The sequence below is a fragment of the Corvus kubaryi genome, unplaced genomic scaffold, assembly GCF_017639235.1.
Source record: "Corvus kubaryi isolate FWS band 111438036 unplaced genomic scaffold, C.kubaryi_AGA036_p1.0 37385, whole genome shotgun sequence".
NCBI classification, from domain to species: Eukaryota; Metazoa; Chordata; class Aves; order Passeriformes; family Corvidae; genus Corvus; species Corvus kubaryi.
The window spans coordinates 2,274,039-2,418,217 of NW_024581127.1; the positions used below are offsets into that span (position 1 = coordinate 2,274,039).

At 39.5% G+C, this 144,179-nt stretch overlaps 1 protein-coding gene and 1 long non-coding RNA gene across 3 annotated transcripts; one reads left to right on the forward strand and one right to left on the reverse strand.

Moving 5' to 3' along the window:
- Positions 1 to 13,664: 13,664 nt before the first annotated feature.
- CPA6 (carboxypeptidase A6) lies at positions 13,665 to 101,072 on the reverse strand. 2 transcript variants are annotated; one of them, XM_042036418.1, is made up of 11 exons: positions 100,970 to 101,072; positions 62,770 to 62,845; positions 49,964 to 50,088; positions 46,476 to 46,590; positions 45,437 to 45,538; positions 44,504 to 44,608; positions 30,647 to 30,757; positions 30,314 to 30,404; positions 25,565 to 25,767; positions 20,530 to 20,614; positions 13,665 to 13,851 (listed from the first exon to the last, which is right to left on the reverse strand). In XM_042036418.1, the coding sequence occupies exons 1-11, from the start codon at positions 101,053 to 101,055 to the stop codon at positions 13,847 to 13,849; spliced, it is 1,104 nt and encodes a 367-aa protein (XP_041892352.1). In that variant the 5' UTR covers positions 101,056 to 101,072; the 3' UTR covers positions 13,665 to 13,846. The 2 variants fall into 2 exon arrangements, with proteins under 2 accessions (XP_041892352.1, XP_041892351.1); XM_042036417.1 differs by lacking the exon at positions 13,665 to 13,851 and adding an exon at positions 17,493 to 19,211.
- Positions 101,073 to 101,160: 88 nt separating this feature from the next.
- On the forward strand, positions 101,161 to 109,553 carry LOC121668542. Its single transcript, XR_006017438.1, has 2 exons — positions 101,161 to 101,248; positions 108,489 to 109,553. It is a non-coding gene; the product is annotated as an uncharacterized LOC121668542 (long non-coding RNA).
- Positions 109,554 to 144,179: the final 34,626 nt, after the last annotated feature.

Consider the following 144,179-nt stretch of genomic DNA (forward strand, 5'->3'; position numbering starts at 1 on the left):
TAGGTGCAAGTTCAGAAATGCAGATGTCAAAATCACTTTGGTCTTTCAAAGCTGCCTGCTAGTGACCACATGGCAAAATGTAAGAATTTCCGTGGAGTTCTTGCTGGTAGGTTTGCACAAACCATTTGAGTCCAGATTCCCTTGGCCAAGTCAGAGCTTACAAGTGTTATTTAGCAAATGGAGTTTGCTATTGATTTTCACAGTCCATTTAGCAGAAATAGACTTGCGATATGAAGGAAAAGGGTATCTGTACGTAACGAGCACTGAGCACTGCAGTTATCTGTTTTGTTCTTATTAATGTCTATTTTCATGTTCTGTACACAAGATGATTTTACGTGTAAAATTGTGTTTTAGTTGAGCGTATAGAATTGCTGCTGAAGCGTCTGGGGAAAAAGACCTGTCAAAAAGAGACTCAGTTCCATGTCTTTCATTCTTGCTCTAATATGAGTGCTTGTTTTGGTTTGGGTATTTTTTAATGTGGTTTGAATCTTCAAATTCTGTTCTCAGTTTCAAACAACTGCTGCTCTGTTGACTCAATTTGTAGCTTGGCGCAGCTGGTTATCTACATCTACATTCTAGTCACAAGGCAAACACTATCTAAACTCTGCAACAGTGTAGAGCCTGCTTCTGAAGTTGCACAGGGAGATCTTATTGTGAATCACCTGTCCAGTAGGTTAATATTCAGTTTCCTTCCCAGAGCTGAGTCAATAAGGGTGGAAATCACCGTGGAACTATTGTATAAGTATTGGAGAGAAAAAGTCCCATGCCCTCATTTAGGGACAAGATACAAATGGTAATCAGCTTGTGTGCTGGGTCCCAGTGCTTTGAATAAAGTTAGTTGTTATGACAGCTTCATTTACTAGGTGAGCCAGCTATTAAAATAATGTTTGGTCAATCATAAAAAAGTTACAGACTTTGAGGAAGCTTTTTTAGGGAAGATTTTGTTACAGAGACTACAGACCATAAGGAACGTGTTTAACTCTTTCCTGATTACTTTAAAAGGTAGTGGTTTATTTCTAGTGAAAGGAGAATGAGAAAACTCGTAAGAATTAAAAGGTGAAGATTTAGACTATTTGTCTTACATGGATTCCTAACTAGAATCATTTAGGTTGGGAAAGACCTTTAAGGTCATTGAACCTAACTGTAAACACAGCCCTACCAAGTCCACCACTAAACCATGTCCCTAAGTGCCACATCTACATGCCTTACCTTCAGGAATGGTGACTTAACAACTTCCCTGGGCAGCCTATTCCAAAGCTTGACAACCCTTTTGGTGCAGAGATTTCTATTAATATTCACTCTAAACTTCCCTTGGTGCAACTTGAGGCCATTTCCTCTTGTCCTGGGAGAAAAGGCTGACACACACCTGACCACAACCTCCTTTCAGGTCGTTGTAGAGAGTGATAAAGGCCCTGCTGACCCTCCTTTTCTCCAGGCTGAACAATCCCAGTTCTCTCAGCTGCTCCTCATGAGACTGGTGTTCCAGACCCTTCACCAGCTCTCTTGTCTTTCTGTGGCCATGCTCCAGCACCCCAATGCCTCTCTTTAGTGAGGGGCCCAGAACTGAACACAGGACTCAAGGTGCAGCCTCACCAGTGCCAAGAACAGGGGGACAATCACTGCCCTGGTCCTGCTGGTCACACTATTCCTGATACTAATTAGGATGCCATGGGCCTTCTTGGCCACCCAGGCAGATGTTGGCTTGTGTTCAGTTGCTGTCAACCAGCACCCCCAGGTCCTTTTCCAATGCGCATCTTTTCAATCATGCTTCCCCAAACCTGTAGCACTGCATGGGATTGTTGTGACCCAAGGGCAGGACCTGGCAATTGGCCTTGTTGCTTTGTTAAACCTCATACAGTTTGCCTTGGCCTGTCGATTCAGCCTGTCCAGATGCCTCTGCAGAGCCTTCCTGCCCTCTACGAGATCAACACTCCCACCCAACTTGGTGTCGTCTGCAAAGTGACTGAGGGTGCACTCAATCCCCTTGTCCAGATTGTTAATAAAGTTATTAAAAAGGACTGGCCCCAATACAGAGCCCTGAGGAACAGCTTGTGCCATACGACAGCAGTGCCTTGCAAAGAATTCCAAAATGCTTGTTGCATGCAGTAATTATAATTGTTTTGGTTTCAGCATGCAGATCTTTGCTAGTAATTTGTTTTACTAGTAAATGTCTGACCCAAGAACTGTAGTCCTCATAGCTGTAGAGGTCCCTATCTGGTTGTTGGTGAAGTCCTGAAGATGTGGAAAAGGACTGTTAATTGTTTTTTCTTCTTCAACTGCTAAGCCTGCTGGCAACATGATGTATGAAATAACATAGTTCTCCAATCAAACCTGAGAAATGTTTGCTGTCCAGCCTAAAAGAAGCATGTAGTATGTATGCCCTAAAGCACAAAAGCATCACTGCTTTCTTGGAGCCTTAACATTTAAACATAGAGCAACACAAGAGAACAAAGTGTATTTGAGAAACACTGCAAAAATTACTGTCCAGTACATTTTTATTTACCAGTTAATTGGAATAGTCCAAAAGCCATTTGTATTGTTTCATATATTTAAACTGTTTTGAGTGTTAGATATTTGTTTAGTAAAAAACTGTGGAGAACTTTCCACATGAGAGGGAACAATTAGCACCTGCTTCTGCTGGCTTTATGTACCACAATCGTATGTAGTGCTTGTTTGAAAATGCTGATAAGCTAGGACTAGAAAGCTTTGCTTAAAAGTGAGATGAGTAGTAAAAGGGAATAGTAAAAGTGCAGTAGAAAAAGCTGATGATTTTCAGCTGTTCTGCCTCCCAAAGGGAATTCTTTCACCTGTATGAGCTCCCATCCACTTTCTTGTGTTGGTCCAGTTGTGTAACTGTGCCATCAGTTAGTTCATCTGTGGTTCAGCCAAAAATCAGTCTTATAAGAAAGTTAGTTTTCAGTGGGATGAGTGAATTGATCAGACTTGCCTGCATATTCAGTGAATCTTACAAGAAAGGGAGTGGGGAATGTGGGTGATGAGGAGGACTGCTTCTCATGGTGGCAGTGTCTTCTTAAATCATCTTGATGAGCTTTAAAACAGCACAGTGATAGTAACACAGTGATCACTTCAAGCTAGAATAAGACAGAACTACTACTAGAAGATGCAATCCTTCCTGCTTCTACCTATATGTTTCGTATTTCCTTCGTCAGTGTAAGCATTTGCATTAATATGTTGTGAATTTTGTGCTGAATTATATTCAGAATTTAATTAGATTGAAATTAACCTGACAAGAAACTGACTATTTTTAATCCAGATGTATTCCATATCCCAATTCAGCAGGCAGCATCAGAGATGTTTGTGTTAGCTCAGGGTAATGGATAACACAAGAACAGGAACAAGAAAATAGGTAAGAAGAGGTCAGGCTTGCTTTTTTAAAAAACTTCAGCAGTGTTGGTTTATGCCAACTTAAAGTATTGTTTAAGTGACTACTTTTAATGTAAGTTTTCTTGATTATTTCCATGGTGCAAGAGAGCACTCAGCCCTGTGTCTGTATGTAACCCCTTGTATAGGATGGATGGGTCAATAGATAGGACTAGTGTATTCCTGCCACTGCATATGAACCTTTAACCATGGTGGCTCACTTGTCACCTTCTTTAGCTCCAATATAATACTTTGCATCTGTTCCCATCCTGTTTTCATATACCAGATGCAGATAATCAGTGCGTGATGGATCAGAGTCCAGATGGATGTGACAGATGGGAACCTGGAACAGGAGAGAAGCTGTGATTATGTTCTCAACTGCAGGCACCTTGGTGGAGAAGTTTCCAAGATTCTTACGGAATGCATAGGATTTAACAGGTCTTCTGGTGGTGCTTGGTCACATAATATTGAGGTACAAACCAAGCATTGCTCTCTGTCTCTTTATGGACTCAAAGGGCTGCCACCCTTGTAAAAATAGGTGAAGCATAATCCAGAACATTTGGTGTATCCATTATGCAAAGGATCACAGTCTGTCAACCAAACTGCAAGAGGTACACTCAGCACAAATGTGCTTTAATATTTTTAAGAGTTTTTTTGTTGTTTGGGGCTTTTTTTTACATAAATTCTGTAACTGAAGAGGCCAGTTAGTTGAGAGAGTGAGTATTCTAACAGGTTGCAGTATATCCACTGTTGCACTGAATGAGAAAAAAAAGCAAATGTTTGTTAGCAGAGGGAATATGCACCAGTAGGTATGTTTGTTCCAGACATTTGTACAAAAGCGTGTAACACCCTGGAGTGACCAGTAAAGAAGTAAACATCCATCACTGCAAGGAGGCTCTTTCAAGGTGACAAATTCATACCTTAAAGCTAAAAAGTACAGACTTTGAAATACATCAATACATATTGAAATACATTCCTGACACTACAGTTAAGTGAGGAAACATACTCCTAGCAAAGCATGCCATTTGTCTGTGACATGTAGGAAAAATGTCAGAGACCAGTGAAGAAAAAATTCCACCTCTTGTGGTTGATGGAATAAAGTTTTGAATTGTGGCTGAAAACTGTGAGAGGATATCAAAGGCTCCTGGCTGTAGCTTGAATTTATGTGCTGGAAGTTACACCAGTGCATTTGAGGGAATATGATTCCTTTTACTAGTTCTTTTTCTGTGGGAATACATTTTCTTCTAGCCTACCTATAGGAGTTTTCAACTTGTTCTTTCTTCTGCATGTTGCTCCTGCTAACAGATGAATAATTCAGTTCCCAGCTTCCATGGTACCTCAGCGTACTGTTCCCTAATACTCTGCATGAAGAAGGAATATAAGTATCAGTCTTAAAGATAGAAGGAAATGCATTTTCAAAAAATGGTCATACCGGGTTTTTAAAAATGTTTCTTCAGTAGTTTTTCAAACTTAAGGGCCTGATTATGGATGTACCAGACCTAACTGTTGGAAAAGGTAATTTTCTGGAACATTCTGTTGAAGAAGAGAGGGTGTTTTGGGGAACATAGTAATGAGTAGCCCATACTCACCCTGAACCAGGAACCTACTATACACTTACTGTTGTATGTGAGACTATGCAAATACAAAGGTAAATCCAAGCCAGTATTATGACTCCTTCATGATGGCAAATATTTCTGTCTCTAAATGCTAAGAATATAAAGCTCTGGCACTTTCCTGAGAGCCTTTGCACTGTAAAAGAAGGTATTTGGAGAATGTATGGCAAAGCTAGCAATAAGATCCACTGATTTATTGCTTCTCCCAGCCAACTCCAGAAGATAAAATTGCTAAGCAGAACTAAAATTGCAGAGGAGAAACTATTTAAGAGGAGGAAGCCGCAACACGATTGCCCTTTTTCCTGGGAGCTGCTGTCAGTACCATTAGAGATTTCCTGGATTGCTCTGTGGGTGAGCCTGGTTAATTAGTTACCTCCCTAAACACCTGTAATAGGAAGGACTGCTATAGTGTATAGTTTGTCCCATATTCTTAATCTCCAGTGTCAATTCAAAAAATGGGAATAATCTGACAGATGAGAAAGGTAACATTTACTGAAAATTGTAACTGTTCCACCTTTATATCCTGGCTTCAGTCTCCTGCAGGTCTTTGTGACTGATGTGACATGATGAGTGAAATGCATGCTGAGGTTGTCCTACAGATTAGTAATTAAATAGCCTAGATATTGGGTGCATGAAGCATTAGTCTGAACCTAGTTTTTGTATGCTGAATAACTCTTTTCCCCTTGATCTGAGGTGAATTCAGCATAGCACTTTAGAACTTAAGTGCTTTCAAAGGTTTATGCAGATCTCTTTCAATAAGCTGCTAATACCAAAAGAACAGTTAAAAATGAAAATCAGCTGAGAAAAGTTGAATGGATTTCAGCTGGAGAAAAATATCCCTTTAATCTCTGGGCAGGGTAAGTCAAATGAATAACAAGGGTGGTTTCCAAGTGTTCTAATATCCGTGTTGAAACGCTTAGATAGAGAGGTCATAAAAGTCATGTGAATTAAGGTGTGAAACAATGAGACTGAAGCAATAACCACTTTTAAATACCATGAAATGATCTTTGAATCTGCCTGATTGTTTCCTCCAGCAACTGCAGTTGGTCATTTCCTGTCAAAAATGCAATAACTGATGTTTGAGCATATACTTTATATGTGGACTTCATGACATGAATGAAAGATTTTTAATATGAATAACTTGAAAGATAAAATTGAATGGGAGATATGGATACTTTTGCCTAAAAGGAAGACATTAAAGAAGCATTGCAGTGATTCATTCTAATATGCCAGTTAGCTAACTGTTTACTAGATGTGTATTCACTCAAATATTTTTATAAGACATTTTGAAACACCTGCAACGATTTTGATTAGACTTCTGATATGTTTCTAGTTTCAAGTCAAGTGTCACAGCTGATGTGCAATCTGGATCATGAAAAACTGAACTGACTAGTTCACAGCATGTACGATGGATGGTTTATCATGACATGGAAAGCTGCTGCTTGTCTGGGTTTTGATCCAGGCAGACCTGAGTGTTAAGTTTTGATATCTGGAGGTTTGTACTGTATGCTGTTTCTTTGTTTTATAATTTTAAGTCTTCCCATACAGAAGTAGGGACAGTGGCTATTAGAAAATTTTGCTGTGCCACTGGTACTGTTGAAGTTCAATTTATAATTGGCTGTAGCTAAGAAAGTCAAACAAACATTTTTGGGCTGGTACAAATCTCATGTATCATAGTTCATGAGGCATGCAGGAGATAATTCTACAGGGTCCTTGTAATAGATACATAACTATGTAAATCAACACTAACAATAATCTTTATGGCGTTTTATGTATACCTGGATCAAACTTACTTCCTTGGCTAGCTCTGGGACTAGATATATTTTGCAATAAAGGCTTAGCTATGTTTATTTAATAGCAGGTTATAGCAGTGGAAGATGAATTGGTCTACTTGGTCGACATGGGATGGGGGTCATGCCTCTGGATTGCTGCAGGTGTCATCCTTAGAATGCTCACCTGACAAACCACTTCTATTCCTTAGTTTCTTCTTCCTTAACTTTTCCTGGTTTAAACTCTTGTCAGCATATTGCTTCTCCTTTGCTCACCATTCTAGAACAGAAGTAATATATTGTTTTGCACAAGGATATAATAACAAGAATATTAATGTGCACAAATGGCATGAACACAGATCTAAGAAGGATGCAATGTGGTGCAGTTTTTCAAAATGAAGCATGCTGGCAGTGAGCTCTCTCACATGCATGAGGTCAGTACAGGTGTGGATGCTTAGAAACCAGAACATTTAGCACAGGCACAGCAGTATGTGTGGCACCTTCAAGATAGCTTCCTTAATCCTAAGGCCTAATAGTTCATGGAGAAATATGTAAAGAAGGGTACACAATCATGCATCACTTAATAATAGGAATTAGAGGCATTCATGTCACATAATATGAGACCCCATCAGAATTTTCCCTGAGTTTGTGGAGGTTTAAGTTCACATTTTCACTTTCTACTGTAGTGCTGTATCAAAGGAAGAAGATTAAAATGCAAATTGGCTTTAAATTCACAGTGTACTGTATAAGAATGAGGTTGTGTCCTTTGAAATAGGTGTGAGCTCTCTATGGAAGCTGACTGTGCTCTGGTTTAAAAATCCAAGAGATAACAGCAATGTTTTATAGGCAAGCTTTGCATATCGTGCACATTTGGTAAATGTGGTCACTCTGTGAAATATAGTATTAAAACAGTCTGGTGCATTTGCAAACCTAAATTTTATTGCAATAATTGCAAAATCATTAATTAAAAAACAAATCACAGAACACAAAAATCTGTAGTCACCAGTTCTGCACAAAAATTCTGAGGTTGTTTTTACTGCATCATTTACTAGAAAGGATTTATTTCACACATACAATTCTGATAAATGTTGTACCATGAACCTGTGACTGCATTTTATTTTTCTTGCTCATAAAAAACTCAGAGTGAGTTTTCTTTCTAATGAAGGTATTGACTTTTACAAGAAAAAGATTGGTTTTGCAGTGGGAAGCTAAGGAGGTTATAGCTTACTTTGAATATTTGTTTACTAGTCTCCATTACTGATAATTTGCATCAAACATTGAGTTCTTATACATTCTTATAAAAATAACATTTTCACTTTAAACTCAGTAGCTTTTATATATCAGAAGCAAGAAAAAGAGATAATTAACAGAGGAGACTGACTGTTTATAGAGGCATCTACTATGGATTCAGCAGGCAGCTGACAGCCAGGCAGCTGGCTGTCAAATCCACAAGGTCTTAACAACCCTGGAATTTGCTATTTTCAGTGCCAGATTTGGAACTGCCTTATGATAGAATCTGAATACTCTGCATTGCTTGATTATTCATGTACTATGTGTCTTTGGCATTTTCTGTATTCTGTATTGTAGCATTTGTTTAACTTCTAAAAAATCTGTCCAGGGAAAAAAGAAGAATTCACCAAGCAGCTAACTTGTTAGATTAGTGTTAGACAGCTAATTGTTATTTATAGGGGCTCTTACATTTTTGGCTTTCTCTCCAGCAAAATAAAAGGACAAGAAAGGAAATGTAAATGTAGAGTCACAAAAACAGCAGGTGGGATTAAAAGAGACATGGGAGACAGAAAAGGGGAAGCATTCATGGTCCACAGTACCTGAAAGATGCCAGGCTTCACTTGTGGTGGCTTATTAAACTAGGTCTGCTTGAGTTAAAGTTGTGTGACAGAAATACATATAGACAGTTTGCTGATTACGTGGACATTATTTTCTATTAGACAAATATTTATAGCTAAAATAAGTAACATTTATTTTTGAGAATCATAGGCTGGCTCTTACTATGCAAAAAGTCTGACATCTAATGAGTAACTTGCACAGTACCAATGGCACCAAGTCTAAGGTAGATGTGACCTGTCATCCTCTACATCCTTTATTTTTCTCTACCAACTACAGAGGGAACCAAGTCGACTTAGTTTAGATAAATAGCTTTGACACAGAAGTCAGATGAGTTAAATCCCACCTTCAGAGCAGAAAGAACATGAAATTTTTCTCCCAGACAGGTGAAAGTTGAGGCCTGCCACCGCAGAGGATGAATACAGAAAAATGGAAGGTGAATGGCAGCACTGGTAGCACCTCTTTGGTGTTACCAAATTGGTAAGGTTGGTGTTACTCTTAGAGGTAACACCTCTAACACCTCTTTGTTCCTCAGTATCCTGCATCACCGTGGCCCAGCAGGAGGTACAAGGGTGCCTGTTTTTTTTATCCAACACCTAAGAATGGGTGGATTTACTGTGATGTCTCAGAAATCTGAAGTAAAGCTTTTGGCTGTAGGATTATTGCCAGCTTTTGTCAATGTGCTGAAATATACTGACTGGGCTGTTAAAGGTTTGGACCTTTCTCATGGTGATGTATGTAATTTTCAGGGAACACCTAATATGAAGTACAGAGAGAGTCATGATATAAATGTGTGAGCCTTGATATGTAATACTCTTTTGTATAACAAATTTGCAGAGTTTAAAGATTATTTATTTATTGTTCCTTTTAAAGATAGGTGTATACTAGTGTTGGGGTTTTAGGAGCTCTCCTGGTTTTTTTTTTTTTTGGTTAAAGGAATTTTGCCCATACATGTTGCCAGGGGGACAAATGGCCAGGTACTTCAGGAAAACAAAAGAGCTGGCTGCTCTTTTTGTTTCACCTGGGTGGGCGGGCAGTTCAGTCTCCAGCGTTCGGACAGAGAGGGAGTCTGCTTTCTTTGGCTGCTTTTCCTTTCTGCCAGAGAAACCCCGGGATCCCAAGCCCGCCTTCCCTGCCCTGCTGGAGGCCGGGCCATGGCCACCCTGCCCCCGCCGCTGCTTCGAGCCTTCGCTGCGTTGTAGCCCTGCTCGCTCTGCCTGCCCAGACCTCCGCGGGGTTCCCCGTTTGGATACATCTCATCTGCCACCCGGGATTTGTGCTCGTCCCTGCCGTTCCAGCCTGCCGTTCCCGAGAGTCCGGCCGGACACTGGGATCGGCTGCCCAGGGGTTTGTGAAGCCTTTGTCCCATCCCTTCCCGGGATCCCAGGGCACCGGTGCCGCGTGCTCCCCGAGCTCGCTCCGGAGCGCCCCCTGCAGCCGCGGGGGAACCATCGCACCTGCCCTGCTCACCGGGAGCCGCCAGCGCCCCTGCCGGCTGCGAGCGGAACTGCACCCGAGGGGAAAGGGCCCGACAGCCGAGAAGGCTGGCACTGGGTTTGTGATTGTTTGCTGTTACTGCCAGAGTTGTTGTTGTTTGTTTAACTTGTTATACACATATAGATATATAATAGTAAAGAAGGGTTATTCCTATTTCCCACATCTTTGCCTAAAAGCCCCTTGATTTCAAAATTATAATAACTCAGAGGGAAGGGGGGTCGCATCTGCCATTCCAAGGGAGGCTCCTGCCTTCCTTAGCAGACACCTGTCTTTCAAACCAAGACAACTAGGCAAATAGATTGACTCTGGCTGTGTTAAACTAATGGCAAGTAAACTGATACATATCCAATAGTTTTTGCTTTCCTTGCAGCCTTGGCTTCTTTACTCCGGTGAATCTGAGCATGAAGTGTGATTTAAATAGATACACATTGTCAAGATTTAGGGAAGCCTAAGAAAGGCTTCCTTGGAAACACTCCTGTATAAATCTCATGTCCTGGGTTGCAGTGCTGCTTTTTGCTTGGAATTTATTAGGTCTTTAATTTAATACTGTATATTGGTTGTGCTGCAACTTTATCCTATTCAGCTATGGTATCAATCTGTTCTTGAAAAGCTGTGTACTTATGAAAGTGCATTGACATGCAGGAGAATTGAGAAAAATCGTCATTGTGTGGCATTATGGGTGTTTAATAAAAAGTGGCAGAAGAAATGTGCATCTACTATGCAGTGGGATCAATATTTTGATGAATTTTTTGACAAGCGAGGTTTTCTACAGAGGAAGCTGATCTTAACCCTCTTTTAGTTTCCAGTATCTTATAGTAGCTATGTGGTTCTTTCTACACTTGTGCGTGTTCCCTTGTGGAAATACCCCCCGAATATAATGCAGACAACTTCTGTTACTTCTGTATGGAATCCACTGCTCTGCTTCTTCACACAGCAGCTAGCAATCTGGCTTGCCTATGTTGGGCTTTATCCACATGTACAGCTGAAGAGGTAAAGTGCAAACTTTCATGAGGTGGGAAACACTGGTATTGCCAGGTAAGGTAGTAAGCAATATTTGATAGATACCTTTTGCCTCTTTCTAATATCCACGTACACCAAAAATTAATTGTGTCGCAAGGTTGCTGAATATTAATTAACATTGTCCCCATGGGTATACACTGAAGGCAGGTAATTTTTTTTTGGTAAAAGAAGCTTGATTATAGGCTTTTGACACCATCAGATGATCAGAGAAATGTTTATCTTTGTTTTAGTATCCATCTTGTCTTCTCTGCTTGTTACTTTTAGAAGTAATCCCAGCAGTATCTATTTACTTTACTTATTCAGGATGAAGTTATTTTTATACTCCTCACGTAGTGTCATTCAATCTAAAATGATTAGCCTTCGCCTGTTTGCCAAATTTTTTCTAAATTTTGTTCTTCTACCTGTGTCACTGATAGCTGTTCACTCTCCCAGTGTGTCATCTGACCCAGCAGCTCTGGGTTTTTCAAACATCAGCATTATTCAACATTATTTTCTTTCATCTTTCTAATGTATTGTTTGGTGCTTTGGTGTTTTTATTCCTGGTTAAAAATAAAAATGCCTTTTTATACTAGTTACAGTAATCTCTGCTGCTCTTAGGGCATAGTCTTGCTACTTAATTTGGACTTCTCTATTCCGTGTTATAGACTTCTGTCCTTTGCCCTTATTTTTAGTCCTGATACCAAGTGAAAATAGAAAACATACTCCAAATGTCCCACCTTTTCTCTGTGCATTCAGAATTAAGCCATGAAGATGATACATACTGTACTTGGTATGGTTTTGGATAAAAGTTTCCATTAATCATTTGTCTTCTGGGATTATTCTTTTCCCCCATGTACATACAAACTGTTAGTTTTCAACAGAATGGAAATTTCTGAATCCAAAAAGGAATTTTTAAGAAATGAGGTTTTGTGTGACCTTCAACAGACACCTAAAGAGGAGAGAGTTATTCTTGTGCATATTCAGGCTTTAGCACTGTTGGGTTGTTTGTGATTTTCATAAAGGCAAAAGGAAAACAAGACAGTGATTCCATCAACTTCAAACAACACTGTTTCTGATGGGCTGGGTGCCAATGGATCTGCAGCCAGGCACACCAGCAAAGGAGCCCTTCGCTGGTGCTGTGCAGAGGAGTGTGAAATGAATGGGGACCTTCCTTTCTCTGTTAAAACTCTGACACAGACTAATGTTTTTTGGAAAAGTGCAGTCCTGAGAGCTGTGAAAGCATAATGTTCCTACTCTCAGCTCCAGAGGAGAGAGTTGTAGAAGAGCTTCTCAACATTCATTAGTCATTCTGCCTCAAAACTGCTACCTGCAGAATATCCCGGTCTTCAGACATGTTTGCAGCTGAAGGTTGCACTTACTATCTGCAGTGTTGGGAAGTGTGTTTTTGACAGGTAGTGGACTGCATCCACTGGCTTCCTAAACAGCCTTCAGCATGAGAGCAACTTCACATTATTTCTACTTTATCTTCTCAGAAGGGACTTCATTTCTCAGAAAAGAAACCTCATTAAAATAAGTACAAAAACTTCAAAAGAAAATCTTTAACTTGTGTAAGATAAGGGGTTTTTTTTGTCTAAAAGTACTATTTTAAAAATGTATTCCTGCAAATGCTTAATATGGGCTGAAGCAGTTCCAAAACTCCAAACCAACTGGTGGAAGTTGGTATGGGCTTGTAGGCTCTCCAGTGTTCTCCTTAACACTTCAGACATTCCAGGCACAATCTCAGACACCCCTTTGTTCACTCTGGGCAATGATACAGGACTTTCTTCATTATGCACAAGGTAAGAAAGCTTTCTGGGATGCAATCCACATTTGGAGTAGGGGTCATAACACCCTCTCACAGCCTCTGCCCTAATATTCACAATAGGGAAACTCGACCTCTGAGCTCTGTAGGGTGCAGCACACAAAGGGCTTGGCCTGAGAGGGAAGCTCATAGGTGGTGTGTCAACAGTAGTGGCAGGTAACCCACGGAGACACACTGCAGCAGAAGCGAGAACTTCCTGTGTTGCACCAGGGAAATAGTGTCAAAGGGCTTTTAGGGAGCTGGCCGGACGAGCTGAAGTTGTGTGTGCTTCCAGCAGGCAGCGGAGAGATGCTGAACACATGCTGCCTGCCATCAGCAGCCCTGCAGTTGCCAAGAATTGCAGCTACACCATTACATAAACCATTACACAGTACACATTGTGCAGCCAGACAGAGTGTTTGTGTGTGACTGGCTCTGCGTAGGTATGTGGGGAAGTTCACACATGTTAACAGGTTCATGTTTTAAATTTAGTACCAAAAGTTAGGCTCTTTTATAGCCCGAAGTCATCATCAACAGACAGTATTCACTTCTTTTTTGAAATGGAAGGAGAAAAATGGAGGTGCATGCAGCATGATGGAGCAAATCTGTTCTGTTAGAGAAGGCTCAAGTACAGATTCTGTGCTGTCAAGGCCAAAGAGCAGCTCTGGTTCTTCTACAACAGTAGTAGACATTTCAGTATTTTAAACCTTAGAAAACTGGCTGGGTCACAACAAAATAACAATAGATCTGTCCAAACCGTCTCTGTGAATGTGATAATTTATTTCAAACAGCATAAAGCAATTAGTCTGTATAAAGAACTTAAAATAGATGAAGCTACTTTTTTTTTAAGTAGCTATTTCTAGCTCATTAGACACAGAAAAACCCTTTACACTCAGCTTTTTGACTGCACTCCATCAATTCAGCCCAATCAACAGATTTTCTCAATCTAGAAACAAAGCAAAATGAAACAAGGGAAATTAAACAGTGAGTAGATCAGCATCTCTGCTCAGCTTTCAAGGCTGCTATAACTGGTTTTTTTTTCAGTTATGACATGCTGAAAACAATAAACCACCTGAAAACTATGGCTGTGATTTTAACAGCTGCATTATTTTCAAGAAAATTGAAAATCCTGTTTTTAAAATCCAACTTTATCAGACTCTTTTGTGTGTATGCAGTTTCAGGCCTAATTTGATATTCTGCTCAGAAGTGGGAAAAAAGTTTCATTAATTGGTTAATAAAACACACACTCCTCCCAGCATTGATCCATCCTGGTATGCAGAGGAATAGCCTGGCACATCACAGTCAGCAAAGTAGACTAAAACACCTGCTCCCAGTAATACCACAATATTTATTTCAGAAGCTGTTATCCATTCTTTTATATAAAGTATATGCTCCTACGGGCCTGGGGGTAGTTTAAAATATTTCATTGTTATGGTTATTCTGCCACATGTCTTTGTCAAAAAGGCCAAGCAGTGTTAAAGTGGCTGGACTTTCAGAGCAGGCCAGACTGATGGAATAGATTACCCCATGTTTTTAGGGCAATGGATAAATTTTCCTTGTCACAGGCAAAGTATGCTCTCTGCATGGCTGGGGACAGTGGCAGATTTTTTAAATTAACATTTGAATCTATTATTTATGAGTGCATTCCCTGATGTCTGAATCCAAGGGCAAGCCCTGCTGTGCTTGATGTGGTCTCTTACAAGATGGCTTGAAAGGACCTCCACCTTAAAAGTGGAGAGACCTGAGACTTTCTGCTTGACTGCTCCTGCCTGTCAGGCAAGGACAAGCATTCAGTGGCTAAAGATTTCCCAATTCTCAATGCCCTTGCCCCAAACGTCTTTTTCTAAGGAGAACTGTGTGTTAGCTCACTGCTAGTTCCCAAACTTGCAGATGTTAACAGAAGACCTTGTTGTTAGGGCAGGCCCTTTTGACACCAGGAGCAGCCTAAGGCTGTAAATTTCTGACAAGCTGCTCAACTGGCGCATCATGCTTGTGGCAACAGGCGCATTCAGCCAGGAAGAGTGAAAACCTCTCTGCAGTTGTTTCACTTCCCCCAAGATAGACCCATCGACAGCATCAGTACTTCCAGCTTGGTGCTGCTGACAGGGCTGGAAAATCTATCGATGCAGTCACTAAGAAGGCAGCTCTCTCCACACCCAGCTTCCCTCCTACACAATGAAGGAGAAGGGAATTACAGCTGTTTGGACCTCAATTTTTTATGCTAAATAATTATGAGAGTCAGGCAAGCATTAAGCACGTGGCAAATAATCTACCTTTTCTGTGGACAGAATAATTTTAAATTTCCAACAAATTTACAAATTATTTTGTGTTGTGAGCATTTAAAAATGTTTTTTAAGAAGTATACCTAATGCTGCAGGGTTTGCTTTTAAGATGTCTTTCTGTAATTTATTTAAATTTCTGTTCTCTTATTCTGTTTTCTACAGCAGACTGATAGTTGTACCTCTATGCATCTGAGATATTGTTCTGGTGTTTTACCATCACTTAAGAACTGCTTAAAGATTCAAAAACACGAATGCATGTGTGAGACTGAATGTGACTGCTACAAAACAGTGAACTATGGAAATGATAAAGTAATTTTGGACATCCAAAGGAAAGGTTAAAGTGCTAACAAAAGTACTTATTACCCTACCCATGCTACTGAGTATCTTATTCTTTGATTGGTACCATTAAAATGAATGTAAATATAAAAAGTGAAGGGATTGTTTAACAGAAATAAACTGGAACAGTTGAATATTGACTTATTTTTCATAAGAAATACAAAGCTTTCTTCCCAGCCTTAAGAATTAGACACAATCTTGTCCATCAATGGCTATTTTATGCGGTCCTTGAGTAGGCAGCTCAATCTGCACAATGCTGTTTCCTATAGACTGGCTCTGGATATAAATGCATGTTGGCATTCAAGGTCATTTGGACTCTTCCGATTCACATTTCGGAAAAGGTATTGCAGTTCTCAAAAAGGAACTGCAGTTTTCCATAGGCTTTATATATTATGAGCAACCAAATACACTGACCTTTTTGAAGCAACTTCTGGAAAACACACAAGAAGCTTCACCCATCAGCAGTGCTCTTTCTTCAAGGTTTGCAACAAAGCTCAATAGCTTTTTTGATCTCTAAAGGGGATTTTTAAATCAATTTAGGAATGATGATTTAATGTAATTTGTAATACTTGTTTTTTGGAATGGTGACTTGAAGAGGCACGGACCTGTTTCCTTCCTATTAATTAATCTCAGAGGTTTGTTTATAAAAATTAAAAGCTATTAAAAAATAACGGATGTTGTTTTCCAAGTTACAGAAGTGTTTATAATTATTCTATCAATAATCAATGGAAATGTAACTTCTGGATTTCACATAATCACTATATATATGATTTTGACTGCTGGGTTACTAAACAGTGTTTTGCTGTTCATGTACTTTTTATTGTGTTGAATGACAAACTGTACCTATGATCATAAAATAAATTCACTTTTCTCGAAATCAGCTTTCAATCTGTTGTCCTGTAGTCAATAAAAATTGCTGAAAATTACTAAGTAAAGAGAAGTAAGCAATTATAGGGATAAAAAAGAGCTGTTCTTGAGAATAAACATAAGTCACAAAAATGATATGATTTCATATCCAAATAGCTGGTTGCCATTAGTCCTCTCCTTAGGGTAAACTACTCCATTTAGAATCATTCTTCTGCTGAAAAATTATTTTACTAAATTTTAGTTCAGGAAACAGGGCTTGTTCTTTCCCAGCAACTGTGTTTCCACCAGCTTTAATGACCCTGAAACTAGAGGGTTCAGAGACTGTTTACACTTGTATTCAGCTATGGGGCATTATGTTACCCTGCACAGGTCTTCAAAACTCAGCTCAGAGTTCTCAGTTGTGCGTCATACATAGTAATCAAGTGAAGTCCATCCATCAACTAGTGTGTAGCTTTACGCATGGAAAGGGCTTGATATCAAGTACTTTTACTGTCAAAGTTTCTTAGATAAATCTAAGAATACTTGCAGTTTTTCGGTCCAAGAAGGTCAACTAGGTCTACAATGTTAGGTCCTTTTGGTAATTAAAAGAGGACATTTGTTTCTTTCAAGAGTTGAATTACTTGTCATTACCAGTGGAGTTGTAATGGTATGAACATAAAGCTGAAATATTTCATATGATGAACTTTTGGACTGCAAGCAGGAATCAAACCATCACATAAGAATCTGGTTTCTCCTGCTCCATGCTTGTACTGTAGCAATTCAGAGGTGAATTTGCCTCATGCTAATTAGACATCCCTCATTCATCCTCTTTTTCAGTCTCTTACATCCTTATAGTAGTTCAATCTTGTCACCTAAATTCAGAATAACTCATAACAATTGGTGCTAAGCATTTGTACCACTACCAAGGATATTCTTCAGGAATCTGTGCATAGAAAAAGACAGTTATTGCTGTCTTCAAAATATTTAATGGTTATGCTCATAAGCAATTGGAAATTACTATTTTGAGGGCTTCTGTCCCCTAGACTTTTAATAAACCAGAATAGAAACTTACAGTACTCAAACAAGACTGAATTAAACAAGTCTGAACAGGCCTTCAGAAAACTTGTGTAAAATAAACACATTTATTAACAAAATGTTAGACAAATAGAATGCAATTCTGTCATCTTTGCTCACTGATCGCCTTTTGGAGTCCTGAAAACAATGATATTCTTTATTAAATACAGTGCTACCCTTATAAGACTTATAAAGATTGCTTGTTTGCTAAATTCAAGTGCTTATTTAGAGAGGATTTTTTTTTAGTTTTTTTTTAAATTCCCCATCCTTATTGTCAGGAATGTTTTACAGAGAGGTAAAACTGTTACATCCTTGAACTAAAGATTTAACACTGAAGTGAAATATGAAGAATACTTCAAAAGTCTTTGACAATTTTATTAACAAATATGTTTTAGTTAACATGTAGTGGCATAAGATTAAATTCAGAATTTGTAAAGTAAAATATATGCTTCTGCAGATATAATAAGATTTTAAAAATAGTATTTTAAAAGTACGAAAAATCTCTCAACATGTTGGTACCTTCTTTGTGCTTTCATTATTCTTTCAAACAGTGCTTATTCACTTTATTTCAGCTGTAAGGCTTCTACCTTCACCTCTGGCTCACTTAAGAATCTATTAAAAATTTATTAATTCCTTTAAAACATGCATAAAAATACAACTTCCAAGAAGAAGAGCCACATAGCCAAAGAGCTACAGAACTCACTGCAAGAATACTGATAAATAAAACATCAGTTAATTACAGTTTAAGGCTAAATCCTTGGCTGGTGGAAACGGGCAGTCCCTGACTACAGCAGAGCCCAGATGCATCAGTCGACTGCCAGCTTCAAGTTCCAGGTCATGGCAAGTTGCTTTGTCTCTCCATAAAGCAGAGTATTGTCTATCTCAATAGTATTTCATTATAATCCTTACACATCACTAGGAAAGTTACGTTTTCAAAGACAATATGTTGATTTTGAGTCCACTCCAATTATATACATTTGAAAGTAGATTTCTCAGAACAGTTCAAAGAAACCTTGGTTCAAATTATTGCATAATATAAAAAAAAAAATCACAAAAGTGCATATATGTATGTATGTATGTATACACGCAGAAGGAAGCCACACTGCCACTTGCAGTGCAGCCAGCTACCTCTAAAAGGCATTTATTGCAGTAGATACAGGCCTGTGTTGGGTCACAGGGTATATTTACATGAATGTAAACTTTATCCCTTGGTTCGAGAGACCCCACAGGAAGTCTTCATCTTAGGGAAAGGAGTAAGGCCAGGAACTGCCTGGAAGTGGCGCTTTATTTTAGGACCGGCCTCACTGAAGTTGCAGAATTAAAGTTTTATTGCAAAAAGAAGAAACTATTTTGCACCAAACTGGTAACTAAGTTAGTATATCAACTTTATGGACTTTAGAAGAGCAGATATTAAATGATTTTTTTCCATTTTCCACTAAGTAAATTTGGCAGAAACAATACTGTATTTCCCATTAGCTTCTAGAATTCTGAAGTGGCCAAACTTAGAATGGCAACTGAACACGCTGAAAGGCATCAGCACTAGGAGTAAAATGTTCACTTCCAGCTCCTAGAAATCCATTTCAATGACATTTCTTCAGCAAGTGAAGAGTTATATTTTTAACTGCAAGCATGGTCTCTGTGCAGGTTGGTTTGATCAGTGTCTCGGGAAGTAAAAAACCAAAATGGCCAGTGTCACGCAGCTCGAATGCAAATGCGTATGGGATGCCATTTTTGTAGGCCCAGTCCATAGAGCTGCCAGAACTCACATCTGAAACAGGCAATTCAGAGAAAGCATTAAAAAATGTTAAATCCAAGTCATGCTGAAATCACCAGAGGGCTCCTGTGGCATTTTGTCTCTGGGGCTCAGTGAGTATACTTGCAACTCCAGCTGTTGCTTGCCCTGATCCTGAACACCCTTCAGAAATAGTATGAGAACCCAGCACCTGATGAAATGTGCTCAGCACAATATGGATTAGACACTTCAGTTTCATAGGAAAAGATATTGTAATTGTTTTGTGTAAAGCAAAATTTTATTAAAAGAGAATATCTAGAATAAAGCCTCAAATTGTTCTTGTCCCCATGTGAGTGCAGTCTAAAGCTTTCCTTCCACAAAGATCTCCCAGCTGGACTGGAGAACTCTGCATGCTCCTAGGCTTAAATTGGGTTTTTTAGGCAATTCATTTGTGGTGAGAAGGGGGGAAGTTGATAAAGTAATCTACCATCTTCTTTTGAAAGTGATTTTAAAATTCTTTTCATTTGTCTTACTTTCTCACCATTTCCTCACAGCATGAGAGCGTTTGCATAGGTGGTGTCTAATACTAACAAACCTTCCTGAGGAAGTATGCTGCTTATGCTTTCGTTATCTCCATATGTTGATTACCCAAGACACATTTTTTTATACAGATACATCTCTTATGTGGCCTGCTGTAATCTGTGCAATTCTGGCATTAATTCACACTCCTTTTCCTTTGACATAGTGACTGACTGCAGTGTAATGAGCACAAGATGATGACTGTGCTGGGAGATGGAGGCCCAAGATAAGTGGAATTGTAGCTGAAATGCAGCAATGACAGATGAGATGCAGGAAGTTACTAGCAAATAGTCTTTAGCTTTTCACTTTTTCAATGTCTGTTATCATTAGCCACAGCATTCAGGCCTCAAGGTTTCAGTAAAGAAAAAAAAGTGTCTTGTTGAAACCTGTTGAACTTCTTTTTCTCTTACCTGTCTACAGAGAGCTTGCCTGACAAATGCTGTTACAACTTAGTAGTGCATTTGCAGTATCTGATAAAGATATGAGTTTTAAGATCTTAATTTTTCTTTTTAAAGAATCCACAGTTTTATATGGTATGTTATTTGCTGGCTTTTGACTCTCAAATGCATTGCATTTTAATCTCTGTTATTGCATCAGTTAAGTTAATCTTACTGCAATCGACTGAATCAGTTGCAAAACTTTCTTCTGCCTTCCTCACAACCAAAACCAGAACAAAGTTCACTTTAAATAGTGTTTGCATTCTTTGTTATAATAAGGGTATTCTCCTTCTTACTGTAGGAAGGTCAAAGTCACAAACCTGCAGAGGGAAACTTACACAAAGTGCTGGATGCAGGGCCATATCTGTATCTTACACCATAGGCTGACTGAAGAGCATTAACAGCATTATAGGCTGCTGATTCCTGGGGAGGAGAAAAAACCAAATACATAAATTAGACTTTGAATTAAGTACTGTATTGTGATTGGAACCTGAGTCAATGGATCATTGACTTCCAGTGCAATGCTGTGTTGCATGAGTCCATGGCAGCTAAGTTAAAATTATAGTAAAGGATAAATGCATCATTTATTTTTAATAACATCAATTCCCCGAAAAACTTGTTTTGGTGTTTTCATGACATAAAAGAGCTCACTGCACTGTGAACGATCAGACATTAATTATTTGTAATTATAGGCATATATGTCAATTTAGCAACACGACAAATTTAGATGACCATGAGATGAAATCATATCTTCTTTATGCAGTTTAAAAGCCATGCTCACATTTTCTGAGGATGTATTTCCCAGTTCACTAAACCTTGTCCCTGCTGGACTTCTGAAGGAGAAATGATGTCTTGTTGACGCTCACAGTGGTTCAGTGAGCAGAGTGGGAAGAAGGAAGGAGGCAAGTTCCACTCCTGAATCGCTGATCCAGCAGGTAGATATTCACTGCTGGTCCAACTTTATCTGGGGCCTGATGATGTAGTCTTGGAGAGCTCTTTCCACTGTTATGGAAATGTGATTTCAGTGCTGTATGGGGAAAATGAGTGCCTACATTGCAGCAACTTGGGGCTGAAAGGCTGTTTAGGAGGCTCATGGTTCACCCTGTGAAACTGGGTGCAGAAGGCCTGACCCATGGAAATTTCTGAGAGTCACATATGGATAGTGCATCGAAACGCACAGAAAGGATGCACATATTCAAAAGGAAAAGGAATATTATTACCCCAAAGAAAAGTATATTGGCAAATATACAATGAAGGCCAGGAAAACACAGTCATGTCCCTATAGACAACAGGAAATTATTATATTTGGAGCTAGAAACTGCTGGACTTTGAACCACTGGGTAAAGTTGCAATGGTTGTTTTAGTTGTTTTACTTCCTTGAACAGAAGAGCTGTAGGTTTTGGTTTATGCAAGTCTTCATGAACTCAGTCCTTACCTTGTTATTCATCAGGCATTAAATGAATACACTGAGGAAGGATTACCCTATACTTGCCTTTTCATTTAAATGTTTTTCCTAACCTTCCACTTGTTTGCCCTTGTCAGGAGTTGGGATTCTGACTTAGTCCTCAGTCTGACCCATGCAGGCTTTGTCTGTCCAAGTAGAGAAGCCAGAGAAAACTGCTTTAAAATGTCATTCTGGAAACAACTTACCTGCAGGTAGGGCTGTGGAGAGCTTATTTTACACTCCTCTCAGCAAATGAAAGAGCACATTTTTATTCCATTACAAAAATTTGTTAGGCACAACCAGAATTATTGTTTGTTTAGCAGAAGGATGATGGTGCTGGAGACTGACATTTTCAGCTTGGCCTCTTGCCACCTCCATGAGAGAGTGTGTGGAGGCAAGGACCACTGAACCCAGTGTTGCTGGAACTTCTGCTGGTCTGGGATGTAGTTGTCAGTAAGGGGTAACCTCTGACTCACCCTAACACCAAAGATGAGAAGGGCCTGTCCTGTGGGAGAAATGCTGTCACTTGGAACTCTTCCTCCATATGCCTTGACTTCTGAGTTGTGACATGCAAGACCCATGATGGGGTTGGAGTTGTTGGACCCTGTGAGGGTGGTGGGGTGGCAGAGTGATGTCACCGTGGTGGCTGTGGCTGCACAGGGCCCAGGAAGGGGGAACTCCAGCTGCAGCCAGGGGCACTGTCCCAAGTCCAAGACTCTGTTGCTCAACCAAAATTTGCAAGCAGCTGTACTTACCATCCCAGGGTCTTGGTGTGGAACTAGGATGGCCTGACAACAGGCCTGATGCCAAGGGAGCAGGAGACAGGGCTCAGCTGAGGGAGCTCAAAGGGGTGGAGAACAAAGTCCCAATAAATGCACCATGGCAAGGAGAATATAGCCACAAATGAAAAGACTCCCTGTGCATTATGTGAATTATGCACTGTACAGCAATGAGACAACAGAAAATTCTGTTGGAATCTTTTGAAGAAATAGTTTAGCAATGCCCATGTAAAATCAGCACAACAGTAATGGGTTCTGTGCGGAGGAAGCACAGGAGGAGGTCAGACCGGGAGCATCCCAAGTCCATGGCACGTGGGCACGCATCCCTGGGCACTGTGAACTTGAAGTTCTTAGCCTTGAGGAATGCAGCTGACTTCCACTGTTAGAGCCATGTGCCCAAAGAAAGGGACGGTTCTCAACTGTATGATACTGAGCAGGTTGGATCCTGAGTAAATCCAGGCAACCAGTCTTTGAACGCCCTCAAGGAGAAAATGCCACATAAAATTATCAGATTTTTGCAAAGGTGTACACAAACTCAGTCATGCCATGTAAGTTCACTGCAAACACTAAGGCAAACGACAGTACAGGAAGAAAAGGGATGAAAATCAGGTGAAATTTAAAACTCTTGAGATGGATGTATGTTTCTGTTGGTGTTTTTTTCAATCTAAAAGAACACTTTCATTTTAAGCATCTTAAAAGAGCAGATTTCAGGAGAGTGTTAATAAGACAGTTGTGCCTAAATGAGAACAGAATATACACGTTGTGATCAGTACACTGCTCTCCAGTTTAAAGGCAGCTCTGAATAATTGAACGCTGTAATTGAAATGGTAACTGACAGCTTACTAGGATGATCCAACTCAGACAGAAACAGCCTTTCTTCTGCTCAGAATTACTTGTAGCCCACTGTTAGCACCAAAAGCTATTTATCTGCTATGCATGTGGGGTCCTACAGTTTTCCACTGTACACAGCCCATGTAGAGCAACAATGCTTGTTCCATCAGTGTCAGGAAACAGAGATCTATGACCTTCCAGCTAACTGCAATTTCCAAGAGAGCTGGAGAATCTGAAACCTCAGCCTAAGTCACCATTTTAGAAACTTCAAATATTAAAAACTATGCATTTATGAGCCACCAGGTGATGGAGCCTTTGGCTGTAGGCAAGTATTAAAACAGACAAATAAAAAACCAACAAGTATTCCCTTGATTTTCACTATGATCCCTATAATGAGCTTTATAAATAACAGGAAATTACTTCAGTTTCTTATTTCAACCTCCCTCTTCTTTTTGACCGACTGCAATGAAAAGAAGTATGAAGTTCAAATACTGACAAGATATTTAGAATTGGTATTTGGCTTCAATTTATCCATGGATGTTGTTTAAAATAGTGTCTTTTTTTGTTCATTTAGGTCTGTGATCCACCTCCTCTGATGAGAAGCCTGATCCAAGGTCTTTCAAACCTGAGGAACACCTGCTAAACATCAAAAACTGGGATCCTTTGTTCTAAAAGCAATGGATGGAAAGGCAGAGTTACGCCCCATCTCAGAATGGAATTATTCCTTAAGAAGCAAGAACAACGTGTAAAATATACTGGTGTGTGTGAAAACTCTCAGTTAAATCTTCCTTCTCCTTACAATGAATTTCCCATCTATAGCATCTGCTATTGCCTTACATTACTCTGGACATTTTAGTCAGATACCCAATAATCATATACTTGCAGAGAAGTGCTGATTCTTCCTAACACTACATCTTTACCTTCTTTTCTGTTGTCTGTTCTTAAAAATATATGCTCGCACCTGCTGATCCTCAAAGGAATGAGAACCTATGATTTTAAATTCCCAGTCCATGTTTTTTTGCTAACTGAATAGTCATCAATTCGCTTGGGGAACTCCTTTTTCCTTGTCATTCCCCAAAAGAGAGTGAAGGTAGCATAAAAAATTTTTCATAAATTTATTCACAGTCAGTACAGGGCTGGGTGGTCAGTCTCCATAAGTTTCATATTTTAGCTCCTCTGGCTGCTTAGTTAACTTTTAGTTTGCTCTGTTTCACAGGAATGCCATCAGATAGAAGAATGTTTAGTAGGTACTAAAATTAGTTGTCTCAACAGAAATAAACTTACAAAGAGAGTTTAGTTTGCGGAGTGCTGGCTGCGCAGCCTCCTGAGAGAACAGCTGAGTGAAACTTCAGTGAAGCTCCAGGGACTGACAACATAATTTATTCTGCACAGGATAAATCTAAGGTGCAGTTAAGCTCCTTCGGAGAAAACCAGCAAGTTAAAAGTCACTGCAGCTTTCAAGGTCAAAATGGAAGATAAATGGAAAATGTAATTTTACTCAGGACTGAGGGTGAGAGAAAGAGGCTTGCAACTGGTTTGTGCAATGTGGGTCTGAGAGCAGGAGCAAACAGAGAGCAAATCTTAGCCATGTGTCCCTCGGAGAATAAGACATAAGGGGGGGTTTTATCAACAGGGGGCTGGCTAAAACAGACCTCAGACTGCAAGCAAAGGGAATAGCTATGCATTTGGATGAGCATGGAATACATGAAATGTACTCATCTGTGAATCAATAGGCTTACATCAAAAAATGTGTTCTTGTTAATTATTTTTTCTAATATACAGAAGCTCCTGGTTTTTTGTACCTGCTTTTCTGAAAGGGTTAAAAACACTGTGTCTGACCGAATGATACGTAGTGCAATGGAATTTTGGTGAAATCTAAGAGATTTCTTTTTGAATTGATAAACATAATTTCAGTTTTATTTTGTTCATAACATTGAAGATGATCTTCTTTGTGCTCCTAGTGTTTAAGTTCTGAGCATGAAGAGACAGAATTTCAACTAGAAGCCCAAGGACCTAACTATGTAATTCCCATTACAGTTAATTAAATAAAATGATAATAACTATAATTAAAATTTAGGAATTTATCCTATAAAGTAATTTAAAGGGACTGATGGATGAAAGGCACTATACCATTTTAATCAAATTGCCACTGACTCATGGTGTGTGAAGGTTATATAACCAGAAATGTGATTGCAAGTAGATCCAGAATAAATACTGCTCAATATTAAACGTGCAAGTTATTGAAGAAACAAGTCTCCTCTCAAAATGTACCAAAAAATATACAGACAAGCACATTCTCCTAAGTTTTAATGTACTTACCACACAGTTGAAGTTTGGAATGGTTGCATATTTGTAAGAGTAAGGGTACAGCAGCATCTGTGCATATGCATGGAAGGACAAATAGGCTTTTATTTGTTTCCGGTGTTTGCGGAGAAAATGAGCAACAGCCTTTACCTCAGGTTCTGACTCGGGAAAAGGACCACAGTAAGTATCATCACATGGGTGTAACGAAGCTCCTTCATCTAGAGGTTGAAAGAGAAAGTTGGTGTTGAACAATCACAGAGAAGTTCCAAGGGTCAACTTCTGGCTCAACCTTTTTTGGCCCATGTGCAAAAGCATGAAAAGCAATAAACAAATTGCTTTCTTGTGCCTGATGGGAATGAGCCTATGGGACCTCAGTGCAGCAATCTGCTCGCTCATCTAGTAGACACACCAAGCTCCCAGTTTGCCAGCTACACACAGTTCTCCCCAGAGGATACATTCTTTCCAACTGAAAAAGGAGAACCTGACTTCATTGTATTCTCTTCCCTGGCTTTTCGTATCAGTGGCACATTTTATGACAGCATTCCAGTATTAAAACTATTGATGGGTCTCAGTTGGTCTATTTGAAATCAGAGAGCTATACCTCTTTCATGAGTCACTCCCAGGACAAATCTAGCCTTTTAGAGCTTTTAATGTACTATCTACTACAGTGGTGGTTACAATGGCAGGTAGACAACCTCAACAGGGATTATCTTAGAACCATGATAACAACTCCTAACTACTGCCTATTTTCACCCCTGAAAACCTTATGGAAAAAAAAAAGTCACATGGGAAGATTGTTCAGTCAGCTAAAATAGAAAGCACCTCGGTTTGCATAGGGCCTAACTTTCCTTCAAGTTTGGGGCAGGGGTTCAGTTTTGAGGATATCTTTATGTCAATCTGCTCAGGCAGCAGCAAGCTGCTCAAGAGTAGCCTTACTGTAATATCCCATGAGGTACTGAAAGATGAAACTTAGAAAAGGAGATGTGGCAGTGGCTCCTTTATACTTTAGCAATTCTGGATCTAAGCCATCGTCTCATTTACAGCTTAGGGCCTGGGCCTAAAAGAACAATATTTATGCAAATCTACGCTGCTCTTTTATCCACTGTAATTTCAAAATACCACACATTTTACACTGACCTGCAGAATAATAATTGTTTGCAAACTTCCCTGGTGCCATCAGGGACTTAAAACAGCAGTGTTTTATTAGCTTTCCTTTGTATAGTAAGTACTGCCACCTTCAATTAATAAGAAAAGAGCAGTGTGTGAGAAGGCATAATGATATCAACTAAAACAGGGTTATGCAATCATGCGAAAAAAATAAAAAGAAGTGGAAGAATTTCATGCTGCATTTTCATTTGTAAGACGAAAATCGAGGCTACCATTCAATGGCCCATTACAGGTGGGGATTTCTAAAGGTATTAGTGCTTGGATTGCAGTGGATACGGAAGGGTTATATAGAGGGCAGATGGTCTTCTCTGTGCAGAACAGATGGACACCAAGTCATTCAAATCCCAAGAGCACTCTGCCTCGATTTCTTTTCAGATAGTATAGCTAAAGGAGAGCTATTTTACCAAGTCCCCAGAGCCTTTGCTTTTTTTTCTTATAGATACTTCATCTCCTGTAACATTGTTGTATACTGAATCATGGCAATGGATAACACTGTTAATAAACAGTGGATTCCTACAAGCTAATGGTAAAACGGCCCAATGGTAAAATATGACTCAGTTTAGTGACTTCCAGTGAAGGAAAAACCCTGTAAGCTGTCCAGCCTATTATGGTGACTGTTTAACCTATTACAGTGAGTCATGTGCTATCCCAGCTGTAGTTAATGCTTTACCTTAAGTGAAACTGGCTGGTAGTAAAAAGAGGAGGTTTCCATGGTAGCCTTGGATAATGTAAGGATATTCTCAATTTTCGTACTGGAAATTCTTTTAAAGTAACTCAAGAATGAAAAAAGAATTGCTACAGCATGTATCAACTCCTGTGACATTTCTAAGTTACAGGGATGAGAAGCAAATGGAATTGTGTAAAATATTACTGTGCTGCTATATTACTGTACCTAATAGCATACCCGGGGAGGACAAGTATCCTCCAACATCCATCATGAGACCCACTGAACAAAGGAAATGCGTATTGAGAGTGATAAAACCAGCACTTTGATACAGAGGGAGGACTAAGAGTATGAATGAGCTGGAGCATGATATTCAAATTTCCTTGCAGCCACTTCTGCCAGTATGGGATACTGTCCTCAGAGAGCACTGGGGTGCATTGGAAATTGGGATGTACTGGGAATTTTAACTCCCACTGTTGCTCACTTGGGGATTTGGATGCAAGCACTTTATCTAGATTTGCCCTATGACTTTAATTAATTCTAAGTACCTCATTATTTTGCTTTAAAGTTGCTATTATTTGATTATCATTAAACCATCATAGTTATTGCAATATATGTGCATTACAAGGAGCGGTTCTACCCAGAGTTCTTGCTGCCAGTATTCACATGGGTCTGTGTGCAATTTCTGCGCACTGTTTTGAGTACAGGGCACTGCAACATGAAATCTAGCAGTGATATGGCCCTTTGCTTGGTCCCTAGAGAGTCACAAACCTTACATCAAAGTCCTACACTACAAAGGAAGAGGAAAGCAGATGGGATGCTGTGTTATCAGCACTGACTAGCTCACTGCTGATAGCATTTAGTGGCTTTGCTGAGGCTGGAGTCTGCCACAGCACACCTGCATGGAAGCCCCACAGTTAAGTTCAAGCCTGTCTGAAAACTCTAAGTGCAACTGAGCTGAATAAAAAGGTTTTTACAAGCACATGCAGTTTTAAATGTTAAACACACCATGATTACACAAGCCTCAAAGTGTGATATGATCCAGATTCTTCTCTGACTCATCCAGTGTCAGATATTAATAACAATACCAAGTGACTGGTTAGGGTCATCTGAGCACCAGTCAGCCCAGTTGATGAAAGAGCTTTTTATTCTCCATCAAAGCAGACCATCAGACAGACTTTGGGGTCCAATGCAGGAAGCAGAGCATGTGCTTGTTGGGATGACGAGCAGCCTTGAAGGAATTTTTATTTTTTGAACTTGGGGTGGGGACCTGTCTTTCATGTTCAGTGCAGGGGAGAAATGCAACAAGTAGGGGATTACAACATGCAACACATGGGTATTGTTGCAGTTTCACTAAGCCTAGAAAAAATAGTGTTTTGGATGAAAACTAAGCAAGCATTTTTAGGACTGAATAAAAAATGTGCTTTAATACAGTGGCTAGGGAGCAGGAAGAGGGAGGAGGAACCCAAGAAAGATTAATTAGAACTAGAAAGAAAATTCATTGAATATTAATGTTGCACTGATAGGTACCTAAGATATATCTCTCAACACACTGTAAGAGAACTGATCATTCCAGTTATGCCACTGGCTGTCTTCTGAACAGTAAATGGGTGTCCCCACAATATCTGCAGTTGTGGCTTACACACTTAAGTAAAGATGGTAACAGTGATGTAGGACTGGTTTGTCTTTATGTTATTTTTGCATCATAAAATTGCCTTAAAGATTGTGATAGCAGTCCTGTCTTCTTTAACAGAGGGTTTCTCAGCTAACACAGGGTTTCTTTTCTGCTTCTGTCTCAGTCCTCTCCTTATAGTGGGTAGCCTTGAAAACAATTTGAAGCATATTTCACAGGTCCATACTGGACTGAATGTATACATCTGTTCACATTCACTTTTATCCTTAAAATTCTCACAACTCTACTTAAAGAATCCAGCTGTTGCAAGCCAGACTGTACAGTGCTCACTCCTACTACACACAGAGTATTGTGGAAACATCTAGAGTCTTCCAGTGGAAGAGGAATGGGCTGAAGGCAGGGCCCTTGCACTATGCAAACACAATTTCTTGTCTTTAGAAGCTTGTAATATAAGGAAGGTTGACTAATGCTGGATGAGAAAACAGCTGCACAGAGAGCTGAAGGAAGTTTCTTGAGGTGGAAGAGCAGGTCAGCAGGTATATATGGCTGTATTTCAGTGTTCTTACTTTCTTACACCAGAACTTTTAGGGGCTGCTTACCCCTCTGTGAGTTGCACTATTTTTTGGTAAGATTTAATAAATACCATTTGTTCTTTGGTGGACCCATTCCAAATCTTCTGGTTGTTATTTCATTGCTGCTGCTTTCTCTATGCAAAATTGAGTCCAATTTTTATGAAGTACTTACAGAAGTGCTGGGAGTTTAAAATTGTATCTCCATGCATTTAGAAGCACCTTCTTTCTTTATTAAATCACTAATAATAATGGCCTTAAGGACACTGAGGCCAACAAAGTAAGTTTGACATTTACAAAACTAAAATAATTTCAGAGAAATGGCGAATTGAATAAAATTAAGCTTGAAATATTTCCTAGAGCTGCAGTTAGGTAAATCTTGAAAAGTCATGGTTCATTCTTAATGCTATGATTCAAATTATTTATATGATTGCCAAAATACAGAATAGCTGTATGTGTGATTTTTTAAATTTTGCCACATTTGCCATGACAACTTTTTACTTATGAGAAGGTCTGTTTTTCTGAGGTTGGGGACTTTTATTTTTTTAGAAGTTAGTAGGAAGATTTGAGCCTTGGGTTATGGCTTTATGGGAAAAAAATCTTCAATTTTAACTACAGAAAAGAGAACACTTCACAACAGATGTGACCTAACCTACTTGGATAATTACCTCTGTTGGATAATTAAATACAGGGTAGTCTAAACTGGGGGACCAAAGTATCTCCATACTTACCACACCATTTCACTTTCCAGTTGCGATTAGCATCAACACCATAACAGTGAAACCTCACGTTCTTTGATCTTGTTTTTCTCCAAAATCGATCCTAGCATAAGTTACAAAACATGTAAATCGCAATATTACTCCATTTTGGCAAAAATCTGCTTGTACACATAACAAATCAACCCTGGTAAACATATTCAGTATTCTAAGTGGAGTAATTTACTTCCATTTTGCAAGGCACAAAGTGATGGACTGGATTTATACAGTCACCTTTGAATAATGTAACAACCATTCTATCTTTCCTGTCTGAATAATTTTTTGAGTAATACTACTGACATTACTTACATTTGTCCAGCTGAAATAGTATCCATCCACATTAAATACAGGCATGATATAGAAATACAGATGAGTTAGCATCTTTCTCATGTCAGGATCAGTCTGGTATGTCTGAAGAGCCTAAAGTAGAAAAGGCAAAGAAAATAGTTTCCATTAAAAAAATATTTTCCCAATTAAGTATTGTGATGGACTAAGTCACAAGGCATTTGGCAGTACAGAGGTCTGTTCTCATGGCAGCACAGACATTCTTCTAGCTGGGCCTGAAAGGCTGACATCTTCCTGCAAATGTGATTCAGACAGCATGTGAACATGTGAAAAAGGTGTTCTAAAGGCCCTATCCTCTCTGCTTCTCAGTGGCTTTCAACATTCAAGAAAATACAACTCATATTACAGAGAAGCAAATGCATACAAAGTTTTTCTTGAAGTAAGAGCTGAAAGTCAGTGGAATAGATTGTTAGTTGAGTAAATGAGTTTAGCTCCTGTAAGACAATGGAGTCCTGTTGTTTCCACCAGGTGATTTGATAAGGTCTTGAAGTATTTAAGGCTCACATTAACAACACAGCTTTTGTTGTATTCAAAGTAGTTTACCATATGCACAATTTTCAATACAGGCAGTTTATTCCTTTATCATTTAGACTCCTCTCTATTTTTGGAGGACCTCTAGTATAAAGGTTAGTAGAGGAAGTCTAGGTAGGGAAAGTTTTTGGGTTTTATCCATTCTGCATCTTAGAAAAATGCAGCAAAACCAGAGGCTCCTCAGTGGTTCTATTTGCTAGTGCCAGAGATACTCTTTTACCAGCTCCAGGAAGCTTATACTCCACATGCTCTTGCAAATACTGTCCCTTGTCATAGCTAGGCATCAATTTTGCATCCTTCAAAGTGTAAGTCTTGATTCTGTAAGGTGAGGAATCCAGTGCTTCATGTGGCAGGTGGAAAGCATATCACACTGATGCTGGGTTCAGGGGGATGCCTGAGCCTGGCTCCTCTCCTGCTGCTACTGTGATTACAGGCTTCTGCTCTGCAGTGTTTCTGGCCCTTCAGATCTGAAGAGTAGCATGTGTTTGGGGAGCAAAGGGAAACATTTACTCTGAAATAAACTAAGTTGAATGCTTTTCAATTGACAAATTCTTGGGAGCAGTGTGAAGTACAGGAATTCAATACTTCTGGGCTCCTAACTATGCAGCTGTTTGAATTACTAAAGCTGCTATGGGAGCTGATGGATGCTTTGTATGGAATACCTATAAGAAATAACCATACATCTGGACATGTCTGGGGCTGAAATGTACTCATGGAGGACTATGACTTTTTTTTCTTTACGGAGGGGATTAGTGAGACTTCTAAATACTTCTTCTATATGGTTCATTATTCGTCCCTCTGTTGTGCAGTGCTTTATCCTTACCCAGCTTCATCTCACCCTCCCAGAAGTGCTGTGCACATGCAAGTCCTTCAGCCTCACTATCAGATCCAAAGCAGCACTTCATCCCCGTGAAAAGCCAAGTCACCTGGTGCTACTCCACACCGAGCTCTTCTGTTTCAGCCAGGCAAGAGGAGAGGAAAGTGAGAAATAGAAGGCAAATGGGCAAAGCACAGAATGAAATGAGACTTAGGCAGCAGCTGGGACAGGGTGGTGTGGAGCACAGCACGCAGGGATGAGATCTTGAAAGAGGCATTCATAGGGGAGAAGGAAATGACAGTTGAGCTTTTGAGGGGAAGCTTGATGGACTGCCCTGGAGAAAAGTCCCTGGCCAGTGAGCAGGTGATGGGTTCCCTGGCCCATGTACCAGAAAATCCCCCAAAATTCTTAGCTGGTATTGCATTTAAATTTTATTTACTTGTATTAAAAAACCATATCAAGTCTTCAAATAGATTTGGATAAAAATATTGGTGTTCAGGGACCTGGGAAAAAAAAAATTGTCAAAACATTGATTTGTCAAATCAATGGTTACTCAAAAACAATGACCATGAAAATAAGGACTCTGTGTCATTGCTATTTCACATGCAGAGAACACATATTGTAGTAAACAGGGCTACTATGTGCATTAGGCTGGCCCTGTACTTAAATCTGCACAGGATTAAGAGCCTGTATGGTAAGTATGGATGTTAAATTGGTAAAACTGTTCTTACAGTTGGAAACAGAACCAACCCATGCTCCAAAGTGTGAGTCAAGGAAAATGAACATTTTCATCATGCTTATTTCAGGGAAAAGTAGTTTGGCTGGGGAGGAAATAAGGCACCACACACCACTTTCTTGATTTTTTTTACTGCTTTTCTCTTTATAGACAGTATTAGCAAATTAAGCTCAGGTTGTGTCCCCATGGTGGGTATTTACATACCAGTGATGATGAGATTGGCATATGTGCTTGTATCTGTATTTTGTATGCCATCCTTTTGCTGTCAGTTACATCTGTGATTATGCATTTTGTTACACTGGGCTATATATTATGTTTTAAACTGCAATGCTGTAAGACTAAACTCTTTAAAACACTTTTAAAATCATCTCCTAAAAATAACTACAGATAATTAATTAATTAAAGGTAATACACTGCTTAAAATTGCATGAATGAACTTTGCATATTTTTCAGTACCTTTCCAAATTTGCAAAAAGTGGCATAATGAAAATATTTGAATTAAGACTGTTTAATATACAATATGTTTTAAATCCTGTGAAAAATATATTTTCCTTGCTAGGTAAAAGGACCACCGGTAAAAAAACCTAAACAAAATATAGGCAGCAAAATGCTGAGGTTTTATAGTGACTAAGTTATTTTAATGCCTGTTATCATTGACAAAATACTAGAAGAGACTTTAGAAAGCATTATAGTCCCCAGTAATAATCCTCAAAATTGAAAGTCTTAACATTGGTTTAGAGCCAAACATGTCATTCAATTCTGTTCTTTAAAGAATATATGGGGTTTTAAATAACTTGGTTACCCTTTTAAAGTAGTATTTAATTAAAAACATAGTGGATCTAGAGTGGCTTTCTTCTTGGAAAGCAAGTAGGTAGTGTAAGTAACATCATACTCACTCTTTCTGCTGAAAATACTTTGTCTTTTGTCCTGCTTTTATCTGGCAATTTTATTTGATGTGTGTAATCAGGCAACGCAGACTGTATAATCTTTGGCAATGAGCCTTACAGTTGCCAAGGTACGTCCTTCCTGGAGCAAAGCCCACAACTTGCCTTCTGCGACGTGACTCTCGAGTCCTCCCAACAATGGTTGTGTGAACCACCTCCCCCACCCACGCCAGCAGTGCTGAAACATTTTCCCTCTGCTGTGACATGAGCAAGGCAAATATAAAGCATTAGTGAATTAACTGCATTGTAGTTTGCAGAGAGCTCTCAGAATATGGGTTGATTCTGCTTCCCCATCATGCAATCAATAGCAGCTTTGCTGCTGAATGTGCAGAGAACCAGACCAGCCCAATAAATGCTGAATTGTGTTATTAGTGAGTGAACAGATGATAGAGGAACACTGCCAACACCGTGCAAGCAATCTGCCTGGGGGATGGGGAGAGGACCAGTGATTAATAGGAGGGGGCTTGATCATCTGGATCAGCTGAGTGATGGTCGTTGATAGAGCTATACTGGCTTAGGCTGGCTGAGGATCTGGTCCATAGGAAATTTAATTTAGGGGACGAAGTAAACAAAAGAGCTATATTGTAAACTGCCAAGGCAATAAAAGGCAAGAGTGTAAAATGGATTTAGGATGCAGTTAGGCTTTTTATAAAATCAGGGGATTGACTGAGAAGGACACAGTGAGGAGACAGGGTTGGGAGAAATTCTGAAATCCCAGTTGAGCTTAATAAGGATTTGCTATCTCACAATTAATTATTATTAAATTTAAGGTAACAATCAGCTTTTGCTATTTCTGATTTTGAATTAAACAATCATACTGAATTAAACAGTTACTATTTTAGCACAAGGAATAGACTACATTTACTGTTCTGCCAGAAATCGCAAAAAACCTGCTTCTGGCAAAACAGGATTAACTCTTCTGTGCCATTATTAAGATATCAGTTAAAACATCCTTTTTGACAGTAACACACAATATTTTACTTTTATCTGTACATGTTACGCTTTAGCACTATGATCTGCCTTTCAGGCCTTCATTGCCCCTTTATCAGTTTGGCAAGCTAGTAATTAGCTCTGTCTCTACTCTTGGAAGCAATACAGCTTTTTATCTTTGTTTTCCCTTTTACTGCTAGTGTCCTGCTTTGGCATTCAAATCACAAGCAGAGTGGTAAACCCATTATTAAGGCTAAGATACAACTGAGTATTTAAAAACAAATGGCTTAAAACAAAGGGTCAAATTTTCAAGGCTGAAGCTTGAACTGTGTCTGATTTATCTTTTTTGTTTAATTCCAAGCAAAACCTTCCTTCTTCTTTGAAGGCATTTACTGCAGGAGAAACCCAGAAACAACTGAGAAAGAGGACTGTGCTGCAACTATTCTTCAACACCCACAAAAAGAGTCTGACAAGAAGAATCTGCAGAATCCCAAAGACTTGACTATGGAGCTCCTTAAGGATGCAAGTGGAGAAGATGCTGAGGGGAGAAGAGGCAGAGGGACGATGGTGTGATGGACATGTTAGGGAAGCAAACAGCCATTCCAGGAATCTTGGGTAAGGCTGGGACCACTCAAGCAAAGGCAGGATCTTGTGGGAAAGAAGATGCATAATTACACAGATCTTAGTAGAAATTGGAGACACAGCTTCTTGGTTCCACTCAGAGAGTAGTACAAAAAGAAAAAAGAAAAACCTCTTAGATGCCAAAAAAGTCAGGGACTGCCTATCCAGGAAAAGAAAGGCCTGAGTTATTCTGAAGCACTGTGAATGCTTTGAAAGGAGTAAGATTTGTTTACTAGTAATTGTATGAAATTAGTGCCCACCAACTTGGTGGAGACCCACCAAGGTATAGGCCTCTGAAAAATGTAATTATTGAATTTTACATCCTAATTGTGTTGGTCCATGGTAGTACATATTGAGGGAAACTCAATAGAACTCACTTGAATACAAGGCTTAATTAAATTTTTGAGACATGATTAAATACTTAAGATACAAATAATTGCTTGTAATTCCAGTTCTGGAACAACTAAATTGTCCAACATATGGAATTTTCTTTCACAGTCCTGTCTCATGCTCAGTAGTGTTTTTGTATACCAGCAGTTTTACTGAGGCCCTAATTACTCAGTGCCATCATACTGGAGTGGACTGCTAAAATACAGAGCAGACTTCCTCCCTTAGGGCAAGTAATGTGTTGGAACAACAATGTGAATTCTTTTCATGCCTTGAAGAAGAACATACCCAACATCTTAAAAGCCTTCAGGGGGTAGAATCTGAATGTCCTAGTGATGAATACCTAAATAGGAATATACAGGAGCAAGTGTCATTGAAGAATTCCTATTACAGGCACAACACAGCTGCAGTGTTACTTTTCTTTTATCAAGATCTACTCACATTATGAAAAATTAATAGCTGCAAGCAAAATGAAAGCACTTTTTACCTTCTTAAGGTCATGGGTAGGCAAGAAGATGCAGCTGAGTAGTGCACACAAAAATCAGTGCAGTACTTCCTTTTGGAAAACTGAAAGCAATTTTAACTGGTTTTTAAAATTTTATTTGCTATTGTGAAGGTGTAAAAGCAAGGGAAGGAACCTTCCCTAAATTGTCTTATTGTTGAATAAAACCTGTGAAATTCCACCGCGGATTAAAAGAGAGGGAGATACCTCACAGTATAAAAATGGTTTGCCACAGCTGCCTTTAGAACAATGCATCACATGCCTCGTTGTGGTGATACCGTGGTACTGCACTCTATCTTTCTGGCATTGGCTTAGATTTTATCTTTTTTTTTTTTTTTTTTTTTTTTTTTTAAAGCACCACAACTGGGGCCCTAGATCAGGAAACTCTTGTTGATAGTGTTCACTGCTACTTTGTTTTCCTTCCCCTCAGAAGTGGTGCACATTTTCAGTAGCAAGCATGTGCTAGAGAAATGCAGATACTCAGAGAGAAGTGGTATGTAGGACGGCTGCCAAAAAAAGGGAACACATTCAGAACTGAAACAGCTGTGGAATGGAAGGGAGACGTTGAGTAGAAGCAAAAACTACTACACATAGGTGTGAATACTGCACATGAACTTCAAACGGCAGGAACAGCATTTGCAGGATGGAAAAAAAATCATGAGGATAAAACAAATTCTGCATTGGTACCAGTGCCTCTTGCTGCTGAAAGGCTGATAAATGAAGTGCTAAGTGAAGAGGCTGGAAGAGGTGATGTCTCTGATGGAGAAAAAACAAATAATGTTTCAGGCAGAAGCTTCTGACAGAGAAGAATGAATTAGCTAAAGACAAGTAAGGCTGAGTGTTTCAAATATAGATACTGCAGGATGAAACAGATGGATTTTTCCCTCCAGATAATGAATATACAGGGAGCACTCAGAGAAGTCCATTTTTTTTTTTTCTGAAGTTAGGCAGCTAAAAAGACAGCTGGGGAGACTAGATTCCGGTAAACAATAAAAATTAAGCTCCAAGGATTGTACCGTGTTTGCTGAAAGAGCTGCAGACATTTGTGGAGAGATTGTAGCCAGATGACTGGTTCTTCAAGGTGAAAAAAGCCCAGTTTTTGTGGTGACATCACCACTGACAGCTGTGAAGGAGGCTGCAGGGGGGTAAGACACAGCCCTGGGAGGCATCTGACTCTCCTAAACCAAGGGTAAACTAAAAATGGATCAACTGCAGGAAAACCCAGATAGGAAGATTTCATAGAGTAAGAAGATGCAATGATTTAAAGAGCAACAAAAATTTCATGTCAAGCCAACATCAGCGAAAGAGCTTTAGCTGAAGGGAACAGACTTTGTCAAGAAAGAACACTCAGCTAAAAGGGTGAAAGGAAAAACCTACAGCTAAAATATTTGTTTTGGCCTTGCATGCCTCTCATTCACTTTGGAATATTTCAAGTTATTTCAAAAGCTCTTCAGATTTTTGAGGACCATCAAAGATACTTTAGGAACTGTGGCATACTTGTACCTAGGAAAGGACTGGCATAAATGTCTGATTTATATGGAAAGGCAGTCAGGTTCTTGCTTTCTTTCCTCTGTGGTCCAAAACTTCCACTTGGAGAACTCCAAAAAATGGAGATGGAAAGCCTATCACAGCAGGTGGAACACATTGTCTCAAAGAATAACTAAATATAGGTGTAACGAATATCCTTTGAGTTAATCTTTGTCTGAAACCCTGGGCTGTGGGAACACAGCATTTCAGCTGTACCTGTTCAAAAGACTTTAGTGGGTTGACAAGTGAGAGATCAAATGTATAATCTCTAAGAAACATTATTGTGCTGCTTCACATAACTATCTTACACACCCCCAAGATCAGACTATTTCTGAAGTGGGTGAAAAAACTGGTATTTGAATTTGATAATTAGCCACTATTTCAAGACTCTGGTAGTTATGGAAAACACAGGAAAGAAATTTTCTAAATCCTAAAGGATTACTGGTTTTGATGGAGCTCAGTAAGACCCAGCAATGATACAGAATGTGAAGCTGTTTCCCTGGCAGTGTGGGCTTCAGCACTGGAATGAATGACCGAGTGCTGCTCTGACTATCGATGCAGGATTTTGCAGATGGTTTGTCCATCAGGACACGGACTGTGAATTTTGTACAATGAGAATAAGTGCTACACTGGCTTTCAGCAGATCTTAAAGTAAGAATACTTACAGCTTCACTGCCCTCTGCCCACATGGCCTGAACAGAGCAGAAAAGAGCCAACCCTTTTTAACATTGTCTGGGTCTCCTGCTTGGCCCTGCATCTGAGTGCGCTGTTGTCCTGACTGAGCTCTGTGTATATACTGTTCCTTTAGCTGGCTGCACTCAAGCACTTCATAAACATTCTTAAGGAAAAATCTGAGGTCTTGAATGCTGCAAAATTCCTGGTAAAGACTGCTCTCTGGGGCCTGGTCCACAATCCTAATGGCTGGCTAATTGGCAGTATGCATCCCATATGCATCCCACGAGGTGACTCATAAATCAGTCTCAAGCTGAGAATAGTGGGGGCAGATGTTGCCACTTTGCTTCTTGGACAGTCTGTCTGTCTCTCTTGGCTCATTATTATGGAATGAAAAGACAGGATTCTAGCCTGGTTTTGGAATAAATCAATACCAATGTCAGCATGAAAAAAACCCCCAACAAACAACAAAATACCTCTGAGAACTGCCCTCAGCCTTTAATTTCTTTTTTCTGGGGCTATATGTTTGCTCCCTGGGAGCATGATGAAGTCCAAACACATAGTCTTGAATAATTTGGGAACTCAAATAATTGAGATCACTGTTGAGGATGGGAGAAGAAGGTGGTGGAGGTTACTTCATTTCCCAAGTGTGAGGCTATTTTCACCTTCATTTGAGGCCCTGATGAGGTCACTCCTTTAGGGAGATGCATTTGATCTCAATGGACATTTCCCTTACAGTTGACATTGGACTCTTAGGATATTTTGTCAAGAAGAACAATCAGTACATGCTTCTTGAGGATTTTTAATTACATTCTTGAATTTCTAATCTTGAAATACAAATTCCTGCACCAGAAATAAAGAATAACACATATCAAAGTCACATCTCAACTATGCTGTTTTCTGAAAATACTGCGTGAAAGACATGTCAAGGTTATACATCACTGAAATGGATCAAATGGCAGCATTTATTAGAGGGAAGAAAGTCAAACCAGATGTAATGGGAATCCTCATCTGCTTTCACTAAAACTGAAACAGAATCTAGTTTTGATGTTAATTTGAATAGCAGCCTGTGAACCATATTTAAGATTTTTTAAGAAATGGTAAAATCCTAAATTTGAGGTCTGGATAATTTGATACCTGAATTCTGCTTCTCCGCTCTCAATGAGTAGGAGTTAAATGTTCTTACTTACCATATGTACATATATAATTGTATTTTTGCAAAATGGCTATAGGTATTGCATCTTTGTGTCTGTAAGGACTATTTAATTTTGGATAAATACATGATATATCTGAATTTTGTTTCTAAAGTCTACTGCTTCCTACAAAGTAATTATACATAATAGAGTATCTTTCAGTTTGTAATATTTACTAACACATAATAATGTATTAGATCCCATGTAGCCTCTTTAAATTTCTAGGCTAACAAACCTTTTTTCTTTTTCATTTTTTCTTTCTAAATCTCTTGCTGTGGACACAAGTTCTGGGTTCATTTATCTTTGCAGGTTGCCTTCAAATAAGCCCACATGTAATCAGTTCTGTTTCCTTTTACAGCTTGTCTTGCTTCCCTGCTCCACCACAGGTCTCATAATATTTCCACTATCAAAGTCCTTTTTCCATCCCTTTCCAGCTGAGTAAGGCTGGAATTGGGTGGGACTCCACTGTGACCTGACTGCTATTTCACTACAGTACAGGTGCAGACACTTCTCTGTGGCTCATTAGCTGGTACCTAAAGCTCTGGTGCTCTGTATGCAAGGTGACCCCTTTCTTGACTTGAAATTCAGTGACCATGAGGTGGGGATTGTCAGAGGCCACCAGTACAGCTAATCCTGACAGAACATCTGATTATCTTTAGGCGAGAGACTACAGACATTCTGGGCGCCTTCCACAGAAACAGTGACGTTGTTATTAACATCAGATCTATGGAACACAGAGCCAAGGCTAGAGCTCATTCTGGAGTAGATTATAAGGAAATAAAAAACAAACCAACACACAGAAAACCAAAAAAACCCCACAATTCCTCAAACCATAGTCTTTGCTCTCCTTTTGTTTGTTCCAAAATGAGAGTAGGCTGCTTTTGTACTTTGAGTTATATCATCACATAATACCCTGTGCATTTTCTTTCTGCTTTTAAATCTTTAACTTCTGTATCTTTTTTTTTCTCTAGCTATTATTTTCCTTTCCTCTAATTATTGTAATTGCCCAAATATAGAACAAGCCTGCACAGCAGGCAGCCTCTTGCCTTCCCATGCTCCAGCCTTACATCCTCACTTCCCAAGTCTGATCTGCTTTAGTCTGTTTTGCATTTCTAAATAGGTGGGAGCCAGGTCCAGTTTAGCTGAACAATTCCAGACTCTGTAGAAAGTGGGGAGCTGCTGCCATACCCTGGCAAACTGCATGAGCAGCTGCTCGGTGGCACCTCCACCCTTCGGAGGGGGTCTCCCACTGCTTGCAGCAAATCCACTGTCACTCAGAAGCTGCCACTTCCAGAGGTGCAAGCAAGATACTGAGAGTTCCCAAACTGGGTAGGAGTATCTGGTAAAGTTTGCAGCACCCAGTCTTGAGCTTGAATGTTAAGTGACATTCATGCATAGAGGGTTTTCTTCCTAAGCTAAATTGCTTGAAAAGCCTTCTTGTACACAGGAACATGAATCTAGTTCATTAAAAATAAGTGTCAGAAATCACAGGGTGAAGTGAAAGCTTGGTAAAACATTTCAGGCTGCCTGCATGGTAAAGGAATGCATGTATGCTGTTCCTGGTAGAAAAGAAGCCAACACCATGTAAATCCAGCATTTCTTTTTGCTTGCCTTAAATCGATGGACTTGTGGTGCTATTCCTGAGAGTCAGCAAACATGCCAGGAAAGATCTGTTTCCAAGCTGACAGCCCTTTCTCAGAACTTCCCGTAAGTGCCAGGGAGGATGGAAAACTGGGCTGCCAGGCTGCAGAGGTGCTTAAGGGAGGAGTTTGCCAGCAAAAGAGAATTGCAGAGTTTGAAGCACAGAAAGACCTTCAGTTTTCCTAGAGTTCTTACTAAAATTTTCTAATTCATACAATGAGAAAAGTAATATCCTAAACCAAGCAGTCTAATCATCTTGTCTCTCCTCCTTTGCCAGTCATTTTTAATATGATGATGGAGACTATGAGCATAATGTATTCTCTTCCTGATGGTTTTTGCTTTAATGCTGGATTGAAATACTGCTCTAAGAAGGGATGGGCAGACAAGGGTGGTACATTCTTGTAGTATGAAGGAACTCCGCGGAGACTACTTTTAATCTAGGAAAACTTTTTTACATAATTAGAGAAGCAGCCTTACAAGCTACTCTCTGAAAATCTCATATAACAACCAGGAGGTTTTTGTATACACACCCACAGCCTATATTCTGCTATAAGGTCTACAGAGAAACCTTGTGATTTTTACCCTACTGCCACATTCTACTGCTTTATGGGAAAACCTTGGTAAGGAAGAGGTACTTAAGCAACAGGCTTCCCACCAGTGCCTTTCTGTCCCAACTTCTTTCCTTACTGCACATGTTCTCCTGTAGGAAAGCTACTCAGAAATTGCAAGTTAGTTCATCTTTACATTAACAGGAGTCTTAATGAGAAGACACACCATCATTGCACGCTGAACTTTGGAGATTGGCTCCTGGATCTCATTTAGCCTATCCATGGTCATGGGCGCATCCAAACTGTAGTGGCCTCATTATTTCTATACTTCCCCTGTTCAACTTCACTGTTGTGATGCTCGAGGGAAGGCCACACATGATTACCTGATCATCTCAGCATTAGGGTGTTGGTGATGCAGAAGTTTACTCTCACAAAATCAGAGGAGGTATTATATACATTGTAGAATTACACAGTGATGGGTGGGAAGACAGGTGAGAAAATCGTGTGTTTATAGGAAGAAGCTTGTAAAAGCATATTGCAACCCTTATTTTTGTGCAAAAAACAGTATGCAAAATACTCAAAGCACCTCTGTGGGGGTATTTTAAAGCCGCTTTTGACTTCTGCCAATTACGTTGCAAGGTAGTCTGCATTGTGCAGCTAATGTCTCATCTTGAACAAAAGTTTGTTGGCTAAGGGGAGATGGCAAAATCCTATAAACATATAATGCATCTGTAATGTATCCCAAATTAGAAGAGTTTAAGTGCTGTTACTTATAAAAAGCCAAAACCAAACCAGAACCAGACAATTTGGAAGCAAAATTCCAATTCCACTTGATTTCACCTCTCATTTGAAAACTGCAAATGGATAAATATGAAGACTAAATACTAGACCTCAAAAATAAAGGGAGAATAAACCAAATAAGATAGAATCAAAGAAACATAGGATTCACTTGTTCTTCAGATAGTATGAAATCCGTCATTTCAGATGAAATCCATGCATGAAGAAGAACAGCCAGCAGATCAATCACTGGCTCTGAGACTGGTGTCACTGGAAGAATTTTGTGGGTTTGATTATGGGTTGGGTTACACAACAGCAGGCTTCCCAGTGAGATAGGCTATACATGTCTCAAAGGGGGAAAAGGATCTTTGATCACAAGTTAAGAGGTCACATTGGAAGAGCTTTAAACTGGATTTGAAGGCAGAAGAGGATAAAACCAGGCTCGATAGAGATGAGCTTGGGGGCACCACACCGATGTTTGAGGGATGTTGTTCTAGATAGGTCCTTCAGTCTGCCATCCCAGCGGAGGCTGGGGATGAAGATCCAGGAGGCAGCAAAGACAGAAGGGTTATTGATGTGTCAGAAACCACAGAAGTGCCAAAGAACAGTCATGTAGGAATTAGGGCTTCTTCCCTGTGGAAGGCAGCAGGATCAATAGCCCAGATGAAGTACATCTACACCAATACACACAGGATGGGCAACCAACAGGAGCTGGAAGCCACTGAACAGCAGAAAAACTATGATAATTGCCATCATGGGAAAATGGCAGATGAATTCTTGACAGATTTAGACCAACTGTTCAGAAAGGCCAAGTGCCAGATCCTGCACTTGAATTACAGAGACCCCAGGCAGTGCTACAGGCTGAGAGAAGAATGGTTGGAAAGAAGCCCATTGGAAAAGGACCTGGGGGTGCTGGTCAACAGCTGGTTGAACATGAGCTCGTGTATGCCCAGGTGACCAAGAAGGCCAATGGCATCCTGGCCTGTATCAGCAATAGTGTGGTCAGCAGGACCAGGGCAGTGATTGCCCCCCTGTGCTCAGCACTGGTGAGGCCTCACCTTGAATCCTGTGTTCAGTTTTGGGCCCTCACTGCAAGAGTGACATTGAGGTGCTGGAGTGAGTCCAGAGAAGGGCAATGAAGCTGGTGAAGGTCTGGAGCACAAATGTGATGAGGAGCAGCTGAGGGATCTGAGGGTCTTTAGAGAAAAGGAAGCTCAGGAGGACCCTTACTGCTCTCTACAACTACCGGAGAGGAGGCTGTAGCTAGGTGGGAGTCAGCCTCTTCTCTCAAGTAACAACTGATATGACAAGAGGAAATGGCCTCAAGCTGAGTCAGGGGAGGCTTAGATTGGATACTGGGAAAAATTTCTTCACTGACAGGGTTGTCAAACATTGGAGAAGGCTGCCCAGTTAAATGCTTGTCACCATCCCTGGAGGTATTTAAAAGATGTGTAGATGTGGTACTTGGGGTGATAACTCAGTGGTGGACTTGGCAGTGTTAGGTTAACTGCTGGACTTGATGATCTTTAAGGTCTTTTCAAACCCAAACAATTCTGTGATTCTATTGCATTATTCTGTGACTTTAGCTTCCTATTCCTATGGAATGACACAAAAGAGAAATGTCTCTTTTAAACTAAGTCCTTAAAGCAAAGATGCTGCTGAACTGATCTGAAGCAGTACACACTGGCACTGATTTACCTGCGCCGTTACCAGAATCACAATCTTCACATTTTTAGGTCTTGGAATAAAATCCTACTTCATACCTCTGCCAGTATGTGTCTGGCATATCTTTTCCTGTGCCTAGCTGTGTCTGGCTGTCATTAACAGCTTTGTTTATTAAGCACTTAATTATTAATTAAGCACAAACTATTTTTAAAAAGAGAGGTATAATAGCTAGTTATTTTCCATATTAGTAGTGTGTTAGAACTGCTACAGAAAAAATGCAAAGTTTATTTAACAGAAGGAACTGTATGACTGTAAATTTTGCACACTTACTTCTTTCACAAACCACTGGCAGAAGGCAGGGCCAATCCACTCTCTTGCATGAATCCCACAGTCTATCCAGACAGCTTTCTTGTAGGGCCGTGATCTTTTACCTAACTTGAAGTGTGAATATTCACAAAATACCAATGGATCTCATCACATTAGTGAAAACACAATAATGAGAAAATAATAGAATATGAGAGAGACGGAACCATTTTGAATTTCCTCATATAAAGGAACGGAAATTTATTGTTTTAAAAGGTATGGCCAAGATAATGTTAGGCAGGTGTGCCAAGATAATGAGGCTGACCTAAGGAAAAAAACTGTAGGAAAAGTGAGATCTGTCAGTTCCTCTTTTACGAGGAATGAATATCACATGGAGTAGGGTGAGGAACAATGACACTATGTGAATAGCCTCATAAAGAATCCAATTTTCAGAACTTTTCAACAGGAGATGGAAAGAAAATACATTGAAAGATTTTTTGCATCTTACTGACACACTCTAATTTGTGGTCCTAATCATGTGAGTCGAGAGCACACAGCCCTGAAATTTTGTCACTAGCTAAAGAAAAGGCGCATGTGGCACATGCTGAGAAGGGCTCCAGAGTCCTCTGGGGTCCCTCTCCAGCATAACTGCTCTCCTAGTTGTCTATAAAAAAAAAGCTTTGCAATCCCCTTAAATCCAAATCCTGCTAATTGAACTTGTCCTGTTATCTTTCTCCATGCATATTCAAACCAGGTAAATAGGATTTGGCTCTTAGTTTTCCAGCTTTCTTTCCCCTTTTTTTCATTAAAGATGACATTCAGAGAGATACTTAGATTTAAGCAACTCATCCTTAGGAAACACTGTTAAGCTGTGTCTCTGGTGTATGTGCTGTAACATAAATAACAGGGTCTGTCCCTGATTCCAGATTTTAGTCTCATTAATGACTGTTTAATCTTTACCTTGAGTACATACAGTGGTCTCCCTTCATAGGATTTTCCAACAGAGAACATGTGAACAAGATCTGAATAAGTTCTATTCAGATAATGCATCCACTCCTCAATCTGCAAATACAGAAATAAAATAATTTTTTCAGTCTTTGCATTTCCTGGGAAGAAACTGTAATATATTTATTTTTCTCAGCTCTCAGTCCTCTCTCTACTTTTTGATTTTCCTGTAGTTTTTATTTTTGTCTTGTTTGTTTGTTTTTGTTTTCACACTTTAAGCATTATTTGGCTCTCATAGCTCTATTGCCAGAGGCTGGATGCAGCCTTCACATGGGTTTTTTTTTCCATTTAATTGTTGGGTATTACTGGAATGCATAAGCTGTCCATTGAAAATAGGGGGACGTGGCTAATCCACCATTGCCACTAAATATTAATGGAATGAAGAAAGAGAGTCCCTGATTCTGCCTGCCAGAACACAATGACAAACAGATTGACATGCATGTCTCAATGCTACCTGCAATATTTGTTTCACAGGCACCAGATCTTCTTGTGGTGCAGCACTCTGCATGCTCAACCCAGTGACTTTGATTTGGTGCAGACTGAAATTGTGTATGTGAGCACAGTAAAATCAACAGAAATTGTTTACCCAGCCATAATCCAGGATAGTGTTCCTTATACATGAGTTTGTACCTAGGTGTTTTTAAGTATTTGTACCTCCCGTGCAAATACCTAAGCATTTACTCATATTGCTTAATTAAATGACTTAGTGTGACCAATCACTCACTGAAATCTCTTATTCCACCAGAGTAAAAGACCTACTTTTTAAAATAAAAACTCAGGTGCTCTGAAAGATAGTTACATGTAAAGATGAGCCTTGAATACAAATATTAAATATACTTTTTTTTTTCAAGGAAGTGCCTATTTTTGAAGAAGCAGGACTTAGAACATTTCTGAAGATGAACGGGTAACCAGAACTTGTAGAGAGAATGAAATCTTAGCCTTATTAAATACAACATTGTAGTAGATAAGAGGAACAATATGCATTTTAATGCACCTCTTCCAGGGAGTGGTACACTTCGTAGTTATACCCAGAGAGGGACCTTCGATTCCTATGGGACCTCACTCCAGTCTGGTTTTCTATTGCTTGCTGTAGGTCTGATATGAGAATCCTAGGTAAAAAAAGATAGCAGTATTACTGAAAAACTAGTAGAACACACAAGCTAAATCAGAATAACAATCATGTTTAGAGGAAATATAGCAGAATTTAAACCATCCTGACTTTACTTCATCTGTTACGTTTTGACAATAGAGTGCTTCAGGCTCACTTGAATATAAGCTGCCAAATAAATACTCCAGCTGCTTTGAAATGTAACAGTGCCTTCAAAAACACAATAAGCTAGTTAAGTGACTAAAACAGAATGATGTAAATAATGTAGCCAATGTGAAGAAGCACCCACTTTAATTTTTTAAGGAGCAACATTTGCTGTCTTCTTTTATAATCCAGGTATACTATGTGATCATGGATCTTTGAAAAATGATTTCAAACCATTTGGAAAATCTTTTTAAGCTTAGAAAAACATGGACATACTTTCTCTTGGGAGTGGAATGCAATGTTACATATAGCTACAAGTTGTAGAGGCAAAACAAAAAATTAAGAACTTGGCAGCATTATCGTTCTGTCTGAAACACGTAAAAACAGGAAACAAAAAAATCTGAAGTGTGCTTTGTTGTTTACCTTATCTACTCTGCTGTAGTTGTTTGCCAGTTTTGTTAAAATAACTCAGGAAAAATATGAAAAATATGAAGTGAAAATTAAATATACTTGCATAAAAAGTGAGAGGTTCTTTGCATTAAGAGCAAAATGCAGAGAGGGCTATGTAAGCTGAAAACTTTCCTGGTTTATGGCAAAAAAAAAAAGAATATTAAATTATAATACAGAAAACATCTGAAAATAACTATAATAAGGAAGTTGAGGCATCCATCCATCCCATCAGACAGTAGCAGGAGCAGGAAATTGTCATGGATATCTGTAACAACATTACTGTAAAACCGAGAGTCATCCTTGTAATGCTCCCTTCTCCTAAAGCACGGCAATGTGTAATCACCACGCCACTAATTCACCATTCCCAGAAAATGACAGTCACGTTCAACCTTCGAAATTTTTATAGGCATTATCTGCTGTGGTTGGAAAAAGATGGAAAGAAATGGCATTTACTCTCCTCGTAACTCAGCTGTGCTGCAGATGCCTCAAAGGTAATAGGCCTCTCTACATACAGAATCAAAGTAAAGGTTATTCTCATCCTCCAAAGCATTAGTGAAGTAGTTGTATAATTAGGAATTACATTGTTCTACATCAGCAACATTCATTAAGCAAACTAAAGGATTATAGTCTTGACTTGCAAGGTGTTGTATGTACTGTAAGAGCAGTACTGTAAAGCTGATCAAAGGAGTGATTTTATTCAAGTCATTAGGGCATCTAATATTTAAAAAAAATACTGGACTGCTTTGCAGAATTCTGATTTGTATAAGCACCTATCAGGATCAAGCTCATTCTGTTAACTTACGCATCTGTACTCTATATGGGATTTGATAATCTTTCTTTATTCTTAAATGACTGTCTACTGTGTGTGCTTATAACACAAAGGCTCTTAAGTCCCTTAGGTCTGAGTGCAACGTAAGTGGCTTCTTTGCCAGAAAACTTACAACCAAGGCAACTGGGTGCAGAGAGTTTATCTGATGCCTGGCTTGTTTCCATGGCCATCTTGTCATGAAGTCAAATCCTAAGAGAAATAAGCCTGTTTTAAAGGCAAGTGCTGGTCATTATTAGGGATGCATAAATGCTTCCTGCCTTTGTAAATATGTCATAATTTAGGTAAGCATCACTGTATTGAGCTGAAATTTTACCTGGCGTTTGCCTCAGATTTTCCAGTTCCAAAAGAGATGTAGAAATTTAACTCCATTGCAGTGTGTGGAAAAAAATAATTTTAAAAATTGTGAAAAACAGTAATCTGAAAAGGAGTTGTACAAAATCCTGACTTGTGGAGCTGCACTTCAGCTCAGGGCTGTGGTCCCCACCCTGTGGGCATGACTGTGCTTGGCCAGCCTGCTCCTGCTTCTCCCTGATTATGGATGTTGTTGCTCTCATGGTGAATCCTCCTAGGTCTTGTGGAGTTACAGATCTCAGGAGGCTTGTCAGGACAAGCACATGATTGTTGAGGCTTTGCAGGGTTTTGCTTCTGATGGCTGGGACCATCCAAAATGCGCAGCAGGGAGATAAAGAGGGAGAGCAAAGGACAAGTATGGACCTGGTAAAATGCTGCCCAATTTCCTTCTAAGTGCACACAACTTTTGTTCCAAAAGTCAGATTTTCCCTGTGGAAGATTAATGCACTGTTATCCTAGCATGTTTTTTGGGGTAAACTGCAGAGACCCTTTGCTCTGGCAGTTCTTGCCCTGGCACATGGCTCTGCAACCCAAGCAGAGGTCTTCAAGTACAGAGAGTGTTTATAACAGATATCATTAAAGGTGATTACTGTGAGCAGGAACAGCAGTAGACATGAATACAACTGCTGGGTCACAGTAATTAGGGAACATTTTTTTATAAGCACAGGAAAACAATTACAGAAATCCCCATCTCAGTTTTAAACATAAACAAAGCCAAAGCAGTGCTGAACCCACATGAAAGTCACTCTGAACTGCAGCTATGGAGCTTGTGTACTTAATTGCCTTATATTTGTTTCTGTATTTTTAGAACAACAAATTAAGAAGAGACCACTGTTATAATTAAAATGGGATTGTGATGAGTACTATACATATGTATACATAAATACATCTACAGTATGATTTACACCATTCTGAGATGATGTGCAGAGGAAAAAGTATAAATAACTTCATATAGGTCTTTACTCAGCAAATTTTTGAGAATTCTAATAACTCATCAGTTGATTATTCAGATGCTTAGGCATGTCATTGAAAAAGCTTTAATGACAAGATCATTTCTCTTGTCCAGTATATCATATGGATAAATATGAAAGGATAACTATACTCCAAAATTGTCTTGAATTTTTTTAAGGAGCACTATAAATGGTTTGTGAACTTAAGTGTGCATTTGTACTGTATGACTTGCATTGGTCGCTAGGAATGGAGAATAAAGAAGTAGCATGTTCCTGTATAACTGATGAAGAAGTTTTGCCTCTGCATTTGCAGCTTGCTTGTAAATAAACCTTGCTCCTACTAAACAAAGAGGCAAAGCAGGCTACAGAATTAGTAATTACCAACCCTCTCTTAACAGATGTGATTTCACATATATTGAAAACATTTCAGCTTGACTCCAAAGGAGGACATTTAATTAAAGCTGCCTGCCTGTGGGAGATGGTCTGCTCTGCCATTAAAGTGGTTGTTTTCTTGGCAGTGCCTAGCTGTCTGCCAGCCTAACTGCTGTGATGTGGAACGCATTTTTGAGAGCACTTGGCGTGGTAGATGCAGACCTGCTCCGAAGGCCAGGCCTCTGGAGCGAGGCATGGGAAGTGAAGCATGGGCTTACGTGTACTGGATGTTTGCTTGCTGGAGGTAGGGCAGCAGGCTCCGGCTCGTGTTCTGCGGTACTCGCACGTCAGCGACTGTACCTTCGACGATGTGGAAGGGGCTGCTGGGCTGCCACAAGTCCACCTGTAGTGCAGGAACCAACCTGTAATTCACATGCATTCAGTGGAGGTGGGGAAGTCCAGGAGACAGCATGCTTGAAGGTAGGTAGGCAAACCCTCTAGGCTTGGTAGAGACAATAAAACTGCATCGGCTGGTCCAGCTCGGCATCTGTGCTAACGGAGCAGATTTTGAGGATTCACTGTGCCCAGCTCACCACAACTGCCCTGGGAGATTTGCCAGTGGGAACAGACAACAGTCTTCAGAACATGCCTCCTCAAACAGCTCAAAACAAAAGCTAGTTCCAGCTTCATGCACCTCCTCAGACTATTATACATTCCCAGTGTATTAGCTCCTATGGAGTCCATGAGTCTTTTTTAATTTTGCAAGGCATTTTCTCTGCTCATTAGGGCAGCCAAAAAATGCTAAAGAGATATAGGAAGCATAGCATATACCAGTGTTGTTTGTAAAATGTACTCAAGTTTTATTCTTGATAATAAGCAGATCAGAGGTCAGTAACAGGTCACCAAGACCATGAATACACAATAACTTTATATTAAATGTCAAAATAACAGGATTAAGATAATCAGATTATTTCAATCTTGTAAAAAATGATAGCTACTGAACAATGCCACTATTATTATTGTGCTATCTGTATCTGCTCATACCTAAGGGATGTTTCTTGTCCATTTTTACTTCCTTTTGTTGCCAAATCTGAGATAAATTTGGAAAATTTAGCCCAGAACATGAATTTTCAAGAAAGCAAGAAAATTTGCAAAGAAGGATTTGAAACTCAGTGTTCTGCACCCTGTAGTAAAATACTGTACTTGCACTCTTCAACACGAGCACAGTTCCTCCTCAACCAGTGTGAGGACAGTGGAAAGAACACAAGTCAACAAAACTCTTTCCAGAGCTTCTGGATGTTCATAGGAGATTATAAACGGGAGTTTTAGGAGCAATCTCTGTATCAACATGACAAAGAGGCATGCCAAGATCCACAGGCCTTAAAAATATGTTTGTGAGCTGAATACAAGGAAGGAAACTGATATGGAGTACATGTTCACACATTTCTTAAAGAGAATTTTTAAAGGATTGATACTTGATAAATGTCTTTTGAAGTTTATTGCAATCAGCTGTGCCAGGCTGCACTTATGAAGCTGTTGATACAGCTCATGAGCGTCCACTGCTTTCCAGGTATCTAAAAAGATTTTTATAATCTATACCTTAAAAGGTCCTCACTTCTTTTATGCCATAGAAGCTATTTGGGAAACATCAAATGCATTTACCTGGTCTTGCTATGGACCTCATTTGTGAGAGGAGTACAATCTTGCAACAGGGGTTTAGTTCTCAGCATTTCTCAAATGGCCCTGAGTAAAAATATTCTGATTACTAAGAGGGCATCTAATGCTGAATCTGGTGTTACCTCTTTAAACAAGAGTGACCTCAACCCAGTTAATCCAATTAAATGCCTGCTACTTTGGAAGGAGCAGAACTGAAACACAGGGCCAGCCTCTTCTTGTTCCTGCCAAAGCCACTCTTTGTTTCAAGCTGCCACAATATGGTATCGGCATCCAAGTCATAGTGGTGGGTGGGTGCAGCATCTTTTGAAGTCTAACACCAGGACTGGCAAAGTTCACGAGGCTTGTGAAGCTGACAGCAGCTATGACAGATGGCCAGTAGAAACGAAAGTCGTGAATTAAATGGTGATAAATGCTGCTTACAAATAAAGATTGTCTCACTGTGCTAACACCTTATGTTTTTTAGTTTATCTGTCTTTCGTATTTTGATAAATTACAGGCACCCAGTGAAATTCCCCCCTAACTCAACATAGTTAATTTCACACATGTTTAATTAGAAATGTGTATTTGACTTTTAAGATTTATTCCAAAAAATATACATCAGAAAGGGTAAATGTGTTGTTCTTAGAGTAACAGTCTATCAACGAGCTCAGCCAGAGCCATCTTTATAAAAATAACAACATATTGTTACATACAAGCTAAGAGCAACTGAAGTGAAGTGTCTCCTGGCCAACTGCAATATCTAAGCACACAGAATGGCAATAGAAGAAAAAACCCCAACTAATCACAACTGATATACACCTGAAACTTGTCTTTGTTCTTGACAGTTACTCAGGATTTATTCTGGTGAAACTCTCCATTACCATGGAGGAGATAAACCAACAAATATTCACACTATTAGCTATAACATCACCAGACTTTTTAATTTCTGAGGTATTCTAATTGTTCCTCACATTACTGGCTACAAGTGAATATCAAAAGCAGAAGCAATCTTCTTTTAACTAATGAAATCAGTGGCATATTGCCACTACACTCTTTCAGTGAAACTGCAATATTTCAGTCCTGGCATTGTCCTGGAAGTGAGACAAAAAAATCCTATATTTAGAATGCAAATCATTCTGCTTCATCCCAATTCCCTGTTTGGGTAGTTTGGCTTCCTTTGACTCCCACTTCTCATCCTTTGCAATGTAAACGAAGCAGTCAGTGCTCCTCTGGGAGATGTTACCTGTGCTGTCCAGAACAACACTTCAATCACTGGCTGGATTTTGCCTAATAAAGCATATAAAAAGCAACATGTTTCTCCAACAGACATCCTATTTATATTGCAGCTGTCAGCTTGTCCTTGGTGTGACAAGTTCATGGAAACTGACAAACAGAAGATGGATCTCAGAGCAAGCATGTTTGGACTGAGCAAGTCCAACTATCCTCTACTCACTGTCATCTTCAGGAGACTTTATCACTGCATCTCCCACAGATACTGAGAGTCTTATTGAAATTATCACTCTTATTTCAACATCATTCCTCTCTCAAATATGCCTTGGATTTCCATGCTGGGCTCTGCTGGCTAGTGAGTGGCAGTGAAAGTAATGACTGTCCTATCCTCTTCACTCTCTGAGACAGGGTGTTGTTACCCCCACACACTACACACGAGCCTTTATACAGTATTATGGAGTACCAGTCAGTGCCAAAAGATATCTGTTTGCTGTATGGGTGGTAGGATTTGCTAGGTGGGAGGAAGATTCTCCAGCTACAAAACAAAGAGATGCAGAAATCCTACAAAACTCCCGGAGCATACAGCCAAATATTTGAACCTCAAAATTCATCTGGTATCTTGAGGCTAGAGGAAAAGAAATATGCTTTAGAGCATGTCTGCAAACCTAAATATTCTCATCTCCTTTGCAGAACACTCTTATTTGCACATCTTTTCCTGTCTTTCAGCATGTTCAGAGTTGGGACCAGGAGACCAATTACTAAGCACCTGTCACTCAATGTGGCCATGAGTGCCTGTTCTCAGGGACAGTGGTGGCTCCCCAGATGCCCAGTGAATGCTCTTTCCCAGAATCTCACTGGAAGCATGGGCATCCTGACTTGCTTTCTATGAGGAAAAAATGGTATGTAAGAGCATAGAGACTGGTCTCTTTTTCCAAAACATTTAAACACATTATTTCTTTATTTAACAAAGAAAGTGTGAGAGATTATTAATTGTGACTACATAATAAGTAGTCTTTTTAAACTGCCTGTTCTTCTTTTTTCAACCTCACTTGTCCCATAAAAGTCCCTGTGGTTCAATTTGTGCTTACGAAAGCCAGGTTTCTTTGCAGGCAATTTTCCTTTAAACTGAGGTGTTAAAGACAGCTCAAATAAATCTATCAGCTCTTACCTGGACACCTTCCAAGGTACAGCAACACTGGACTCACTAGTCATGTCTCTAGGTTTTGATCAGTACAGTGATGAAAAGTCAGGACAAGGCAAAGGGACAAATATTTTAAACAGATTTGGGTGCTGAACTAATAGAATTCAGAATTTCTTCCAAAGTTAAAATTATGCAAATAATTTTCCAAGAATACAAACATTTTGTTAGTATAATCCTACATATCACAAATGGTGTACAGAAAACTCTTTTGCTCTGCCTAGACAGAAAACAGAACAGGGAGTTTTTAATTCACTAGTTCATTTTTCCTCCTGCTCATTCCATGCCATGGAAAGGAAGCCTGGGAAGAAAAGTCTCCCTGCTTTTCCCCACAAACACTCTCATGGCTGCATAAATCTCACAGTCTTTTTTTTTTAAATTCAAGTAATAATAAAAATAAATCCCCATCTTCTTTAGACCATGGGGCTTAGTCCAGCCTTTGTAATTAAAGCCATTTTCTTGGGCAGTAGCTTCCAGTTGTCCCTCATTACCTTTTCATAAGCAGATGTTTCATTTCTTCTTCCATTTAACCTGAAAGGAAGATGCTTAGTGCTCTCATCAGGTCGGCAATTATGAATCAATCAAATGATTGATGCTTGTCACGAAAATAACTAGAATAACTTTGTCATAACTTACATTTAGTATCTGGAGAAAACAGTTTATGATTTATCTGTGTTATTCGCCATGAAGACAGAAATTTTGTTATATGTTTTATTACCTAGCAATTGCAGTTTTTATTCCTACTGAGTTGTATCCAGCAATACATGTGCCAAAGCTGGACTTGTCCTTAACATCACTATGAATGGATTTCTTTGAGAAATGCTGTCAACTGTAAAGTTCAGAATATAACTATTGTTATGATGCTGTCAGTAGAAATGGCTCGGCATTTCTGACCCTCTTGTAAAAGGGAATGTGCAGTCAGTAATGAAAGCAGGGGTACTGTTTGCTCGCGGGCTCTTTCAGGAAACGTGGGTTTCCCATTTACATCCATATGCTCATGTATAGACACATAAACACCCTTAGCAGTGCTGAAAGTTACTAGATATGTCTTCAATTAGAAATCCAATAGTAGAAGGCAGAGTGTAGAAGTAGAAACCACTTTAGTCTTATTGGTGTTGTCAGGGGTCTGACTGCCCGAGGTTTTATCACATAATACATGGGCAACACAGTTACTTACACGTATGTACAAACACCCCTCGCATGCACATGTACAGTGTGCAACAGAATTTTAGACCTCTGTTGGTACATCTGAAGAGAAAGAAGCAAGGAAGAATGACTCTTGTTCACTCTGACACTGTTGCATAACTACAGCAGTGCTGTGGTTCACCTGGAAAGAGCAGAACTGCTAATCTCTAATGTCTTCAGCCTTGCAAACATTTCAGGACCAGGACTGATTTCATTCTCACTTGCTTCTGACAATTAAGGAACTTAATTGGCAGTCCTAACTGCCAATCTGCTTCAGCTGCCCTTTATGTGCTGCAAAATTATCCAGTGGAAATCCAATGTGGAATTCCCTTGCTTTCTAAAAGGACTTACAATGCAGTCCTAGTGCAAAGTAATTTAGCTTTCTGACTGAGTGCACTAGACATTTTACTGGCTCTAACTTTTCAGTATTTATTTGCTTTTCAGCGAGGCTGGTAAGAGTAATTGTGCCAATAAATGGGGAACGATTCATGGGATTGCAGCAACCATAACACTGACAGGAACAGAATATGAACAACACACAGCTTGAAGTTTTGAGTTTTGCGGATCTTTGTGGAACTATAACGAAGTAATGGTCTTCCCATTCTATTTGCACTGGTATAATTTTACACAGGGCTCTACACTGAAAAGAACCTGTCGGCTATTCCTCAAGAGAGTCACTGAGATAAAACTTGTACTCAATTTTATGGTAACTGAATATCTGTTCTTAGAAGTACAGATGCCACTGGGCTAAGTATATTTTAAAGATGTGAAAAAGTCTTTAACAGACTCATTAAAAAAAAAAAAAAGGCCAAACCCTTCTTTTGTTTATTATTAAACTATTTATAGCTTGGTTCAAATTGCAGTTGCTGCTGCACTGCATGGGAAATGGAATAGTAAGCCCTGGATCTGATTCTACTCCCACTGAGGCTGTGCTGATGACTTTGTTGAGCTCAGGCTCAGACTTCCTCAGAGGAAGCAGATTCCTTCCATCTCAGAAAGTCCATGCTTTCTGCATCTTGTGAGAGCAATACTCTTACTACCTGGGTTATGCTGTTCTATCTTGTATTTTCCCACTAAAGATTTTCTGCAACAACATTTTCCTTCTGATCCTGGCAAGTGGTTTCCAAACATGTATTTTGATATATCTATGAATACCCTCTGTTGTCACCTGATGTTCCTTGTGTATCTGAAATATGCTAATATCTGAATGGAACCCTAACCATGAGCTAGGGTAAAATTTAGACTGAAAACTAAAGCATCTGGCTATATAGATATATTTGCTGTAGGTGCAAAGTAAAATGCATGCAGCCTTGGCTGCTGAGCTAGTTCTTTCCTTCTGCAAATAAGAATAGCTCCACTTGGGCTTACAGACTTTCTTACTGCATTTTCAGATGGGCTTTTGTCCTCTGAAGGCTTTTTAAGCATTTTCCTATGGAGGTGTAAACTATCAGATTTATAGCCAAGTGATCCTTTTCCCCTATGAGACATTTTTTCTGATTCCCTGAACTGCAATGACAGGATCAATTCAGGGATTACAGTGGATAAGCAGCTGCTGTAAGGACTAGAAAACAAACAAAAGGGAATGGAGTTCTGGCTTCAAGGCCTGCTAGGCTGGCTTCTCCCAAAGCTGAAGAAGTGCCTGGCTGTGCCCAGGAATTTCTTTTATAAAAACTGCTGAAGAATGAGTGGTCTAACTCTATTATGCCAGGAATGTTCACAGAGCAGTGGCTTCTTTGCTACCTATACAAACAGTCCTGATCCCAGTCAGATGTTATGTGATAAAAAGTGCTTGTAGACCACCGATGGAGTAGAAGTTATCAGTCAAGGCTCAAAGGAAGTGCTGCTTCAAAAATAACCCTTACAAAGGAAAATTCCAGAGCAGATAAACAGAATCTGCTGGGTCTGAGGACCCACGAAAATCCCCGTTTCTTTGCAAAGCCCTTGGGAATGTGACATTTGTTTCTGTCAGTCAGGTCCAACAGAATTAAAACCATGAAAGGGCTCATAAATCAGCAACAGGCTCCTCAAATTGTCTTCTGAACAAGAAAGAGCAGGAGAAAATAGCCAGTCATTGGAGAGGGACAGCAGATGGACAAGAGGAGTCTTGGGGGACAGAGTGTGGGCAGTAATATTCATGTCACTGTGGTACTATCATCCTAAGTATTTCTTTTTGATTTATTGATTACTGTAATAATTTGCAAATGATTAGTGTGGAATGGTGTACCTGCAAAAAGATATTTCTGGTCTTAAACACTAAGTCAGGATTAAAATTTTTTACCATATCTCTAAAAAGAGAAATTATTTATAAGAGCAAAGGACTGCAACAGAAAATCTAAAATTTAAGACTGGCACCTGTGATGGCATTACAGCAGCAGCCAGTCTAAAAGCTGAACAGTATATACTGTCTATAGACAGATCTATAGCTAGAAAAATAAATAATTCCATGAGCAATAAAGAAATATTTAAAAAATAAAAATTTTCACTTGAACTGTCAAAGAATTTGCTGCATTTTAGTCCGTCACAACCATACGAAAATGTTCCTCAGCACTGCTATGCAATATACTTGTCATGCATGTATAGTATACTTGCATACTATCATCTTACATGAAAGTCAGAGGAGGAGCTCCACCATCATTTATCCCTGTCATACTCCCTGTTGCATCTACCCCGGTGGGCTTTGGCACAAGGTCTGTGCCAAAAGTGTCTAAGGGTGTGGGGTGGTGCTGCTGGTAGGACAGTTACCAGGGTCTTATTTTTCTTCCCCACGGAGACTGAAAGAAAAATGGAGGAACTTGCTGGAGACGAGATACTGCTGTATACATACTGATGGCATCTGTCAGCTGCTACTATGTCTGTCACTTAGTGAAACCCAGCCTCAAAAAAGAGCATGACTCTGTTCCCCACCTGCCACATTTCTTCTGACCTCACACACATATTGCCCTAAGAAACAGTTTCATACACAGCAGTGCATGGTGCACAAGAGTTTCCTGAGAACTTGTTCTGGAGAGATGTAGTCCTAGAGTGGGGGGCTGGTGGGGAGGCACAGGGAACTCTGCTCAGCCTGGCTGAGACGAGAGTGGTCAGGGCCAGACCCCCCTCCTGCTGCTTTGAGGCTGGAATGCAGCTGATCTGACTCAGTATATTTACCTTCTATATTTCTTCTTTACTGTAGCTGAGTTTATTGGTTAAATACATGCACATTCAGGCAATTTTACAGAACTTACTGCAGAAAAATTTTAATCTGTAGGGCTGGCTATTTTTACTGGCAGTGCAGATCTACATGCTATGTCCACCCCAACAGGGGAAAAAAAGCAATATTCTGTCACCTAAAAGTTAACAAAACCAGCCTGTGAAGGAATCAGTTTATAAAAATGATTAATAACAAAGGACTGTGGGCAATGGAGCTACAGACCAAAACTAATTTGTGGAAATTACTCAGCAAGTGATTATGACTAATGTGATTTGCCACTGGGCAATTCAGGAACAAAAGTGAAATGTGTGGAATGAAACATTCATTATCCATTATTCACTCAGTATAGGCAACGGCATTCATACTGTACAGAGCCTAGACACTTCAGGTAGAATTCAGGGATTATTTACACCAAGTATTATATGGACTTTTCCCTTAAAAAAAGGGGGGCAAATATCCCTCCTAAGGAGCTCCAGATACTAGGTTTATAAAGTTCTTAGAGATTACACCTTCTGTAATAGTGTGTGAATTAACCTTATAGCTCAGGAGTTGGTAGAAGAGCAGTCCTGTTTAAGATCAAGAGGTTTCCATGTGGATGAAAACCCCTAAGTAGTCCTTCAAACTCTTACATGAGTTTTGCTGTTATGTTTTAGCTCGGCTGCCACTGCCCAAGTTAATCACTGGGGACATACTCTAAGAGACTTCAAATACATCAAGACATAGAGACAATTCCAAGATGATCTTTCAAGGATGACTCAGTGTAGGTTTCTGTAAATGCACATTCAGGAAAGTATTCCTTTTGTGTCTGGTGCTTTTCCCAAAAGGGATGGACCTTGCTGACCTCTGTGGCATTGGCTTCAGCATGGCAAAAGGCAGAGCTCTCACCACTTACTTCCCCACTGCCCTGGTGTTTCTTTCTGAAAGAAAACAGCTAGAGTAGACTGTAAATGACAAAATCTACTCAAGAAGATCAGTGGTAAGGACAATAATTAAGAAACTGGCATATAAAACAAAATGAGGGAAACAATACATTGCTGTTCTTTCCGCTGCCCATTTATTTTCTTCTTGGTTCTTTTCTCTTTGTCCAAATCAGTAGGCAATAAGGAGGGGTATCTTTGCATTTGCTTTATTCTCTGCCTGATACCAAAATACATTGCCTTTGCAGTAGGACCATCAGGATCATTTTTTCAAGCTTCTTTGTGATAACACCCTTCAGAAGGATAGGGTCATTTGAACTGAACAGAGAGGAGTTTTTCTTATAATTCTTTGGATTATGAGAGGTAGGTCAGAAGAAAAAGCTAAGTCACTCTGCCTTACAAGTGTAAGTTTAAGGGCAGAAGGAAATGGCTGGAATGAACACAAAACACCCCAAGTCTTTAGAAAACCTCCCTCCACCAGACCCGGTGAGGAGGAAGCCTGTGACAGGAGGGATTATCTTCCCTTTGCCCTATTACCACTGTCTGTTCTATGCAAGGAAATTCTGCACCAAGCATACAATCCATTTTTGCAGAATCTACTCTGTGCTTGCACTGTCCAGGGAATTTATTCAAAATAGTTATGTTGTGCATGGATGACACCAGGGGTAAACTGGGCTCCCCAAATGACTTTTGCACTGCAATTCCTGCTTGACTAACGGGGACTAATCCTGACATCCCTAGAGAGTGTAACTTTTGGTCCTCTGAAATATACCTCATCTCTAGTAGACCAGTTTTCCAGGGTAGAGAAACATGTCTGAATTGAAACCCAAGTGCATGTACTCTTCTCAATTTAACAACAGAAGTGATATAAGTTTTATTTTTATTGACTTTTCTTGTTATAATACTGACAATGGTAGAGAATCCTATCAGGCCATATCATAACTCAGGTTGAAAACTGAGTTTTGCACAACACTGAGTAACATAACCAAACTGTCTCAAAAGGATCCTGGTTCCATCTTGATTTCCCCCTTGAGGGACAGAATGTGTGAGTAATGTAACAGGTTGCTATTCATTTACTGCTCAAACCAAAATAGATTCAAAGGAGATGTCTCAAACCAGTTCTGGTTTTCTGACTCAAAAATGAAAAAATCTGAAATGCAGTCTTTGTAATTACAGCAATTTGTACGTCTGTTGACACTCCTGCTCATATTCCTGTTGTTTGTCAGGCATACTGTGTTAAGATGGCAGCAGGACTATATCTGGGGTTTGTTTGCAGCTTATTTTGCACTACAGAGGGGTTTTTTTTTGTGCACTGTCTTCCATTTCCTCCTGAGCACATAAGCAACATCGTGCTTAAAGGGTCATATTTAAAAAACAGAGCATAAATCCACTGTCCATTGAATTTCAGCTCTGGAAGTCTGGGGGGTGGGGGGCAGGGAGAAGGACAGGGGAAACTTGACTTGGAGACTTAAAAATTGCACAACTCTAAATACGTGGTTCTCCAGAGGGGCTGATGACTTGCAGCCACTACTGACTTTTGCTGGTATTGTAAGGACTGGGCACTTCTGAAGAGTGTCATTATTGATCCACTTCTTCATGAGGGAATAACTTGAGATTTTTATTTCAAACCGGGACAGGGGACAAAATATGATAATTTAATGTTAAACATATCTGTTACTTGTTATCCACTGAGGTGTCTCTTCCACCCCATGCAGATGGGCAGTGAAGCAGCTGCAGATGGAAGAGCCCTAAGACCTGACATGCAGCCAAACCCAGCCTGTCTTCATGAAACTGGGTGACACGATACTTTCTCTTTTTTCAGTCTTCATTTCAACCTCCTCAGCTTAGTTTCTCATCAGAATCAATCATTCTCTAATTAACTAGTCAGATTCTGATGCAGTTTGCCAAAATTTTATTATCCTGCTCTCAGAGTTACAGCATGCAATTATTTATTCAAGTTTCTACTGCTCCCACTTTGATGGAATTGAGTGAAGGGATTTCTTTCTGGGAGCCTAAGGGAGCTCTGTAATGAGAAACAGTTACAGGAAGGTGAGTAACCCTTTTGCTTTGCAGGGTTTACAATATGAGGAGAAAGGAAAAAACACATGTGCTCCCTCTTTATGTTCCAACATCCAGGGGGGAGAAATTAATGCAAAACCCAGCTTCCACATGTATTGCTTGGTTTTATGGTTAGGTTTTTTTCCTAACTGGGAGTAAAACAAGTATCCTTTTTGGTGTGTTACAGTAACATTCACAGTGAGGGTCAGGTCCTTAATAACCAGTGCAGAAACAAACATAAGACAATATTCTTTAGGAGAGTTGGGCATTACAGTGCGAAGTGTGGTAATCCATGGCATCATGACACGGCCTCTGTTGAACATTGAAATTTTTCCTGCAACACGTGCACAGGCTGGATGTCTTGAGAACGGGGGTTACAAAATATAGCATCTTTAATGGGAAACTAACCAAACATAGCATTAAGAAATACAGATGTGATGGAGACAGCCTCAGCTTTCTTACTTAAGACTAGTGAGGTGTCAATGTCTTGACTGCTGGAGTATTCACAGCAGTAAGCCCTCTCCTGGGCTAAGGTACCTAAGGTAGCTCAGTCCTCTTTCTTTAAAAAAAAGTAGCAAGAAAGCTTTGTCATAATTGAAAGATGGAATGTTTTTCAGGAGGGTGTAAGACCTCTTCTAACATCTTCGTTCTGTTTTGTTTTATTTGGTATGCAGACAGAGATTTGATTTACTTATATCACAGATGTTAACTATTGGACTAGAAAATTAGATGCACCTTCATTTTTTTGTCACAGAGAACACAATCATTTATGTAAGATTTCAACAATAGAGACAGAATTACACCACAGACTGCCTAATAGTTTGCTGAAGTTGAAGGCAGTGAGCAGCCCAAAGCTTTTGCACATGCTCCAAACACTGTGGTACTTAACAGTGATCAAGTTGTTACTTCCCTGATTCTGCTCTAGTTAGGCTGTGTTTTGTTGACTATTAATGAGGCTTATCCCTATCCCATAGTGCTTGGGGGCAGTGCATGCTCATGGTACAGTCCTTTTTTTCAGACCATAGACCTGGCTTACAGGTGCTGCCCATCCTCTGAGACAGTGGGCCAGACTGCTGTGGAAAGACTGCCTCTGCCTTCACAAGCTGTGCCAGCAAAGCAGCATGATGCAGAGTGCTCCTGTGCTGCCCTGCTGCAGTGGCACCGCTGCTTTTCATTTATATTTGCAGGGAAAAGCCAGAGAAGAAAGATTTTAGCTTTCTAGTGAGTATCATAAACACTATCTCAACTGCTACTAGAAAGTTATTCTGCCAGAGAGATTCTCAAACTGAAGCCACTTCCTTTTTCATATTCCTCTGTTTGTTCACAACTTTAAATTTCTCAGTGTTTTAAATAACACCATTGGGCAGATAATGAAGCAACTATATATGCTAGCAAGAAGTGGAAGAGCAAAGAAAGCAAATTTACAAGTGTGGCACCTCCATTACTTTAACGCAATAAGTGTTGTTAAATTTGTCAGGCATGATGAATCTAATTCATATGCTATTTTATTGGTAAATTAGGAATTTATTGGGCAAAGACTGCTTTCCAGATAATAAAATAATTTGAAGTGCCAAATGAAAGGTAAGTTTGTTAACCCACTACAGTCTTCAAAAAAGATCAGAAAAAGAAGATGAAAATAATGAAACTCACCTTAAGCCTGTTGAACGCAGCCCTCAGGATCTGTGTTTCCCTGTCACTCTCGGGAACAACTCGTATGACTTTATCACTGCCAGTAACAGAAAATTGAATTGGCACTTTAGGACTCTTTGCAGCAGTACAATGGGACAGTAATTAGGTTCAGATAGATACTGCAACTGTGCTCTTTTTCAGCATCTGCGAAATGTTGGGTGAGCTGAAGCTCTGCTTCTGAGCTTGCTGCTGGACTATGCACTTCCATAGAAATTATTTGCTCTTTACAGATCAGTGTCAGCTTGACCTTCCATTTCTATGTAAATGCTTTGTTCATTCCTTCTAAGTTAAACCATTCAAGCTGACATCTTCCATACTGAACAAATGCCTCAGAACAAAGCAATTATTTTTTTTCCAAAGTAATTAATCTCTTTCCGAGGATGAGATTAAGTAAAATACATTGCTTTTTCATGTTTAAACCCTCAAATGACTTTGAAAAGTTCATTGTTCTCATGCATTAAAGAGAGGAGTTGATGTGAGAAAAGAGGTGATCTTCATATTAGGGCATGCCTTTTGCTTTACCCATTAAAACTTGCACAAATTTTGTGAAGTAAATAGCTGCTCATACATGCTCAGGAGGTTCTAAAAAAAATAGTAGCTAATTTTATTAACTTTCTTTAACAGAAACTGAAGTAGAGTAAGTTTAGGTAAGATACGAGGAAGAAATTCTTTGCTGTGAGGAGCACTAGAACTTATTGCCCAGAGAAGTTGTGGATGCCTCATCCCTGGAAGTGTTTAAGGCCAGGTTGGATGAGGCTCTGAACAACCTGTTCTAGTGAAAGGTACCCCTGCAGGCAGGGGGGGCTGGAACTAGATGACCTTTAAGGTCCCTTCCAACTCAAGCCTTTCTATGATTCCATGATCTCAACATAATTATGCAAACAGGAAGCAAGAAACTGAATGACCCTTCAACGACTACCATCTATGTCATGACCAATGGGATGCTGGAGACCACAGAAAATAGAGGGCACGATCATGTAACTAAAATATCAGCCATACACAAGAAGGATGAAATAACTTTACGTGCCCCATGTGAATTCTGCCATTTTACTACATGTTGAGTTTTTTATTTGTACTTTTGATGACCAGTACTTCTCTTCCAAGAGACCTTGGAGGTCATGCATATCTGTATTTCTACAGTTCCATCCACTAGCCAGAATGCCTTTTAAACAATTTATTGACCTACAATTTCTATATCATCTGGGAATTTCACACAGTAGAATTTCCCTTGACATTGAGAGGTTTGTCCCTTAAATATCTCATGAGCTCTCCTACTTTGTTGAAGGTTCTGAGTCTGCTGAGAAGATATTTGGCCAACTAGAAACAGCACTGCTGAGTGTGCCCTTGCTGGCTCACCGTTTTAGGAAGGATCCCAAGCTGCTGCTGTTCCAAAGCACTAGGTCTTGCCTTTGGTGAACTGCAGCTACAGCTCTGGTAGGACTCACCTTTGTTGCAAAAATCCTTAATGCATATGTAAGTAAGCATTAAATATTGCCAGTAAGTGTTTCAGAAGAAAGCACTGCTAATAAATTCTGAATTCTGAAATAGCTTACCTCTTTCTGGAAATAATTTTCCCTTACACCCTCTTCTTTCTTAGTCTTTTCTCTACAGTCAATATTTGCTCCCCTTGGTCAGCCTCTAATCCTTCGTTCTGTCTTAGCTCTCCAGTTTCGGTTCTCACCCCTGCTGAGTTTTCCCTGTAGACAGGTTCCAAGCCTTCCAACTCCTTCATGGCATTAAGTCTTTGGTCCAATTAGACTCCAGGTTCCTGCTGCAATAACACTGATGTGCCCAGAGGTGTGGACCTCAGTCCATTCTCCTCGGCTGCTGTTGACTTTACTGGACAAATAGTTTATGCCTAAGAAGAAAGATTCCTGAAAACTCTCCCATTATAATTTGGCAGCCCAAAAAATTTAGGGGAGATTACTTTGCTTCCAAGACAAGTTTAACCTCCTGTAAAGGAGCTTGCACAGAAAGGAATAAATCTCTTAGAGTACTACAACTGCTGCATCTTTTAAAAGAAAATAGATGCTTTGAATTTATCATACATACAACAGTAATATTCTTTTCCATTACTCACTTCTTTCTAAGCACTAAACTGCTGTTAAGAAGAAAATAATAAAGAAGTAATAAAGAAGTAATTATTGCCCAGGAAGTTGATGTAGCTAATAAAGATTCATCAGACATGTCTGGAAGGATTGGTACAACCAACATATAAAAACCAGATTTTAATGAAATAAGTAGCTAAGCATGTGTTACACAGCTGTAATAGAATTTTGAAGGAACGGATATCACTTAGGTATGGTCTTGAATTAATACACATCACTGTAAACTGTCTTCAATTAGCTCAGCAACTCTGTCATTTCCAATGTGATGAAAAACCTGCCCTAAAGAGGAAAATACTGGTGCTGTGACAGATTGATCACTTGACACATTGTTGGGAAATGCCTCAAGCTGTGGCTGGGTCTGCTGCTAGAGAGCTCATAGCAAGCAGTCTAGCATACCTGGTAATTTTAGTATTTTATTAAAAGATGGTGAAGCCATTATGGCAAGGCTCTTTCAATTTTTGTGCATGCAAGATGTAGGAATACGCTGGATTCCTGAGAACTATCTGCTAACACCCACTTCTGCAGGCTGGCTAGCCAGTGGATAATCATTATGCATTCTTCAACAAAGCACAGATTGCAAATCTAGCTTTACTACAGATGTCTACCAGTCAAAAACCATAGTCCTAAGGTAATTTTTTTAGCTTTATAGTTCTTCTGGTTACAGTTCACATTAAAGAAATCGAACGATTACCTTGAACACTATGCAATACCATGGAATTCAGGGTAGAAATTCAGCAACCTGCCCACTATTTAAAAGCCAACTACAAAATCTACCAGATCATGGACTAATATGGTTGATAAATGGCAGCTGCACCCCAAACACTCAGGACCATCCCCTGGTGAGGTTGCCTGCCATCCTTCATGTTGAGCTGTTGAGGAGAAAGAAGCAAGTAATCGTGTCTGTCTAGGGAAAGTTTTGTTGCCTGCAGACATATGTCAGCAGTCTGCTGATTTATGCAGGTAAGGTTATTTTTCTAACCATGATGCCTCTAAATCTTTTTTTTAAAGCCTATTTCTAAAACCTTCTAAACAAACAGCAAGATGGGATATATTTTGTATCAATTAATGTAGAAATTTATATCCACCATGACAAACTTTCAATTTACCCCTAGCAATTAGGCTAATGGAATTTAAAGCTAGGACTTAGAGAGATCTTTTGAATTTTGTGTAAACACAGTTGAAAGCCTTTGCCAAGAGCAAAACACAAGCTTTAGTAAAAGTACTGACTGAATGAGCATGGTGAGCAAAGAGTAGAAGCCAGACAGCTGATGTCCCCAGGGACAGCCTCATGTCTGAGCAAAATGGGTGACCAGCTGTTGGCCAGCACTGACATGCAATGACACTTTTTTTTCCCTTCATCACCCCCTTATATTTTTCAGGAACAGCATGAGAAATGACACACCTGCTTTCGAAACACAGAATATTCTATGTGGCCCTGGAAAGGGTGATACTCCCTGACGCCAATGGGGACTAAAACCTCTTGGTTTACTTCTTTGGCTTTTTCATTGAGGTTTTTTTTCCATTTACTTCATCGTTTTACTCATCTCTGAACAGACCAGATGGATCCAAAGAAACTATTCTGCAGCACATCTACAACTTCTTTACTGATGGAATTAGCAGTTCTCTCTCATGAAACTTTCCTGATGAACTCACATGGCATGAACTGCATTTATGTAAATTCCTCATTTCCTTCAGGAAAATCCTTCTTATTGTTTTATTCTCCTGACTAATGGGAACCTTAATCAGATCTCTGCTCTCCCATGGAATTTAATAAAAGTATGTTTACAAAGGCTTTACAAGTATTTTAAACACAGTTTAAGAAGTGATATGCTATAAATCAAATACCTATGCTAAAAAATAGGAAAGAAAATAAATCCCCACTTACAGGCATCCATTCCTAATGGTACAGGAGGGATTACAGTTCTTGAGAGCAAGCTGCCATAGTTGCTGCACTTCAGTGGTTCATTAAGGCTGAATGACACATCTGAAAATATCTACAGTTTGAAAGCCTCTCGTCAACTCCCAATATGCCACCAGATATCGTTTGTGATGAAAGATCAATTGCTTCATTCCCTTTTCTCCACTAAACTCTGATAGTTAAAAGGTTAAGAAATAATAAAACATTAATGTTTTACTCTCTCTCTGTTACTGGGATGAAGAGTTTAAACTGTGACTCAATACTGTTACAAAATCAAGATAGATAAATAAGGCTGGGCTTCTTCCTGAGACCTGGTGGGGACATCTGGAAAGGGAACTTTAAAAAACTTCCTGAGCCCTTCATTATGGTTTTTTGTATTACAGCAGATGCTGATCCAAACAGAAGAGAACACCATTTGTATTGTCCAGATAGCAATGTATATATTTTCTGCCTTTTAGCTATTAAGGCAAGAAAACTGATACCATTCCTCGTATAAGAAAGAGCTAGCTAGTTTATAATTTTGAATGAAAAATAGTTGCTTGGGTAATGTAGGCAGAAATGCTGAGAAGGCAAAGTATGTTACTGCATTGTATTTATCAGGATAGCACAAATGACTTCTTGGGAAGCTGAGCTTACATCCTAACTCCTGGACACGGAATATCTGAGTTTCAGGGATGTTTTTCAGGTGCAAAAAGGGTTTCCTTACCAATTAGGAAACTTTACAGACTAAAGCTGTGCTATATTACTAGCCATCTTCCTTTGAACAGCTTCTTTTCACAGACACATGGTATGGAAATGTTGATAACTGCAAAAATTCCCATTTTCATTCCGACTAAGGAGCAATGCTTTTCCAATAAAAGCTGTCCCTCAGTGTCTCATAAACACTGCCTATAGGGACATCTAGCTTAAACACAAGTAGTGGGAACCAATTGCTTCAGTGCATGTCTCTGTCTCAGAAAAGAAAACCAGCTGTGTATGGTAATGAATGCTGTCTTGCTTCATCAAGTGTCATCCAGTCATGTGCAAACAGAAGAGAGAAAGAGGGCAGTGATTCAGGGCAGAAAATAAAATAAGAAGTAACAAGACCAATACACACTTAAGACAAACAAATAGACCAAATTAAGCAACCAGATGACAAGGAAATACTGTGCTAACTGTGCAGGGTTAAGATCCAGGGGAGAGGCTGCATTAATCTGCTTAAATGAAACAGCATGTATACTCATTCATATTAACTTCCTAAGAAACATATTGTAATAACATATTTGCATGAAACAGCTGATGATTTTTTAACTTGGATGTGATCCTTCCAATGACACATTATATGAACTACTGCTACTTTTAAAGAAAGGATCACCATCATCCTGGTAACATATTATTGAACAGAGTTTCCACTATAACCTCATCTATTTCTTTATTGCCATGGCTCATGGCAATAAGGTGAGTTGCTCCGTGCTTTGTAAGGAAGCGATGAGTAGATGGTGATGCTGTCAGGCCTGGCATAGGCCTGGCAGTACCAGGGTGTTTATCTATCCATCTGGGTGCTCCTCTGCCCAAACAGGAAATCTTCCCCTTATATTCCCTCTTCATCCTGACTGCAGAGGCATGTTGAACTTGTGTGGTGTGGCCAGACAAGATCAGTGTAATGTCCTGATTAGGCTGTAGCGAATGATTACTACCCAGTCAGTGCCCTGAACAGATCTGATTACATCAGCTGCATATATTTTATCCCTTTTCCTCTTCTTGACCCTCCCTTTTTTCACCACACTTGTACCTTGCTTCCTCTCTCCATCTCCTCTCAAATAAACAACTTAGACCTAATTACTTTTCCCCAACTGGTCCCAGCTTTGCTATATCTGTACCCAAATTTGATATTTCTAGGTTATCTCAGCTTCATACATATCACTGATAGGGTTACTTAGGTATTGTTGCCCACAAAATGTCCCCAGTACTCCCTTTCAATTACCTGTGAAATTCAACCAATTCTCAAGTACCTTCTCCTTTACCTCCTGCAAGATCTAGCTGTCCTTCACAGTGCTATCTGATTTTTTTGTCGGCTTCTCACATTGTCATAGCCAACAATTTCTCATGTCATGTGCCATCATTTATCCATGTTTGGATCACTTAGCTCAACTTCAGGCCAGAGTCCAGTCCATGGCCTGCACATTCCTGCAGGTCCTGTCATGTTGGAAGTCCACACAGAAGCTCACTGGCTTTTCTGAGCTTCAGAGTTTCTTCAATTCATTCTAAGCCCTGTGTACATTTTGAGACAACTGCAGCAACTATATCCGAACTAAGTATCTCAGGACTTTGTGCAGCAGATTTGCTCTTGGCCTCAATGAAAGAAAGAACACCAAATCTGAAAGAAAGTTGTTACAGAATTTAGATACCAAGAGCAGAAGGCTGAAGGGGGAAATGGTTCAGTGGTAGAGGGCTGCATTAAACTTTTTGTGCTCCAACTTCCTTTAAGACCTTGAACAAACAATCACAGGTCATCTGCCTGTGAGATTCAGTGCAGGCTTGGCAGAAGGTTCCTTATACTGAGATCCATATACTCTATATCCATTCACGTGTGAAAACCACACACTCTGTATTTGGTTAGAGACATTTGATGGTGGATTGGTTTGTCTGGTCCCTCTCTTCCCCATCTGTTCTAATGGCCTGAGCAAGACTCTGGGCTCTGTCGTGGTGGGTGTGCTTGAAGCACAGGTACTTGCCAAAGCCTGGCACTCAGCCTGAGTCCGAGACTGGGCGCAAATCTCAGACCTGCCTGCAAAGCCCGATGGACAGGCTGGGGTGCAGAGCTATGCTCGGCTGACAGTGCAGCACGGTTCAGCTCCCCGCCCCTATAAACAGGGATGATCTCATCCTTTAAACTTGTGAGAGTATGGAGATACAAATAAACTCACAGCTTTTAAGCTTCTTGATGGCTATGGTAATGGGAGCAAGGCAGGGACCACAGATGGAAAGTGCTAAATACAGCTTCCACAGAACGAAATTCTACAACTCTTCTTAAGTCCTGAAACATTCTGCATTTACTCTACAGCCCTCAATGATGTTGAAAAAAACCCTTTTCTTTTTCAAATAATCTAATATTTTCCACATCTCCAATTTTTTCAATGTATTGATATTTGTAAAATAACAGCAAAGAGTCCAAACAAGAGATGTCCACGCTCTCTTATTCTGAAGACAGCTATGAAATTGTGAAATATGCTCAAAGGTTGGAAACCCCCCCCCTTTTTGGTTGTTCAGGCAAGCTACAAACCTGGAAAACGCAAAGTATATTTTCAATGAAAGCAGTCTTCTACAGTCTTTCATGAAAATTTTAAACTGGTGGTATTCTGACAAAATTGCCCATGTTTAGTATGTGCGACCATGAGGAAAACATGGTAAAATTGATTTGCCATATTTTTAAAAGTGTGTTTATATTAAAAATCCCAAATACCCAGAAGTAAGTAAAATAGCTATTTTTCTGAAACTAATAAATAGCTTACCACACACAAGTGTAAACCCTTCCTTTTGAATGTTTGAAGTTCACAGAAAATCCTTAATTTATAGAACAAAAACTACCTGTACTCCACTTTTTATGAATTATGGTTTTACTTGACCTTGACTTGCCACTGCAGTCAAATACCTGCACATTTCCAACTGTGTGACAACCACTGAATGGGGCATGTAATTTATCTGCCTTGATGGCTTCTTTTCAAGGAGCAGATAATATTATTATCTTTGAAAAACTGAAAAGAAGAAATTTTTACTTTTATTTTCATAAGTCATGTTCTTCACTTAAATCTGTGTTTATTTTAAATTTCTTTTTCCTCCCCTCTAATTTCAACAGAATGCCTATAGGCGGCCCAGAAAAAAACTTGCCGAATTTATTACATAGTTTCCTTTAACAGCAAAGAGGAAGATCTTATGACCACCAGGTCTTCTCTAACAGTACTCTGTTCCTCTCATTATAATACATGTAATTCTTGTACTGTATTCATTCCAAAATGATTTCCATCTTTGGAGAAATAATTCAATAGAGTAAGAGAATAATTTTGGTTCATGAGATATCTGGAGATCATTAAATCAGACGTCTTTGTAGCTCTTCTCTGCACTTCTTCCTGGTTTTCTGCTTCTGAATGTGGACCAAAAGCACTGTGTAAGCTTTGTTACTCCTTTGAAAAATCTCATACAAACTCAATTTTATGGTCCTAACACACTGAAAATCAGAGTCATCCTGTGGCTGAATACTACATTGCTGATTTTTTTCCTCCTTGATCCAACCCAACGATTTGCAGTAACAGGGAGAATTCCTGTATGCATGATCTTAAACTTAAATTATTGCATTTCACCCTAGTTCTTTTAATTCAGTCATTAAGTCCATCAGGTTTTTCTAACATGTCTTGAACCTTTCTTGAATGAATAGTTTCAGAAAATAACTGGAAATAGAGAAAAACTGTATTTTTTGTAGGTAATGATAATTCAAAGCATAGAGAATGAGGGTTAAAGGCATGTAGCAATTCCTGCTGCTGAATGGGACCAAGTTTGGAAGCATTTGGTTATTCCTGATAGGCAATCTCTTGAGCTCAATTTAAGACCTTGATCCTCAAGCCCTCATGACTTTACAAAGCCTTTCAGCAATAGCAGGAGGAAGCCTTTACTCATTACTGTACTTGGCCCTGAAACACAAATAACTTGTAAGCATGTGTTTGTAAGTGTATAAAAAAGAGATCAGAGGAATTGCCTCATACATATTTTAAAAAGTAAATGTCAAGATGGTGAGCTTAGATTTAATTTAGGACTTATCATTAGTGTTTTCTATGCATTTATTCATTTATGCAAGTTACAGCAAGAAAGATGAAAATATTTATGGAGTAAAAAACTGTTATGGTGTGAAATACTGCTGCATGAGATGTCTGTAGCATGTTAAGTTTCCCCAAACCCTTCCATCATCATTTATTGCCTAGTTTGCTTCTACATAATGATTATATATTTTAATTCATGGAAAGTACACATTTAGTGTCACTATTCAAATAAAGGACAAAGAGGACATGCCTCTCCACAGTTTTGCAGAAGGACAGGATCCATATATTTCAAAGCTGGGGAATACACCAAATTCACTGAATAAAGTGAGGAAAATCTTGTAAGGAAATTCTCTTTTTGCTGGTGTTACTGCAATAGGCTGGTGCAATTCCATTGATTTCCATGGAGTCTTGCTACGTTAAGCTAGAGAAAAACAGCAGGATTTTTTTTTCATTACAGTACAATTAGCTATTCCTGTGTTTCAGATAAGCATAACAGAGATCTGGGTGCTGAACTGTTCATCAATTTAGGATGCTATTTTGAAGAAGAAATTGTAAATCTGCAAGCACTAAGCCCAGAAACAATTACACATGATGCTAGCTGCTAAATACTGCCACAACCGAGAGTCTCACAAGAAGCCCTCTAATTTTCCCCACAGGAACATGAGCAAGGTGACAGTGTCGACCTGAGGTGCAATATTTTGTGTCCAGGTAGAGTGTCCCTGTCATGAGTTAGCGAGCATAGTCCCAGAAGTGATGTTCTTGCAAAGAGGTGCTTACAACTCCTCTATGACCTGACAGAACCTATCAGCTGGCTAGTTTGAATATGGACAATTTTTTAAGCCACCTAAAATTCTGACTGCCTCTGTGGTCCACATTTTAGAATGGACAAAGCCTGGGGGAGGACTGTCTCGTTTCCAGTGCTGGGACAGGTGGCTGCAGGGCCCCTACAGGGCCTGGCGGGCCCAGGCCAGCCATCCTGGAGCCAATGGGCCCTGTTCCACCCGCGGGATCCCCCCCCGCCCCAGTCCTGCTATGCGCAGACAGAGCAGCCCGGCTCCCCCTCTCCAGTGCAGCTGAGATTCAGCTAAAGCTGCACCTCCGTCCAGCAAAAGATCATGTGACCAACAGCAATAAGCAAAATTCCAGCTGCAAGGCCCAGGTGAGATTAACCCTTTAGTGCTGTAAGTGCTGCAGACATTAAGTAAAGAAAGAAGAGCTGAAATCCTGAGGGAGGAGAAAGAGGAGATGCTTAAAGCTGAAATTCTGTTGTAAAGCTATGGTGGTGATGGACTATGATATATCAGAGTACCCATTGTAACTTCATGAAAGCATGGGGAGTGGAGCGTTCAACTTGTACTTGTGAGCAAAAGCACCTGTGCTGGAATAAGCAAATGCTGAAGCAGCTGTAATTTGATGAGAAGTTTGAGCAGGGAGAGATGGAAGCAATGAGGACTCTTGCTCCAATTGGAAGGAGAAAACCTCTGTTCCTAGAGATACTCCCAGAGACAGTCCTAAAGATGAAGATGATGAGGACCCTTGTCTCCCAGGAAAGGAGGAGAGCCTCTACTCTTAGAGATTAAATGCTCCCAGAGATGGGTGAAGAGAACTTTTGTTTCTGAACAGCTCAACCTTAAAATGGTACCCCAGTAGCTCCAGATTGGACTCTCAAAACCAACCCAGGCGGCTGCCTCCTTGTGATACTTGAAGCCATGAGAGAATTTCTTGTGGAGATGGTCTCCATAGCATGAGCAAGAGAAACTCCTCTTCCTAAATGAACTGAACAAGGCTATTACGGAATTGGTAAACAGACTGAACATCTCAAAGGTTGTCTTTTACATTGTCAGTGGCAGAAGGGAGGAAGGTGTGGTATGACTTTTTTTTTCCCCTTCTTTTAGGTCTATTAATAAACTTCTATATATTCTTTCAAGTTTTGTGCCTGCTTTGCTTTTGTCCTAATTCTTATATCACAGAAGGTAAACAGTAATGAGTATGTTGGACCAAACCACTACAGTCCCTGACAACAGGAATGAGGAGAGTCCCTCAGCAAAGGGACACCTTGTACACCCAGCCTGAGGTCAAATGGTATTTACAAATTTTTCTCCAAACAGGCTGTACTGAAGAATATCTTCCCAGGGGAAATGATACTGCAGGAAAGGAACAGATTCAATATATATAAAGCAGAGATGTATGGTAAATTCTTTGAATTAAAAATGCTGGATGGTTGGTCTCCATGACCCCTGATACATTGTGTCATTTTTGCTTTCTACCAACTGCCTTGTATAAAGAGACCAGTGAGACAAACCTAGCAGTAAGACTGCAAAGGTACAGCTGCACCTGGGAGTATTGCCCAGTTTAATGCACAGCCCAGATGTATCCTGGCTTCCAGCTGAATCTTGTGTGATCGTAATGCACTGAGTTCAACCATCTTTGCCCTGTGAAAGGATGCAAGGTGCACACTGCTGAGGAGTGTCTGAGTGTGCCCTGGAAGCAGCCTACACTGTTGGGTAGCCAATATAAACAAATGTACTTTGCATTTAGCACTGTCAGGTGTTGTTCAGTAAAATGTATTGAAAAAATTGGAAGTGTTTTTGGGTGCTCAGTAATGCAATGGGTTTTCTTTATATCAACTTTCAAAAAAATTTTTGAAATAAATCTGAAAATAAAAATGTTTAATTACGTTTTCAGTGAACATGGAAACCAAATGTGTGAAGCAGAAGGAGAGAAAAATAATTTCCATGAAAAATTTTTTGTTTCACTTTAAAGAATTATGCACTGAAAAGTACAGCTACAGTTCTGTACCACATATACTTCAAATTGCAGTGTATTTACTGACCCATCTTTCCTTACGGGTATCAATCCGATTTCCTGTTAAGTATAAACAAATTAAGTATACATGTGCCTGCAATAAGAAGTGTTATTTTACTAAATATAACAGATTTGTAATGTCCACATTTTTTTAAGTTTTGGATAAAGGCCAGATTATTTTTTTTTTAATATGAGAGTTCAAAACAACCCTTTGGAACTAGATGTAGTACTACAAAGAGAAAGCTCATGATGACTCACAGAATGTTCTTTCCTAAGGACCACTTTTCCATGGTGATGAATTTACAGACAAGGTTTAGAAACCTTCTGTGGTGGGACAATTTTAGCCCAGAAAAAGAAAAACACTTCTCCAGCTGCTCCAAGCAGCTTTATGGATGTTATTTATAATCTTTTTGCTTATACATGCATTTAAGCTGTTTTCAGGCTCTGTAACTTTTTTTTTTTTTTTTTTTTGAGCCTTTTTGTTTGGAAATGCAGAGGTTACATCCATTTGTTTCTCATACCATGTGAGTTACTTGATAATCTGCCCAAACGGAGGACCCAGCCCCTCTGGAGAGCCCATGCTGCCAGCCCTCCCTGACACACTCAGCTCACAGGCCAGCAGCTCTTCAGATGACTGCTTGCAGCACTTCTATCAATGTTTTGTCAAAAGAATAGATAAGAGAGATAAGAATAAAGACAGAAAATATATGTGGAACAACATCTAGGACCCACATGTGAATAAACAAGTCACCTTATATGTCAGTAAAATTAACAGTATACTAATTGCCTGCAGGATCTGAATATGGGGAGGCATTTGTATATATCAGTAGATTAAAAAAAAGCATCCAAAAAGTGTTTGATGTGATCAACATAATTATCTTCTTCATTACTTATTTTAAATGCTGTGAACATCAGCACAACAACTATGTAGAAGTGCCTTTCCTTTGATAATCTCTATCTTGAACATAATGGATTTTGTTCAGTTATTTTTTAGGGAAGTGAAAAAGTTAGGGGGTTGTTGTTGTTGGGGTTTTCCCCCATTATTTTAAAAGCAAAGTGGCTTTATGTATTATCAGGGGCCTCTCAGACACACCCAGGTCAGCTGTATTTAGGAGCTGGGGTGTGAAAGACAACCAAACTCACTTTGTTGGACATGGAGCTCTCTTTCTAAAGGCTGTGGAAGACTCCCAATGCCTTTGCATTGGTCTAGCCCATCAGGATACTACATTTTATCCTTCTGCATTTTTATAGCCATAAATTTAGGTTCCAACCTGGCACAAGGTTTCTCAGGGGTAGACTACCCATGCAGCACTGCAATCAGCAGGACTGACATTTGTGCTGGCCAATTACTTGTTAAGACAGGCTGCCATATATTTTATATTTTGCTATATTTAGATGGTCCAGGCTGTTTTGGTTTTTGGTGTCAAAAGTGAAAGCTTAAAAAATCTCAAACCACACAAAAATGATGAATAATGTGGTGGGAAAGAATTAGAGTGGAGGGTCCTCCTGCCCTGGCTCCCCAGAAAATGAAAGGCGACCCAAGAGAGCTCTGCTCATGATATGACTACAGCTGCTTCTTAGGGCAGTGCATTTCTTAAGTGGTATTTAGTCTTTTCTTGTGAGAGGCATTGTGTAGGCACATAAGACATCCTTAATCCCTAATGATGTTGTAATACATACATCACAGTTCTTGCACTCACTCAGCTACACATCTTGATAAAAAAGATGTCAGCATACTACATTTAAACAGGTTTATACTAGATGGCAAGTTTGTAGTCTCACTTAACAGCAAGGAATGGATGGGAAGGAAGACTGTAACACATCCACACATACAAACAAGATAGCTGTGCATAATACGATGGATCTGAATCTTTGAACTTAGTCTTGATATGCATATATGCAATCTGACTCTCCTTTGATCTGGATTTTCTAAAACAAATTCTTTACCTCTTGTTCCTCAAACCAGTCCTGAGTATCTTACAGAAAACTGACCTGCTATCCTATCATTGAAAAATGATACCTATAGTGCCAAAGAAAACAAAAGCACACCAAATGCAGAATAACATTTGAAAAACAAAATCAAATGGAAGGCTTGGGGAGGGATATAAATATTTTAGTGGCAATGAAATTATTTATTCTCTGAAGACAGCTCCTGTAAGGCAGCTGCACCAGCCATTAATGCAATTATATTTTGCCATTTTTATAAGCTGCTTGAGAAATAACTTTTCTCCACTAGATTAAAGCTGTGTCAGTTGTCTACAAAACCACTTCTGACTGAAAGGAATACTAGAGATACATGTTGCATAAATCTGGAATTGAAAGCTTGGGATTTACTTCTTTATTGTGTTAATAGTTATTTGTGTGGGAGAACTTGGAATTCTACAGAAACTTCTGTGCCTCTTAGTTTGCTAATACCCTGACCTCAGAGGATGCCACAGTAAGAATTCTCTAAGCAAAAAAGTGGAAATTCTGCTTGTGGTTTAGAGAATAGTTCAGCTTAACTGCACCTATTGAGTTTGTCACAATTTCAACACAATTGAAAAGGAGGCCAATTCCACAGGTCTTCCCTGAGCAGTGCTGTAACCCTCCCACACCTTCTACCAGGGTGCTGTGAATAGACAGAGTGATTTTATTGTATTATGGCAGTCTGAAGACACATGGGAGATGATGTTTGTAGGCACACCAGAAAACATTGCCCTTTCTACCAACATGAGTTCATTAATAGACCAGCCACAAAATCAAATTCTGAACTGCTGAGAGGGAGCACTTTGTAAAAACAACAGCCTTAGGCAGGTGTCTTGGCAAAGCACATCATGAGTAGCTGTCTTCCAGCAGGTGCTTGTGATGCCATGATGATTTTTTGCCTTTTCTTTTATACCCCTGTTATACCTTTTTTACAACTTCTGTATTCTTAATGTTTTTTGCCTGCATTCTTAGACTTGTTTGTTCAGCTAGGAGACTCAACATTTTAGAAGCTTCGTAGGTGGGGGTTAATGTGCACCAGACCCCAAGGTCCTCTCCAGAACACATTCTGTAAACTAAGATAGAGCCATCCAGGGGAAGGCTCCTTGAGGAGGGGGGCTCATTCAAGCCTCTCACTGGGGAATTTTTGATAGATATGCTAATTAGTAAGACCTATAATGTTATACCAGATCTTTTGGGGGTGCATTGCAGTGTGCATTTCGGTGCGTTCGACCTGGACGTGTGCACCTAAGGATGCTTAAAATAAATACCAAGTTAAAATCCCTTTTCACCTTCTAAACGTATTTGACTCTTGATTTTAAGACCAGGAAAAGGCATCACTTGCATCACCTGTGTTACAGGCCCAGGTCTGTTCCATGTCATGCCAGGCCACCCGACCCGACACAGCTCATAGTGAGGGATGGGCATCTCAAGATTATCCAGACTGATAAAGACACAGATCACCTTCTAAAAGTCCTCTCTTCATCACCTACACAGTGAAATATTTCCATAAGGACCAATGCAGTATAGAGCACAATGCAGTTAAGCTATTTTATATTATATATATAGAATATATATTCTATTTTTTATTCTATTATTTATATTTTATATTAATATCTTCTATATATTAAGGCTCTCTGTTTTCTTGCCTTTTTCCTCTTTTTTTCCTCCTAAATTTGCTGTTCTCTGATGCCAGGGCTATGACTGCTTTGAGCACTTTATTTTGAGCTTTGTGCACTAATCTAACCACTCTGCACATTCTGACGCTTCCTGGAACCATCCGAGAATGACTTTTATTCCTGTTTCTCATTAGCAGAAGATAAATGTATATTTTTAAAATAAGGGTGACGAATAAGGATTAAAAGGCAATGTATAAATTAACAGGTCTTGGTGAGGTTATTTATGTAACTGAAGAGAGGTAAAATACTTCACCAAGGAATAAATGCAGTCCATATGTTATAGCCGTGTTGTGAGGCTGATATTTAACTTCAAGGTAATCTATGTTTACGACTGGAAGGAGAAAGATTTATATTAAATATTTAAATAATAAACTGTGTCTTAAAATACCTTTCAAAAGCACCTGGTGTTCTTTTCTTTTTTGTTGGTGTTAATACACATTGTTTTATTCAAGTCAATGGAGTTACACCTGCTTGCATAAACTGGTCATGAATTCTCCTATCTTCTGACATTTGGGATCTACAGATGTTGGGGCAAAATGTTCATTGCAGGATGTTTACTGCCCTCAAATCCAAAGACCATTATTGGTATTTGTTTAAAATATACCTACCTTGCATGGGCACACGGGAAAATAAATCATTCTGCAGTACAACCCTCGCAGCAACATTTTTTTTCCGGATGGCTTTCATTTTATTTTGTTCTACTTAAAAATATCCTGATTGTAGGATGAGTTGGTGTAGTACCCAACAAAGCTGCCAGCATCAAAATTCTCCCCATTATACCAGAAGGCTTACCCAGCTGGAGCACTTCACAATAAAAGTCTACACCTGAAACACATCTTGACAATGACAAAGGGGGTAAGTGAGAAATTACGTGACATTCTGAAAACTTTCCCATTCTGCATGGAAAGAAAAGGAAAACTTTCCTGGTGAGAACTAGATCTTCCTTAAGGTCCCTTCCAATGCAAACCACACAATTGTAAATCCAACAGAAAGACTCAGTAGCCCAGATTAGCATGGAGATAACACAGGCAGCATGTGAAATCTCCTGTCTGGTCTTAATGGCAGAGTGAAGGGAGTCTACTGCATCACAGGAAAATCCCTAGTATAGTGTATTATAAGGATTCTTCTTCGTTTTCACTCTTCTGTTTTACTTAGAAACTTCTCTTCCTCTGTGGCAGAAAGGGGCTCTAGAATTGTGAATCAATCATACTAATGTGGTCTGCATGAAATGAGTTATGGTATTCTGACTTCTCATAAAAGAGGCTGTAGCAAGATCAGTGATGGTTAGCAACTATTAGGTTGTACTCTGACTGTTGGAATAATCCAAATTTGTAGCCCATTCCTAACAGATCCATATGGCTGTGCTTAACATGGGAATTATGTATGTTATGTAGTCTGTAAGTACAGGCATAAACTACTTGTAGTGAGTGCTACAATTAAAGCTGCTCAGGTCTGCCTGTTTGCTGGAAAAAAAACAAGTTCACTTTCAGACCTCATCATTCATACTTAGCTCATCTATCACATTTAGCATTTTGATTTTGTGAAAATGGTGGAAGTTAAGCTAGTCTTTTCTAACTCTTTACCAGCTGTACAGGAAAAGAAATTACATAGGTATGTAAGATCATCTGCTTTTAATTATTTTTTACAGGAGCAGAAAGAGAGTGTTAATAAATCTTACTAATATTGTAATTAGAGACAATATAAATATAAAATAAATACTAATTAAATATTTTTTTAGTAGTAGATTTCCAAACTTTTTAATACTACTCAACTGGGAAACAGCACAGTAAAAGTCAACAATGCATCCAAGTAGCAGATTTAAATATTCACACCAAAATGATGTCAAGTAGAAGCTTGGGTAAGGCAGTTCCAGCATAACAAGGAACCACTGAAGGATGTGAAAGAGAAAGGAGAAAACCAGTGCATTTTTTGTTTGCTTTTGTAAACAGAAAACTCTGAGGTAGCATGTTAGCTCAAGAAGTACAGTCTTGAACAGTGAGAAACACATAGTACAAATAAGTATTAAAAGAACAGCTGCATTATGGATCTAGCAAAGTGTCCAGTGGTGCTGTATGAAGGGCTGTACTGCAGGAGCCTCAGATATCTGCAGTAATCCCACCAGAGGCAGTTTCCTGCCTGCAGCAACTGTTTCTGTTGTGATGCCTAGAGCAAGACACTTCCCTTTGCCTTCCCCTCTTGCCTCAAGCAACTTAAATTCCTTAAACACCTCTTGATGTGCTTCCAGAAAGCATATGCAATATAAAATTGCTTTGAGATTCTCTGAATGTTAGTATGGGTCAAAAGGTGGTTATCTTTATCAAAGCATTTTTATCAGAGCACTTCTAATTTGGAGCAGTCGTCTCGCCCCGAGTTAGCCAGACATACCTGTGGTAGGTGACAGCCAGCTGAATACTCGGTTGGACAGTGTCACCTGCACAAAGAAGAGCAGTGTGATGCTGAAACATTTTAAATTGCACTCACTGATTCTGTTCACTTTTTTTCAGTAAACAAAAACCCAAGGTAGTGTGGAGATTAACACAGTGTGGTGTGTAAGGGGATGTTAACCCCCTGCCCTCAAGCAAGAAGCTGCGACAGCTGCGCTTAGTTTACTACAAGGGAAGCTGCCATGAAGCTTGCAGACAAGCTGGTGTCTTCTCTTAAATCTTCAGCCCAGTCTCAGAAATCTCTTCAGGGCAGCTGGGACTTGCCCTACATTTCTTAGGCCCATTCAGGGTAATATGACTCCATTTATAGTAACTTCAAAAGTGAAAGCCTGGTATTAATCACTCTTGTTATTGGAGAATTTGTATTTCTTGTTATTGATATCTTGGTTTCCATAAAGGAGGGGTTCAAAAGACACCTTTGCAAATGAATTAAAGGAAGAAATGAATAGTGGGAGTTCCTGCTTTGCTATTTTTGTGTTGGGTGTGGTGTAAGCATAGCTAACGTGTGTGGGGCTGGTTCGTGGGGGATGCAGAGCTGTCCCACAGCAGGAGCTGAGAAGGCAGAGAGCACCCAGCGAGATGGTGCCAAATGGGTGTCACAGCTCAGTCACAGCTGTGGGGTTGAGCTGACCACATGGTACCACCCAGGCCAAGGGTGACAGGGCCTTCACCCAAGTCCACTCAGATGGGTGCCTCAGGTACACACAGGTAAACATTTTGCTTCCCCTGATATGATTTTTTTACTGAAGGACAAATAGTGTTCTCTAAATATGACTCATTTCAGTCCTCAGCTAACAAAAGAAAAGGTGTCAGTGATCTGAATTGCTTCAGTCGTCAGTCAGCTGATTCCTAATCTCCAAGGTCCGTGATTTGAAGTGATCCGGATATTTGCTGACACAGCAGCCTTCAATACGGAAGTCCCAACATACAGATGTGTATGTTGTACAGGTGTAAGGCAATGCTTTAAAGAAACTACATTTGTTCTACAGTTACTATGTTGGGTCACAAAGGAAAGAAGTGGAAAAGTTTTGCTAGTTTAAATACATTCCTGGTACAGAGCAGGTAATTACTTCATTTTTAGGCAGTACAAATCTGATTACAATGTGAAAATATTCTTCTGAAAAAGGAGCCAATGGCTGAGTAAAGCTTTTTAAAATATATACAAGAATATTGGATCGTTCTGGATGGAATTACTCCCTATTATACCCACAAATTACAAAAACAAGAGAACACAAATACAGTAGTTCCATATTCTCTTGCAAGACACTTCAGAGATCTCAGTACCTTTATCAATGATAAGTGATAGAGATTAGGAAGAATCCTTTGCTGCAGATATGCTGTTTAACAGCTGCAGTATTTCAGACACCTTATTCTTTAGATGCTAGTGTTGGGAGAAGGATAGAAGTTACATAAACATTTTAATTTATATCAGAAGTGCACTTCTGAACTGAACCTGCGTGTCCCTTCCTACACACATATGCTTCTTGCTATGACGCAGCCTCTGGGTTTGTGGCACACATTGGACCAGTCTGAGAGTGCATGAATTTGATTGAACATAAACTGAGGGATGCTCTTGGGATACATGCAATGTGCCCCAACCACAAATCAGCTTTTAGTCCATGAGATGAGATCAGCCAGTCCAAAGCCAAACCCAATCATATCCATATAATGTAGAGAAGATCTGGTCCTCAGCACCGGCTACCTGCTCACACAGAACCTGAAAGGGTGGTTATTTTGACTCAAAATGCCAAGACTTAAAAGTAGACCTCTGCTTAGATTTAAATTTAACCAAAACTACTTCAAATTTACCAAAGGTAGGGTAACTCCTGGAGGGCCATTTTTCCTGCAGAAGACCATGCAAGAGGGTGGATGTATATTCTCCATCACTGCTTGTGGAAAACACTTTTTCCCCACTCAAATACATGTCATTAACACATGAGCTACAAGTCATCCTGTCCTCTGGTGAGAGAAATTTCACCCTCAAAATTTTGTCATAATTGAGATAAATTCTAATTTGTTAATAACTACTCATGAAATTTATTTATTCCCAGAGAAATAGTAAGAAGAAAGTTAATGTATTTAGCTTTCATAAAAAAAATTAAAATATATTTTAAATTCCCCTAATGGCTCTTTTTTTTTGCATCAGCACAAGCACGAAAAAACCTCACAGAAATTTCTATTCTGTCAAAGGTCAATTTAATCAAAAAACACCCCGAGTAACTTTTGTTTTTACCAGCTCTACTTGACACATGTTTTCTGCCTACAAGGGCACTACGTTATACAAGTGTCGATGTCTGAATGCTATCAAAGTCGGTACATATTTAAATGTGTAAAATAAGCTTTCTCAGTTCCACATTAGGCTCTTATGTGAAATATTACAGTTTTAAGCAAGTGTCAAAGAAACCAAAGCACTCTTCTTCAAAACTTCTCCATAAAATATTTTAACGATCCAGTAATGCATGTACATAGCTTTCTAAAGGTCTTTTGCAAACCCATAAATCCCCTGTTCTTACAGATTTTAGAATCTCATGCCATTAACCAAACTTTTAAAATTAAGTGATGTAGAAATTTAACTACTAATTCTGATGTTTCTAACTTCTTTCCTCTCTTCAGTATTCATGTTTAGCTATTTTAGAGTAACATAAACATCAGCCTTAAATTAGGAAGCATTCTGTCTGAGCCAATAGTGATGGATTTTACTAAGTGATTTGATATATTTTAGGGGCTCTTTTTATGCTTTGAGGTTTGCATTTCACATTTATTTTGAAGGTCAGTTGCCAAGAGAATGAACTGTGTAACAAAGAAGCTATCAGGTAAGTTAACAGATGCCTAATTCCCTGGGTAGATGAGTATTTTGGGTGCTATTTGCCTACAGGAAGCCTGGTAATCTGCTGGAGTTTGATATAGCTGCCACAGCAGTAAGTGGCATCCTGGTGCTGTGTTGGTACTGCTGTAAATGACCACACTATCACACATGACCAGATAAATACAGTATGATACAGAAATACACCAGATCCATGGCTGGTTTAGGGAGCAGAGCAGGGTGGCTGCTAGCTTGCCATTTGCTTTCACTTTGGATATGAAAGTGAAGAGGTTCCTGATTCTATAAGTCTCCTTAATGCTCACACTTAATGAGCAACACCTAAAAAGAAAACAACGGAAGAAACAGAACTCTTTTATTTATGCTCTCTGATATCAGTGTCATAAGTGAAACTATTTTATTGATTTTCATATTAGTTTAACAGCATACTTAGTAATACCACACTACAATGGCTTTTTATATTAGAATATTTAAGATTGATAATCCATTCTGTGGCCCATTGCTGGTCTGAGGTTTGATGGCAGTAGCAATTTCTAAATAAGCCCTAAATTGGAAGAGAAGTGAGAGCACCATTGTCACAAGAACAGGGAGTGCAATGAAGAAGATGCAGGCAGTGAGGGGAAAGGCTGCTTAGCAGATATTTGCATGAAAGCACTTGACTGTCACTCAGCATAACACACTGGTGGAGTCAGTGGCACCTGTGACAAATAGCACACAGAGCCAGAGTGGGGCAACATCTGCAATCCTCTGGCCTGATACTTCTCTGCTTTCCCAGTCACTGCTGACTTTGAGTGTTCAAACAGTTTGTGCAGACTCTAAGAGAAGCTTAAGAAATTATGGATAAGGGAAAACAAAAGCATTAGTCCATTTTCCTGCTTTGAGTATATAGGTTCACAGCGGAAACTTATTTTCCATGATATTTCAGTTATTTTTGATTGCATAGTCTGAGCACGAAAAAAAAAAGTTAATGCTTAAGATCAGCATGAATATACCCGAATCCATAACTTCAGAAGTACACTGTATACAGACTGAAGTGTCAGATGTAGGGGCAAGAGTACTAGAATCCAGAAATGGAATAGATCAAGAATAAACTACTTTATTTCCTCTATTTCCTATATCACTTAATTTGGAAACTACTGATACTCCTTTTAAGCAACTTTATGTTTTATTAGAGCTTAACATCCAGGAGATAATCAAGACTCTTTTTTCCCTCACAGCAGCTTCCTTCTACTTCTAAAAGCAGTAAGGTGCTTCTTTGCAGAACACCTTAAATCAAGATATACACAAATGTACATTCATTTACAATCTATGATGGCATACCCAGTTGATTCTAGATTCATTTTCGTAACTGACAAATACAGTTTACAACTGACTTCCTCTAGTAATAGGTTTCTGATAATAGAGCCTCAGTTTAGTAAAGAAAGCAATTGAGAAGTTTCTGACCAGTCAATGGATGCATTAAGAGTCTTGTACAGATGGGAAATCTTTTAATTGCTCATTTTGAATATCTACAAGTGTAGAACTGTGGGTGACGCAGGAGCACAATTCATGTAGTACTGTAAATGTGTCCCAGTTCCAATTAGAAATGCATATTTCGAGGCTTAGAAGTGCAAGGCCATAAGCCCTAAGCACGAGGACTGAGTATGAAGGTTTGTGTGCATGGAGATCCTCTGAAGAGAGAGAAGGGAGGGGAATAAACCTAAATATTAAATGTTAAAGCTGCTGCAACCAGGAACACATGGCAGTCCAGACAGCCCATCGCCAGACAAAGCATGTGGCAAACTCAAAGGCCCAATTTAAAGCTGGCAATATAAAGTCTGTTTAAGCTGCCAAAGAACCAGATGTGTCATGCCTGGAAGAGTCTCTTGCCTTTGCTGACTCTTTGCTTATGCGTCCTGTGATTGATATCCCAAAGTACATCATAAAACATTCACAATTTTATGGGAGGTATCATGATCACCAGCATACCTAAAAGTTCCTTGGTTTTTTCCTTTATTTAAAAAACAAAACAAAACAAAACCAAAACAACAAAAGGTTGAAGTAATTTCTTGCCAATTTAAAACACACAAAAAAAATGACCCTTTAAATAGTTCATCTTACTATTTCTAGTGTTTTGGACTTAGCTGGGCTCAAAATCTGTTACCAATATGATGTAATTTACGGAAAAATGTTTGTAAAATGGAGTACAGAGTGTCCTATTTCATTTAATAAACTCACTTTACGGCTAGATAATACAAATATTTGTGTTGAAGTGTGGGGTGAGGTTGGGAAATTCTCATCACAGCATGAATTAAGATGAATTAACATGCATTACAGTTTCATTCAGTTTGGAGAATTTAGTAACTCCTGGAGAAAACATTTCATTTACTATCATCTGTTCAACACATGAACTTTCTTAGCCAATATTGCCCAGAATTATGCAGGTTCCTGAATCAATGTTTGTGTTTTTCCCCAGTATTCAATAGGTAAATAAAAAAATCAGAAAATCTGATGGCAGTGTTATTTATTTTATCTAAAGGAACAACCAAGCTATAAGCTTGAAAGAAAAGTGTGACTTGAAAATTATTCTTTAAGCAGAGAAATAATGCAGTAGGGTTTGGGAATCCCTTATGATACCAAGAAAAGAAATATAATTGACTTTTGGGAAGCTCTGCTAAACAAAAAAGGCAGAGCTGTTATTAGATGGTAAGGTTTTTACGTCCACAGAGATAGAAAAAGTTTAATGCCCTGAACTGAAATCCGTGAAAATGTCACTTATTTGCCTGGTAAACACTTTTTCCTCAAATTAAGGAGCATTCATGTTTGGCCAGATTCTGATTTCATTGTTGTAATGCCATCAAAACCTCCCCAGACTACCTTGGCTGCTCTCCCAAAACTCTTAACTGGCAAAGCAGTGATTCTGTGTTTTCAAAGTTCAAGGTGTGGCTGCAACTGAGTCATGGCTCAGAATAGTCAATGAGTAGTCACTGAATATAACATGATGATTTTGGCTCTTCTTCTGGAAGAAGGCAGGGTGGTGAAGGGGCTACTTGGAAAGACTCAGGGCACTGGCAACACACAGCAAGTCCCATTAGTGCCACTCTCCATGCTAGAGCCGTGTGACATCTGTAGTAATAAGCAGATGTTTTATGCATTGTTAAAACAACTTACAATTGATTTCTTGAGACATGCCACTACATTTGTTTATTACTTGATTGTTGAAAAGCATTACCACACTGATTATTTGCTAAACATCAATCTGGAATCTAATTTGCTAAACTACGACAAACCACAAATGCAGAGATCTCCTTTAAGTATTGTGCCTTTGTCACTGAAATATCAAACTTGCCATTTGAGGTTTTACGTCATTCATTTTGTTTAGACAATTCACTGCTGTGCTCTTAGAATAAACCACTCCATGCTGCAGAAGTTGGATTTATGAAACATGGTGTAAACATGTTCTGCCTAAGAGCAGGCAGACAGCGAATGCCTAAGGCATTCTGTAATTGTCCTGGGAACAGAGTTTCTAAATCATCTCAGATTTATTGCTGTAATTTTCATCAGATACCTGATACAGTAAATGTTTCTAAAGGTTTTATAGTTTTTTATCTAAAAAAGACAGATTGTTTAGTCTACCTGACTGCATGACATCATGCTGTTTACACTTTCTGTATGAGAGACAGTTACCTTTTTGGGTGTTGCTTTGACTTACCAGCTTCGGAGGTATAATGGATAATGATGCACATATTTGTGTGAAGGTATAAAAATATACTCGTAACTTCTAGTGAAAAGGGACATTGCTATCAAATTCACTCAGGATGTGTTACATTGGACTGAAATGACCAGGGTAGATGTCTCTCAGAGCTGGTGTTTATGACCTCTTGCTTACTCCTCTTTTTTGATTCCTATTTCCAACTCCCACACAGATAAAACTACTAAACCCAAGCAAATACACCAAAAAAATCCAAGGGAATCCAGGAGAACAGGATACCAAGTTCAGAGGGTGTCAGAGTCTTGCACTCGGGTATCAATTATTTCTCAGCATTGCTCACATCTACTCAACATATTACAAAACAGACCTTTGTCTGTTGATACTTGTTGAAAATTTCCTAAGTATGATATAAGATCTCTCTTGATAAAATAACTCACAGAAATTAATGAAATGCTGAAGAGAGCTGCTAGCTCCTTAAACAAATCATCCCATCAGCATTTCTTGCCTTCTGTCTAACTGAAACCAAATCCCTAAATTGGAAACATTCATAATAATAAAAACTTGTTGAGCTTATTTTCACCTGGATAAGATGGCTATTTATCATACTGTCTGGGCCCATTGTCCAAAAGACCTGTTTCAGAGCTGAAACTGCTATTGCCTGATTATACTGCAGTCACACAACAAAGATCTGGAATTATGTGCTGAGCCAGCGGGTAGTAAAATGCCTCAGTCCCTACCCAGAATGGCTCTGCAGGCTGTTTATGAGGAGACACGAGGACAATGAAGTAGAAGGGGGGTGAGAACTGAGAGGCAGGTATGAGGAAAAGGGGCAGGTTTTTACACAGCAGGCTGTAATCTCAGCTTAGCACCTGCACAGCCAGCAAAAGGAAAGGTTCTTTGAAAAAGACAACCAAGAAACTATGTACATAGGCCTTCTGTGAGAGAACTTTTGATGCCAAATGCTATTTCCATCAGGGAGCTGCTGCTTGCCAAGATATGTCCCCCAAGCAGCATTTTCTCCAAAATCTCCTGCTGCTGCTGTAGCACCCAGTGTTTTTATGAAACAGCTTCTAACGTACTTACTCCCATCTAAAGGTGAAATGCTGAGCTAGGGAAGGTTGGTTGGTCTATTTGATTTTGCTGAGTTTTTGGCAGGTAAATAGGATGTAGCTCAATTTGTCTGAAATGGTCTTGAAGCGTGAGATGAAATTTCAGATGAAAAAATACATAATGTTTGTATTTTTTTATGCTATCTTGAATGCACAAATTATGAAACCTGTGATCAATATTGAACCTCAGCTTTGCTCTACATTTTCTCCTAGAAAAGGACAGTTGTTTTGATATGCCTGAAGGAATGTGATTTATCAAAAGTGCAAACAAAAGGGGTTTTTTTTTAATTAGCAGCAACAGTACATGCCCACTACATACTAAATTCAGAACCCAGATACAGAGTTGTGTTTATTTTTTATTTTATTTTTAAAAATCCAGCTAATATCACATTCTCTGCTTTTATACACTTACAATTTAAATTATATTTTTTACATTATACACCGGGATAAATTCATTAGGTGAATTCATTACCATTTGCAATTATTGCAGTCTATAAGGCTGCAATGGGCAAAATACGTGCATTTTGAGCTACACTTGATATGCTATGTCAATTAATACCACACAAATGTAGAGCTTTACAAAACCACTAAATTGTTGGCTCCACATTTCTGCAGCTTCTTTCTTATTATACTCTTTTTGTGACCAGCTATCATTACATCAAGTTTCATGGAAAATGGAGTTGGCATGCTCCATGACTAAGAACAAGCTGCCAAAACTTATATTACGCAAGAAGCAGCACGATATATGAGGTGATACTTTGCCTTTATACTGGAATTTTGTTTTTTTCCATCTCAAATGAAAAATATATCCTTTTGTTGATCTTTCATTTTTGCTTTTGTAAAATAGAGAGGAGTGACCTAAGCCATACATCAGGACAGTGTGTGGCCAAAAGAGTAAAGGCCTCTTTGGCTGCCAAGCTCAACCAAGAGGCACCATTTCCTTCAGTTAATCCTTAACATAACATAAGACAACTCTTACTTCTCTCTTCATAAACTGTAACTTAAAACTCTCCCTTCCTTGTTTCACATGAGTAATTATTAAGCTTAAAACAACAAAATCCCACACGCAATGGGGACACAAGTTCTGAATGCAGTGAAGAGTGTTTGGTGCTCCTGTTTTATGAGCAAGACGTCACTGCTGAAAGCAAGCATCTGCGTGTTCCTCGCAGACAACAGATTCCAGCCTTGCTCTGAGATTACTTCATTGTATGGCATCTGGTGTTTTATAGCCATGCAGTTTAGAAATAAATAGTCTCTCTGCAATTTTATAACTTTAAAAATACTACCTTAAATTCACCCATTTATTTATTCTTGTAAGAAGCAAGGTTCTTCATGCAACAACTAATTTAAAAATTCCTCCTTTGTTTGCTTGAAGTTTGTGTTGTTTTTTTCCTCCTGAAAAAAAAGTAATGTTTTCCAGTGAGCCAGGGGGACTTTTGTTGCTACATACACCCTAACAATTTTTCCATTGGGTGCTGTAAAACTGGTCCTCCCAGTAAGATCCCTGAATTTCTCTTCTGCATAAAGTCTTTTTCTGTTTGTTCTAATTATTTTATGTTTTAACAGAATTATTATTTTGCATTTTTATTGGCCAGCTATTAGCTACTCCATTAAGACTGCATTTCATTAGCTCTAACAAGATAACTTAAATCTGGTAGATCCATCACCTGTGGAATAAACATTTAAAATGTATGTCTCTTCCCTCAGTTAATGTCACTTCACAGTAAATACACCTGAATATTAGAAACCTCTTTCCTCAGATCTAGTTTTCACAGATCTGCCCCTTTAACCACCCAGGACAAGGCTTTTCCTCTCCTGTCTGCTTCTTTTTTCCCAGTATAACTGCAGGCTGCACTGGCATGACTTGCTGCAGGCTCTGCGACCAAATGCCTTCTAATTCAAAGACCACCCCGAGTGCAGTTGCCACACACAAAAGCTCACATGTATTTTTTCAGTAGAGATAATGGTTGCTGGATTAAAGGCAAACAATGCAGAAAGATCAGCTTTCACAGAGCACAGTGTGCATCCCTTATTCTCTACTATACTGTACCCTAAAATGTTTCATGGCACTGTCTCACTGTCTGCAAATTGGTAGGACTGATCTCATCTGACGAGGTAAAATCTGTGGGTTTTGCCCTCACTCTTACAGTTTCATTCAGCAGAAGCAAAAGATCAGATTTTCCTGGTCCATGGAGCCCTTCACTCACCATTCCTCCCTGGATTTTTCATAGGATTTGGAGAGGTTGCCCCTCATAAAAAAAGACATAAGCTTTAACTCATCCTGAGCACTACTCCATACTGACTCCTTAACATGTAGGACAATGACTTGACTCCACTTTTCCATAATCTCCCAGAGGCTTAAGCTAACTAATCTTTCTATGGCTCTATACTGTTTTCTCATGTTTGTGGGTGATACATGCTAATCATTACAAATTGTCCTGCACCTTGCAGGGGCAGCCTGTGCTGACTACCAGACTTTTGAGGTGCCTTTTTTTCCACCACTCATGATATAGTAAAAAGCCACCAGTTATCTTATGAAGAAGAGGTGACAGCTGCAAGGAAGAGGGATGAACATAGGAAAAATAACACTCTGGAGGGTTGCATGCCACCCACTAGCTAAGGACTAAGAATAGGGGGAGTGGATGCTAGCAGGGGCACTGATGGTCCTGTAGTCTCCAGGTGTGTTACACCTGTTAATTTGCTTCTGGACTGCAAAGGCACGATTTTTTGGCAGGTGAGGCTAGACGTAAGGCCTTGAAAGATATAACTACTTCATGTGACAAACAACATATGCTGTAGACAGGAGGAAAGGCTGAAGCCCCTGAGTCCTCCCTCACCCAGTTTGAACCTGAAATACCCACATTTCTGTCTCTGTGTTGGCCTAGAAGCACCTGGCAAGAGTAGATCAGCATCTTTGTCATGCATCTGTCTGACAGAGGTTGATAAAAAAATTTCTTCACTGAGAGGGTGGTCAAGCATTGGAACAGGCTGTCCAGGGAAGTGGTTGAGTCACCATTCGAAACCATTGCTGAGGGTCTTTAAAAGACATATGGATCTGATGCTTAGGAACATGGTTCAGTAGTGGACTCTGCAGTGTTAGGTTACCAGCTGGACTCAGTGACCTTCAAGGTCTTTTATAAAACAAATAATTCTATGGTTCTGTGATTCTATGACCAGATGATGTTCCTTTGCCTGGGGCCTCTGAGATATGATACACCAAATGTGCTCAGACACTGCACAGCCCATGGCAAGCAGGCAGGGTTCCTCAGAAGACCTGTCTGGACACAGGAGCCCTCGCTTCCTGTGTTTCCCGCTCCTCGCAGCTGCTTTGGAGGGAGAACCACCATTCTCTCTCAGGACAACTTAGTGGTGAACAGAAAAACCCTTGCAGTAGTGATCAAAACCTGCATAATTAGATATTTCACCGCAATTAATATTTTAGGCTAGGCCTCAGAAAATACATCAGTAATTATTTTTATGCTGCTGGATAGTGAATACAAAAGATTCTACCCTTTAAACACAAATGCTATGATTTCCTCTGAAGCCTTTTTATTTGCCATATCAAAACATGACTACATGTTTGACTATTTCAAAACTAAGAGAGATGCTTCTGGTAAAAGCAAAATTAAAAAAACCTCAGCTAAACACACTGAAGGTGAAACTATTGGATTTTTCATGAAGAAAAGCAAATTACTTAGATTTTATGTTCGATTAATCATCTCCATTTACATTTTTTACCATTGTTGCTACCACAGGCAGATGGACCAGGGATCCAGCTTGTTGATAAGGCAGCAGGGTAAGGACACACTGCGCTGTCTTTGTGCTGCTGGGTATGTTTACACTGTGTGTTGCTGGCAAGGACACAAGCCCACTCTACAGAGAGGTCTGACTTACCAGCCCAGACTTGGCATTGTGCTTGCACGGTGACTCCTGTTATTTGGTGTAAATTTTGGGCAGCGTGTGTTTTTGGCTGCCTGTGCTACACAGTTCAAGTGAACCCAAGGTTTATTTCCCTGAAAATATGAAACTGTGCTGTGACAAAAAATACAGAGCTCTTAATAAAACATCCTTAATTAAATGTCTTCCCTGATTTCTTGACATGTAATAGCTATTGTTTGCCTAACACAAACCTACTTAATAAATAGAGGCTATTTTTTCTGTAGGCCCTATCACATCAGTCTTGTTCATTATGTAAAGGACTTACAGCTTCTTCAGACATTAAGCATAATGAAGTTCCTTTGCTTCAAAAACCCACAGGATGATGGTTAGTATTGAGGTTAAAGTTTTCTTTGGTTTTTCACTTTCAGGAAAGTACTTATTTGAAAATAAGCATCCTACTATTCTCTCTTTGAGTCTGAAACATTAATTTGTGATCGTTCCATTGGCATAGGTCTGGAGAGGAATCTGGCAGTCAGGACTGATCAAGAAGCCAAATTCTGCTGAGGTAAACCCATGGTGTGCTCCTTGGAATACACATCTGGAATTAACTGGTTTCAGACAACCATCCCCAGTGCACAGGGAGACTAACAGGTTGAAGGTACACAGGCAGGTACCAAAAACCCAGCCACTCCTGCCCCTTTCCTGTGCCAACACAAACACAGAGCCTCTGCAGCAGCCAGATCACAACCTGATAAGCTGTCAATTAGTCCCGGGAGAAAAAAAGAATGAGTAAGTTGGGTTTTTTTCACTCTCTGTGCTCCTGGAATTGTCTTTCTGTAGGCAGAGAAGTGCCAGTCCCTGAGCGGAGGCTGCACATCTGGAAGAGCAGAAGCACAACTGACTGCCCTGGCAGCAGGTGGCCACTAGTGTGGGTTTGTAGGGTTTGGCTGTATGACTGCACTGCAGCCTCGGAGTGGCATCTGGTGGTAATCTTGGCAGGAGTACGGTGGAATTAATCAAGATTTTTTCATCAGGCCTGCTAAAGTAATTCAGAATAGTTTGGGTTAGAAGGAACCTTTAAAGCCATCTACTTCAACGCCTCCAGAGGGACATCTTTCACTAGTTCAGGTTGGCCAGAGAGATGGTAGATGATCCATCCCTGGAAACCTTCTAGGTCAGGTTGGATGGAGCTCTGGGCAACCAGACCTGTTCCAGTACACTGTTCCAGGGTTTCAATATTCTCACTGTAGAAGATTTCTTTCATCTATCTAGCCTAAATCAACCCTCTTTTAGTTTAAAACCATTACCCATTGTCCTATTGCTACAGGCCCTGCTATATAGTTTGTCCCCATCTTTCTTATAAGCTCTCTACAAGTACTGAGAGGTGGCAATGAGGTCTCCCTGGAGTCTTCTCTTCTCCAGGCTGAACAACCCCAACTCTCACAGCCTTTACTCGCAGGAGAGGTGCTCCAGTCCTCTGACCATATTCGTGACCCTCCTCTGGACTTGCTCCAAGGTCCATGTCCTTCTTATGTGAGGGTCCCTAGAGCAGGATGCACTGGAGCACTCCAGCTGGGGTCTCATGAGACTGGAGCAGATGGGCAGAATCACCTCCCTCGACCTACTGGCCATACTTCTGTCGGTGCAGTCCCGGATATGATTGGCTTTCTGGGCTGTGAACACCCAGAATTTAGTTTTAATCTCAACTAAAAAGAGCTTCTTTTTTTATCCCTGAGTCAACCATGAGGTGTATCACTACTGTTCTGAAGATATTTGAAATACAGTATGATAAAGAAACAGTAAATTTTTCTTAGAATAATTTTACTATAATAAACCCCCTAAAAACTCATTTTCAAGGTCCTGCTGTGGTAGTCTCCCCTGTATCACAGCCTTAACTGAGGTGCAGACCGTAAAGAAAAACTGTTTTGATTTGATAAGGTACTTCTGTTTTTTTCCATGGCTGTATTTAAGCAATCTAGAGCATCTTCTCTTTAGAAAATGCTGTTCTGTGTATTGTTTTGTCTGGTAACTTTATGGTGTGGATTCTCTTTAAATAAATACACTGTAAGTCTCATTGTTTCCCAGAGGAAGAGGAGGCTCAGCAGAGCATTGTCCTCCAGAGCATTCAGCCTGCACAGGCAGACACAGAAGGAAAGGGTTCATGCTCCCTGTCCACTGCTGGATTCCAGCTCCCATCCCATCCTCCTCATCTGGCAAGTTCAAGATGCAAAATAATAGAAAAAATGGAATTTATTGTCCCCATCCATTTGTTGGTCTGAGTATATTTTCAGTTCAGAGTACTGTGGTTTATCTACCCTTAGGTGCCTTGCAGTTTTGGAGCTTTCTTTGCAGATATCTTCCTGAAAATCACAGTCTATTTAAGGTCTGATTCTGATCTGATATACTGAGGTGCAAATTAGTAGCACCCTTGAAATTCATGCACATTTTGCTGTAACACCAACATCAAATCAGAACCATAACTTCGTACCCACATGTACAGTCATGTAAATGAAGCCTTTAAATCGGAATCAAAATTAACTGGAAAAAAATTAGAATTTGGCTTGTCTCCAGAATTTTGCTGACTGTGGATTTGTTCCTGCAAATCTGAGACCAGCAAAAGTCCTGTTTTAACCACAGTAGAGTTTTCAGAGAGAGGTTTAATGTGTAACTGTAATTATTAGTTCTCATTTTCCAACTAAACCTGCTTACCGTAAATAGAACAGAGAGTATGGGTTTCACTTGTTTTCTGCTTGAAAAACAATACTGATAACATAAAGATGTAAGCTAGGAGGACAGAGGACAGTAACAATGCTGTTTATTTAAAATTATTTTCTATTTTTATTTTGTATTGAGAAAAATTCTTTTAATCTCTTGCCTGAGAGCAAAACAAATCGTACTGCCTGAGCAGTAGAAGTACTGACTGCTGACCTACACTGCTGTTCTCAGTTTTGAGAGCTATATGCATGCTCACAGCAGGTTTTGCTTGCAGGAGAACTGAAGAGATGCCCAATATATGATCAATATAACTGCTTATTTCTTGGCTTCCTCCTGACCATTATGCACACAGTGCCCTCTTAAATACTATGTTCTACCACAGAAGAGGGAGTACAGTTTCTGTTATGTATTCAGAAGTAAAATTAAGGAGAAAACATAAGTGAAGAGCCATGCTGCAAGACAGAGATGACAGAGTTTACCTCCAGGAGATAGTGAGAGATGATTGATGGTGTCCATTCACCTTCAACTGGATACAACAATAAACGTTTCCTACAGTGTTTTGACCATGTAAGGCCATTTCAGACATATGAATGACATTTTTACAGATACTAGAATTTCAGGAGATGAGACTTTGGGATCCTGTTTATTGTGCAGTGTGGGATACAGTGCTGTACAGTGTATGAAACTAAGGGTTCCCTGTAAAATATTAGCAGTGTATTCAGAAAAGCAGATTTTTAGCCTCTCTTTTTCAAATTTGCTCCTTTCAGAACTGTGAGATTCTTTCTAAACTAAAAGTAGGTTATGCTGTCTTTTATATGAATTGCTCACATATTTTAGATTTCTTTTTTCTTTAGTGAAAAGAATCAATATGTACGTAATTTATACAGTGTCTGTCCCCTGTTAAGTGTTTGTTAAGCCCTGTACAAAACATTCAGATTTGAGAACTTCATTTTAAGAAGCCTATGAATGACTCTGGCAGTGTGAACTCACAGCAGCAGCATATGGTGAACACAGTGGAGAAGTGGGAGCTTTGGAATTCACTGCAACTACTACCAGAAGCTCTGGGAAAAGCTGTATTTCTTTGCCTGCTTAATTTCATGAGACAGTGAAGCTGGCATATTCAAAGTGGATGTTTTAGACTGAGGGTCCAGGCAGATTTTATTTGTGAATTTCTTATTTTTAAAAGTGTCTTTTTCTAAGTACATCTTAGATGTATCCTAGGTTTTTTTGCATACATAATTGTTGGATTCAACCCTGAACATGAATTTTCTTTAATAATAGACTACATTCCCATTTGTAACATACACACTTTAAAACGAGGAAAGTGTAAGTGTTTACTGGAATTGCTTTTACACTTCCAAAAGAATCATTCTTACTGAAAGGCCATAGGTTGCATAAAAGCTAGGAAATCTAGGACAGGTTCAGAGCTCCTAAGCAGGGGTGCAAGCTTTGCCCATGCCTTGATTTTTTGTATCTTCCCTTACTTCCCATGCTTTTCCCCCCATCTCTTCCACCTGCAGAGGTCAGAAGCCACACCACCAGGCAATGGTGTCCCAGTCTGGATAAGTGTATGGGCACCAGGCTCACATGGTGACCTGAATCTGCAGTTCCAACACAGCCATAATAAACTGGGACCCTCCTTGCCTGGCATGCACTTCACCTAGGTAGTGTGGATGTGTACTGTTCCAATTATTTTAAAAAAGCAAATAAAAGAGGGAAAGGAAGAGCAACTGAAACACTTTGTATTTCTCATTTATTATGAGGAGGGCAGAGAAGCTTTAAAAGGGAAATTTATGATGCTTGGGCATAGAGGAGAAAAATAACCAAAACTCGGCAGTACTTTTTTTCCTGTTGGAGAACGTAAATGTTATTGTACAGGTGGAGTATCAGGTAATGAGAAAACACATAATTAGAGCTGTGGTGTTGGGACAATAATAGGTAAGTGGTCCCAGAGCTGTTGTGGATTTCACTGATCTGTGCTGCTTTTAGGAATCAGTGGTGATTTGACTACATAATTATTGGTTATCTGAAAAAAAGAATACTCAAAATGGTTTTTGCTATAGAGCTCACAGCTTTTCACTTCTGAGAAGCTCCCTGACACCATCCAGAGAAGCACTAAGTTTGGTTTTCATCTGAATTAATATGATTACCTTCCATCTCATGCTGGTGGTGTGCTTTCCAAATGCTTTTTTTGCCAGTGTTCATGACATTTTTAACTTTGACTTGGGGATGGAGAGCTGAGCAGCAGGGAGAAAGAAATTTTTTTACACAGCAGAGCTTTTAGTCCCTGATCAAAGCATTTGTAAAAAATCTGCAAAGGGAATAGCACAGGAGGAGTTCCTTTCCACTTCTCAATTCCCTCAGCAACTCATTTTCATCACACTCCCATGTGTTTTTTCCATGAGACAGAACAATTGCCAGCCATTGTGTGTAAGGTACTGTGAGATCAGAGGTACTTAGTTATGGTATGTAGGGGTATTAATGGGCATTAAAATACCTGAAATTTGCTGAACGTTCTCAGATTTGATATCTGTCCTTATCTCCATGAACAGTTGGTTTATGCAATTTGCCGGATGTCATATCCCAGTAGCTACAGCACATTATATCTTGGATTACAGAACATCTCTTTACTGTTCTGTTTCCTTGCTATCCACCTCCACATGACTCCCAGTTTATTTTATGCGGTTGTTACACAGTATCATGGCCTTCATCTGACCAAGAGAAATGACAATTATCTGCAGTACTGCAACTCATTGAGGAATAACATTTTGGAGGACTTATCATCTTGATCCAATATTTAAAAAGACTTCAAATCTTGCAACAAATACCTTAGAGAAAAACTGGACAAGTTATTTCAGCCTTTGCCTGCACTTGGTCATCAACATGTGAGAGAAGAGGTGAGATGAGGAACACTTCTGAGAAGGCTTTGGAAGAACAAAAAGTAGGGGAGAAATCAGAGGCAACATGCTGAGCCACCATTTACAGGTGGAGGTAAATGAACTGAAGTAAAAAGATCACAGTAGTGATTTTTAAAGAATAAATGAGAGAGATTTTCTATTCTAAGAAAACTTGACCTGCTAATGGGAAGTCATCTCCTTCATAGGATTCCCAAGAGTAGGAAGATTGCTGCATTTGGTAAAAAATCCTCACAAAACTCCGTCTGCTCCAGCACCCTATTCTGTAAAGCTATCAAAAGGTTCCTACTAGATTCATTTTATGTCTCCTGCTTCCTGTAACTGGAAGAAACAGTGAACAATTCATCTTTATCTACTGGGTCCATGTGGCTCTAAGTTTGAAGACATCTCTTAGAGCCTAAATTGTTTCTACTGGACACTGAAGAGTTCTAGTCCACTTGGTTATTTCAGGAACTTCAGCTATTCCCATGCATTTGGTTATCACTGTTACCCTGTTTGAATTTCTGGCAATGGCCTCCTGAAAAATCCTCTTAAAAATTCCACATCTACTCTGTCCAAACCCTGATGTGTGTGTGTGCATCTCCCACTTATCCACTTCCCCTGGAACCTTTGGACAGAACATACAAATGCAGGAAGGAAAAATGTATGTGTCAGTATAATTTTGAATTTGCTGTCGGGTGGCCGATTAGCAGTGTCTTCTAGACAGCTCCTCTTGAGTTCCTTCAGGCACAAGAACACAGAGGCAGGTTGAACTTCTGAGTATTGTGTGAGGCAGAAGGCAAATATAACTGTCCCTCAGTCTTTCCAAGAGCTCTGTGGGCATCAATGCTTCTTCTTCTTTGCTGAGACTCCTCAAATACTTGCTGAGTTCCCAAAGGTATCTGGAACACATTTACCTAAAGATGTGCCCATATGGCATACCTGGCCTGCTTGACATAGTTTGGAGAAACATGTGCAGTACCAGTAAATTGTCTTAGGTCTGAGTCCTCAACTAAAGAGTTACAATTGCATGTACCTATTAGTGCTGACGTAAGTTTATGAGAAATGTTTCCATTACTTTTTTTGGTTCTTTTTTCCTCTCATTCTTTTGCCCTAATTATACTTGTGCCTTTTCCCTTTATGGTACAGCTTCTGACACAATAGAAATTACTAAGATTCACAGATGTTTCTCAGCACAAAAAGAAGTCAGTTTGTTGGGACACCCCTTCTAATGGTGAACATTAGCAAAATATTCACCTCCTAATTGGCTTTCTCAAAAGAAACCCATCAAAATTTTTTCCCCTTGAGTGACAGCCAGGTTCAGTAGTAATGGCAGTACTTGTTCAACTGTTTCTAATCAATGGCACACACAGAAGAAATTAAATGATCCCGCTCAGGACACTGGGATGATGACAGACAGACAAGATATATTCATAATCCTGTAGAAACCTTCATCCCATTTCAAAATAACTTCCCATCATCTTTTATTGACAAAATTAATGCCAGGATGGTAGAAATGGAAAATATTAGTAGAGTGGGGAAAATATTAGTAGAGTGGGAAAAATATTAGCTTGTTTTTCCAGTTTGTGTTACACATGTGGTACACATTCTGGTTTCTGTTTCAAATATGACCACATTTTCAGCAAGGCTTGTAAATGTATCTTGGCCCCCTACTACAATTGCCTATTGACCAGGAGTTTTTATAATTAACTCTAGCTTTTTTTTTTTTTTTTTTTGAGCAGTGATTTTCTTGCCCAACTTCTGGAAGCTGCTGAGAGGTCTCATTTTTTTGAACTAGAGTCTATGCAAAAGCTTCAAAACCAGGGATCAACAAAGGAGAGTTTGGGCAGGTCTTTCACATGTCACCTTGGGAATATGAGATTCTGAAACAAGAAAATAATTTTTAAAACTTTGAACAAAATTGTTGAGTTGCATAAATGAGCAGAGGTACAATATTTGAATTTTTATGCATATTATTCTATTTGAACCAACTTGATTATAGTTGACGATGTCACTTAAACCTAGAGGATAGTAAAATGTGTATTTTGACATTTTACACATCAATTAGTAGATAACTCATGTAATTAATATTCAGAAAAAGTTAGGCACCAGCACTGTCAATGTGTTATTCATCTCAATGTCACCTGGAAACAAATTGAATGCTATCTTGAATTTTAAAAAATTCAAGACCCTGGAGACCATGCCTGTGCTATGGACTTCAGACAGAGAGAACAGTGCTGTGGCACAAAACTTACAGTGGGACCCTGGCTTTAAAGAACAGTTTAGTTTTCTGTCCTGCTGCTTTCTGGCACTGTAAGGAGGACTCTTGACTGTGGTGGCCTGTTTGATTTCGCAGTGCAGACAGATACTGGGACCTGAGGAACTGAACAGAGATGGTGAAACAGCTGTCAAGTGTTTAACTACTTTCTGTCACTAATAGTGACCCAGGGGTAAATGGCTTCATATCACATTACCAAATCCTTGAAGCTTAGGGAATGTTTTTTTTTAACTTCATTTTAGTAGGGGAATTTCTATGCCTGGCTTGGCTACTCCAACAAAATGAAAAGAATAATACAGCTCTTACTTCCACAGAGAGGGATGCTTATCCTGACGAATTTGCTGATCACTTCGAAAGAATTTTATACTGTACATTGACACACGCCACTGGCTTCTAATGCTCCTATATTTGACTGCCTTTTCATTTGCATCATAAACCTATTATGTTAAATACTTAGTAAAAACAAAGTTTTTAAACCGGGCAAAGAACATACACTTTGGAGGCAAGTTCACATTTTACTACTACTTAGTTCAATCTTTCCCTTTTTAACACAAATTTGAACTCCCGCTGAAAAAAAGAAAAAGTCTAGTTTGAAATACACGTGAAAGTTTTAGTCTTCACTTGCTTACAGTAGAGTTCCCCTATTGCTTGAACTTCTTATGCATTCCCTAATAAGACTGCACGCTGTTCAACGTCTGAAAAACGATTTTAAGTTCCAGTACAATTGTATCCTAAAGGAAAATACAAACCTTCATTCATTTCAGAGCACGGTGGAGCCTCGAAACCTATTATTTCCCCCCTGTATAATCGCAATTTCCTTTTTCACAAGGACACTCAAACTTTTTTTTCTTTTCCCCCAATGTAGCATCCTACCTTTGGCTAACAGAGACTAGCAGCACCTCTTTCAAGAACTACATGCTATAACTGCCAGCAAACAAGCCCACGACCAGGTCGGCGGCGGGAGGGATGCCCGAACATGCAGACACCAGCCGGTTCTGGCCAGCGGAGCGGAGGGAGCACGGCCGCGGTGCTGCGCCCCGGGAGGAGCGGGGCGGCGGGCGGACTTACCCGGCGTAGCGGCCGCGGTGGCCGCGGAGCGGTAGCGCAGCCTGGAGGCAGAGCAGACAAAGGGGCAGGAGCCTGCTGAGCGGCATCGTGCGGGGCCGCGCCGTCACCGCCGGCACCGTCACCGTCGGCACCGCCACCCCCGGCACCGCCACCGCCGCCGCGCCCGCCCCAGGTGGCGGCTGGTGCCGCGCACACAAAGCCGGGGCCGGGGCCGCAGCCGGGAGGAGCGGGGCTCTCGGAGGTGTCGCTGGTCGCCAGCGGCGAGGGCAGAAAGTCGGGGTAGGACGCCCGTCGGCCGCAGCCCCGCCGCGCCTGGGCACGGGGATGGGGACGGGACGGGGACGGGACTGGGCGGGGAGGAGCCCGCCCGCCCGCCGGGGAGGGCCGGGGGTGCGGGGGGTGCGCGGCCCCGCCGCCGCCCTGCCCCGGGGGGAGCCCGGGGGCCGGCAAGGGCCGGGCGGGGGCGAGCAGGCCCCCGCGGGCACGGCGGCTCCGTCGGGGCTGGCGGGACGAGGGCTGCGGCGGGGTGGGCTTCGGCTGCAGGTGCGGCGAGGCAGCCGGCCAAGGGCCGCTTAACGCGCAGTCAGTGGCATCGGGGGATTATCGATGAGGTTTCCCAGGCTGGGCAAGAGGTGAGGCTGATGAGAGGGCAGAGACACACTTCCATGAAACAAAGAGTGGTAGAACGTCCACTAGGAACCATAAAGGGAGGAGAACGTGGGATTTCAAGCTACCGGTGAGGTCAAAAATCTTGGGTCTGAGCAGTGAGAATGGAAGAGACACTGATACGATAGAGTGAATTAAAAGCCAAGCATGATTTTAAAACTGGACTTTTGCTATCTCTTCCGCACTGGTGAGGACGAAAGATCCATGTAAAGATAAGTCATTGGCGCACTGAGAATAACAAGGAAAATGGGAAGAATTTTGCTGCAAATTATTATAGTTTATAGAAAGCACATGGAGTACCTGTTAAAGAGAATGTAGGTAAAAATGTAATGTCAATATGGAATAAATGGTAGCCCCTTTGATACATTTATGTTGAATTTACTAAAAAGGAGCGAAAATTGTTTCAAACCCAACTGATTCTCAGCCTCTCTGACAGCAAAATGAACGAGTGGGCTGTAGAAAAATAAAACCAGCTGACATTTGAACGTGTGAGAACTACTGTAAATCCCTGTTAATGTTTCAGAAACACAGGGAGCCTTTTGAAAAAGGACTGTATTAAACCACACACACTTTGTATTCTCTGGCTGAAAGGCAAACAAGCATTTTCCTTTGCCTCTTTTTCATACTGGCACCAAATCTGACACTAGTTGTATGATAGAGTCTGGAGGTGGAAAAGGCTTTGTCCAAGGCAGGATTATTCTCTTCTGTCTGGTTATTGGTGTTCTCACCCTTGAGCTTCCCATCCCCCCATAACATGCCCTGCTTAAAATCTTAAATTTATTTCTGGTGAGAATATGCAGAGGTGAATGTGTGTGTGTGTGTGCTTAAATGCTGTACATCTCTTGTTGGAAACACTTTCCATTAACTACAGGCAAGCCTCCAAATCTGTTCTGTGAATCTTCAGTCTTATAATAAATGCAACTTCAACTTTACAAACACCTATTTAATAAAAGCTCTACTCTCTGTTCAGAAGTGACTTCAAAGGTAAAGTCGAGTAAGTGACTTTTGAAGGGGGTGAGTATGATATTAAAGCAAAGCCCACTGCTTTATTACACATTTACTTTTCTTACTGTTATTCTTGCGACACCTGAAGTGCATTGGGTAATACACTAATTTATTTAAATATTTTTAAAATGTAGTTTGGCTATTATATGAAAGTATTAGCTTTCCAGATGAAAACCCGCCTCTATTTGAGTTAGTAAGAACTTTACTTTTGGCATCTCTTTGTAGAATAATTTAGCTGTTATTCTAAAAATTTTGCTTTCAAGAGGAAAACTTGGCTTCATTTGAGTTAGGGAGGATGTAATTATGGGGGGCTTCTGTGGCTCTAGGTTTCAGTCTTAAATCCTGCCTTCCTGCAACATTCCTTGAAAGTAAAATGCAAGAAGGTATGAGATAGAAAGGAAACTCATGCACCAAAACTAAATAGTGAAGGAAAGTAACAAAATAGGGAATCAATACTCAAAAAAAAGGTGTCACTACCTTTGTTAATAGGTACTACTTCAGGCAGTTTAAAATACATTTTAAATATAATTTTAAAGCACACTTTTAAAGCTATGGGGAAGCTGGAGAAGGAAACAGCTCAAAAGTACCAAAAAGGGCTTTGACGAGGTAGGGATAGTGAGGCGGATACAGGTCCATTGATGCCTCCTTGATCCATCAGTTTAAATTTTACTGTGTTGCAGGGCATACTGGAGGGAGGGCTGGAACTCTGTCATGCTGGCAGCTAGGAAAGTATTAAAACACTGTAGTTGAGCCTGGAAGTTACACGTGGCAAGTCTACTTTCTCGACAAGAAGGGGCTATCTAACTTGCACCCAGACAAACAAAGGATTTGAGACAAAGAAGATCAGAGCTTCTATTCCCTCTCTTCTTGGAACAGAAAAGAGAAATTGCCAGGAGCAAGGACTGCTTGGTAGTAATAACAGCTTTGGATGGAACAGAAGAGAGCAAACTGAGATACAGTTTCCCTCTTAATGAATCAAGTTGTGGGATTTTTCACAGCGTCCTACACTTTACAAGGAGCGCATACTGCCAAAACAGAGGCAATTCTACACGGCGTGGAAAGAGGAAAGGCTTCATTAAAGTGAGTGGGCAGGCAGCCTACATCTGGTACCTGGACTTTAGAACATGCCACTTATTGGGAAGAGCAGAAAAAAGGGCATTAGCTTCTTATGAGCATATTTTATAGCTTTGAGTTTGCCCAACTCTGACCTTCAGGAGAAGGTTGCATGGCTTGAATGAACAATCCTTGCTGCACATTTGTTAGAGACAAAGCAGTTCAGAAACAGGAGCTTAAAAAGGGTTTGCATTTCCTAGTTTAAATCATACCCATTAATGATAAATTAGACTAAGCGTGTTCATGCTGGCATTTTCTCTGCTGTAACTCATTAAAAAAGATTGAAGTTGATTGAGCGTAATGTTCTTTTCAAGATCTGGTCTCTATTTCTTTTAACTCCCACAGAGACCTTGTCAGATGAAGGAAAGTGAAAGTAGCCCTGCTGGTTATGTTCTAGGTTAGGTTTGTGGTCTAAAAGAATGAATGTGATATAATCCATGCATGAGTGCCATGGCTAGTTAGCCTTAACTAACCACGCTGTGTAGTCAGAAATGTTACTGTAGCAACAGAGATCTGATAACCTGAGAATTGCCCACTCTTAGGGCTTGGTTATTCAGGTTGTGCTGGGATTTGCACTACCAGAGACGGGCTGCTGTTGGTACCTGAGACAGTTTCCTTACAATGAACCAGGGCTTGACATTGCCTTGGAGGGTATTCAGATGTAATTTTCTTACTAAAACAAAGTACAAGTATCTTTAGAAGGAAGGAGTTTTGCAATTTAGAATTTGACATTCTGTCTTCAACTTACTTTGGGATGCTGCATTACCATAACTGAAAAATTTTATCTGAATTTGTGTCAATGGCACTGAACTTTCATTAAATGGTTAAATGAAGTGGAAGAATGGAACAATTGCACTTAGAGAATTTCTGTCTTCTGCTCTTATTCTGTTATTCTGCAGGAGGACAGGAATACAGGTTAAATATTCTTTTCTGTTTTGTAGAATCAAGGGACATTTAAATATGGGTATGCTTTAGAAGCAGCTAAAGAAAAATAGATGTATAATAGACAATTCATCAACAGATCAACCCTCCATAGAAGCCTTTAGGAATCATACTGATAGATAACATCAGAGCACAGTATTACAAACCTGATGAATCCATTCCTTAGAATAGTTTTAGTCTTGGAAAGACTTGTATACTTTTGTTCATAGGTGTCTTTATACGTACAGAGTTCTTAGAATTAACCATAGGAGAAGAAAAGTCTTTAAAGGCTTTACTGCAGGCACCATTGTGAAGAAAAGTTTGTTCTGTCTTGAGATTCTGCGTTAAGACACATGTAGCAACTTGGTTTCAGACTTTTGGCTGAGTGTTCTGAAAAAAAAGCATTGCTCATGACAAATAAGAGGTGTATATAACTGGATAAACAAATTGCATTGAATATAGACTTTGTCTCAGATGTCTCTATCCCTGCTAACACACATAAAAATACGATATAAAAATATTCCCTATATCTTAACCTCCATGATAATTTTTTTTGAGTGAAAATACAGCCTTTTATTAGGCAAGAGTTTCCCCTATCTTTTCTGTTCTGCTGAAAAATTCATGGTGGGGAAATACGAGGATGGCAATTAAAAAATTTCTTGCATCTCCTACACAAATCATGTGTATTTACTTTCTGTACAAATGATTTGTGTGTAGCAACACACTGCACTTGTATTTCACATTTCTCCATCCTCTGAATTTCTGTACTTTATAGTGGTTAAAGATCTCAGACTTCTTCTAACTTCATGTAACCAGTATTTTGGAGTTGTTTTGCAGGTGGACGTACTAAGATATGTGGAGGCTGAATAATTTGTCCCAAGAGTTAAGAGCAAGTCTGTAGCAACTTTAAGTCTAGCATTTGGATTTCATGACTATAACCACTCAAACATATGGAATTTGTGAATTTGTATTAGATTGTACTTCTAATTTAAAAGGCAAACATTTTAGTTCCCAGAGTCTCAAACTTGTCTGAGGGTACTTGGGCTTAGATACAGTCTTGCTTCTTTTGCTCCAAGGGTAGTGACATATTCCCAATGAAAGATTTTATGCCATAAAATCAAAGAATCATAGAATCATTGAGGTTGGAAAAGACCTCTAAGATCAGTAAGTCCAACCATTAACTGAGCACTGCCAACTGCATTGTATGTTCAGTATCTAGTTCTAAAACACATTGTTTGCAATCACTGGAGACCCAGTTACAATGTTGAGAAGAAAGGAAAATTATAACAATGTTATTTTGAAACACCGCTAGAAATCTTCTGAATCAGCACTGCTCTATAGCTGCTACTGCCCACAAAAGATGGCAGGTGCCCAGTATTTATTTATATCAATTGGCATTTGCCATACATACGTGTGAAAATATTGAGAAGGAAAAGGTACTTCTGAAAGAGTACATTCAGTACAATGGTGTTCTGTGTGACTCCCCAGACAACTCCTGGCTGCAGACATTCTGCAGTGAACTATTATTATATCTTCTGGGAGGAAAGGGAACATTACGTAGAATATCGTACTGGAGGTAGGTGAAGCAGAAACTACGGAGTTGTTAATTTATCTGTCAGCTGCACTGGTATGAGAAGTGTCTTTCCTCCTCCTCTCTTTCTCACCCTTAACATTGCCTCATAATTATCAGGTCATTTTACCATCTGTGCCTGAAGTGATATTTTGATGGTCCTCCTTCAAATTCAGATGCCTCAATAGCTTGCAACTATATAATTAGGTAGCATGTGCTTCAGAGCTTTATGCAACTTGAATGCTGAAAAATGCTGAAAAGACTGGAAAATATGAATGGTGAAAAGTACTGGTATTACAGAATTCTGTCAATCCTGAAACATTAAAAAGCCAAGGAATAAAGTCTAGATCTGGTGAAATATGTCAGAGGAGGAAAACAAGGAGAACCCCGCAAGCATATTTAATGCAAACATCCTTGGGTCTTACAAGCAGGCAGCACTATGGCGAGATCACACCACCTATTGTCAACAACTCCTAAAAAAAGTGGATGCATGTGAGCTGGGCTATGAGAGGGAACTGTTTCAGTTGGGAAATGGAGAACTGCCTGATCCCCAAGGGCGCTGCTGGGCCTGCCTGCATCTGCCCAGGGCTCCCCAGCCCTGCCCACAGCCCAGGGCCCCAGGTCAGACCCTGCCCCAGTGATGCCACAGCAGAACTGGTCCCCAGCTCCCCACAGCCTTGCCTGGCCATGGGCCCCAACAAGCCAGGCCCACATCCTGGGGCTGGGGCTGCCCTGGGACACCCTAATACTCCCAGCTCACAGGGAGCTGCCTTTTTCTGCTCCCTGACATGTCTGTTCATCCTCTCCAGCTGGGTGGCTGACCCAGTGAAGGCACACATAGCGTGGCAGCTCAAACCAGAGGCAAGTGGCTACAAAGCCAGAAGAGGCAGGGTGGCAGGAGCTTGCAGGTACCTGAAGTTGAATTGTAGCTATAAATATGGAAATATAATGCCAAAAAATAATCTGAACTCAACCCCCCTTTTTGTGATTAACACCCTACTTGAATTTTACAGCCACTGAGTTATTTTTGACCAATATTCTACTAATTTAACAAGAGGTGACTTTACAAAATTTGATTCAGGAAAGAACTTCATAACGAGAATTTCATAATTTCATCATCTGCTGGAAGTTGTGGGATCCATATATTTTCACTGGAAGGTCATCTCTTACAATCTTCTGTTGGGGAGTCCTTCCTTTAAATGTGATCCTTTGAACTTACTCATTTAATGAAAAAATTTTAAAGAACAACCTGTAAAACTGTTTATGAAGAGAAAATATGGAAAATAGTTTGTTTAAAGAAAGAAAAATTTGCTGAAGATGTCCATTAATGTTTTCATCCAGGGCTCGTCAAGTATTTTTTTCACCTCACATCCGTGTTGGTAATGCTGTTTCACAGAGCATGACAGTGCAGGAAGGACACGTGATACAGTTAAAGAACATTTTAGATTACAATTTAGCTTTTTCTCTTTGTCGTTGGTAGGCAGAGTGATCTGAATGTGGTGTCTAAGCTAGTCCTTGCAGTACATGATCTGAATGCAGTATCTCTTTTCCTTCGTTAGAACAAGTACTAGTGTTTTATAACTCAGGTAGCATGTAGTCTTCACTTGTTGCTCTCTTAAATGTGGTGATTTCAGGCATGACAGCAGTGGCTGAGACACAGATGTGCAATTTTTCCACTTCGTATTTCCTTGGATTGATTGAAATTCCCCTCATAAGCAAATGAACCCGTCACCCCCGGCCAATGCAAAAATATACTTCTCTTGATAGGCTGTTCCACTGTTGGAGAAACAAAAAACCTCAACCTGGAAGCAATATATTAGGAAAAAAAAAAGGTTTTGAGCTGCTGTGTTACTGTCCAAAGAGGTAAGCACATGAAAACACAGAACAGGAGCAGACAAGCAGAGTAGAAAATACCTTTACCCCTCAGGAGCCTGTTAAACTGTTTTTCTTTCCTGAGTAGTCAGTCAGCAGATGTCAACTTGTTAACCAAGTGATTACTTTCTCTGTTGTTTCTTAACACTATTAAAAGTGTTTCACATACCCAATCTCTGTGTGACTGTAGAAGTGGGATAATCCTTTGTGGTAACATTTAGCTCAGGTATATGTGCAGCTGAAGTATGGTAGGTAAGTTCTCCAGGTAAAAAAACTCAATTCAAGTCCCTTATCAGCTCAATTATTCTATTCTCAGTTCAACCATCTTGCTAAACTTTAAATATTTGTTTGTTTGTTTGTTTGCTTTTCCAGCCCAGATTGTGTCCTGCTTTCCTGCCCACAACTTGTGCCTGATACACCAGACAACCAAGGAACATTTTTGAATCTGGACTCCATAGAGTGAAAACTCTCCTTATTCTAAGACATTGAAAAAAGAGCTGTGGGACCTTTTTCCTGGAAATGAATTACAGTTTTCTGCCTTCTATTAGTGCAAAACTTAGTAGTGAAGATCCATATGAAATGTCAAGGATAGTTTTTCCAAGTAACATCTTCATTAACATGGAAGTATTTTGGTGTAATACCATTTTGCATTCTGTCACGCAGCTATCACTGGATATAAACAAGTGACTGCATCTGAGAATATTGTTGTTTCAAAGAAAATATGAAATTATTATGCAATACTTCAGTCAAATTTTGTCAGATTGGTTGATATATCTGATAGAATTAGACCATCCATGCACCATGGAAACTGTTTCCATAGCAAAAAATCTCTTAGCTCAGAGACTGTTCGCCTGGATTAAATCCAAGGATTTAAACTGATAATCCAGAGCTTTCTCTAACAGCTAGAAAGGTCAATACTTATGAGGAAATTGCCACACAGCTCTCTGAAGGTTGTACCATCCCACTGCTGGAATATATTCTTACCCTCAAGAACAAGAGAAGTGTCATGATGTTTCCTTTCATTTCACATATCTTTGATGTTCCGAATGCCAACAGGTGGTTTAGAGGCAGTAGCACATCCTGCCAGTATTTTCAGCTACCTGCCAGAAATACAGATAATTGATGTCATAACAGAGTCTTCCTCTGTAATGCCTCAAAAAACCCCACTTACTCTACTGCAGAGAAACTACTTTTTGAGCCATCTAGTGAGGGTAGAGAGAGTAAAAAGCATAAAACAATAAGGTCTTTCACAATAGACACACCATTACCTGTTTGAAAGCTGATTAAGAAAGAATCATGGGGTCTTGAATTTGTGGATCGGCATATTAATACAGCACAGGAAGGACACTGATTAGGATTTGTTAAGGGCCAAATGAAAAATATATGTTATTTCCTAAATATCTCTCTAATAAACAAAAATAAAAACTGTATTGAATTGAATAACCTTCGAGAATAATTTATTTTATGGCCTGAAGACATCATTCAACGATTACTATTTTCCAGGAAATAGGACAGTACTGCCTAAAAGTTCATCCTGGTTCAGCAGCGAAACAGTGCAGTGATTAAAAAGGAAAAAGCAATATGTAACAAGAAAAAAAGAGAAATATATACCAGTGGATACACACATTCTACACTTTACAAATTCTGAGTTATAAGAGGATTTGAAGGCATCAGGAAGAAATTCATGACTGACAAGCCTAAGAACAAAGGGGCTTAAATACATTGAGTAGAGTGTAAATCCTCACTGTGGCAAAGAGGCACTGCTTGATGGTTAAATTATTAATAATGCAGAATTAACATAAGTGTTCAATAGCAAAATTTGTTCTGTATTTGTAAAGAAGCAAGAATCAACATTATAATCTAATACTTTAAGAGAACTGGGAATCATTTGAGAAGTGATCAAGGAGGATCACGAGCAATTTCTAATAAGGGATAAAGAAAATATTAATCATCATTGCCAGAGAGCTGTATCCTGTATCCTTTCATGATTTTAGATAAATAATGAATCTCTGAAAAGTTTATGCAAAAGTCAAATACTGTTCCATATTATGTATTACAGAGACAGAGTAGCTGATCCAGGTAAGGTTGTTGGTCTGAAGTCCCAGGGAAGACAGAGGAGTGGCTTACACAGGGTGCAGTTAGAAGAAAAATCTGAGGATTGGAGTGGAAGTAATGTTAGTCAATATGGATGGTGAAAAAAGGTACATAAAAAGATTTAAATCAAATATATTTGACACTTGTTCACAAACATAAGCTACCCCTCTGGGAGCTGGGTTTATTGCCATGTGGGTGCAGTATATTCCAACTTTTTAGAAGTACAATGCACGATTTCATATTGCTCAATGTTCTGAATAGCACAAATCAAGAATAGCTGTATGCCATACAAATAAAGTGCAAATTCACAGATTAAGAGACAAGTTAACAGGTGAACAAAGGAAATGGGGGTTAATAGGAAATTGTAATTAATGGGAACCATCTAAGCAAGGCTCCATAGAGATATGTTACAAATCTGATCTACTAAATTGAACCAGTGCAAAAAGCACAGGAACAGTGAATTAGAATAATTTGAGTGGTTTAAATTCAATATGATACCTGTAAATGGATAATTTATAACATTTAAGAAAAGTATTCTCTATTTGCTAGGATCCATAATAAATGTGGAAGGGACCATCAGCTGAAGTGGTTTAGTAGGAGACTGGGACTAGTCCTGTTCCCATTACCAGAGGCTGCTTGAACTCCCAATCATAGAATCAGGTGTTGAAACTGATCTTAGAGATCATCTAGTCCCAACCACTCGTGCCATGTGCAGGGACACCTCCCAGTAGACCAAGTTGCTCAAGGCCTTATCCAACCTGACTTTGAAGACCACCAGGGTTTGGGTATCCACCACCTTCCTGGGCAATCTGTTCCAGTGTAACCACCCTCACAGTAAAAAATTTCTTCCTAATATCTAACTTAAATTTCCTGCCTTTCAATTTGCACTCATTGCTCCCTGTCCTATCACTACAATTCCTGATGAAAAGTCCCTCTCCAGCTTCCCTGTACACCCTCTTCAGATACTGGAAGCTTAAAATTATCACCCATTGCATATTAAATATCAATATGAAAGAAAAATTACTACATGACAAAAGATGCCAGAATCTTTTCTTCCTAGTATTTACTATGTTGTTGGAAGGCAGTGGCTAGAACCTGAGGCCCAGAATCTGAGGGATTTAAGTTTTTGACTTGCTGCTAGCCTGATGATGATCCTGCACAGATTGCACCATTTTCCTCAGCTTAAGTTTCCCCAACTAGAAAAGAGGTATAATGATACTCACCATTTTCAAAGAGCAATTAATGAATAATGAAAAGTGCCAGCTAGTCTGGCACTGTATTACATTACTGGCTCTGTATCATTGTAACCACAGCCCTGTGTGATGGATGTAGCTGGTAACTGCTCTAAAATATAATTCTGATAAAGAGACAGACCAAGAAAACACTAGCTAAATGTAAAAGTGAGACTCAACCAGCTTCTAACCACACCTGGAAGAACTTCATTGGGGTTAGAAATTTGTAGAATCAGTTCCACCTGATTTTTTTAACCCTTTGTGAACTCCATTTAATTACTGAGATTTTATGTGTGTGTTTGAACAGTCATTCTATGAGAAATATTTTAGCTTTAAAAACTTAAAAATCTATTCTGCTTTATTTTAGAAACATCTCGATATCTCTCAATTTGATTTGATCACCTTATAAACAAAATGTCAGGCATTTGTTTTATAAGCCGATTTATTAAGAAGGCTACTCTGACCCACTGAAACAATTTACTTCAATCTCCTGCCATCTAGCGTCAGAAGTAACACATTTGCACTTCCTACAGCGGATGTGAGCTCTGGCAACTTTAAATTGTACATTCCAAAAACTACAAAATATCTCGGAGTCATTTTTTGTCAGTGTTTAGCATGCTAGCATGATAAAAATACGTGTATGTTTATATACACATATATTTGCATATATGACAAAATATCTTTTCTCTATTTATTGATTCCAAATTATACATTAAACCCATGCTTTCAGTCTTTGGGATCTGTTTGGCATTGAAACAAGATGCAGGTTTGTGCCTGAGGAAAGCATAGTTTAAGAAAATCCTATATGGTCAATAAAGTAAGCATGCGTATTTTTGTTTGTATTTTGGAGGTTAATATGAAATACATTAACCAGTGCTCAGTTAAATGTATTTTGCCAGCTTCTTCACTGATTTGGTGGTGTCTTGAGACATTCTGTTGTTGCAGCAGCTTGGATGAAGGTTTTGGACAACCACATCAGCTCCTAGCAGACTGACTTCCTCACTGAAAGACTGGCCTGCCAGAAAGAAAGGGAGGCAGGCAGGAAATTCCTGAGGCACTTCACTGTGGCCAGTGCTTCCTTTAATGTGAAGTGCATCCTGTTAGAATTTCCCATCCCTCATTGTATTCAGTCACTCTAATTGCCCATTAGTTCTCAGGTCTTCTAGTAATCTATGACTACATCTCTCTCTTTCTCTTTTTCCTCACTCTTTGCAGTGACTGAATCCTTTGCAGATTCCTTTCAAGTTCCTCTCTCTTTTATCCTAGCTGGCTTTCTAATTGCCTCCTGAACTCTCACCTCCAGGTGATTACATTCCATGCAACATAGCAGTTTCTTATTTCTTTTATTTCTTAAACAATTAGCTGGATGCTTTTTATGTTAGCATTTAATATAACAGTGTAACATACTGACATTAATTAATATGAATACAATTTAATATAATAGGCTTTAAACACATTGTTAAGTGCAGATATTTTTTCAGGTATGCACCCACACCTTACTTGGCATTATAAATGAAACCAGAGAAGATACCTGAGATTAGGAAAAAGATTTGTCAGTGTACCCGAGAACACTGGTAAAATTGCTCAAACTACCCTTTGATCTTAGCAAATAAAGGTTAGCACTTACTGCTTTCAAAATGCCGTATCTTAGTGTCCAATGTCTCAGTGATAAATGGCAATTCAGCTGTCTTACTCCTTTTCTTGGAGAGGAGGGGTTTTTTGTTCAATTTAAGGCTCCATCTAGATCTATTAACGTCTGTTCAAGGAAGTTACTAACTGGGAGTGTGTGTGTGGGGTGTTCAACATAAGACTTTGTAATGGGGAGCAATTTGGAGAAAACAATGTAGGAATGATAATGTTTTCCACTCTTTTCCTCACCCAGCCTTCTTTATTTTAACATTTGTTGATACAGTTGCTAGTGTAATGGGTATTCCTTGTGTCTGGGACCATTTGTGCAAATGTAAGTACAGTAAAGCGAGTAAGATGGAACACTGATGAATTGTATAAGGAAATAGGTTATATTAAGAAACTTGTTGGGAAAAAAGTCATCCATGGAGCCATCTGAATTATCCCCATTATAATTGTGTGTAAAGTTATTGTCTTGTTACCATCTTGTTTTCAAACCTTGTGTTTTCAAAACTCCCTATTCTGACTGCCAGCTCTGGGAGTTAGATTTGAGCCAGAGTGTGACTATCACCTGAAACAGTTGATTTAAATTACTGGTAGTACTTCTATGCAGCACTAAAATCTCTGTAGTATGATCATTGTAGTAGTATCTGTGATAACATGTTCATACCCCTCAGTAAAGAAACTGATTAATGACATGAAGTTTGGCAGCAAAAAAATTAATGTCCTGAGTAAGAGCATACAGATCAATCCCACTTCTCTTAAGAGTATTGCGTAGGATCATGAGAAAGGGTTGGGAGGGATTGCAGGAGGTTCGTAACCCAACCTGCTGCTCAAAAGAGGCATACATATGAGGTGAGACCAGGGCTTTATTCAGTCACATCTTGAAAATCTTTAAGAACAGGTATTGTGCTTCCTCTCTGGGCAACCTCTTTCACTGTCACTGTTCCAACAGTGAGAAAGATTTAATTCATATGTTTGAACTTCTCTTGTGTCCATCTATCTGTTGTTTCTTTCATTCCCACCATCCACTCCTATATTAGTCTGTCTGTCTTTTCAGTGATCTCCTCATAGTTACTGGCAGGGGATTATTCAATCTCCTCCAAATCTGTCCTTCTCCAGGCTGAAGGTCTAGATTTCTCAGTCTCTTCTCATAGGAGTGCTCCAGCCCTTCAGCATTGTGCTGGCTCTTCACTGGATGTGCACTGGTTTAATTATTGCATTATCTGTATCAGGGCCCTAAAAAATGGACACCGTATTCTAGACCTCGTATAGCAAATGCCAAGGGGAATAATGACTGCCCTCAATCTACTAGCTACATGCCTGTTAACATAGTCCAGGATGCTCCTTCCTTGTGTACTTACTAAACTTTGGATTGACAGTCCTTTCAAGTTTGTTGCCACTGTTTCATTCTTATTTTAAGTCAGAGAGACTGAGGTCGAAACATGAAATAATATTGACCTGAAGAATTTTAATTTTGGGGCAAGGTGACCTGGCATAATGGTGAGACAAACTCCCACAAAGTTTTGACAGACTCCCATTGACACAGTATTATGGCACTGATGAGCTCCTCTAACCCTAGATATTTGGAAAATAACATATAGTTTGCTTCCCTTAAAAATTTATCTCCCTTTTAACTTTGCAGGTTTATACGTACAAACAGGTACGCATCTATATTAAGACTACATTGTAACACTTATTCCAGTCTGCAAGACTCTCGTGATGAGTAGGCACATGTCAACGTGCTTTTGTGTCAAGGAGGCTTTGTGGGAAGGAAATTACAGAATTAATAGAGTCACGAATCTTCCCAACACTTGTGATGGAAGGAACATATAACAGGCAAAGATCCTCAAATTATTCCTTCCCCTTCAGCAAGAGGAAATTGGAAGAAGTTTCTGTCTAGACTAAGCCACAGCATCTTTTCCAGACCGCCGTTGGACAATGTATTTCACATTCATCACATTTCTCAAGACTGTCTGAAGACTGACTAGGAGCAGCACTGTAGAAAAAAACAACATCACTGCTGAGTGGTATTTCTAGCCTGTGACTCTTTAAATTGCTCTTTATTCTCCACTTGCCACACAGATTTTCTTTGAACTGAGATGCAAAATGGATAAACATTTGTGTTCAAACTAAACTTCAAAATCACAGAGTCCATTGAAAATGGAGGTAGGATGAGCTCTCCCTTAGTACATTCCCTCAGTCTGGCAGCAGGCAGACTGATACCTTTTACATGTTCTGCCCAACTTTACTCATACTAAAACTTGCAGTGCCCTATTAGTTATGTAAATAATGTCTGAAATTCAGGAACAGGATACACCTCTTGGATTCCATGGAAAAGGCATAGTGAGCTTTTGACAAGGCACCACGGAATCTTTGATTAATTTCCAAGCACATGCAGATAAACCTATTTCCATTAAACTAAAATGATGGCAAAGGAGAATAGTTAGCACCTTATTTAGCCTGTTTATAAATAAGTCCTTGGTTAATTTTAAGAACACTTATTGCAATTCTATATATATACACACAATTTATTTGCTACAGTCACATTTTAGCACATGAGAAATAAGTTGGTAAAAAGTTTTTCTGGAACTGCAATAATTGTCAGTGGCAAGCATTCTTTATTCAAGAGTATTTAGAAGTCCTGTGACACTTCAAGGAAAATCCTCAAAACCAAAAGAAACAAAATATCAAAATTACTGACCACATTGTCAGCTGCTGTAGGAACCTAAGATAATGTGCTGAGGTGGGAGCAGCATGATGCTGCTTTTATACCTGTTGGGGTTTTAGGAGCTCTCCTGGTTTGGTTTTTTTTTTCTGTTAAAGGAATTTTCCCCATACAGGACAAATTGCTGGGTATTTAAGAAAAACAAAGACCTAGCCACTGAAGGTGGGGTGCACCAGGCTACTCTTTTGTTTCACCTGGGTGTGCAGTCAGTCGGTCCCTGGCGTTTGGACGGAGGGGGAGGCTGCTCTCTTTGGTTGCTTTTCCCTTCTGCCAGAGAAACCCTGGGATCCCAAGCCCGCCTTCCCTGCTGCGCTCAGAGCCAGGCCGTGGCCGCCCTGCCCCTGCCGTTGCTTCGAGCCTTCACCGTGTTGTAGCTCTGCTCACCCTGCCTGCCCAGACCTCCGGGGCGTTCCCACCACAGCTCCAGAGTTTGGATACACCTCGTCTGCCACCCGGGATTTGTGCTCGTCCCTGCCGTTCCAGCCTGCCGTTCCCGAGAGTCCGGCCGGACACCGGGATCGGCTGCCCAGGGGTTTGTGAAGCCTTTGTTCCATCCCTTCCCGGGATCCCAGGGCACCGGTGCCGCGTGCTCCCCGAGCTCGCTCCGGAGCGCCCCCTGCAGCCGCGGGGGAACCATCGCACCTGCCCTGCTCACCGGGAGCCGCCAGCGCCCCTGCCGGCTGCGAGCGGAACTGCACCCGAGGGGAAAGGGCCCGACAGCCGAGAAGGCTGGCACTGGGTTTGTGATTGTTTGCTGTTACTGCCAGAGTTACTGTTGTTTGTTTGACTGGTTATATACATATAGATATATATAGTAAAGAACTGTTATTCCTATTTCCCACATCTTTGCCTAAAAGCCCCTTGATTTCAAAATTATAATAACTCGGAGGGAAGGGGGGGTCGCATCTGCCATTCCAAGGGAGGCTTCTGCCTTCCTTAGCAGACACCTGTCTTTCAAACCAAGACAATACCTCATGGATATCTGTCAAATTAATTCTTTTTTTCTTCTTAAAAAGCTTTGCTAAAGAATGGTTGCATTAATCCCTGTATCTTTGGTTTATCTTTTTAGGGGAAACATCATTTATTTTAACTAGATAGGCTCTAAACAGGCTATTTGGATTACCTGAGTAAGACTTCTACAGGAACCATGGTCCTTGAAATTCTAACTTAAGAAATATCAGTGATATTTGAACAGGACCTACCAGATATTTTTGAAATGGCATAGAGTTTCTCAGAATCACTTTAGTCTGTATAATTGGTTCCTATTTTTTTTTTGGAAGAAATGGCTCTAGCACTGAAGTTAAGGGGTTTGCACAGAAATGTAATAGCAGAGAAAGTAGAATTGATAGAGATTCTTCAGGGGTCACTAATGTGTTGACTTCTTTATAATCTTATCTTCTTTGATGGAAAGTGAAGGAGCGGGTTTCAGCTTTGAACATGATGAAAAGTCAGTTTGCTAAGCTGTTTAATCAGTTCAAAGGATCTGACAAAGAGAACAAGGTAACAAACAGGCAGATGTTATCACATGGTGAAAGCTTCTCAGAAAGAAAAAAATTAGCAATCAGTGTATAAGAGACCTTAGGAATCCACTTACTGCCTGAATAGTGGAAGTAGGAACCCAGATAGGGAAAAGTTGTCAAAGGTGTGCCATTTGCTTTACATTCTGGTATGACTGCGGAGAACACTGCAACGGCATTAGAGATTTCCATTCCCCTGTTGCTAGACAGTTGTCTAGGAAGTTTAGATTAAATGCATGGAATATTATCAGATAGGATTTTTAACTTGATTTAAAATCACTTGTGGTGATTAAAATAAGAGAAAAATCCCCGAGGCTGCTTCTAATGAATTATAACCCAAATTTAGATGAAGATCAGGATCACGTCATAAATGAAACTTTAAAGGAACCAACTACAGTCGTTTCTCACTCTGTATTGATGGGCTGTCATTACAGCTGCTTGACAACTGCAGTATATCTTATTTCCGATATACATGGGAAAAACTCTAAGCAGTGTGGAAATATTTCAAGGGAATCCCGTGAATGTAGATATTCTTGCAAATACCTCTGCTATTATCATAAAATCACTCAGTCCACATCTAAAAATTCTTATATTCCGCAGAGAACTAATACATGATGTACACATATGTATGCAATAAGAGCTATTTCGATTCTCTATCAAATCAAGTTCCTTCATGGGATGCATTTAAGGTGCCTTAGGATGTGTGTGCATGGTTTGGAGCACCAGGATTTGCTAGCATGCCATTTAGGCTTGTATGGGTCATCTCCTGTGGATGATAAATGTGGGATCAGGATCTGGTCTGCTATAATTTATCCAACAATTAACCAGATTACTGTAAATATTTCCATCCAGTTTTGTCACTTATCTATCAGAAGAGCCTGTGTTACAAAATTATATATATATAAGTATACACATTTTGTGTACTGTAAGCTGCTTAATTCTTTACCTATAGGCACTTGCAGTAGAAAAATACAGTTTTATAATATTAAAAAAATACTGTAAGGTTTGGGGAATGTATCTCAGGTATTTACCATAACCAAAACATTATTAATAATATATGCACCCAATCATGAAATGGCCACCGAGAGGTTTAAAAAACACATTTCACTTTAGTAGGGTAAAGCATTTTATTAATAAGTTTTTATGGACCATACAGTCTCTTTACCATCATGATATCAAACCGATAATTTCTAAATTACTTTCCTTCTCAAAACATATGGGAATTTCCATGCTATGATCATGAATAAGTCTAAGAATATTAATTCTATTGGTAGTATTTTGTTATACTACTTGAGTCAAAATATGGTAATGACTAAGCTATTGCAATTTAATAGGAGGTTTAATGTGGCTGTGACAGAGCGGAACAGTGTAAACCAGTAAGCTGCTACAAAGCAAAGGTAGCTGGGAATGAGTTCTGCAATAGAGGATCCCACCAGTGCCTACAGTATAACTGTGGGATTAGTGGATGCAGACAGGCAGTGCTTTTCCTTCCTCCTTTCCTTTGCTCCCCATGCAAAATTTAAATTTATCTAGTTATATACTTCATATGCCCAGAACCAGACATCTGACCTTTTATATTTTTTTTAGTATGTTAATCACATCAAAATAGGTGTTATCTTTTTCTCCAGCTCTTGTTGTTGCATTTCTCTGCAGGTATGTTGAGCTATCAGGCTGATAAGGCAGCTGTTGTCAGGTAGGCCTGGGAAATTTAACAAAATCACAGAGGAAGTCAAAGAGACATCATACTCTGAGGTACATCCAATAAAAAATAACAACTTTCCTTACAAGTCTCTGCTATAAGCAATTTGACACTGTTTTTCATTGAGAATTAAATGCATATTTAAGGAATATTTTTGTGCATTCAAAAATAAAGTAAAAACCAAACAAAAACATGCCACAAGCTCCTGTTCTTCTTCTTACTCTACATAGTGCCTCATAAAGGGTCTTTTACATTCTGTAAACTTAAGCCTCACAAAACTAATAACCCTGGGCTTCCTGTGGGACTTTTCTAGAGGGAGATGCAGGGTGACTGAAGTTGGTTTATGTTTCTGTACCCAAGAAAACTTTCTTTCACTGCTGAAAAATGAGGGAGCTTGGAGAGCACAGTCTTCACAGGATAATTTTAGGTTTTAGGCAATCCCTTTGGATTCTTACAGCAGTTTGCAAATTTTAATTACATTATGAAATAATTTACATACTGATCATCTTGCTAGGAATAGATCCCCAAGCTGTCTTTAAAAAGATGCTAATATAGATGCGAATAACTACCATATCCAGGCTGGATAGATAGTGACCAGCAATTGCCATTTATGTGCTGTTTGGATAACTATGTGAAATGTGGTGGTGATTTTGGTTCAGTCGGCCTGAACCAAGGCCTGAACAGAGCTGCCAGCATTGCAAGCCTTTTCCACCAGGGAAACTTCTGACTAAACTGGGTTTAAATGAAGCTCACTGCTGGGAGAGGTCACTGGAGGCCACGGCTGATGGATCTTGATAAGATACTGTTGGGAGGTTGGTGTCAGTTCTGCTCAAGCTGAACCCTTTTGTGATTTTACAAAAGAATACAGTCACACCAGGGCTGTCATTCCCACAATTTTGTGCAGCTCTAACTTGACTAAAGATGAAGAGAGAGAAAAAAAATCCTACAGATTTCTGACAGAGTGTCAATGCTCTTGTTTCATAACCATATGGGAACAAGGTGACTTGTCACAAGGGAGGCTTCTGGCAATGTAGCCAAATCATTGACCTTGTAGACCTGAGTGCCTGGAGTGTACAGTAGAAGGTGGGGTATGTATTAAAGTGCAATGATTTTTGTAACAAATATTTATTTGTTTTGGGTAAAGTCCTATTTTTAACTCACACTGTGTGCTGAGTCACTGGTATCTCTGGTTGTATAGGATCTAAATCACCACAGAATATGTGCAAAATGTACATCATGCTGTTTTTTAATTTGAATTTCTTTATCTCACTAGGTTTTACTTGTGTGCCCTGCTCAAAATATTAAAAGAACATAAATATTTGCTATGACTTTTTTTCTCTCTTTTAACTGAAGCTGAACTACAAAGCCAGAATTTTACATAATTTCTTTGCTGCTTCTCCTCTCCCCCTAGTTTTGCCAAGATTTATAAAAAAATTATCAACACTAGGAAGAAATGTAAAGTATTAGCTGTCTTGTACTCAGCACCTCAACCATTCTGTGATTTGGTGATACACATCTGTGGCAGCTGTCTTTTGCAGTAGTCTTTGTGGGCGCAGACCAGCATGACTGAATTCGGTTTGGACGAATAACGTGTAACATGGCTGGGCAAAGCTGGGGACGAAGGCTACTTCACAGCTAAGCTGTAGCAGCTGGCAGGGAGGCATGGGCTTCTCTTGGGCCAAGAGACAATGGAGGTGTTGGCCTGGGTCTGGGGAGGCCTGGCTCCAGTTCTGGACTCCAGAGAAATAGAGAGAGACATGGATGTACTGGAGAGAGTACAGTGAAGGGCCACAAAGATGACGAAGGGACTGCAACATCTCTCCTGTGAGGACAGGTTGGGAGAGCTGGGACTGTTCAGCTTGGAGAAGAGAAGGCTCAGGGGAAAACTGATCAATGTATTAAAATACCTGAAGGGAGGGTCCAATATGGACAGAACCAGGCGGTCAGTGGTGCCCAGAGCCACAACCAGAGACAACTGGCACACATTGAAATACAAGAGGTTCCTTCTGAACACCAGGAAACACTTTTTCACTGTGATGATGACCAGGGGCTGGCAAGGTTGCCCAGGGAGATTGTGGGTCTTCATCCATGAACATATTCAAATGCTTCCTGGACATAGTCCTGGGCTCTACATGACCATGCTTGAGCAGAGAAGTTGGACATGATGCCCTCCAGAGGTCCTTCCAAACTCAACCATCCTGTGATTCTGTGAACCTGTCAGCAGATGAATTAGATGGTTTACCTGGCTTTCAAAATCCATCAGTATGATATGCTGATTTGACAATGCTGCTAAATAACCTTCCAGTTAGCATTGCAGAGCAGAACAGAACTGTCCATTACATGAAACAGAGGATTAGCAATTCAGAGAGCCTCAGTAAACCTGTAGATCTCATTTCCCTTATGCATTTCTTTTTCTCTGCATATAAAATATCTCAGTCACTGTTTTACATATTTTGGTTGTCACTTTCCAAATTGCTTGGAGCCCTCATCTGTACAAAGCACTCAAGATTTTTGTCACAGCCTGCTTTTCCCAAAACTCCTGGGAACACCACCTGCTATTCTGACTAGTCTTCCACTACTTTTGTGAAATATCCTCTTTGGATACACTTCACTTCTCAGATTATCATTTATAGGTACTGATTTATTGGCACTCATGCAGTTATTTTTGCCCTGCCATATTTTTACCTCAGTGGGACTAAATGTTTCAAAAGGATGAAAAAGCCACATTCTTGATACAGTGGTGGGTTGGCACTCCCCCCTTCCCATCCTTGGCCGCCTGAAATTCAAGTCCCTACTTCAAAAACCAAATTGCTAGAATTTTTAAAAAGTAAGATTACACTTAATTTTAAATGTAGGCAAACAAAGTCTCAATCGATTCTATCTACACAGCTGAATTATTTTTATTGAAATCTGTTCCTTTCCTTCTTTTGTCCCTCATCCCTGTATTTCAAGCTGACATGATACTTGGCCTGGAAACAAACTCTAAGGGCAAAGTACTGGTACTTGGCAAAACTATAAATAATTAAACTTAACATTTTAGGTGAAAAGTGGTAAAATTGATAATAGCTACTGTTAGTGTCATCTACCACAGGAACAAAGTAATGCACCACAAAAGAAAATTGAATAAGGCCAATCTTGTTTTCTGGTACTGCCATGGAAATCACTGGAATCCACAAGTCTCTAAGGCTCTTTATGGACCCTTTCTTCTGCTGAATCCTGCTTTTGCTCTGACTTTACTACTTCAAGAGAGATCAAACAAAACCAGCAGTATTCTTGAGCCTGGGTCCTCTTGTATTAACAGAATAGTAGAGAACAGGCACAAACCAGAATATCACATCAATGCACAAGTAAGAGTCTCAAAAGGAATAGAAGAACACTTTCCTTTCTAAAGCTGACCTACTCAATTTGATTGGATGACCAGAGAGGGAAAACTTTCCTGTGCTCATTCTGTAGTGTTCCTAGTTGGCTCTAAAAGATGCCCAGATAAAAGAACTGAACGCTCAAATAGACTTCTATTGAATTTAGAATTCCCTGAAGTGCATTCCTCTTCTATCCATCCTAAAATCTATAGCTATTTACTTCTAGCTGCTTCAGAAAGTGAGCTGCAGTGTCTGATGCTGATAAAAGGTATAAAAAAATTTCTTGTAAATTAGAAATACTAAAATCTGGCAGCTTGTTCCATAAAGAATTATATTGCATAGACATGCAAAATGTGTCATCCTATCCATCTGTTCCCCAATGTGTATTTTAAAATGGGCGATGCCACAGAAGCTAAATCTTGAATGAAGCAATGGAAAAGCACTGCCTATTCTGGTTCCTGGGAGTAATAAGTGAGCACAGACTCAGCTGGGTAGCAGAAGGGCTGTGGTGGAGACTTTTCCATGCTGTTGGCATGGAGAAATCTATACCCTTGATCTGCCCCTAGATGCCAGCAATGAATTCAGATTGTGGGCTGAATCTTCAGTTTCACTACAGCATTAAACTCAGAACTGTGTTTTTCCTCATTACATCTGGAGGTGGTCATGCATTGTAACTCTTCATCTCCAATACTTGTATTTCCTGTCAAAGTTACGGTCCAAGATCCTTTCATTTGAGTGACAACAGAGTTGACAACATGGATTAAAATCCTAGATTACCTGGATTTGATTTTCCTGTCAAATGTCCATCTGCTTTTTGTGAAAACATTCTGATATGCACACTTTTTTGGATAGAGAAGAAATAAAGAATAATTTACCCCGTTCTGAAGTCTTAATTTAAAATATGATGGAAACAATGGATATATTATGTTCCTTGATCAGTGGCAGAGCTTGTTTCATCACGTTATAGTAAACCATGCTAATTGAAAGCTTCTGATCTTTTTCCTCTCAAAATTAGTCGAAATCAATTAATCAGGGAAGGAGGTGGAAGGGAATGTGCTTTTGTTGGACTGGGCTGAATGAGCTTATTGACATAGACTTTTAGGTATACTCTGTACAGACCAAAGCACCCTTCCTGTGGCATGCCTTTGAATAAATCCAGTTTTGCCTTTAAAAAATGCAGCAGACTATCCCATATTCAGAGATAAATTATACACCCATCTTTGAAGATTAAAAAAAATTCCAGGAATTTGTGAATTTCAGGAGCAGGCTGAATTGCAGAGAAACTCACATTTTCACATGGAGCAAACAACAGGTTTGATGCTGAAAGTATTTTTTTGAGAATACTTGCAGATCTGTCTTGCTCAATGTGCCAGCTGTATTGAAGTGTCTCTCTTTTCTGCAGCTTGCATAAAATGTTCCTTCTGGTAGCCAAAATCTGGGTGTTTTACCAGTCTTGACCTAAAAATATGTGTATCATAAATTTACATGAGTTCCAAACTATTTACATTACTTGTAAATGCCTATTGAAAATGCTGTAGAGTTTGGCTTCATTTTAAAACACTTGGCTTGATTTTAAAGCAGCTTAAGGCTTTCACTAATTAAAGTGTTTTTCAGTTATAATCGATGCAAAAAGTAAGTTTTGTAGCTAAAATTATCAAGTTCTAATCTATAAGTTATTTTAATGTAAAAACCATAAATAGGTTTTTTGAAGACATGAAGAGCTGTCATTTGAATGCAAAGTGTTGTTAATATATTTATTCTCTGAGTGATTAGAGATTTCTGTAAATGCTTATGTATATTTCTGGATGCGAATTCCTGTGGACTCACTTCTGTGACCAAAGTCAGGCATGTACAGAGGCTTTACAGGGCTGGGGAAAACAATTTCCTAGGTCTCTGTATATTCTTAGCCTACTGGATCCCTTTTTTGGGTTTCTTGTCTGATGAATCCACGAGAGGGCAGTACACAGCAAGAGTAATGTGAATGCATTTTATTGCAGCTTTCGGAAAAACAGCACCCAAATAATCAGGTTAAGGAGGTTGGTCACCAGCATCATTCACTTATGGTATTAAAAAAATAATTTGGAGTTAGGTCAGAAAAAATTATTTTATTTACTGTAATTTTAGGTGAACTTTGTCTTCTGATGTTGAAACCTGTTGTTATACTCATTTCCTATTTTCACAACTACAAGTTCTGCATATTTATTGAAATTTGAAGCAAACTAGATTTAGAAAGTATTAATGATACTAAAGGTGCTGTGGCCATAATGAAATAAACCTCAAATAAATATAGTGAATTTAAACCCATGAAAATTAGTGATAATAAATTATCATAATGAACCAAACATCTGCTTCAAGACTTAAGACAGAATTGGGCAACTGAAAAGTGCCTACAGTACATGCAGTTTTGTACTTGGGTAACAGCATTTTTGACACAGATAGTCTCATCCTATTAAAAAAACCATGAATACAAAGATCAATGCAGTAACTGGAACAACTGAACTATTTAAGTCTGATTAGAATTTCTCATTTAGAGCCAAAGGCTTGCTGTGTTATATTTTTGATTGCAGCATTACATTAATTGTGATTAAATCACCTGTGCTTGTGACAATAGTACACTGGTTGTGCAATGTGGTGGTGATGAAAAGGATGCACCTGATGTAGGATAAAAATTCAGCATATCTTTCTGAGCAAATTATTTTAATTCTGAGTATTAATTGAATGAAACTTCTCTCTCCTAATAGAAGTTGATGTTCTGAATATTACCTAGCTAGTCAGCTAATGAAAATAATGACTTAAGCCAAAGTGGCAAGTGGTCATTTAAGCATTTCACAGACATAGCAGATATTTTTGTGTGATCCTGTCACTTTTTTTTTCCCATGGCAGATGTCACACCTCATTTGTCACACGTTAGGCTTGAAGTCTACCTTCAGTGAGAACAAGCATGGAAACATTTCTATAGATGCCTACCAGAGGTTCCTAATCTCAGCCTTTTCAACAACATCTGTGTGTGCACTGACCATGATCTGGCTGCCTTGTGCAGTGTCCAGTTTAGTCTGTGTGCTGCGCTCCTGCCTGTGAATGCCACAGTAGGTATGACAACTGCATGGATTGTCCCAAGTAGAGCAAGATGCAATGTGGCCCCAGTTGTTCATATGTGCTCTGCATAGAGGTAAGCAGCGTTTATTCCCTATGTCTGCTTTCTGGTGCACCACAATTTGAACATTAGTATAGAAAGCAGTGACTTGTAGAGGCAGGATATCAAATTCATCCTCTCTGAGAGTCAGGTACAGGGAGTTCTGGGTGCAGAGCTTTAGCCTTATTTTCAGAGTTTGATTATGCTAGCTGAAGGTATAAGCAGAATTTGAGCTCTGCTCAGTCCTGAGAGCAGCAGTAATATTGCGGCTTGCAGATGGAGAAATAGCTGTTTCTTTCCCTTCCTGCAGGGATGTGAGTCTGTGTCCCATTGAGCTTGCTCGCATCCTCTTCCACTCCAGGACCCAGCAAGGTGCATGTGTATATGTGTGTGTGCTTGAGGGTAAATAAACACCAAAGCACGCATGCACATACACACATACTCACACAATGTCATGTTCCCGCTCTCTGTTTTGTCTTGAGTATAGAAGGGAAGAAGGATGGGTGCTCAGACAGGTGGCTGTCAGCATGTGAAGTGTGCATGCATGCAAACCCCTGTTTCTTCATAGCTGGGATGAACAGAGGTGAATACAAGTAGAACTGAGTGGTAGAAATAAGGAGCATGTTCTCTTCGAGAAAAGAGCGAATGAAGAGATTAAAAATTAGTAAAAAGCCACAGGAACGTAAGCATGGTGTGCAACTGAACAAGTATGCAGGGGAAAAATTAGCTGTGTGCTTGTGCAATTAAATTGACTTAACGCTAATTTCTGCATGATAGTACAGAGTTACAGGAAAGAAGAAGGGATGGTGCAAGTAGAATTTTTGGAAGTTGTATGTGAGCTCTACAAGGAGACCTGTGCTCTCTCTGCAGTAGGACAGCAGCTGTGAGAGTGGGAGCTTTCAGAATGGGTATGTTAAACTTCTGGGGAGAATGTAAATGCCTTTCAGTGTCCCTCTGTGAAAAATACAGCATTAGTTCTAGGGGAAACATGCTGAAAGATGTGTGTAGAAATCCTGACCAGAAGACCATATTATATCATTAGTGAGCCATGAAACAGTCAACCTGAGCTGCACTGCACATGCAGCTTTGCCTTCAGGCTGGTGCTGTGCTGCCTGTGTCCTTTGGCTTCAGGACAGACTCAGCCCACTCCCTGTGAAAAAAGAGCCTGCAGGCAACTCCCACCACGATTATGCCACCTGCTTGGCCTTGCCTTATCTAAAGGCACAGCAAGAACTTCTCATGTGAACATCCTTTCTGTTTGATAGTAGAAATGATGAATAGAGTTGTTTTCTTGCAATAAAATCCTGTAACAGCTCAAATCACCAAAAATTCAATGGATGTTCTCTGCATGATGAGCTACATGTGCATCAGAGAATAATTTGATGCTGAACATTCAGAGTTCCCAGCAGCAAACAGGACATGAAATTACCTTTATTTTTCTCTCATTATAGTGTTATCTCTAATAAGTAGAATTTTAAATGATACCTTACAGAGTCAAAATGCTTTCTTACTGGGATCATAACAGACCAGAAACTCTTGGTGTAAAACAAGGTGGCAGGTGAGAGACCGGCTGTACATTATCTGCGTTTTCTGAATTACATCCTTGGCCTTCCCAAAATGAGTGCCAAAATTTCTCAAGAAAGGCATAACTGGACTCTCCTTTGGAACTCCTATTATCTTATCTTAGAATGATACTGTTCCACAGTGCTCTGTTCAGTTTTTTCCTTTTTTTCCCCAAGTAGGTGACAAAACTGAAGGCATCAGTGTTGCAGTGTGTAGACATCATGAGCAGGGAAGAAAGTGTTAACTCCAGATTGCCCTTTCAGTCATGAGAGGACTCCATAGGGCTTGAGGTCAGCATAATACCATATCAATCCTATGAACCACTCCTGTAATTTACCCCTTGAAATGATCTTCTTTAGTAAGAAAGAGATTCTCTGAAATCTTTGGCACAATTAATTGAAACTGTGAAAAAATGAATTACCATATTTTAAAAAAGAAAATAAGTTTTCCTTTGATTTTTGGACCAAAAAGATAACAGTAGGTTGTAGCTGAGAATTTGACTTTTATAACTTCTTTGAAGGTTTCTATATTAGTAATTCTTGGTAATTTAATATTTTCCTGATGTTCCAAGACCACAGTTTTAATTCACTTTAATCTATGTATGAATAATTGAGCAGTAGCTTTTATATAGTGTTAGTCCAGTAGAACTATTGAATGTTCCCAAGCTCTTTACATGAAAGATGAACAGTTCTGCCAACAGAAGATGATTAATCAAAAGAAATTGTAAATTATGTATGACACTTACTTCCTTTCCTTTTTCCTCAATAACTGTTAAAGTGATATTAAGTAAGTGGCATTAAATAAGGAGAAATAAGTTAATATAAGAAGTCCTTATAAAAATCAGATAAAAATAGAAGTGATAGGATATTGTATTGTTTGAGACATGTAGTTTAATCTACAGACTGTTGATAGAAGCCATTCTCCTAATCATTATTGGCAGAATGGATGGAACATGTTCCAAAAGGAAAATTTTTCTAAGTCATTCCTATTTGAAGTGAGTAAAGAAATTAGTATCTGGGGGTGAATGTGTTGAGGTGACAGTTTTATTTTTATCATGGTTTCTGTATGTGGAAAAGATATATTGAGCAAGACAAAATAACAGAAAAATAACCAGGAGAAGCCAAGGCAGTCCTTATGTTTGTACAGTTAGGAGCAAAAACAGGAAAGGAGTAAGACCAAAGCTTCATGATACCATACTCTTAATTACTGTTGCATTCATGACTACCAAGGCTATAATGAAGCAATGATTGAAGAGAAAGATAATATATTTGGTTAGACTTGATGATATGACTGGAAAAAGTGAAAAATCTCTTTTATTTAGACACACTGAGCTTTTATCATCTGTTCTGTTTTGTGCTGAAAGCAACAGCACTTGTAGCTAGAAACATAAAATAATGATTACAGCAGTGAACTATTAAGTCCATTCACTTCTAGGTTCAGAATAACATAAATGAGGAAATCTGCTTAAGGATCCTTGTACTAAATAGGGCAGAGAAGTTTACTTTAGTTCTGTTTTCTCAATAAGGAAGACCCTTCCCTTTAGATTTATAACATAAATTATCCCTACAGCAGTTACGTGGGAAAGGATGATTTTTCTTCCTGAATAGAGCTGCCTTTTCAACTATAGAGATACATGTGTGTGCCTTTCTGGGCCTCAGGAGTTTTTCTGTTGCTGTGTCTGAAAGTGAATAGTGTTTTAAAGCTGCATCACAAATAAAACTCTGCCTGTTCCATTGTGATTTGTGATGTAAATTTGAACTCTTTTCACTTGCTGTAAGAGATGATGGATTCAAAGTAATACTGAAGTCATCAACCTATGTAAGGACCTCATGTGACATAGTATCATTTGGTTACAGATGCATGGAATGGCTATAAAGTTGCTGGGTCTGCTAGGTGCCCAGTCTGGAGTTTTATGGCTTACTGGATAAACTCTGATTATTTTGTTGGTGTAATGGGAAGAATGAATCTTCCCCAAGAATGAATAGCTATGGGAAGAATGAATCTTTGCCTCATAATTGTCGAATCATAGAATGGCTTGTGTTGGAAGAGACCTTTGAGATCAGGTCGTTCCAACCCCCTACCCTTCCACTAGACCAGGTTGCTCAACACCCCATCCAGCCTGTCCTCTAACAGTTCCAGGGATGGGGCACACACAGCTTCTCTGAGCAACCTGTGCCAGGGCTTCACCACCCTCACAGTGAGCAATTTCTTTCTAATATCTAATCTAAACTTGCCCTCTTTTAGCTTAAGGCCATTTCCCCTTGTCCTATCACTACATGCCCTTGTGAAAAGTCCATCTTCAGATTTCTTGTAGGCCCCCTATAGGTACAGATGTGAAGGTAAAGGCGTCCTTAATTTGGCTAGCAAAGAACTTTGCATATCCATTGTGTTCCCTGTGTCCTCCTTTTACTGTTCATGGCTAGCAATCCAGCACATGGGAAAAAAGACTATTTGGCCAGCTATAAATCTGCATTGTTTCATAATTTTCCAGGAGATAATTTCAGTATACTAAGGAAACAGTTCAAAGGGAAAAAAACAATTTGGGATCAAACAGCCAGTGGAATGCCAGCCTTTTCCAAGAAATGTTGGTTTTATTATTCTTGTAAACAATCTTAAGAGCAAGTAGATTAAATAGAAAGTAGAAAGTGTATAAAAATGAACTACTCTGTGTGTTCCGTATGTGTTGAAAAGGATTATTAAAACTCATTAAATCTAGTGAGCACCTACAATCAAAACTTAGGTTTTTAATAGGTTGTTTGGCTTTCCCTGTTTTCAGTGGTTTTTCCTCTTGGACTTTGCTCTTTCTTTTTCTTTATGCATTACTCTACCAAAAGATTACTTTTAGAAAGCATACATTTATAAGACTTCTATTACTATTTTTTCTTATTTGAAATTTTAATCAGAAAACCCAAACCTGACTGATCAAATGCATATAAGATGTAGGGTAATCAAAAGTACTGGAGAATGATGTAATTTTCTCCTTTATTAGTGATGGAAAACTGAATACTCACCAGCCCTCTACCCCCAATTTTTTTAGGCTTTTCACACAAGAAATATTATCTTGCCTTTTTTTCCCGTGACTCCCCTCCAGTTTTGTTGCTGGGCATGACATTAGACATGGTAAGGAATGTCCCTTTGCCCAGGTTGTGTCCTCACCCAGCATCTTGCCCACCCCCAGCCTGCTTGCTCATGGTCAGAGAGAGGAACAGAGAAAGCCTTGACCCTGTGCAAGCACTGCTCAGCAATAGCTAAAACACTGGTTTGTTAATTAGCTCCATTGCCAGCCTGATCCTGGGCACCCTGTAAAATCTGAAAGCAGCCACTGCAGCTCCCATGCATTTTCATGCTTGATAAGGGCTCTATGGCCTCGTTACTTAAAAAGATAATAAATAAGAGGAAAGGATGCGAGCTCAGATTTAGTTTTGCATTTCTGTTGAAAACATGACTGTAATATGTAAGAAAGAGTGTGGACTTAAAAGCTTAATTCAGTATCACAGATAAAAATCCATATTCTCTGGTGAATATGCAAATGACATTTGTGCAGTTTTAATTTCTTATCTGCATATCTGTCCTTATTTGCTCTTCAACTCTTGGTGCTATCAATCTGCATCCATACACAACTCAGAGGTTGCTTTTTCTTGTGAGAAAATGTAAAAAAAATACTTATTGTTATTTAGGTATTTAAAATGTTTTAGTCATCAGTTTGGAAATACAACCAAAACAAATACATTTTTAAAATAGATGGTTCATTTACCAGACTAGACAGCACTGGGAGACCTATAAATACACTGCATGTGTCTGTTCCTCTACTGGGAAATCAAATGATGTTAAGATACATTTCAAAGAGCTGTGATGATTGATATATAAAATGTTGTGGGTTAATTTCCAACACATGTAAATCAGTCTGGAAGCTATGAAAAATGTGATCAAACAGCATCTGATACATAGCTAATGACCAGAGAGGGGCACCATCACCACTTCACTTGTTTTAATACTTTAGATGCTCTTAAATGTTATTCTGTCCTAATTACAGTTGCTACAACAATGTTACAGGATTGGCAGTGGATTGACTACATTTAAGACATATTTTCCAGGGGCATACTCTTGTTCCTTCAGTTGTGTCCTAAAAAATGACTCAACTTGTTCTGTGATTTACTCAAATGTTCCTCATGAACATTTTTCATAGTTCTCATGTATTTTTAGGTTTTTGAACCATGGTGGTGACCATTACAATTTCTGCTTCAAAACTACTCTTTTATCACTCTCTAGAGCCATTAGAAGCCCTGAAATTGTGCCTTTTTTTCCAGGGTTTTTTGCATATAAGGGAGTCATATTTAAATCTTTCAATAAGCATAACTATAACTGTACTATCAGAAGTGCTGTTTGCCAGTTAGCTGATAAATTACCGGGACAAATAAATGAAAGAAAAGGCTGTCTAGTGGCAGAACGGTACCCAATTAGAGAGGATAATTCTTCTGCTACCCATCATATGAAAATTACTTTGAAAGTGACAGAACACTGGCACACATTGTCCAAGGGGTGTGTGGAACCACCCTCTTCGGAAACATTCAAAAGCCATCTGGGTATGGTCTTGGGCAACCAGTTTTAGGGGGCCCTGTGTGAGTGGGCATGTTGGACCAGATGACCTCCACACTTCTCTTCCCACCTCAGCCATTCTGTGATTCTGTGAAAGAAAATATATTTGCCTCCACACAAAACCCAAATCCAAACCAAACAAAAAGTTCCATCAAATTTAAAATGAGCATATTCAGCATAACTCTGTGAAAATATAGACCACACTTTTATAATGCTACTGTATATACCAATTTATTTAATTTTAAATTACCTAACACTGTAGTGTCGGAGTTGAATTTTACTTCTCCCCTAGAAATATCCTCAGGATATGTAAATGTGAATTACATAGGTAAAATTCATGGCCAAATCTCTGGAACCCTAAGATGGCTGCAAAAATTAATTTTACTAATGCCTAAAACCTCCCTAATTATTATTTTTAACAAATATTCTAGAGTTATTCTCACACAGATTATATATTGCTATGTTTTTGTTGTGAAGGCAGTGACTTTAAACACTTAGAGAAATGCTTAAATTTTAACTCTGGTGATGCTAATTATGCATTCAAGGATGAACGTAATACTTAATGTATTTAGGACAGCAGTTACACCTATGGTGACGGATGGATGAATGATATGCATACAAGTACTCTTGTTTACTTCATGGTTCTTGTTAACATGCATTAGCAACAGGAGGGTCAAGGTGAATCTCCATCCTTTACTGGATGCAGCAGGAAACATAGCAACAAAGGATGAGGAAAAGACTGATTAAAAATTGAAATCTGGAAATCTGGAGGATGAACTCTGACTGTATGAAGTGATATTCTTCTTTTCTCCCATTTTCTGTGCACGAGAACAACAGCAGTATATATGATAGTTGCACAGCACAAAATGGAAAAATTTTGATTTGTCAAGTAATACATTTGCATTTGCCTTTGTTTATAAACACAAGGTCCATTTACATCTTCAGAGTGGGAAATTGTTGCCACTTTCAGCAAACATATAAATAGCAGGGGAAGCAACAATTATGAAATTAAAGAAAACACATCGTAGAAGATTAAACATGGTTAACAGCAAAGTAGAGTCTCCATGTAAATTTAGGCTGGAAGGTAGGTGATAAAGAAATTCTCACTCCAAAGGAAAAAAAGCTTTGGGAGACAAGGATAAGCAGTCATGTAATGAACTTTTCAACTCAAGCAGTCTTTCCCGTGTTGCTGTTCATTACTTTAAGCTTCTAGATCATTTCTATGTTGAATGCTGTGATCTGGACTGCTGCTCTTAAGCACACACAGATTACTTTGGGCAGCCTAAAAAGGCAGAAGTGATTGCTTTTCAAGAAAATGTGAATCCACCCATGGAAAACGCCTTGCAGTGGCAGCATGCCTAATGCTTTGACAGTACATGAACAAAAGTACAGAAGATGGTGGAGGTGGAGTCTGCAGTTGGGTCCAGTGGCCAACAGACAGGGATGTGGTGATGGGGCCAGGCCAGGCCAGTGGTCTGCAGCTGGGAGTCAGAGCTGGTGAGGAGAACAAGGGTCAGACACGGCTGATCAGCGCCACATGCAGAGTCCCGGCTGGGCCATCAGTCCATGGTTGGGCCTGGCTCTGTGGAGCTCACGGCCAGGCAAGGCAGGGCTGAGGGAAAGCTGGAGACCAGCCCACCTGTGGCACCTCTGGAGCAGAGTGAGGGGAGCCCTGGGGCTGATGTGGGGTCCTATGCCATGGGCAGCATGCAGGGAGCCCTGGAGAGTCAGGGCAGGGCTGTTAAGGCTGGTAAGGGACCTGAGAAAGTATATGTCTCTGTACTCACACTTGACAGAAAATACATGTTTTAATACTCTTAACCAGAGGTTTCTGTCTGTAAATTTTAAGACCGAAATGGCAAAGTAGGGTTGGTCATCATTATGAATTTGTACAATGGCAATCCCACAGAGTCACAGAATGGCTGAGGTGGGAAGGGACCTCTGGATGGCCTGGGGTCCAGAGTCTCTGCCTGGACAGGAAAACCCAGAGCCAGCTGTCCAGGACCCTGTCTAGACATCTGATCCCTGGAAGAAGATTCTAGAAAGAAAATGGGATGGAACTTTGTCTTGCCTCAGGTATCCTGAGCTCACTGAAGGAACCAGCTGGGATGTTTTCAAACAGTTAGACAGCACTTTGTGTTTCAGACATTTCCTTATTTCAGTCAGTCCTATGTAGTCTCTAATTGATTTAGATCAGATTATTGATTTCCTGCTGTATACATAATGGGTTTTTTTGTGTGTGGAATAGGTTATATCTCACATATATTTTTTTCTTTAGATCCTCAACACAGCTGTTCTTATGCACATGCAATTCCAGGGGAAAACACCAGACATTGTACATTATTCTAAAGACTGACGATTTCTTTAACAATAAAGTTGCTTCAGAAAATTTTCTTTCTCTGGTTGCTTTAGATTGGGGAATTGTTCAGTTAGGTGACATACTGTTTAATCACAAAGCAGATGTCCTGTTTTTAGCTTTTCAGGTACTGTGCCAATACCTGAGCAGAATCTGTAGGTTTTGGGTTGCATAAGTGCAGCAGTTTAAATGGCTAAATTCTAGGTTAAAATCAGAGCAGGTATATTTAGTATTTGGTAGTTTGCAGATGTTGTCTTATTGATTCTGCTTTTTTTGTTGGGGGATTGAGAAAACAGGGAGGATCACAACAGTGAAGGAACTATAACCTGTAGCAATAGCCCTGCTCCAGCTCTATGGAGCTAAATGCAGGATGGGGCACACCAGCGAATATGGCAGCACTGGGGTGAAACAAGACAGAAATAAGAAAGCAACTTTTACCCACTTGAAAAAAAATCCGAGACTAAGTTCCACATATAAGGGTTCAACATGCAGAAAAGGTTTTCTGACTAGAGAGACTGGGATACTTGGACAGTGTTTGACATTGGGAGCACTGCTAACGTGATGGATTTGTGGTGGATTTGTTATTTTTGGGATGCTGGTGCAGTTTGGGTGCAGGTGAAGGGAGGATTTGAGGATCTGTAAGAAACAGTGTGGTGAGATTCCTAAGTCTCTGGGCACAGGTGCTGTGTGTATGCATGTGGGGAGAAATGCCAAGGGCAGGCTTGTGGAGGCTGTGGCTGCGCAGAGTCAAAGGGTTACTATGAGCAGAGTCCAGTGGTAGAATTAATAGTTACTATTAACATAGTTACTATGTTACTATGAGCAGAGTCCAGTGGGAGAATTAATTGCCATAAACACTTAATTACTGATTTGGGTATTGAGAAAGAAGACAAGCATTGAAGACTCGGGGAAAACACCTTTCTTTCCCTTTTCTTAGGCTTAAGCTCACTCCAGATACCATTTCTTCCACCTTCCTTGTCTTCACTCCTCCTGTTGTCACTGATGGTTACTCCCAGTCCCTTTTGTGACATGATGGGTGGCAGAGATAGTGTGGATCAGTGTGTAGCAGTTTCATTCTGCTGCTCCTTACTTCTTGTCTTTTGCTGCCTCTTACATTTTTTCCATTGCTCTGTGCTGGTGTTATCCATGGGACTGTGGCATACCGTTGGCTCATGTTAATGTCATCCTTCAGAACCCCCAGGTCCTTCCTTGCAAAACTGCTTTCTATCTTGTTGGCTGGCAGTGCTTGCTGATGCTTTCGTGGAGCAGGACTTCACATTCTCTCCTGAGGGAACTTCATGGGTTCTTTTATGTTGATGTGCCTCTGAATAGCAGCACAATGACCTTGTGTATCCACTACTCTTCCTGGTTTTATATCTTATGAAAATTTACCGAGGATGCACTCTATCCCATAATCCAGATTATTAATGAAGTGGATGAACAGTATTAGATCCAGTACCAGCCCCCAGATATATCCCTATTAACTTGCCTCCATCCAGAATTTATGCCAGTAATCAAAACCCTATGAGCCTGGCAGTTCAAAGAACCACAGAATGACAGATATGGGATGGGACCTATGGAGGTTATCTATTCCAACCCCTCTTAAGGGGGCTCAGGTAGGGCCACCCAAGAGCCAGTTGCCCAGGACCATGTTCAGATGACTCTTGAATATCTCTAAGGGTGGAGACTCCACAACCTGTCTTGGTAAGGTGTGCCAGTGCTAGGTCAAGCTCAAAGTGAAAAGGTGTTTCCTGATGTTCAGAAGGAACCTGTTTTTCAGTTTGTGCCCATTGCCTCTGGTCCTGGTACTGGGTGACACTGAAAAGAGCCCCGTTCTCTCTGCTTTAGAGCAGAATTATCAAGGTTGAAAGAGACCTTTAAGATCACCAAGTCCAACCATCAACCCAGCACTACACTGTAACTCCCACATCATGAAACCATCACCCAGATTTGGACAGTTCTTGAACACCTTCAGGGATGGTGGCTCTACCACCTCCGTGGGCAACCTATTCCAATGCCTGACCACCTGAACAATGAAAAAATTTTTCTTGTAGCTCATCTGAATCTCCCCTGTCTCAGCTTAAGGCCATTTCCTCTGGTCCTCTCACTGCAGGCATGGTAGAAGAGACAGGCCCCCACCTCACCACAACCTCAGGGAGTTGTCGAGAGTGATGAGGTCCCCCCTGAACCTCCTCTTCTTGAGAATAAACAAACCCAGCTCCCTCAGATGCCCCTCATAAGACATGTTCTCTAGTCCTTTCATGAGCCCTGTTGCCCTTTGCTGGACGTGCTGTCGCACTCCCTTCTAGTGTATGTGTACATGGATGAGATCCAACCCTTCCCCTAACCTGAGCCTTCTCTTCCCCAGGCTACAGAGCCCCAGTGTAGGCCAAACTGACACAGATATATATAGTAATGATACCAGATCAATTCCTGTATTGCAAAATGTGTCACGTTTTGTCAAAGAATGACACAATAAAAAGGATATTTTCTACCAAAAGGAATGCAGGCCTTGGGATTTGGAGTTGTACTTCAGAAGTGGCTCAATTTCCTCATCCAGGCAATATGATCATCCAACGCTTAGTGCTCTAAATCTTACTGCAATAATTCCTTTCATTTGTTCAGTAAACCTTAGTTCACCAGTCCTTGCTGGAAGTCCAGATCCTGTGTCTGGCATTATTTATGGACTTTATTTCATCAATTTCATTTATTACACCTGCATTTATTTATGGAATCAAGTATTAGGGCTGTAACACCATTGTCTCACAGGGAAGCCAAACTGCACTAGCAAGTGGCGTGCGAATCTGTCATAACTCATTGGGACAGCAGGTCTTACATCTGTGTTATGTATTACCTCCTTTGTAATGTAAAAATAAAATGTTTTTTATTGCAGTAATTTGAAAAACAATTGAAAAGATAATTATTGAGGCAACACTATTACTGTAACAGAATAAATTCTGTTGTCTGAGAAGGAAAAGCCTATCAGATATTACAGTTTACAGAGATTAGCATAGGTGTTACTGTTTAGTCTCCTATGGTGAAATTCCTGCCAGTATAGGATTGCTGCCCTTTTTTACTGACAGTTCCCGTTTACAACAGCAGCAAATTTTGTCTCCTTTCAGTAGGAGGTACTTTGTGGAAACCCTGCCAGGTATTTTTGACATTATGTGAGCAAGGAAGGGTGAGTTATGAAGGCCCATGAAAACATAAAAGCTGCCAAAAAAAAAAAAAAAAAAGCCGCTATTGATTTGTGGGTTAGTGGTAGTCAAGTGTATAAATGGAGGTAATAGCTGGTAAGAACCCAGAGGAGCATGCAGTGAGATGGCTTAATGGTGCTTGCACAACAAATTAGTGGTAAACTCCAGATTCAGTTCTTAGGTTACTGTTTTATGGCCATGTGTCTGCATCATGTATAGTGAAATATCTTTTAAATTGTGATTTCATATTGTTGACAGAACGTGTTTGTGTGCTTTTTAGTGGCACAAACATTTCTGTGCAGTTCCTTCCAATGGTCATGGAGCACCTGTGCAGGAAACTCTCTAGAGTCCAAACAATGTCATAGTGGCTGAGTGGGAATTCTTACTGTGGAAAATAAAAATGCTACTTCCACAGGAAATTCCTAATCACCTATTCCCACAGCTACCATAATGCACTTATTGCTACATGGCCTTTTATAGATGGCCATAAAAGGTTGCTGATCCACACCTAACTTGTACCCAAATTACTGATTTTTCAGCACTCATAAATCAGTGTGCTGTCACTGGCAGACACACTTATATCCTGCAGCTAGCAACCTTTTGTCTTAGAGCAGCATTATACTGCTGCTGAATGTAAACAGTTCTGTTAGGCATGGAGTGATGCTAAACTTAGCTAATACCGAAGAAGGGACTAATATTGAGACACTACTTGGTTTTTTCTCAGGTTTCATGGCTTCTTGGCAGAACAAAAGGGTTTCAAAATCAGCATAGTTGGCAACTCCTGCATTCCTTTCATAAGGAGACGTTACTCAGTGGTGGATGTCATACCAGGCTGAGCATAAGAATAACAGCGCAGCCAGCAGGTTGAGGGAAGTAATTCTTCCCCTGTGTCCAGCACTTCAGAGACTGCTGCTGGAGCACAATACCCAGTTTTGGGCTACTCAGTACCGGACAGACATTGACATGTTGGAATGAGTCCAGCAGGGAGCCAGCAGGAAGCTTACAGGGTATGAGAGGTGGCTGAGAGAACCAGCTGGGTTTGTTCAACCTGTGGAAGAGCAGGCAGGGGTGGTGCTGCTCTCTGTAACTCTCTACACGTTATGGAGACATTAAGCCAGAATCTTCTCAGAGTTATACAGTGGAAGGATGAGGGGCTACAGGCACAAATTAGAATATAGAAAATATTGACAATACTTGGGGGAAAAACCCCGTAGGAGTGGTAAAAACTGGAATAGGTTTCTCAGAGTAGTAGACAGTACAAACTCAGCTGCGTAACTTTCTCTAACTGTACTTGCTTTGAGCAGGATATTTAATCTAGGAGTGCTAGAGGTCCTTGTCATCTATATGATTTTTTTGATATATGTTACTGTAATAATTCTTTACTTCCTTACAGACCCCACTATAGGGATAAGGAAAAAGTATTTTATAACTACAGATAAACCCACACAGATAAGACAAATCCAGTCTGATTTACTTGTCTGGATTCAGAATTGGTTATTATCTGGTCCCACAGTGCAGGGAAATGGGCCTCCAAATCTACATTTACCTGGGCAAAGTATTTTTTAAACACTTGCATTAGGAGTTGTACATGTGAAATAAAGGAACTTTCTTATAGCCTCAAAGGGCTGCAATCAACTTGCCCCAAAATTGGGGAACGTTGCTGTCATGAACAGTTTTTGCCTGAAGTGCAAGGACTGTTGCTTTGGCTTTTTTGCATTATAAATAACAATTTTCTAGTAACAAAAATAGCAACGTGTTTTTTTTTTAATCCCAACCTTAGCACTTAGCATCATAGGCCTTTTCCCTCATAGGAAAGGTAAGACAATAAACATACCAGGTCCCAGTCATGTTGCTTAATGCCTGAATGGTAGTCACTTGGATCATATCACAAAGATCAGGTTATTTTTTAAAGCGATGTATCAACGTTGTGTTATGGAAACTAAATCCTGGAAGATAGAAGAGCTGAAAGAATAAGCTTGTCTTTTTTTAAAACAAAATGTTCCACATCCTTATGTAATCAGTGTTACCTGAAAGAAATTTGTACTGCTGGGGTTGACATTTCATAGTTCACTGGGGACAAATGATGTGAATATATTAATAAAGTCATATATGTTATCGTGATAGGTAGAAGTGAAAGGGAAGGTTAACAAGAAAGTGACTCAGAACAAATTATCATGTTTTACTAAAAGTATTCTACAAACATTTAATATTAATGTGTAATCATTCTATGGTTGACAAACTAAGTATATTAATGAAGAAATTTGTGTGTTTTTGTTTATTTCATAGGTTTTTTTTGGCAGTGATTTTTTATTTTGTTTTTAATGCTTTCTTTCCTTTTTCTACCTTTCTAGGGAAGAAAAGTGCATTAAAACATGCAGTAAAGTGTCTTTTTCTCATACACAGCTAAAATAGATGGGTGATAGTTCTAGTAGGGTTACACAGCTAGTCTGTATTTCATCTGTGTCTTTAATGGTCAGTGAAGTTAATGGAGTTATGATGATTTATGTCAGCTGATGATCTAACCTTGTATCATGTTGTTTTGTGGTTGAAGCACATGGCTTGGCCTGCAGAGCCTTGTCTTGCTCCCTGTTTGGACAAATGAACAAAGAACATCCAAACATACGAATCGCAGTTTGTCTGTGTATTATGTTACTATAAAATAATAAGTAGCCACTGTGGTAAACTTACCATTCAGATTTTTATTTTTTAATTCTGCTTTTAAAAACAGAAGGTTTTAGTTCTTCCTATAAAAATCTAGCAAATGAATACTGTAACACTCTGCTGTACTTGGTCTTGAATTCTGGGCATGTCCAGTCTTACGCTGCTTTTCTGTTGATAAGCTCTAAATTTTTTAAGCCTTCATTTTGGCAGAAGCTTCATCTTCTGACAGCAGCAATCCTACCTAGGGAAGAACAAATTCAGATTTCTCTGTAGTAGTTATCATTCCTTCAGCTCTGTAATAATGAAAATGCATCAACCATAATAAAATCCAAATTAATTTCTCAGCTTAAAGTTTGTCTTTTCTTGATTGACAGGTCTTGCTAAAACCCTTACTTTGGAATAGTTTCAAAATATTACTTTCTCTGGTCTAGTACTCTGTGAAGGATTGGAGATGCAAAATACCTGGTTTGGGTATAATCAACATTTAATCTCTGGAGTAAGAGCAGTTTGTTCTGTACTTTCAACTTTAACCAATGAACTCAGTATCTCAGCTGTTTTTTATTATCTGTGGAAGTTGCTGCATGGCAAAAGGAACTCAGAGAAAAGAGGAGCTTAGCTGTCACGTACCTTATAGCACATCATAACTTGAGCAGTCTGTATTTATTCTTGGTTTGCCAGAGACAGAGATGGTGCAAGTATTGGTTACTTTACAGAAAATGGAAATCTTGAGACCAATCAAATGCTTTTTGTTTTGTGCTGGTATTGCCAGTGTGACTTGTTTTGTGCTTATATGCATGTCTAGCTTGCTTCTGGACATCTGCTTTATGTTACCTCTCCTTGCCTGCTCCCCATCCTCTCTCTCAAACACACATTTGGGAACATAAAAATAATTTCTGACAAAGTACGAATTGAGGTGAGATCTTTTTTGGTCTTGGGCTTTAAGTTAATTAATATTTGAGGATCCTGTATCATTCAATCCAGCAATGAAAGCAAAATACAAAATTTTTAAACCGAATTAGAAGCATTGCTTAATTTAAGATTAATTTAAGATTTTCGGCAAACATTGACAGTATTTTACACGGCACATGCATTGACTAGAAAGATTACTGATCAATTTTACACTTCAAAAAAAGATGAAAAAATACCTAAGCCAGTGTCCAAGAGTAAGAACATTAAAATACTTGAGATAAAACCCCCACTTTTTTGAACATCAAACCAAAGATTTTTGTTAAATAAAATATTTAATGTATTAAACTCTGAATAACAATTTGCACAGAGTGTCTTTGCACTCTGAGGGACAAAATTTCCTTACTAAGATGTGATAAAAATACCTCTTATATCAAAAGTATTTCAAGCTGAGTGAAAGAGAGCCTTCAAGTGGGTCTAGACATAATGTACTTGCTAAAATAAAAAGGATGCCTGTTAAAGTCAGATACAGATCTGTCTTATACGTTGTACCAGATGATGAATGTAATGTTCTTTCCACCTTCTAAGTCCTTCAAAATAGTTGCATATGTTTACATAACAGCTCAACAACTAGTGTTAGAAACTTAGTGATGAGTTACTGCCCTATGATTAAATATAAGCAAACATGCTACAGTCTTGGAAGAACTTGCCGTACATCAGGTAAAATTATTCCTGAAAGCTCTTAATTAGTTTCTTCTTATTATAAGATTGTTTTCATTTTTACCCTAAAGTAAACAGAATGGAAATTCACTACACTTTTCTTTGTATCATGATTTATTTATTTGTCTGTTAGCCAAAAGCCAAAGAGTGGCTGTTACTTTTCTGTCATTGTTTCCACATAAATCCCTGTTGCTCAATCTCTCTTTGGTTGCTCTGCAGAGATCCCATGCACAGATCAAAAAAGGCGTTTTAATCGATCAGCTATGGCTTCTTTCCCATGTAGAATCCATAGGGATATAAAGATGGCTAGCAACATGAAAGACTTTGTACTTCTTATCAACATGGGTTTTTTGACATTACTTGTATAAGTAGTATTCCTCTTATTTCAGCTTGCATGGTTTATAATTAATTTTATTTCAACTTCCTACCAGCTTTTAGAAAGGTTGCTAAATAGCTAACGTGAAGAAGCTGTGTTCAGATGTTGACAAATTGAGGTAGAATAATTGCCTGCAGCTGTCCTTTCTGTTCTTCTGCTCAGACATTACACAAAGTGAGGTTTTAGTTTAAATAGCTTTCAACAGGGTACCTAAGATGGGGTTGAAGTTTGTCAAGACCATTTTTATTTTGCAATGGTGATTTCAGGTAAGGTAAATTTCTTCCTCAACTAATTAGAGCTTCTGGAGGAAATCTTGGCATGTATTTGTGTTAGTACATGGTTTTTTAATACCGATTTAAAGTCAAAAGATACTTGGACTAATTCTGCTCCTGTCTTGGTGTTCTGTGTACATGCTGGCTCAAGCTAGATAACCTTCTGAAGAGAAACCATCATTTGTCATTGTAGGACTTGGGTGGCTTTTGCTGCAGGATTTCTTAAAGGTACAATTCATCCCCCCAGGGAAAATCAAATACATTCATTTACGTGAAATGCAAATCACCCCTTTTTATTAAGAGCTGTAATTTCTATATGTCCTTTTAGATTTATTTTTTGATAAATCAGACTTGAATCATGCAGTAATTCTTTCCATGCAAAGTAAAGCTGAATGTTAAGATTTTGTTTGCTGCAGATGTTTGCTGTGTTCCTTGTGCTGGTGGGAATAAAATTATTAAAAGCCTTGTGGATAGATACACACCATCATAAGAGGCTCCTGGAAAAACTTTGTGGTGAAGTCCTGTGCATTCATACTTGGGAGAGCAATGCTGTAGCAGCTTGGGGTAAAAGAAATCTGGTTTTGGGAGGGAGACCAGCTTGTATTCAGAATACCTGCAGAAAGCTTTTGATTGTATGAGCTTACTCATTATGTTGATGATTATTTTACAGTAAAAATTATAATTTACTGTGCTTGAGACCATTTAAATGTCTTTGTGGTTAAAGTACCTCCATCTTTCTTGCAAAATGCCATAAAGAAGATTATAGAACTGACTATTTTGGTTTGTTCTATACATATAATGACTTCTCTTTAAAACCTGTGGTTGAGAAGTTGGTTTGGTGTAAACTCTGTGGTGAATGAACAGACAGTAATGTGTCAAAAGTGAACTTTGCAATTTATTTACTCTTCAACACTTCATAACACTTTATAGCTAACCCCATACATACTAACATTTTAATTGCACGGTATGATACTAGAACCACCTGTAAAGAAACTGTTTTTATTCTGGTGAACTTTTATAGTGTTAATCACATTTTTTTTGGATGGGCCTCTTAGTAATTCTTAAGGAGCTGTGGGGCTTTTTTTGTTTGCTTTTGTTTTGTTTTTGTTTTTTTTAAATATAAAATTTGTTTCAGATCTCTCTGAGAAGACAATTTTAAATTCCCAGCTGGAGTCCTTTAGAGCGCTGTAATACAAGATAATGTGTCCTGCAGAATACTTGACTTCATTCTTGTGTGATGCTGAAGCTGTCTTGCATCAATAGCCATCATTCAGTGGCAACACAGAAACAAATCCATGTGGTTTTCCCACAGAGACCATAAGTGTCACGGCAGATCACTGAAGTTTAATTGCTATCATCCGTCACACATAAGATATATAATATGGAATCTTGGTTCAGATTATCAGATAGGACCACAAAGATGATTAAGGAAATGGAGGATCTCACATATGTGAAGAGGCTGAGAGAGATGGGACTATTCAGCCTGGAAGAGAGAAGGTTCATGGGCAATCATACCCTAGTTTCTAAATGCTTGATGGGAGGGAATGACGAAGAGGGAGCTGGATTTTTCTCAGTAGTGCCAGCTGACTGCATGAGAAGTCATGGGTACACGTTAAAAACCATGAAATTCTGATTGAACACAAGACTTTTTTTTTTTTTGTTTGTTTTTTACTGTAGAACACTGATCAAACACTGGCACAGATTTCCCATAGAGACTGTGGAGTTCCATCTGTGGAGTTACTCAAAACCTGACTGGACAACCTGCCCTGTTGCCCTGGTCAGTCTTCTGCAGGAGGGTTGGACTAGATCTGAAGAGGTCACATCCATCTTCAGTGGTTATGTGTATAGGCCATATTTATTGCTGTATTTTTTCAACACGATTCTAAGTAGAAATCCAGCTTGGGCCTCAAATACCCTTGGACCAAAATAGCTCTTGCTGCATTCCAGAGTTATAACACCCCATGGGAACAATACGATTTTTCCAGCTTCTCCAAATCAATGTCTTTCCACATAGGGAGCAAGGATTGC

Bases quoted from the DNA above. Each gene is read 5' to 3' on its own strand.
- CPA6 (XM_042036417.1), bottom strand. From the start codon at position 101,055: ATGCCGCTCAGCAGGCTCCTGCCCCTTTGTCTGCTCTGCCTCCAGGCT. The intron at 44,609-45,436 runs GTAAAGATTAAA...TCACACTTCAAG, and splicing joins GACCACTGTATGTACTCAAG to TTAGGTAAAAGATCACGGCC. The intron at 30,405-30,646 runs GTAAGTAATGTC...AACTTATGCTAG, and splicing joins ACTATTTCAGCTGGACAAAT to GATCGATTTTGGAGAAAAAC.